The sequence below is a fragment of the Ambystoma mexicanum genome, chromosome 10 (assembly GCF_040938575.1).
Source record: "Ambystoma mexicanum isolate Mex_15411 chromosome 10, UKY_AmexF1_1, whole genome shotgun sequence".
In the NCBI taxonomy this organism is placed as follows: domain Eukaryota; kingdom Metazoa; phylum Chordata; class Amphibia; order Caudata; family Ambystomatidae; genus Ambystoma; species Ambystoma mexicanum.
The window spans coordinates 851,645,428-851,789,606 of NC_090932.1; positions in this window are offsets into that span (position 1 = coordinate 851,645,428).

Sequence of the window (144,179 nt, forward strand, 5' to 3'; positions counted from 1 at the left end):
CTGGTGCCACCACTCAGCCCACTCATACAGTGTTCGTCCATCATTGCTTGGCCACAGCCATCATAAGTGAGATAAGGAAGCTTTGGAGCCATTGCTAATCTCAGCAGATATACCCATCCTCACCTGGAACAAAGAGAGCTCTAGTAGCAATTACTGCAAAGGGAGCACACTTTCCTCGACTCACGCGCTAATGTGGAGACAATGACCGAAGCATCACCAAGAATTCTAACACGTGAAGAAGGAAGAACACCTTGTAGATGTTTGGCGGGACTGATGCTTGAACAGAGAAGATACCTATAATGCTCACATGTTCACAGGTAAAGTGTTCAAATAGATTACTGGTTCTGACAGAGTGCTTCACAAATGAGAAAGAAGATAAGAAAATCAGTAGCATATCCCTATTGCATTATGCCCCATAAAATGAAAATAAGTTTGCTGACGCAAGGTTTCAGATTCCTTAAGTGATGGATGAGTAGCACAATTGTAAAACATCCTTTCTTGCTTAAGTGATACAACATGCTGGTCCTGCATGTGCCTTTGTATGGACCTCTATGTTGTTTACTGCATGGACTGCACAGCCTTCACTGTGCACGCTGCAAGCCCATGGAACAGAGGCAACAAGAGCGGCTCCTGTGTCTGGACCATAAGGGACAAACATGGAGCTTGCTTGCATGAAGTAATCATGTATGAGTCCATTTAGAATGTACAGTGGATTTTCTCTGTAGCGATAGCAGTCAACACACCTTAACATTAAGTGCACTATGAACTGCATGTAAGACAAGACAAAGGAAGAGGTGGAGAATGCTTCCTTGGGAATAGGAGCCAATCTCTGTACAAAGGAATACACACAGATGCCGGGAGGGCACTTACCAGACAATAAGAGCCCAGGAGGGATGCAAGGCGGGCAAAAGAAGAGGGAAGTACAATTAAGTGTCACAGGTTTCCCTTTTTCTCACCTGTTTTCTCTGTTTTGCAGAGTCCTTTGTCGGGGTTTTCTTTCGAGCAGTTTGGGTCTTGTACAAGCCCGCTCGGCCGTCTTCGGATTCCAGGATTCGTTCAGCTTCTTCGTCCGGGATCTAGGAAACTCCAGGAAGCTTGGAATGGAGGCAGCACACAGAGGCAGACTGTGCAGAACGCGGAAGAGACAGGATCAAGGAAGGTAGTAGGAAAGGAGAAGGAGGAAGGTCCGGGAACCAGGAAGCAACATAGTTCAGGAGAAATAACTGCAGAGCACTTCAGGCCACAGCTATCGGTAGCGTTCAGACGTGCGGAACCGCAGGGGAGTGGCTAATTTATAGAACGTGCTGCATAGGACGTAAAGGTCGATAGACCGCGTTCCGTGTATACGGCCATGTTGGGTGTACTACAGCGAGTAACCCCCGACGTGCCAGGGACCAGGAAGACCAGAAGGGGCGTGATCGATGGATCATGACAGCATGCCCCCTTCTAAAACCCGTTCCACCGGGTTTACCTGGATGTATTCGGTGGAACCTTCTGAGAAATCTGGGGGAGTTTAAATTCGAGACTGGTTCCCAGGTACTTTCACTGGGTGGATAGCCCTTCCATTCCACCAGGTATTGAAGTCAGCCTCGTCTATATCGGGAGCCACAAATACGAGAAACTTCATATTCCAGCTGGTCATCGACAATCACAGGACTAGGTCTAAGAGTAGTCCGGGTGGTTTGGATGAATGGCTTCAACAGAGATTTATGAAAAACTGGATGTATCTTCTTCCAGGAGTCCGGAAGTTTGAGTCGAAAGGCCACAGGATTAATGATTTCTTTTATAGAGAAGGGCCCATAATACCGGGGAGCCAACTTATTCGGTCTGAGATGTCGGGGCAGAAGTTTCGAGGATAGCCATACTTTATCCCCAATAGAGTAAGAAGGTCCTGGTCTTCTCTTTGAATCTGCATAGTGCTTGGTTTGGATTTGCGCACTTTCAAGATGTTCCTTGGCGTCTTTCTGTACATTGATGAGTGTTTCGATCCAGGAATCGACAGTTGGAACAGGTGTTGGGTGTGGAAGAACAGAAGGTAAGACCGAAGGGTGGAATCCTTGGCTGCAGAAAAAAGGACTGGTCTTAACAGCCGAATGATCCGAATTATTGTAGGCGAATTCGACCACTGGTATTAAAAGTGACCAATCATCCTGGACTTTGGTAGAGAAGCAACGAAGATATTGTTCAAGGGTTTGATTCACTTGTTTTGTGATACCATTGGTTTGGGGATGATATCCCGAGGAAAGAGCTTGTTGGATCCCTAATATCCTGCAGAGGTGTTTCCAAAACTGAGAGATATACTGTGGTCCTCTGTCCGATATGATCTTGGAAGGAAGTCCATGCAGTCAGAAGATGTGTTCCAGGAAAATACCAGCAGGTTCTGATGAGGATGGTAATTTATACATAGGAGTAAAGTGAGCCCTATGAGTGAATAGGTCAATGGTTACCATGATAGTGGTATAATCTCTGGAAGGCAGCAATTCCACAATGAAGTCTGTAGCTATGATTTCCCAAGGTCTTGTTGGTGGAGTTGGCTGTAATAAGAGACCTGCTGGCTTCTGGTTATCATGTTTGTTCTGATTACAGATGGAACAAGATTAAATGTACAGTTGTACCTCTGTCTTCATCTTGGGCCACCAAAACTGTCTTTGTATTAGACGGAGGCTGTTGGAAATACCACGATGACCGGAGTGAAGAGTATCATGGAAGAGATTTATTATCCTTTGTTGTAGTTTCTGCGTGGGGATGACCAGGTTAGTATCCTTGAACAAGTATCCGTCCTTGATTCTTAAGTCCCATTGATTCTTCTCTGAAAGTCCTTTCCAAAGTTCCGAAGTCTGAGTTTGCACGCAAATCTCTTCCAGGAGGTTGTTTGCTTGAGCTACAAATATGGTATGAGGAAACATCTTGGGATACGTCCGATCCTCCGGAGGTTCATAGTCTGGACGACGAGAAAGTGCATCAGCTATTACATTTTGGGTTCCAGGGACATGGTGAATCTGAAACTGATATTGGGCAAAAAAGAAGGCCCACCGAGCTTGGCGACTATTCCTACATTCCAGGGCTTGCAATACTTGTATGTTTCGATGATCCGTGCGGACCTGGACCGGATATTTGGCTCCTAGAAGTAAATGACGCCACTCTGTGAAGGCTTGGCGGATGGCTAGCAGCTCTTTCTCTAGGACGGATTAATGGGTTTCACTAGGAGTTAATGTCCAAGAAAGGTAGGCGATGGGATGTTCCAAGCTATCCTCGAATTGCTGTTTTAGAACAGCTCCAATGGCGTAATTGGAGGCATCTGTCTCCACTATGAATGGTCGATTAACATCAGGCTGAGCAAGAATGGGAGCTTGTGTAAATTCAGACTTTAACTGTTGGAAGGCTTTCTCTTGGGCGATGGTCCAATGAAAGGGAACATCTTTTTTCAATAAGGCAATTATTGGTTGGACAATCTCGGAAAAGGAAGGTATGAATTTCCTATACAAATTAGCCAAGCCCAGGAAGGATTGTATCTGTTTCACTGAGGCGGGGCTAGGCCAGGATAAAATAGCCTTGACCTTGGATTGATCCATACCGATACCATCGGGAGTAAGGACAAACCCTAGGTAGTGAACATTAGAAGTATGGAAGATGCATTTCTCGGGCTTCGCCAGGAGTTTATTTTAGCGTAAGCGTTGCAAAACTGTTTCACATGTTCTTCGTGCTTGAGAGGGTCCTTCAAAAATATTAGAATATCATCCAGATAGACAATCACAAAAAGGAACAGCATGTCCGAGAACACTCGATCCATGAAGCGTTGGAACACCGCTGGGGCATTAGCAAGTCCAAAGGGCATGACTAAGTATTCAAAATGCCCAAAGGGTGTTCTAAAGGCTGTCTTCCACTCGTCACCTGCCCTGATACGAATCAAATGATAGGCGCCCCTGAGATCCAACTTGGTGAACACAACTGCGCCTCTTACTGCCTCCAGGATGTCTGAGATCAAGGGCAACGGATAGCGGTCCTTGAGAGTACATTGATTTAGACCTCGATAATCCAGACACGGTCTGAGTTCTTTAGTGTCTTTTTTAAGAATGAAGAACAGGGAGGCCCCTGATGGAGATTTAGATGGTCGTATGGTGCCATTTGCGAGATTAGTATTCAGGTATTCACGAAGGGCTTTCTTTTCAGGTTCTGATAGGATGAACATCCTTCCAAATGGAATCACCGCGGAAGGTTCCGTCGCAATAGCACAATCTTCAGGTCTGTAGGGAGGTAAGGCCTGAACAATGGCGGAGGAAAAAAAATCAGAATATTCCTGGTAAGCCTCCAGGACCCGGATAATGTTTGAAACTGAGATTGTGTTCTGATGAGTTGTAGGAAATTCCTTAGATGGTGTAGTATCAAGGTCTGGATGTAAGCAGTGGGACATACAAAGCTCAGAACCCAGGAACAAGGATCCCGCTGCCCAATTGATATAGGGGTTGTGTCTTTGAAGCCAGGGCATTCCCAAAACCATGGGGCAATGGGCGGACTTGATGATGTCAAATCTTATCCTTTCTCGATGTTGATTTATAGCAAGCTCGATCTTCTTGGTCTGCAGGGTTATAGGTCCGGAAGAAAGGAGTCTTCCATCAATAGCTTCCACAGGTTGCACGATAGTCCGGGATTCATAAGGAATATGGTGTTTTAAGACCCATTCATGATCTATGAATACCCCCATAGCTCCACAGTCGACCAGTGCCAGGATGGGGTATATTTCTTTCTTGGATGTTGTCAAGAAGGCCTCTAAGATTACCAAGGAATTTTGTCCAGGAGAGTTCAAGGATGGAATAGAGGTGGAGCAGACATCTCTCTCCCGAACCTGCGCTCCATTTAGGATCGGGAGCTGGCGTTTCCCGAGCGCCGTGGGGGGGGATATCGGACATTCTCTTACTAAATGTTTGGCGGATGCACAATACATACATAATCCAGTATGAATCCTTCGCAACCGCTCTTGTGGTGTAATTGGTCCACGAAAGACCCCTAATTGCATAGGTTTGGGCTCATTGCTTGGAGTAGAAATGCCTTCTGAGCTCGAAGGGGTTCCAATGGGGTTTTTCTGGAGTGGTAACTTGGTTTTCTTCTTTTCTGCCTTTCTCTCCTGAATGCGAAAGTCAATCTGTAGAGCGAGATCCATTAGGGCTTGAAAGGAACCCGTGCGTGCCACTCTGGCTAGTTCGTCCTTGATCTCTTCGTTTAGCCCTCTTCGAAATAAAGTAAAACAAGCTTCACAGGACCAATCCGCTTCCTTAGCCAGCTGTTTGAAGCATGTGACAAACGTGAGCAAGTCCTGGGTACCCTGATGAAAGTCGAGTAGACGTTCCTGGGCACTGTAAACTTGTTCCGGGCATTCGAACATGGTCTTGAGGGCCTCTATAAAGCCGTCGTAGTAATCCAGGAGAGCATCACCAGAGTTAACCAATGGGGTGGCCCAGGTCAAGGCATTCCCGGAAAGATGCGAGATTATAAAGCCCACTTTAGCCCTGGGCGTAGAAAAATAACAAGGCTTAAATGTAAAGTGGACCAAACAAGAATCTAGGAATCCACGAAGGCTCTTTGCTGAACCGTCGTATTTATCAACAACGCCGCCTAGAATTACACTCTCCTTCGTGGCGGAATCACGGCATAACACCAATTGTTTTAATGCAGCGTTTTCCGCCTTTAAGTTTTGCACTTCGGTCGTCAGCTCTTGCATGCCACGCAAAAGATCCTGGATGCCCGCTTCCATGTCTGTATCAAGATCGGTCAGGTGGCCTCTCAATCTGTCACAGGTTTCCCCTTTTCTCACCTGTTTTCTCTGTTTTGCAGAGTCATTTGTCAGGGTTTTCTTTTGAGCAGTTCGGGTCTTGTACAAGCCCGCTCGGCCGTCTTCGGATTCCAGGATTCGTTCAGCTTCTTTGTCTGGGATCTAGGAAACTCCAGGAAGCTTGGAATGGAGGCAGCACACGGAGGCTGTCTGCGCGGAACGCGGAAGAGACAGGATCAAGGAAGGTAGTAGGAAAGGAGAAGGAGGAAGGTCCGGGAACCAGGAAGCAACACAGTTCATGAGAAATAACTACGGAGCACGTCAGGCCACAGCTATCGGTAGCGTTGAGACGCGTGGAACCGCAGGGGAGTGGCTAATTTATAGAACGTGCTGCATACGACGTAAAGGTCGATAGACCGCGTTCCGTGTATACGGCCATGTTGGGTGTACTACAGCGAGTAACCCCCGACGTGCCAGGGACCAGGAAGACCAGAATGGGTGTGATCGATGGATCATGACATTAAGACAACAAGAATTCAGAACAGGCTGGAAGGGGTTGGAACGAGAACAACAGTAGCAAGGGACAAGAACTGGATAACTCTAGCTACAGTCTAGTAACTAGGTTAATGAAGCATGCCTTAGAACGGGACTGACCAAAACGATCATTCTAGAACACATAGAAATCTGGGGCACAGGAATCAGACATAAGGGAACTTAGAGGCAAACTTAGGAAAAGAGAATCAGAGGATCAGGCTTCAGGGCAAACTGTGATAATACAAGACCCTGTCCTAGCCTTGGGGAGAGGAGTTGATCCTGACCAATACCAGGTGTTGAGCGATACAAACGAAGGCATAGTAATTGCCAGGGCTTCAAGAACTCATTTGGTGATTGTACTACTTTAGAAATGTGCTTACTTTTTATATGTAATACTACAGTGGTGAAGTGTTAAAAAAACTTCTCTCCCCTAAATTAACTTATTTTTACCCATATGAAGATCTATTTCAAAGGAGCATACACTACAGCAGCAATAGTCTGTAGGTTGGGACACTACAAGCAACCTATGTATATAACAGTATGAAGAAAAAAAAGGGGGTGCAGACACTGTTGCGCTGTGGATCAAAATGTATGGTAAGTCAGTAATCAATTGAGCAACAATCATTCGAAATGTATGGTATGTCAATAATCAAATACTAAATTGTACAGCAATCAATTGACATAGCTTACTGAACTGAGCAACAGTCAATAACCATGACTAAAAAAACACCATTAGCATAGATGAGAGAATCCCAAAACTGGGAGAATACATTTGCATAACCAAAACGTCAATTGACGTAACTAAAGAAAACCAACAGTAACTCATTGGACAGCACGTGCCCATGTTTCACCCACCTGGGCTTTGTCTAAGTAATTTACAAGAATTATTGATACATATACACATTTAGTAATTACTAATAATGCCACCAAAACAAAGACACATTTGCAATTTGCTTTGTCTCTTTCTATGTCACAAATGTAATTTTAAACAGTCTTGATTATTTCTTCACAGATAAACTTTCTTATTACTGCAAAGGATTCACTACTCATGCGCATTATGGTTTTCCCCTTCCATTCTCCCTCGCCCTATCCATCTCCTACTCTCCTCAACCTCTTCCCTCTCCCCTTTCCACCCCCACACCTAAGTTAATTGCTCTTTACACTGTTTTGTTGAATGATTCATGATGTAGATTTTGCTCTCATTGTTAAATGTTGTTGTTATTTTGTATTTTGTTGTTCCACTGTACAGCGCCTTGGTATAAAGCGCTATATAAATAAATAAATCAATCAATCAATCAATCACATTAAGACAAGTTTGCAATTTTGCTAAATGCCGCTTTCTTGATTAGTAACCAACAATCTTGCTCCTCCATTGTTGCCCTGAGGAGCATTGTATTCAAAGATAATTATCTAGCAACATTCATTTGCAGTCCTCATGTTAGTACTTGCATCTATAGTCTGTTCAGCAGCACTCTGAGCCTGTGGTCACTAGTTGTCCCCCATAGAGTTAGTATTCCTGGTATAGATATTTCATAATTCCTCCTGATAGTGTTTTTTCATTGATATTTCATAAATCCTCCTAATTAGGATTGCTGATTAGCAATGGTATTATGCTGGATCTAGGTCCTTGTTTCAATCGCCTCTCCTGTTTCTGCCGCTCAATTGATTATTGACATGCAATACTTTTTGATCCACAGCGCAACAGTGTCTGGACCTCCTTTTTTCTTCATACTTTTTATATGTATTTTATATTTTATTTCGGAAACCGGATGTCCTTTCAAACAGAAACACAATGCATACTATTGGACATAGAATAATGGAGGCAGTCTCTAAAGAGGGAGTCTATACAAAAAGGTTGGATGAGTTACTGTTGGGGAAATCAAGTGATGTTATCATGGTACAGTGGGACTATGCCAGTGACAAATTATTGTACAGTTTGGGGCGTAGAACCCGGGCATGCAGTTCCTATACGTCTGCGACATGAGGGGTGGTCAGGGATATATATGTTAGTGACCGTAAATGGAAGGTGAGGGGGCACTTCCCCGGCTAACAGATAAAGTGTAAGTCTAATTTTGGATATGTCTACTGTTGGGCTATCTTTTATGTCAGTGGGGAGGGTGTTTCAGTGGAGACGCTCTAGTATTGAGAATGATTGAAAGTGGGAGGACACACAGTGGGCGTAGGACTAAAAGGTTGAGGAGAGAGAAGAATTGTACAATACGAGAAAGAATATAAAGATAGGTGCAGTTTGAGAGTATTGTGGGACAAGACCATGAATTTATGTGACGGTGAGGAGTAGGGATTTGAGGAGTGAATGGTTTTGCATGGATAGCCTCACGGAACATGATTGTGTGGTGAGGTGGATCTGGGTAGGTCATAGACATGGAGGGTGTGAGTGGCAAAGTTGAGAGTAAGAGTGGAGCAGGTTTGAACAATAGTCCAATTTGCTGAGGATGAGGATAGTGTAGAGATGAGGGTTCTGACTGAGTTGCGGATACCTGGCCAAATTTCACTTGTGCTAGTTTGATCTTATCTGCCTTTGAAGTGCCCATAATCAATTGTTTGAATTTTAGATTGTTGTCAAAAAAGAGCCCAAGGATGTGAGTGTTGGGCGTTGAAATCAGGAGGTCAGGATGGGGTTTGAGAGCGAGTTTGCATTGTGTAAAGATGGATGACTACCTTTCATTTTAGGGGAGTTCAGCATTGGAGGAATGCTGTAAGTGACGCAATGGGATTTCTTGCCCCGATTCTTCCAGAAACCTGGGAAGGTGCAAATGGAGGTCACAGAGAGTCACTGCATTAGGTCTTTGGGCTTTCAGGATTTCACACAGGTGCATGATGGGAATGGTAGTCCTTTGATACGTGCTTGGATGCTTCCATTATTCTGGAATCACAGATTATTAGAAGCAGATGTCAAACTGGGATTCTAGGTTGTAGCTGCAGATGATTCCCACGTCCCAGCGGGTCAGCAGATAGTTTCTACTGGAGGCAGAGATGCTGAGTTGAAGCAAAATCTACATACACTACAGAAAATTAATCTAAACATCAACTTCACTTACCACGGTTGTAAGGCTGCATTGCCTCTTGGGATTGAAAGTGTTTGGAGTCGGTGTAGGCACCCAGGAACTACATTAATCAAGACAGTCTCCATCTACTGAAGAATAATATGAAGCTGTCTATCTATCTGCTTAAAAATCTACCCAGTAAATTTGTTGAAATACATATCTATTGTGTTTGCAGTTTTTCAGCAAAATGACATCTTGGATATTTCGTCCATTTGATTACCAATGTCATGGAGATTTGGGTTTTTAATTGTATTGTTTATTTCGAAGAAAGATAGGTTTGAAAGTTCCAATTTGTTAAGATTCATTTTAAATTCGACTACTGGTTTGATCTTGGCACCATACAGTGCTATCATGCCTCAGCACAGTTTAGGAAACTATGGGGGGAGGTGGTCGTATTTTTCAATGTCTAAATTGCATGCAGCGGGTCACCATCATGCACTGCACCCCCCCCCCCGGAATGCAAACTGCAAAATATACATGTAAAAACGGACAGATCGGACTTGTAGTATACGTTTTTGCAATTTGTGGTGCACAGATGTATAAAAGACTCCTGCCATGTGTGCATCATGGGAGTTATTTAAAATAGATCCCATGGGAATCCAGTGTTTTTTTGTCAGTATGAAAATCATATCCTGGTGAAAAAACATTTGTTTTTGGCAGGCCAAGCTGATGGAGAAATAGAAATTGCAATCCAGTTCTGTGACACTCTCTGCTGGCCAAAACCACCAAACCCTGCATACTACACCACCTATGCTTGTGCTTCACAGTATTAGAGGATCAGCGGATTGGAAAATGAGGTTCTATAATGTTCCAAATGTGATGTCTTAACCACTATTATGAATGTACATTTCTGCATAGAAACTATAAATTCTGATTATGGATCGTCTAGTGGTACCACCCGTCGTTGCACGGGTCTGTAGCTGAAATGCACGTGGGGTTCTACCATAGCCTTGCGTATGTTATATTGTGTTCTAACTTCCTATTTTTGCCAATCGCAAAATCGTTAATCTCCTGAAGCCGCATAACACTAATAGCACAGGACCGGACCCCACCCTTTACAAGGAGAATGGGTGGGGTTGGTCAGATTTCACTATCGCCAGTACACCCCATAATGGTATGCCGATCTCGGGCCAAAACTTCAGCCCACCAACTGTTGTGGGGCTGGAGCCAATCCCCTCTACTGATAGCACAGGGCCGGACCCTGCCCTGTGCAAGGTGAATGGGCGGGGTTGATCAGGTTGCACTATCGCCAGGACACCCAACACTGGCATGCCAATCTCAGGCCAAAACCTCAGTCCACCAACTGTTGTGGGGCTGGAGCCAAAGTTCGCAAAATTGTCAATCTCCCGAAATCGCCCATACTGATAGCACTGGGCCGGACCCCGCCCTGTGCAGGGGGAATGGGTGGGGTTTGTGATATTACACTATCGCCAGTACACCCCAGATTGGTATGCCAACCTTGGGCCAACATTTCAGCTCACCAACTATTATGGGGCTGGGGCCAACCCCTAACATACAAACACAATTTCCGAAATATACATATACATGCAGCCAGATAATCATAGCTATCAATTGCCATCTGTCAATTGCCATCAACCACTGTTTGAAGGCAACCTTTATTGTATGAATGGCATATGAATATAGCTGGATTGTATTATGTCTGTGCAGAGTGGGTGATTAGAAGGATTACTTAGACACACCTCTTCAAAGTAGGTTCCTATTTAATGGCCCTTTCAAAGCTCTGAAAATAATCCTGGCTGCTAGATTGATCTAGAGGTAGAAAAACCATAAGCTTGCAGAATGTGAAGTTGATTAACGCTACACGCCACTGTGGATGTTTCCTACATTTACCATGTCTCCGTTCCCTGCTTCTACACCAATAATTACAAAACAACTTTGATGATGATGACAATTTACTAATAGGGTGACCTCTGGTGCCACTACTTCATCTTTTGCTGCTAAAGTGCCAATCGCAAATGACAAAGGAATGCAATGGGCAAGGTGAACGCCGGTGCCACCTTTGCGTTTTCTGATGACTCGTCAAGTTTTCATTCTCCATTTGCAATGCTTGTCACCTTCTGGCACATGTCCCTGCCTTGCTAAGTTTTTTAAAATGTATTTGCTTTTCCACAGTCCAGGCCCAAAGGACATTTCAGAACTTTAGAGAGAATGCTTTTAAAGGCGCGGGAACATCAGTAGCTCCAGACCAGCTTCATACAGTGTAGTTAATATGGCTCTGATTCTTCTAACCCTCCCATATATCCACCTTTGTACTTGCAAGACCAGCGTGCCTAGAGGTCATGCAAATTACAAAAGATGCGCTACAACAAGATCCAGCAACACAAGGTGCTGTTAATAAATGGCACAATACTAGATGGCGTACAGTACATTGGTGTATATCCTTCCCTTTGTTGGTGTTTTGTATATATTCCTCAGTGCTCCAACCACAACGCTGTCAGGAGTATACTGCACTGATGATCACTAATTAAGCAATACAATCCGAGCTGGGAGGGGTAATACCCTGGGACATAAGTTAGCATGTTTGGCATTTCTCAACTTGAAAGAAAACTATAAAACAACATGGCTGCCATAGAAGAGGGAGAAGGGAACTAAACATAGTCCCTTTTCTTTTTCAATGGCAGCTATTTTCGGGAAGGAGATGCACTCGGACCACTGAGTGTTCCCAGCGCCAGTGAGGAATGGTGGAGTGCAAGGTAAGTGTGGAGGTGGTGGGGCAGGTTGGGGGTTGTACATTTTGGATGGAGGTGCGGGGGGCGCACTCACCTGATTCTAGGCGAGGGAAGGTGGCTGCCTCCCACTCCCAGGAGGCTTGGAGAAGTCTCTTTATCATCTGGCAAAGCCCTCGTTCTGAGCTTCCTGATTGGCTGGGAAGCAGCCACACACCCCTCACGAGGTACTAATAAGAAACCAGGTATTTAGCTGTATCAACAGCCTTTCAAAATGTCTGCCTTTGGTTTACCAAGCTATGTATAGAATAGCACTGCCCTCTAAGACAAAGGAAATTTCCTGGTGAAAAGGGCTCATACCTGGGCTAATGTACATATCCAAAATGCCTTGCTGATAAGTCTCGGAACTGGTGGTGAACGTCCAGCAATGGCTACTTTTTGGTGTACTGGAATGTGTGACTTGGCTGAAATGGACTATCCTTCTCTCTATTACATTGCACATGTTTAGAATTTAAAGCAAATACTTTCCTCAATATTATACATGTTTGTGCATGTTTTGAGCAACGTTCTGAAGTTGGGTTTAGAACCCTGGTCTCAGAGTTCCAAGCTCATCAATGAAGCACCTAAACCACAACATATTTGTACGTTTTCCAGCACACAAGGTAGTGATGTGCACACGTTCAAGTGGCATGTTTGCCTACAGATCTTTTGCAAAAATCTGTTTTGCTTTCCCACTTCATAATTTAGCAAACATCTGTTTTGCTTTCACACTTCATAACTTAGCAACATGGTAAAGTAACGCACTGAGACTGTAGTCTGGCGGTTACTGTACCCGATTGTTGTGGTGCAGTCATGACAGCTGCATCGAGCTGTCGTGATGATGTCTGGTGCTGAGCTGGCTTAACACTGTGGTGTTACTGACAGAGTCCCCCTCACAAAAAAAGAGATCACTCCCTATCACAGCCAGGGGTATACGGGGGCTCCGGGACCCGGCCCTCCCACCCCCCACATAATGGCAATTGCTTGAAAGTCCCTATATGTTGAAACGGGACTTTTTGATGTTTTATTTTGCGTCGGCAACCCCCAGTGCCTGCCAGGAAAACCAAAAGTCAATGCCCCGGATCACAGATGCACAGTTTATTTGTCAAGATTTAAGATTTTAATAAAAGGTCTTCTATTCATTTATTATATGCATTCATTTTATCAGCTATTTGTCATCTTTCACAGGAAAATAGCTTTGCAAGTCAGATAGTTCATGAGTTAAACTCTTGCTGCTGATGACTGTGTTGAACCTGCAGGCCACAGGTTATAATCATGCAATTGTCTTCCCAAAATCGGTCCACAAATTGAGCCTCATTCCAGGCATGGTGGTATTGATCAAAAGTGCTCTTTTAAATAGAGTTTGCTTTGAAATAACACCTCATTATGAGTTGGGATTGCATGAGATAATTATCACATTGGTTACATAGAAATTATAAAATGGGTAAATATATGCCATTCGCCTTAAGAGGTGTTTCTATATAACACATGTTGTAAATATCCCAAGCAATCACATCCCATAATTAGGTGGTATTTTATAAATAAGATGTACTTAAAATGTCAAATGTTTTTCCCATTGCCACCATACCCAGTGAGGGCCTAAGTATTATTACATTGGCTAATTGCAAAGCCTATTATCAATAGAAGGAACATAATGGCAATGGCGGTGTTAGCACTGCAGGTGCTATATTAACTTCACACTATTATTATTTCAATTATGTACTGAAATTCTGCTTGCTGCAGCGCAGCATAGGATAGGATGTCTTGTGAGGTCATTGTTCAATGGTCCAGATAATACTGAACAGTGGCTACAGCAAATGTGCTAAAATGACACACTCTGTTCAGCAATTTATTTAATCTTTTAAATACACACACCATGTGGGTTGTGGTACCTTTTATTGGACTAGCAGGAAATATTACGCAGAGATGTATTAGCTTTCAAAGTCTCATGGACGTCTTTATCAAATGGTGCAGAGTGAAAAAAACAGGCATTGCCAGTGTTTTAAATAAACATGACTTCCTCTCCAATCCATAGCAGGAACCTGAAAAACAACAATTAGAGACATCCTCGTGGAGTAACATTCTCAACCTGAAGTGATGTATTTCTTTAAACACAATCTCACATTGTATACACTTAAACCCGCAAACTATCACTGTTTGGTTTAACAGACTCTCTTATGCAGTCAATGAAAAACAAGGCACATTTTCTGTATCCAGATTTATTTTCTTATGCAGTTTCTATCTGTATACAAACTGTGTGCCTTAAAATGTGTTCATGTATAGAAACGATTTTGTGTACTGAAAACATTCAACATGCATATTCATATCTCCACTTAATTAAATACATATGCATTTGTTTTACCCAAGATAGGAGTGAGACACTTAACATAGGGCATTAACAAATTCATGCTTCCATACTCAAAGACAGCAACCTCTGGGTAGAGGTACTGAAAATGTCCTTTAGAAAATAAAGAATGCATAAATAGCATTGTCATAATAATTGTTGGTTTCTGTCCCTTATGAAGTTGTGAATTAAAGAAATAATGCTCACTCAATACTTGTGTTGAGGCCATGGAGCACAGTATCCGGCCTCAGTATCAAGTTGTGTTCTCTTTGTTGGAGATGTTTGTCCTGGTCACCACCTCTTGGATGAGGTTTTACTGTTTGTACGATAAAACACAGTAAAATACACGAAGCAGTTCTACTTTTTGAGTAGCAAAGTTGGTTATGACATAAATCAGGAAGAAGGTGGTTACTTTCCCAGACACCTTTAATTACCAAACAAGGTCAGTGGGGATGTGTCTTAAGGCCAGAGCAATACCAAAATGTATTTAAGGTACACTAAGCCTGAAAACATTGTTTGTTGTGTCTCACCTGTTAGGTGTTTGTGAATTGGTGAGGAGTAGTGAGGGGAGTAAGTCCCCTGGTTAAATGTATCCCACTCTGATGAAGGCCCTGTAAAAATCTCTTTGAGGAACATTATCAGATTGTTGTATCCTCGTAAAGGTCCAAAACACACTGGGCCTCATTATGACCCAGGCACTCCCGTAATGAAGGGTGCCCCTATGAGGGCTCAAATGGGAATGGGGATGGGTTTTTTCAATGAGGAACTACCGGGTCCTCCAAGGTTGGAATGACCCGGTAATTCCTCATTGAAGGAATCCAGTACTGGAACCCGGTATGATATGATATGACATGGCATTCATAACACACCTATACACAAGCCTTATTAAGGGCATGACTATCTCCATACTCGTAATGAGGCCCACTGTGTCGACCTGTAACGACCTGCATTGTCTGGTCTACATCCTTTTCCTACAACTTAAGGATTGTGAGATGAAATAACTTGGCAGCCCACTGCTGTACAAATGTTGTCAATTTGTTGTTATAACAATTGAAAAAATCGTGAAATTCATCTTTCGGTATTTTATACTTGGTTTGAGATGAAATTATGAGATTGCCATATCCCTTCAATTGTAAACTAAGTAATAGATAAATCGGATCTATGTGATCACTGCGACCCTCACAATTGCGATGGCCGAAAATGGTGACTTTTCTTTTTTTTAAACCCCTTTACACCACTGCTCCCCATCATAATATTATATCATATAACCCCTCCCACATATATATGTGGTGTAAGCAGGGTCTAAAAAAAGTCAGCATTTTCAGCCGTCGTAATTGTGAAGGTGACATTTTTGGCCATTACCGTTACATCTATGGAACAGTAGATTTCTGCACGTTATCAACACTTTACACTAACCCCAGTTTACAGGACTTGCACATTTTGCAATTTGTTGCACTTTTGCTATGTTTGCGCATTATTTGGTGTTTTATTGCAGTATGTATTTGTGTTGATTATACTCATTGTTAAAATTGTAATAAAGGTGTTTTTAGATAATCAGGCTTAAGTGTGATGCAGTTTGATTTTGGATGCATCAGTCTAAATGTCGTTAAATATACGGAGTAACAAGGAAGGGCCAGCTTACTCCACATGTATGGTCTCCCCATCTAAGTGCAGCAGGCACCCTGTTTACAAACCATGTGGAGAGTTCCGTGTTGTGAGAATAATTTGTGTACATTCTGCATCATCGCACGGCACCATCTTTGCCTGCATGATCTCACATGCCCACGTTGGCATCCCATCTGTGACATCATAGTGCAGATGTGTTCACACATTTTTACTGTGGCCTTTAGATGCTAGTTGCTACATACAGGCAACAACAAGTTATTTTGAATATACGTCAATAAGGATGCAGCCTCTATGTAGATAAGATGATCGTTACCTGATTTGTTGCTATTTTCTACAATTAGTGTAACTTGTACAACAAAAGGTATACATGCTTTTTACTCATAGGTGATAGAATCTACAATCTGTTTTGAATCAGAAGACTCCTAAAGTGGCTCAGGTAAGTTGCATTTTTCTTTGAGCATTTGACTAATTGAGCACATTCGTTAGAATACACACCTTCAGAGATATGTTTTATATTTGCTTTATATGCAACGAAAACATACTTGAACGCAGGTAATGTTGTTTGCATAAACCTGTAGTAGCGACATAGATTATATCATGACCTGTTCTAATTATTTGTATTCTCTTTTTTTTCCTCTCTGTGTTGTACTTTTTGTGTAATGCTATCGCATTGATGAATGCCCACTTATACATAGTAGTATGTAGTTGTGTTCATGGGACAGTGTATATAGTTAGCCCTGATGATGGACGCATGTCTGAAATGCATTGGTAAACAAAACACACACAGTGGGCCTCATTACACGGTAGGCGATAAGGGAAAAACAATGCCGGTAAAGGATTACCGGCAACGCTAACCGCTCCTGTCTATTACAAACCGTTTGCCCGCTATTAGCGGCACCGCTAAGAATGATGCCTCTGATAACGGCACGGTCGCGGGCTCGCGACCCCTCATGGCCGCAATAGCGGCATGGCGGAAATAGGAGTACATCACAAGTCATGCGGACATGCAAATAGCGGCATGAAGCAGGCCCAATAAGCCCATACCGGCATGGCGGAAATACCTGCATCGCGAACCACCCATAAAGGGCCATGTGCAGTGTTCCCAACTGTCACAGGTGCACACAATCTGCACAGGTGGAGGCAATGCAGACTAGGCCAGCACAAAAGGAGCACACCACACCCCTTCCCACACCCATTCACATACCAAAATGATTCCAATACTAGTAGCATTACAGGGGCTGGAGGACATGATTGCATTGCAACAGCAACAACAACAGGCACCACAGAGGAGGCGCAGGATGAGGAGGAGGGTGAGACAGGCACAGCAAGCCCCACCAGTGCAGCTAGTTGTACCACAGAGGCAGCCACCAATCCCCAGAATCAGAGCCAGTCCATTCAACCTAACCCCTGAGCAGATACACACCCTGTACCATCTGGACCGGGATACCATCAACACCATCGTGGACATGATACACAACGACATCGTCAGCCTCATAGACATCCGCACTGCCATCCCCCCTCTACTGAAGGTGGTCTCTGTGCTCCACTTCCTGGCCACAGGCACCTACCAGCACACGGTCGGGCAGATGCATGGCATATCACAACGAGTATTCTCACGCACCCTGAACCAGGTGCTCGATGTCCTCCTGAAGCACACAAATTAACACATAGCCCTGCCACGGACTGCCCAGGAGATCTCCAACACCAAAGTTGGCTTCCTTTCACTGGCTGGCATCCCAAGTTGCATCGGGGCCCTCGACTGTACCCATGTGGAATTGGTGGTCCCACATGCCATGGAGACAGTGTACCGAAACAGAAAGCAATACCACTCCATCAACGTCCAAATGGTATGTGACTCTAGCAAGATCATCACACATTGTTGTGCCCGATATCCCGGATCAACCCATGATTCAATGGTCCTGCGGAACTCAACGATACCATGCTACATGGAGCGACATGTTGGACAACGTTTGTGGCTACTCGGTGAGTAGCATGGCAAGCACATGGCAGTGTGATGTGTGGAGTAGATTGGGGGAGAGATGCATACTCCAACTGGGTGTGATTGGGGGGGAGAGATGCATACTCCAACTGGGTGTGATTGGGGGGGAGAGATGCATACTCCAACTGGGTGTGATTGGGGGGGGGGAGAGATGCATACTCCAACTGGGTGTGATGGGGGGGGGAGATGCATACTCCAACTGGGTGTGATTGGGGGGGAGAGATGCATACTGCAACTGGTTGAGATCAGTAAACAGAATAAACAATGCCCATACAGAAATACACCACTGTCCCCCAAGGCAGGCCAGACTGAACCTGACACATGAAAACTACATGCAAGACGTAAGCTGCACAACAATGACATTAAGCCATTACCACAACCATGCCATATCTATCCACATGCACACTGCACATCATCAGACCGTACCGTCTACAACACAATGCAGCAACATGCAGCCAATATGGACAATGGAAATGTACGCCGAACAGCATCACAACGGAAATGCGACCTTGAGTGCATACAAAGGGATCACCTGTAGCTATTATACTGAATCTCACCCGTACACCACAACAGAAGTGCTGCATGCCAGCATGGGGACATCAACTTTGGAATGGCAGTTCACTAGGAGTCTGGTTCAAAAGGTGACAGGACCAAAGGATACGAATGACTAAACATCACCTAATACATGGCAACAACTGCCGTAGGCATGCACAGTGCATGAACACTTGCAAGGACTAGATCACCTTCCCACATTGCAGTTACTTTGATTACCTCCATGCATGTAGGGAAATGTGGATGTCATCCACAAATCAAAGTTGACTTGTGTGTGATAGGTACTGGTTCCATTTGATGTAATCACTTACACAAATCCATTGTTTCACCCATGCAGGTGATGCTGGCTATCCCTTGAAGAGGTGGCTCCTTAGACCTGTCTGGAACCCACAGAACAAGCACGAAGAGGACTACAATTGTGTACATACCCGTACCCGTCTGGCAATTGAGCAGACATTTGGCCTTTTGAAGACACGGTTTCGGTGCCTCAGCAGGTCGGGTGGGGCACTCCTGTACGGGCATGAGAAGGTGGCCAAGATCACCATGGCATGTGTCATGCTGCACAATATGTGCATCAGACGGAATGTGCCTCTGCCCCCTGACATTGAAATGCAACCACCTGGTGATGATGATGATGAGGATGAGGAGGGAGAAGATGGGGCTGCACGTCATGCAGGTAGCGATGCACAGGAGTGACGTGCTGTGCGCCAGCATCGGATAGACCAATATTTTTAATACACATGGATGAAGAGGGTGCAATGGTTGTGGGTATCAGGGCGCTGGGTTTTGTGGGGAAATGAACAATGTGCACTGTCCACCAATAAAGCACACATACACGATGAAAAATGTCCACTCATGTGATTCTTCATGACATAAGTGTGTATTAAGTTTAGTAATAATATGAAGTGCATGGACCCTACACCACAAACACCCTTTCCCCCCTCCCCCCACAACTCCCCCAAACACCCTTTCCCCCCTCCCCCCACAACTCCCCCATACACCCTTTCCCCTCTCCCCCCACAATTCCCCCAAACACCCTTTTCCCTTTGCCCCCACAATTCCCCCAAACATGGCTTGCACATCAGTGCACTATTAGAGTACACAAGTCACCAACATCAGGCTGGCCCTACTTCCCACCTCCTCTGCCAGCATTGGGTGGTTGCAAGTTTGTGCGCCGCATAGCCCGCATGGACCTGCGCAGGGGGCTGGTCTTCCTTGAGCTGGCAGAGGAGGAGGTGCTCAGTTGGTCCGGTACCTTGGCGGGGTTCTGCCTATCCATAGCATCTGCAATGCGTGTGCAGACCTGCCTCACAGCTGATAATTATTAGCAAATGCTGTTGGTGCTGGCTTCAATGGCTTGTTTAATGCCCTCGGCAGGTTCCCTGCACTCCTCCCTCGCCAGGGCACCCTTGCGCACATGCTGGCCAACCAGCGCAGTTAGGTCTTCCTGGTGCTTAGGTCAAACCACCATTTTAGGATTTATGTGGAAAAGTCACCCTGTGAGCTAAAATGGTGGACTATGTCATTGCAAAATACAACATGGCCGTCTTGACCTCTGTACATCGCTAATGTGTAATCTGCCTGCAGGCTACTTGTTGAGGTCATGAACTGAGACCTCGTCCTACGTTGACCTATGTGTAAAAGGATTACTCGCGCAAGTAAACCAATCCACGAGTATGTATTATGATAATGTATTTACACATTGGACAAAGAACATCTGTTTTACTATATTGTATTAATGTTTAAGAAGACCTGCAATACGAAACTTAGAATACACAGTTAATGCATACGCTTATTGTTACATATAATAAAGAACAAGCCAGTTAGATGCAGTTATTTGAGACTCGGCAACGAATCCTAGAATTGGTGATGTATAAAGTAGAATGGCCATAGCGCTCACAAAATGTATAAAAAGCGAATGCATTCTAATGTATAGTCTCTCACTGAACACACTGAACCACACTGGAGTTCGTTGTATTGTACTGAGGGCCGATAGCTATCTGACTTTACACTGTTTTGTAATTGTATTCGATAGAGAATAAAGTACTTTGTATGTTCCTTTGAAACCTGTGTTTGGTGTATTTCCTTTTGGGGTACTCAGCCTCGATATTTTGTTTCTGTTTTCACAATGGCCTCTGTTTCTGCGTTTTATGGTACCTGACGCAGCTTGTGGCATGTGTCCACCATCAGGTGATGTCACAGTGGGACTCCAGCTCCCTGCCACAAATTCATCCCCAGACAGCTCATGGCTGCTGGCATGTGATGTGGGATGTGGGCTCTGTTGGGTTGACTGCTGCGGGCTGGGTGTGTGGTGTTCAGTGGGTGAAATACATGTTTCCTCCACATCTGACATGGGTGCCGTGGCAGCTGCCTCGCCAATGGAGCTGTTTGCAGCAGACAGTGATCCTTCCACAAGTGGATCCTGCATGGTGGGAATGGCTGGAGTGGGTGCTGTAACATTGTCTGACGGACTTTCACGCCTTGGTGACGTGGGTGGATGTGTGGCTTTGGCCCTCTGCGGCAGTGTAGATTTCCCAGTGCCCCTCGATGTGCTGGGCCTGGTGCCTACTTCCATGCCCTTGGCCTGTTTCTTTGGAGGTGGGGCCTGCGTCGAAGAGTCCTGCTCCTCACTGGCAGATTATGAGCCTGTGGTGGACAAAGAGAGGGATGGACTTCAAGTTTGGCCATACAGGTTGTTAGCCAGATGGGTGGGTCATACAGGCATGAGTCTGGGTGACACGTGTCTGAGGTGCTGCATGCATGTGGTTGTGTGGGGATGTGCACAGCATATAGGCAGGGTTGTGTACATGTATGTGTGATGGCCCCATCCATGAGCTAATTTCAAGGTCACATTTGGGTGATTACCTCATGCTTTGCATTGCAGTGTTTTGTGTTGACACTTACCTCCATCTGACGATGACGGCATACCGTGCTCCATTTCACCCACTCCCTCAATGGATTCGACGCCAATGGTGCTGGCACATGTCTCTTCCCACTCTTGCAGCTTGATTAGGGATCCTCCTCTGCCTCCTGTACCCATGGCCAGGCTCCTGTTGGCTGCTAGAATACTCCGTACACGGAGGCGCAGATCGCCCACCGCTTGTGCACGTCCTTCACAGTGCGGGGGGTGGAGCCCACCGCACTGACTTTAATGGCCACCTCAGCCCAGATCTCCTTTTTCTTTATCAGTGTGGGACGCTGCATGTCGTTTGCAAAAACAACCTCAGCGTTAACAGCAAGTGTGTCTGCTACCATTGTCAGTTCTTCATTGGGGAAGCGTTCCTTGCGCTGCCGCGCTGCACCTATTTTTACAGCCTTGGGCATTCTCAGGGGTTGTAGGGATAATTTTGGCCAGCTGTGGTGTTGCTGCAGGTCCTGGGGGCAGAGGATGGCAATGGATTGTGTTTTTGAAGATGGCCGCCGTGCTCTTTCCCGTTCCTGTGCGATGACGCTACTTCCGGTTCCACTTATTTACGGTCACCGCTTTTAGCGGTGACCGCTTCTAGCGGTTACCGCTAATGCCGGATTCATGGATGGCGGAAGTGCTATCAGCGCTTTCCTTGGTGCCGCTAAGTGACTTTTTGGGGCCTTTTACAGCATTGTGGTAATGTCCTTACCGGCATGGCGCAAAGCTTGTGTCCGCGTACTCGTAATGCCATGAAATTAGCGGGCTGCTTACTACATGGACACGTTATTAGCACCATGGCGGTAAGGACCGTTACTTACCGTCTACCGTGTAATGAGGCCCAGTGTCTGTTTTCTCTTGATAAAATGTGCACATTAAAAAAATCTGACCAAAGACTTGCCTGACTATATTACTATTCACAAAAGGATGACTTGATATTGTAATTAATTAACTCAAGCTGGTTCAGCATTGAGTGTCACACACAACTCCCTGAAAGACTTTTCAGGGTTTCTTTACATGGTTAGCATTACCCAGGGTGCCTTGGGCTGATCTCCAGTGCTCCTTATAAAGTCCTAATTTGTTTAATATATTTTTACAAATATTACTTAACTAATAAAGGTACACATGTTTCCTTTTTTTATCCACCACTAACTCGTCATCTATCTCCCACCAACTGAAAGAGGTCTGACAAGGCATGCGATGTGTGCCTGCATTCCTCATCACTCTCATTAACATCCTCAATTCTACCACCAACAGCAGACTGTGCAGATAGTGGTGGTGAAGTACCCTTGGTAGTCAATGGTGCCCCTGGGCTCCTTAAACAGATCATTGCTCATTTCCCCAAGGCCCTCATTCTTGCTGTGTTCCAATGAGCTGTCTTTTGATACAGGTTGGATATTAAACTGCCTGCCTCCCCCTGACATTGACGCTCTTTGGTCTCTTGATGTTGTCCCATGCCAATGAACAGATGGGTAGTGATGTCATTGCTGGGGAAGTAGTCTGACTTGACATCGCCCATTTGAGGAAATTCTGAGCATGCCCTACCCCCTCCGCACAGGCAGGCAATTTTGCTCTGGCCCCAGTCTCCACTTCCTGAGCAGTGCGATGGCGGACCATCTTGTGTTCCTTGCCCACCTTATGCAGGTAATCTTCAGAAAACTCAGCCTACTCCAAATTAGTTTCCTCAAACACTGTTTCTTCTTTTCCAACTCTCTTTCCCTCCTCAAACTATGCTACCACCTCCTCACCCATCATCTCCCCCTCTTCTACATCTGTCTCCCATCCACAACCACTTATTTCCCCTACGCAGACACTGTCTTCCACTCCCCAAGCTCCATCACAGCCTCTGTTTGCCCTCCTTTTTCGGACTCCCAATCTACCTCAACCTCTGACACAGAGTTTGAAGAGCTGACCCGAGCTTCATCTTCTCCCACTGCAAGAAACCTGAAGGTGTCTCTCTATCTAGTCCGCAGGGATCTGACATCCAGATGGCCAGGACACTGCCATCGCTCTTGGATCCAGTTCCAGGGGTTGGACCAATGAGGGAGGATCACCTGGATGGGAGGTCATTGGGGAGAGAGAGTGGGACACCGACAGGTGAGACACAGTATCCCCCTTCTTTCAACACCTTTTCCCCATCCTACTGTGTAGGACATTCAAAAACACTGCCCCCCCCTTCCAACAGGAACACGTTCGCACAACACGAAAGAGAACGGACTAACACCCGAGCCGTTTACCTGACATGTCCCAATACAAGGGTCAGGCAAAGTCAGGCAATTGACTAGAACCACACACACCTGGTGGCTCTTTCCCTTCCCCAAAGGGAGGTGGAGCAAGAGAGCACAGGATGAGCAAGGCACACCGCACGATGTGAGAGCTAATTCAGCACAGTAGTTCAATAGGAGAAGAAAGACGACGCATACCGATGGCGTGACAAGGAGAGAAGTGACCTTTCCCTTTCTGACCAATTCCTGTGAACCCTCTGCAGAAGGATCGGAAGAGTGTGTGCTGCAACAGATGTCAATGGCACATGAGACCCTCCTCCGCTGAAAATCAAGCCGGGGAGAGACGCTTGTCTCCGTGGTTCCAACCTTGACTCTGAAGAGAAAGCCAAGTGTTTCATCACAGCGGTGAGTCAAAGGGAGAGTCGATAATCACTGAGCTGTGTTGAATGAAAGTCGCAAAGTGGCATATTGAGAAGAGTTCTAAGAACTGTAAAATTGTTAAGGGAAGACCAGCTGCAGAGGGGGATTGGCACCATGTGGGTGCTATCTCGAAAAACACTGGGTAATCCCATATTGATTGAAACTACTGATACCAGAACGCCATAGGAGAGCCGCCAAGATAGGTCAAAGTGGTCATACAAGAAGTCTAACAAAATCCCCGAACAGTTGAAAGTCTTTGACCGACAAACTGTTAGAAAGCAAGGGAAGTGAATGCTGCATCAAGAGAAAGCAAAGGAAGTGAATCACGCAATCGTTGACAGCAAAAGGAATTGTAAAGAGGCAAGAGTGAACTCGGTTGAAGGATGCCAGTAAAGAGGTGCGAAGTCTAAAGTCCCAAGAAACAGTGTATTGACAAAGGTGAACCCGGCAGAGGGATGTCCTCAGGAACTGTTTAAAAAGACATTAAGTTTTGTGAAGAAGGGCAAAGCCATAGTGAACCCGGCGGAGGGAGGCAGACATTCGAGAGGGGTCTGTGCCCGGAAAAGAGGACCCAGAGGTGAAGAATCAGAGATGAAGAATCATTATCCCAAGTACAAGTTGAAAAGAACTTTCATTTGTTTGTTATTTTACTGACCCTTGAAGGCAAGAGACTTTTGTTGAAAAGAGAAGTAGCCGTTGAGGCTTCTGAGAAGTTGAAACCAGAACTGTTGTCTCGTGCTGGGAAAAGCTCGGGAAGTGTGATGTGCTCAGAAGTCCCACCATATCCCGTGCTAAAACGTGGGGACGGGAGACCCATGGCAACTTGCTTCCTGACTTAACTTAATATTTATGAACATCTCTTTCTTTCTTGAAAACCCTATCCCACTCTTTCTATATTTAGTTTAAAGGATGTGGCAATATTTTTTTTTTTAGTACAGGCAATTTGTTTTGATAAGACGGTGCAAGGACTGCCTTATTATTCATTTGAAGGTCAAAGCTTGCTCCCATCTTAGATTTAGTTTTAGAATAGGTGTTTTTCCATTCTGCATACAATTTAATAAACACCCTTGAACTGTGATCACTTGTGTCTGTCTTTACTGTGGTCACCATGAGTTCCTTACATATGGTGTCAGAGTGGGATATGACTCAATTGTACCCAATTGGGGAACCCTACCTTTTCAAAGACTTAGTCAGAGAGCCTCTAACCATTCCATTGCCACCAATGAATCAATAGGTTTCGATATCTGTAGCAGTAGGAAAGCTATTATCCCGCCGTGGAAAAGAGGAACGATTTCTATGTACTTGGTTTGGATACCCCCTGCGGGATGCTACATGCAATTAGCCCCAGAATCTGGCTTAGCATGGAAATTTGGGATAGATGTCTTGGCATGCATTATTGATCCCGACTTCCGGGGAGATGTTAAGGTTCTTCTGCAGAATCATGGTGAAGTCCCTTTTGAGGTACGTCGGGGAGATGAAATTTCCTGGGGAATGTTGGAAAGAGCTCTATTTCCTTAGTTTAAAGAAAACGAACCAGATAAAACAGTAAGAGGTAACTTAGGTTTTGGGCAAGCTGATAAATCTCTTAACATTGAAGAAAGGAAAGGAGACGAACCCAGCATCTATCCCGACCTAGCCTTTGCCCAGTAAAATGATCCAGCTCTTGGGGAAGCTTTTTCACTAGCAATTTCAGAAAAAGAAGGCATAGAGAAGGGAAGTCCCTTTTTCTTCTTAAAGCAAGGGTTACTTTACAGAAGAGAGACCTCCACAGAAGGTTTGGGAAAAACACAGTTAGTAATAACTAAGAGCCACCGAAAGGTTGTGCTAGAGATTGCACATTTCCACCTTAACGAGGGGTATTTAGGACAAGTTAAAACTCAGGCTCATATTAGTGGGACATTTTACTGGCCAGGTATCGATGCCGATATAAAAAACTTTCATTCAGACGTGCAAAATCTGCCTAAAGACCAGCACCCACATCCCTTTACCTGCCCGTCTGAACCTGTTGCCGATCATAGAAGTCCCGTTTTCAAGAATTGGTATGGACATAATAGGACATCTACTGACATCCAAACGAGGCAATACGTACATCTTGGTGATCGTAGATTATACGACCCAATATCCTGATGCTTTCCCAAAGCGGAAACAATACCACACAACAGATCCTTAAACATCTTCTACCATATTTTTCTAGGGTAGGCTTTCCCAAAGAAATACTCACAGACCAGGGTCCGAATGTTATGAGTAAGCTTATGGCCGGAGTGAAAGAGCTACTCCATATTACCACCTTGTGAACTTCTGTGTACCATCCTCAGACTGATTGCTTGGTAGAAAGATTCAATAGGACCCTGAAACAAATTTTACGCACATTGGTGACAAGGACGGGAAGGACTGGGACCCGAATTATACCATGGACCCTATTTGCAATGAGGAAAACCCCCCAGGCATCAATGCATTTTTCTCCCTTTGAATTACTCTATGGAAGAGAGCCCAGATATGTCCTGGACATGCTCTGGGAAGCCTGTGAAGAACGAGAGGAAGCACCCATTCCAATCTCACAAACCACCACTAGAATGCAAGAACACATGAAGTTGGTTCGTGACTTAGTTTGCATCCATATGGGAAAGGCCCAAAACCAGCAAAAGGCCATTTATGATTTTAAAAGAGTTGAGATCATTCTCTATATGACAGAAAGTACTGGATCTCTTACCCACCTCAGAAAACAAACTTGTCTCCAAGTGGCACGGACCTTATGAGATAATAGAACAGATGGGAACCCGCACATTTAAAATAGCCCAACCAGACAGAAAATAGAAAGTTCGCTTACATCACATAAACCTCCTGAAGGAGTGAAAAGAGAACCTGTAAGTCACATATGCCAAAGTACTAGATTGCCTGGTTCTCAAAGACATAGATAACTTTGACTTAATGCCTTTCTAGTTATCTATCCAACAGAAAGAAGATCTAAAAGATGTAGTAGTCTCATTTACCAATGTATTCTCAGAAAAAACATGAAGAGTGAATGGTAATTACCACTACATTTGAACACCCAAAGGTAAAGTGGGTCACTTAAAACCATATTGTCTACCAGAAACCTGTAAACAGATTGTGATCAAGGAAGTCAACAAAATGTTGAAAGCTAATATTATTTAGCCCTCCTCAATCCATGGTCCTCTCCTATCTTTTTGGTCACTAAACCTGACCATTCCGGGAGATTCTTCATAAACCTCCATCAAGTTAACCCTATATCAGACTTCAATGTCTACCCCATGCCAAGCTTTGATGATCTAATTGATAAACCTGAGACAGCCACCTTTCTAGCTACCCTAGATTTGCCCAAGGGGTACTGGCAATACATGTATATGGGCCAGATAAGGAAAAAACAGCATTCTCCACGACCCTAGGATTATTCCAGTGTAAAGTCCCTCCTTTTGACCTACAGGCTGTGCATGCTATGTTCAAACGCCTTATGGATAACATCCTGAAACCCTATACTGATTTCTGAAGAGTTTATATTGATAATATCGTCATTTATAGTAAGACCTGGGAGGACCATCTTTTCCATCTTTATACCATCATGAAGGTCCTCAGAAACACTGGCCTAACTGCTAATCCAGCTCATTAGATTGGCCCAGTCAGCTGTAAAATATCTTGGCTTCTTCGTAGGGAATGGGAATGTACAGCCCCAACGTGAAAAGGTAAAAGCCGTCTTAGATACACCAACTCTCAAGACCAAAAGGGACCTCAGAACTTTCCTCAGGTTAATAAGATATTACCGTAGGTTTATCCCTAACTTTTTGGACAAAACGGCCCAGCTGACAGATTAATTTAAAAATGCTGAACCCCAGAAACTGACGACGATGAGATATGCTATAACATCCTAAAGCAGACTCTATGCTAGAACCCAATCCTAAAGGTAGTTGACTTTTCAAAAGGAGTTTGTGTTACAGATGGAAGCCTCCCTTACAGGGGTTGGAGCCGTCCTCTCCCAAATATGCGACAGACTAGAACATCCAATACTATACACCAGTCATAAGTTTTTCCCACGTGAAAACAACAACTCTGTGGTAGAACTAGAGACCCTAGCCATCAAATGGGCCATTCCCCATCTTAGGTATTACCTATTGGGATGAAAGTTCACCCTCGTTAAAGACCACTCACCCCTAGTTTGGATTAGCCAAAGCAAAGAGTCCAACTCTCAAGTCATGCAATGGTTTCTAGACCTACAGCCCTATTGTTTCACAGTAGAACACCGGCAAGGAAAAGACCAGGAAAACATTGACTTTCTTTGCAGGTTCCCCTGTGAAACAAATGTGGCTACATTGCATGGAGGAAGGGTTTTTGAGAAACCCAAAGGTGTCTCACTAGCTAGTCCCCAGGGACCTGTCATCCAGCTGGCCAGGATACAGCCATTGCTATTGGATCCAGTTCCTGGAGGTGGACCAGTGAGGAAGGATCACCTGTATGGGGGTGTCCTCAAGGAGTGGAAGTGGGACACTGACGGGTGAGATGCGGTATTCCCATTCTTTCAACACCTTTTCCACATTCTACTATGTATGACGTTCAAAAACACTGCCCTCAGCCTCTTCACTGACACAAACACTTTCACACAACACAAAAGAGAATGGACTAACACCCGAGATGTTTACATCACATGTCCAAATACAAGGGTCAGGCAAAGTCACGCAATTGACCAGAATCAGACACACCTGATGGCACTTTTCCTTCCCCACAGGGATAAAAGGTGGAGCAAGAGAGCAAGGATGAGCAAGACAGACCGCACGACGTGAGAGCTAATTCAGCACAGCAGTTCAAGAGGAGGTTAAAGACGGTGCACACTGGGGGGTGACAAGGGGAGAAGTGACCTTGCCCTTTCTGACCAAGTCCTGTGAACCCTCCTCAGAAGGAATCGTAAGACCGCGAACAATAGCCAGCATGTGTTGCAGCAGATGTCAAAGGTACATCGGACCTTCCTCCACTGATAACCAAGCCGGGGAGAGACGCTTGTCTCTGTGGTACCAACCTTGACTCAGAAGAGAAATCCAAGCGGTTCATCACAGCCGGTCAGTAGAGGGGAGAGTCGATAATCAACTGAGCTGTGTTGAATGAAAATCACAAAGTGGCATATTGAGAAGAGTCCTAAGAACTGTAAACTTGTTAAGGGAAGACCAGCTGCAGAGGGGACCGGCACCACGTGGGTTCTGTTTCGAGAAACTCTGGGTAATCCCACATTGATTGAAACTACAGATTCCAGAAGGCCGTATGAGATCTGCCAAGATAGGTAAAAGTGACCATACAGAAGGTCTAGCAAAATCCCCGAACAGTCAAAAGTCGTTGATCGACAAACTGTTAGAAAGCAATGGAAGTGAATCCTGCGTCAAGAGAAAGCAAGGGAAGTGAATCCTGCAATCACAGACAGCACAAGGAAAAGTGGCAAGAGTGAACCTGGCAGAGGGATGTCGGTAAGAAGGGGCGAAGTCTAAATTTCCAAGAAACAGTGTATTGGCAAAGGTGAACTCGGCAGAGGGATGTCCACGGGAACTGTTTAAAAAGACATTTAGCCTCATTGTAAGTTTGCCGGTCTGTTAGTTATGGCGCTGGTGAGCTACCGACAGCGTTACTACCGGAACGGCTAACTACGAGTTGTGCTCGAGGGTGCCTTTCTGCCCGCCAGGTCTGATATGGCGGGCAGAGTGGCACCGCGAGCACAACACGTTGGATGCACCAGCACCATTCATGAATGGTGCTGGTGCATCTGACCTCTCCATTCCCATTGAGCCCTGTGGGGATCATATGGAAATGGGGAGTAATGAATACCGGCACCTGGCAATGGGGACAGACCCGGTCCACCGGGGTTGGAATTCCCCCGTACAACCCCATTGCCGGGTATCAGCAATTTCCGCCAAACTCATAATGACGCCCACTAAGATTTGTGAAGGAGAAGAAAGACATAATGAACCCAGCGGAGGGAGGGAGAGATTCGAGAGGGGTCAGCACCTGGAAAAGGGGGACCCAAGGGTGAAGAATCATCATCCCAAATACACGCTGAAAAGTACTTTCATTTGTTTTATATTTTACTGACGCTCCAAGGCAAGAGACTTTTGTTGAAAAGTGACTTGGCCATCGAGGCTTCTGAGAAGTTGAAATCGGAACAATAGTCTTGTGCTGGGGAAAGCTCGAGAAGTGTGCTGTGCTCAGAAGTCACACCTTATTCCATGCTAAAAGGTGGGTAAGGGAGACACCATGCAACTTGCATCCTAACTTATTATTTATGAACACTTCTTTCTTGAAAATCCTATCCCACACTCTTTCTATATTTAGTTGTAAGGATTTGGCAATAGGTTGTTTTAGTATATGCCGTTTGTTTTGACAAGACGCTACAAGGACTGCCTTATTTTTCATTTGGTGGTTGAAGCTTGCTCCCATCTTAGATTTAGGTTTAGAATAGGCGTTTTTCCATCCTGCATACAGTTTAATAAACACCCTTGAACTGTGATCACTTGTTTCGGTCTTTGCTGTTGCCACCATGAGTTCCTTACACCACCCCCACTTCTTCTAAATAAAAGTAAATGTTAACTAAGGTATCAGTGCGCAAACCCCGAATATGATGTCAATGTGCAAAACACAAAACAAGTGGCATAGAGAAAAGACAAAGGGATTTTTGCAACTCTCACACCAAGGAAAATGTTTCTTGAAGCAAACAAACAGTAAGGAAAGTGTCTGAGCCAAGCACTGGAAGACTTTTCAGGTGCACAAACAAAGGTTTCTCTACAAAACAGGAAAGGAAATGTGTTTGGACAGGTTTGTTTGTTTTTTTACATTTTGGGATATCATAAAGGGGTCACAGAAAAGTGCAAAAGAAACGTTTTGTTTATTTTTAAAATTGTTTAAATGGGAGTGACAGTAATTTTGGTAGATTGGAAAGAGATCCTAAAGAACACTCACAAACAGGTAAAAGGGGAAGTAACGGGTCAAGAAACACATACACATCAAAACAAACTCCTCTAAAACACTCCTAACCTCACTTAAACTCACCCAAATCACTCTAAAACATCTCTAAAAAACCTCCAGTTTTCGAGTCTATCCTGTCTATCCCTAACTCAACAGCCAAACAAAAGCCCACAAATCTGTTTTATAATGGCTATGGGCTCTAATTGTCTGGTTGAACTAGCCCTCTTGAGTATCAAGCCTTGCAATTGGATGGCAGTCCTGGAACCCCATTGAAAGACCTTCCGTGACCTGTGAACCTTGGGAAATCCTACGGAAATCCTGCGCAGTGGGTCAAGCCCTCCCAGAAAAGTTACAGTTTCCGACAATGTACATTTTACATTTTGGGAAATTCGAGCTTCCCTACCGCAGTAGTTTGTATTTCATGGCAGGTTCACCTGACATGGATATCACACAGGTTCTTTTATCTAGTATGTTAGTGCATAGTATTTGGGGAATATGTGCTTCAAAAACATTTGACTGAGCGTGCTCAGATAGAACAGTCTAAGGTGCTGGGTGTAAGTGCACACTCCAACAATGGTAGGTACAGTTTCTGGACAAACTCCATAGAAAACAGGCTAAATGCTTTACTGCTTTGAATTGGAAGTGGGGGAGATGGGTGATATGCAAAAGAGGCATCCGATTGATATTGGGATTCCTCTCTTAGCAGGCTTTGCTCATGGAATCCAATGGTTTTGTTTTTGGAACTCAGGAACTCTATTTCTTTGCTTTTTATTGCTATAAATAAATTGTTTCTCATCACCAAGTGACTTTTTGCATTTCAACGTATGGTGGTCTTGGCCCTTCTGTTTACAGCCATGCCACCTGGCTGGTTTACGTTACCATTTTAATCTCAAGACTCCAGGTAGAGACCCCACAAACCCTGGACCAATCACTATAATGAATACTCTGGAAAGGGTCACCTTTAAACCTATAGTGAGAAATGTTGTGTGTGTTTACTGTGGTCAATGATTTATTGAGAAAGCTGTCTTTCTATAGTCAATTAAATATTTAATCGGAACAATCGCAGTGTACACATAGACAATTAAGAAAAGGACACATACATACCTACAGTCATGTGCGTGCCACCTACATTTCACAGGAAAAATATCTTCTGTACAAAATGACGCGTAGTTCCAACCCCAGACCTAAATTTAAATTAGGAATTCTATATGGTGAATAAGTACTCAGATTTATAATACTTATGCAACGTCTCACATAAGCTACGGATTCAAAATCACAGTCAAGATTTAAATGTCTAAACAATTCTAAGAGACGATCTGAGTCTCAAGTAATAATTTCCCAAGAAAAAATAGATTCTATACATATGTAGCCTCACATGTATGATATACTACAAACAATGTTTGGCTCTACAATGAATTTGGATATTCCTCTGGGAGATGAGTCTAAATCTCCGGTGTGCAGTCGACAATACTCTTAATGTTGCATTATAAAGTGTCAAAATAAAATCTGTTCATGACACTCAGTACCTGACTCTCGGCGGCTGAGGCTGCATTACGTGTGAACGTGCATGCATCCTACTCGTATTAAATATGCACGGGAGCACTAGAATGCTGTTCAAGCTTGGGGCAGCATGTGGTAGTGTCAAAGACACCCTAATAGGTACGCATGTCTTAATGTTACGTTCCTAGTTTCTTTAATTGGCAAAATAATAAATAGAAATGTAAGAGCTGCAGACAAACTGTGTTAACATAGAGCTGCCAATGAAAAACTAAAGTAGGCTCGTTGATGATGGCAAATCTTGTTCCATAGCTGTACACAAGTCAAACACAGGTGAAATACCTCCATATTCGGGAAGAATTTGTTTGTTTGTTAGGGAATCCTTTTTTTTGTTATTTGGATTTGAACCATGTGTTGGTTAATTTGGGGAAAAATGTATTTCTTACTTTTGAAACCAGTTTACTTGGGAAGCCAATCTGTTTCTTAGTTGCAAAACCTTATTTATTTTTATTTTTTTCACTAACAAATTGTATTTTCATTTCATTTAGGGGAAAACATGGTTTTGTTGGGAAAAATGACAGGGAAAATAATCTGATGTGGTGCTGTTTCTGCTGGATGAGTGCAGTGATCTGGGATGGATAGGTGGTTGTGTACCTCTTTCCCTCCTAGTTGGTATTTGAAAAGGAGGAGGCAGAATTCATAAACATTCTCATACTTAGGCACACAGAAAATCTGCGTCACAAGTTGTTGGTGGGCATGGTGGTGATAGAGGTGTTGGAGGAGCCTGAGCGGGTGGCAAAGTCAGTTCTACAGGGATCACCCAGTGTGGAATCAGAAAAATACAATATTAAGGCTGTTACACCATGCAAAGGAACAGGGGTGTTGCTAGGTCTGGAAAAGACCCAGGGCTACGCTAATGTCAGAACTGTCGGGACTGGGGGCTAGCTAACCTTTTGGCTGTAGCTCCTGATATTCTATCCAGGGCTACAACCAAAAGACCAGGGGCTATAGCCCCCTTAACCCCCCCCAGCAACGCCTCTGCAAAGGAAAATACACTGACGCGGGCTTGTAAAGATTCCCAGAATCCTTATTACAAAACTGAACAGTATCGAACCAAGTACACAAATAGCTATTTGGCTGTCAATACATCACAGAGACCACCAGCAGGGTTCAATGTGAGCAGTGAGCAGAATTTGCGAGCTGGACATCACCGTATTTATACAGTTTGTTATAATGATGTCCAGCCTCTTACAAGTTAATTATACACTAGGCTAGGGTCGCGCCAGGTTCGTTTCCTGATTTACATATCTTGTGCATACGGTTTACTTTTAAATACATTTACTAACAAACATTATTATTCTCTAATTTAACGTTACACTCTTTACATATTGCTTTAATACAGATCAAACAAATGTTTCGCATGTCGTATTTGGATAGCATTATTGTTCTTGTATACTTGTAGGTTAACATTGCTGATTCAAGTAATCCCCTGATCCCGAGGTCAACGAAGGACAAGGTCTACATGGCCCTAACATGTAGCCTTAAGGCAGGTTGGACATTAACCCTCCTACATAGGTTGAAGAGGTTAAGGCAAGAACAAGAGCACATGAGACGGCCATTTTAGACTACAGGGTGACTTTGTACAATTAACTAAAATGGCGGTTCTAACCTAAAATGGAGGCTTGATTCACTTGAGGTCACAACCTTGTAATACGGATTTCCTCGCAAAGCGACTGGGCATAGGCCAACATATACAATGAGGACGAAACAATATTATATCAGTTCTAACAAACCCTCCTTTTGGCCTATGCCAAGCGCTAAACTACCTTCAATCACTTTGCGACTAACTCCACATTTCAACATCTATACATCCCGAATCATTGTCTGACATATCTATTGCCATTAGATCAGACACCAGATTTTCCTTTAACACATACTCTTTGGAAACCTTCTCTGAGGCGTATATTTTATGCCCTAATACACTTGTTGCTTGCAAGCAACATCCCCCTAATACTGAGCATATAGCAGGGAGACACTGTATACAACAGCAAAGAAACAGAAAACATCCCAAGATAATCAGCAGGGCTGAAAACAACTTCCATCCCCATGACCATAGGAAGTCCCAAAACCATGCACTAAGTTCCCAGTTTCCCTCAGGAACATGTACTTCTGAACTAAGAACATGTAGATTTTGGATAGCCCTAAAGATCATCGGAGAAGAGTCTGGTACATAAACGCAGCAAGCGGACCGCACTAATTTACATACTCCTCCACGCTTGGCCAGAATGACATCTAATGCCATCCAGTTCTGAAGAGCCACTAATCTTATCGCTTTCTGTTCTAACGTCATATTATAGAGTATGTCAGTGGTCCGATTGATGGTTCTCTCCAATACTCTCGCTAGTCCCCTGATATCTTCTGAATTCGTAATTTGACCAAAGAATGGCACAAAGGATTTCATATCTCCTAGAGTTTGCGCTGGAGTATCCCCTTTCACACCTCGTTGTGGACGAGTTTTCGAATCATCTGCAGTACTGGCAATAAACACCCCAGGTAGTAGAATCCCTAAATAGCAGGTTCCTTGCCAATACCTGGGCAACCATGGAAATGCCACATCACCGCAAACAAAATAGACAGGTTCGCCTACCTACAGAGGTCTGTTCTCACTAGTCAAATTCGCAACGTTGGCGCACTTTCTAAAATTACCCATTGACCGTGTTGCATTCCTCTGTATGCAGAAGGATACTGAATCGGGGCTATGGTTAACAGAATAAGATGGAGGTGTGGAATCCTTATTGCCTATAGGAGCCATTTTGAAAGAGATTAAAGACTGAAAAGGACGAGACAATCTATCAGAGGGCCTAATAGAAGCAACATTTGGCTTACTTCTATTTGCAAAAAGCAAGCATCCCAGGGGCATCAAAACATCTTTTTCAAAACTATTTAAATTTGTACCATCAAAGTTCCCTGAGATGCTGTCATTCCATCGGCCAAAGAATAGTGCTCTAAGAGAAGCGTGACAGGCAGTTGTCAAAGGTAAAGGATGAATATACCAACCTAGCCCCTTATCCCCATGTTGCGGTAGATGTGAACAGATCCAACAATTACTTCTATTTAAAATTGCATGAGTGGCATTCATAATTAACAAAAGGGTATTATTCTGATAGTTCCGTCTATGCGAAGAATCTCTAGGCGATAAAGTATGCAATTGCACAGAAGGAGTGGGGATAACAGATACATTTTCAATAGGTAAAAAGTCCTCTAGCGGATATGCTTCATCCAGATACCATAACCCAAAACCAACAGTTACTAAAAATCCAGTAATTATCACAAAAAGGCAACAATACACTTTGGGGGTCCCCTTACATGCTTGATCATTGTCTCTGCTAGTCACATATTTATCTAAAAGTTCGGAACGAGCGGTAGCGGGTGCAGGCATTGTAGTCTTCAACCGAAAAACACCAATTGTTCGTTTGCTGGCGACTCCAGTCGCGCGTCTTCTTAATGTCTTTCCCACAACCCTTAGCCAACAAAATCTTCCCGTACAGTCGGGCCAAAAGACAAGCCCTCAAATGATTTTTTTCCAATCACACAATCAGACCATGCTATATGTTTACTTCCTTGGACGCAAATTATATTTCACAGTTTCTGGTGAGAACAAAGTGTTGTCACTTCCTCCTGGAAGTGGCGAATGAACGGAAATGGGATCAGAAAAGGATTGATCCGGAAGTTCCACTGTTGGGGAGTGCGGAGACAAGATGGCCGTTTTGTCTGGCCTTGCGGATTCTGGAGTGGTCTCCGATTCTCCCTTGTTGGTTGTTGCTGTTTCAGGCACGCTAGTTACAGCAGTGGGAAGGGATTCTGTATCTTCTGTATCGTATGGCACGGGCTGTGAGATCCGTTTGGTGTTCGTCGCATGGATCCAGTTCTTACGACCCACTACCCGCACAGCAGTCTGAGTGACTAGCAGGACTTGGTAGGGACCCCTACACCGAGGTGCAAGGCAAGATGACCTCTCGAAAACCTTTGTGAGGATCCAGTCCCCCGGTCGTAGACTCTGACCAGGACCCTCGTACCATACAGGTAATGCCTCTCGCACCTGGTGATAAATTGAAAACAGATTTTTAGTCAACTGGTTACAGTAAACTGAAAGAAGCATATTTTCCATACCCCACAAAGAATTGCTTTTTGGCAAACCCCAAATATTAGCAGGTCTCCCCATTACCACCTCAAAGGGAGAGAGCCCAGTCTTAGTTTGAGGGGTTGTTCTCATCGACAGCAACACGATCGGTAAGGCGTCTGGCCATTTTAACTAGGTGCCAGCACACATCTTAGCGAGCTTGTTCTTTATAATGCCGTTATGTCTTTCCACTAATCCAGCACTTTGGGCATGTCTGGCCGAATGGAACCATTTATCAATCTGTAATCCTTTGCAAATTTGTAGGATTACAGTAGCGATAAAGTGTGGCCCATTATCCGACCAGATGACTCTCGGCAGCCTGAACCTAGGAAAAAACTCTTTCAACAGAGTTTTTGCCGTGGTTATGGCCGTTGCATCTCTAACCGGGAAGGCCTCAACCCACTTACTAAAGGCACAAATGACAACCAACACATATTTAAGATTGTTACAACGTTCCATTTTAATAAAATCAAAGTGAATAACCTCAAACGGGACAGAAGGTGGAGCAAAACTTCCTCTAGGAGTCGAGGTACCTTTTCCTACATTGTGCTGTAAGCAGACCATGCACCCTTGGACAAAACGCTCCGCAGTTTTGAAAATCTTATCATTGGCCCATGCACTGTGTAGCATTTTAGTCAACTTACGCGCACAAACATGTGTCGGACCATGAGCCATAATAACCATCATTGTAATGTAGGCGTCAGGGAGTAACCATTTTCCTTCAATATTGTCCACCCAACACCCATCATCATCCAGTTTCCCTGCACCCTCGATCCATCTCTAAGTTTCCTCTATGGTAGCATCTGCTTGAATGTCTTTTACAGAATCGATACTTTCACCCAAAGTGCAAATATTTACAGTTTCTCTTACAGCATACATTTCTGAACTAAAATCAGTGGCAGTTTGTTTAGCTATCTGATCAGCGAAAGCATTCCCTTTTCCTACATCATCTGTAACCTTTTGATGTGCTGAACATTTTATAATAGCTAACTGAACAGGGAGTGCGAGTGCTGAAAGTAATCGCACTATTAAAGTGCCATGCTGAATTTCTGTTCCGTGCGAGGTCAAGAAACCTCGTTCTTTCCAAAGTCTACCGAAGTTGTGGACCACCCCAAAAGCATACTGACTATCGGTATATATATTTACTGTAAGCCCTTCAGAAGTTCACAAGCTCGAGTTAACGCTATAATTTCTGCGGCCTGCGCGGAATTATACATAATTCTTTTGGTTTCCACAATCGTGTTTAAAATAGTGACGGCATAAGCAGCCGTGGATGTACCGTTAAAACAAGAGCATCACAAAATAGCTCTCCTTGTGGGCTATTCAAAGGCGTGTCTTTCAGATCAATTCTGCCTTTAGTCTCTTGTTCTGTCACATAAAGTCAATCGTGTGACGTTTCGTCACCATCAACAGTGCCTTGCGGGACAGGTAAAAGCTCAGCCGGATTTAATACACAACACCTTTGAATTTGAATGTGGGGGGCAAACAAGATTAGTTCATATCTTATCAATCGTGTGTTTGAGTTCTATTCAATAAAATATCTACAGAGTGAGGTACCATTAGGGTTAACGCATGACCCAGGACCATTCCCTCACTCTGTTTTACAGACGCAGCAGCAGCAGCAATAGCTCTCAAACATCTCGGCAAAGCGCATGCAACAGGATCAAGGGCGGATGAGAAATAGCCACATGGCATATTCTTCCCTCCATGTTCCTGCGTTAACACAGCCAAAGCACATCCATCACGTTCATGCACATACAACACGAAGGCCTTGTCATAATTCGGAGTTCCTAAAACTGGCGCTGAACACAGCGCGGATTTGAGCAAATCAAATGCTGTCTGGTGTTCCAAAGTCCATGGCAATGGCAAATAAATGCCCTTCTTTGTCAAAGCCAGCATTGGTTTAATCGTTAACGAAAAGTTAGGGATCCACAATCTACAATAAGAAGCCATACCTATCAGGGCTCTAACTTCCTTCTGCGTGTTTGGGACAGACATGCCAGAAATAGTCTTTATTCGTTCAGGTGTCAACCGTCTTCCCTCCTTTGACAGGAGGTAGCCTAAATAGGCGACCTCCTGACAACAATATTGGAATTTTTTAAGTGAAGCTTTGTGGCCATGTTTCGCTAGATGACAAAGCAACAACACGGTGCCTTCTTTACAGGCGTTCTTAGAATCAGCAGCTAAGAGGAGATCATCTACATACTGTAGTAATGTGCAAGTAGTAGGCAACTCGAGAGTATCGACCTGCTCTTTCAATGCCCTACTATAAATACTTGGACTTTCAGTGTACCCTTGTGGTGCACGAGTGAATGTAAACAAGCGTCCACCTAGGGTAAAAGCGAACAAATACCTGCTATCCTTGTGTATGGGAATACTGAAAAACGCGTTTTTAAGATCAACAACGCTAAAATGAGTGGCAGAAGCCGGAATCATGGTTAGTATCATTGTAACATCAGGTACAATAGGAAATTGAGGAGCCACAATTTTGTTAATAGCACGTAAATCAATTATAAAACGAAAGGGAATCGCATTATCACCTTTTTTGTATACTGGCAAAATGGGGCTGTTACATAGTCTACCCGTAATTTCCTCAATTACTCCACGATGCAGAAAATCAGAAACTATACATTTCAAAGCCTGCTCGCCTTCAACTGAGATCTTATATTGCGGGATACGAGGCAATTTTATTCCATGTTTCAAAATAATTTTAACAGGTTCAATTTGAAGAATTCCCACATCATTATCATCAATTGCCCATGAGAATTCTGGAACATTACTGAATTCTGGCGGTAAAGGTCGAGTCAAAAACTAAGAGGTGAGTGATTGCTGAGGTGAAATTGTTAACCGAACTCCATCCGGAGAACAATGTGTTACTGCATGCTATGCCTTCAACAAATTTAGCCCCAGCAAGTTCTCTCCACAGTTTGTGGTAAGTAGAAATGGACACTGTTCCGTGAAGGGACCCAGTGTTATCGGTACCGGCAAAGAGACCGGACAAACTACAGGTGTGCCTGAAAACCCTACGGAAACGTTGGACTGCCCTGACAGGGGAATATTTGGAACCTGTGAATGATCAATGGAACATTTCTGTGCTCCTGTATCTACTAAAAATAGATGCTTCCTATTTCCCACCGCCATCTCAACGTAGAGGCCTTTCTGATGAACGGGAATAGGCGTAGGTTCCAAATCCTGCTTCGGGCAATCCTAGCGAAACAGAATATTATCAAAAGGAAGTTCTTCAGAGAGGTACGCAGCAGAAGGGTGATCAAAAATGTTTCTATTATCCACATTCGAAACTTGCTTATCTTGTGAAGGAGGTTGCTGTGATTCTGGTGCAAACTGATCTCTGCCAGGGCCCCTTGCACCTGGGTGACCTCTGGATCGTCTACCCATGTTCCCAAATGACCTTTGCTGCAAGGTCGGACATTGTGCATGCCAGTGGCCTTCCTGACGACAATAGGCACACTGGTTAATGATTACCGGAGCCAAAGGCGCACTTCTCTGTGGAAAGTACTGACCTCTAAATTGATTACCCCCTCTAGGGCTTCTAACAATCTGTTGTAATAAAACTTTTGTTTTCAGGTCACCTTTTTTTTTCTCAAGTTTTTCCTTTTCAGTATTTACACGATTTTCATAATACTGAGCCATATGCAGTACTTCTGATTGAGACTTCGCCTGCCAAGTGCTTTCAGAAGACATAATCTGTATCTGGATGTCAGGCAGCAATCCACGTACAAATTTGTCGACAAACAGCCTTTTCCCTGACTCTGTGCTTAAGTCTTGTCCACTGAAATCTGAAAATACCTGCTCGAACCGATTGAAGAAATCGGTAGCACCCTCAGACTTTCCTTGGACACAAGCCGTAAGCTTGTCCCAAATGATTCTTTTTTCAGGAACTATAGTTTTCAATTTTACAATAATTCTATCAGGCAAGGTTAATATCACTTGAGGCGGTTGTTCGCCAGCTGGTCTTTCTCTATCTAGCCTAACCATATTATCCCATGTATCTCCCAACCCAGGTATGTCATCTATAGCCCTAATATGTTTCCACAAATCGACTGGCAGGAGTACGGGAAATAATAAATCAATATCACTTAAGGTGAATACCGACGACTGTAAGACCGACTCTATTTCTTTATAGAACCCTGTCGGATTCTTTCTTACATCAGGAATAGATTGCTTTATGGTGTTCACTTCCTGTCTTGAAAACGGGATGTGAACAACTGTGATACGTAATGTGCAGGAATTTCTCCCGCAAGTATTCCTCGTCCAGCATCAGCCGCAATCTCAACTTTCGGGACAAATGTCGGAGGGGCCTCTCTCATAGGCAACTGAGAAGTAGGCAGCTCCGAACGCTTGCTAAGCAACAGAGCCAAATCAAGCGCCAGGGCAGTCGAAGAAGTATCAATCGAAAAAGCTCTCTTATGAACACTCAACAATTCTGCGGGACAACAAATCTTTCTTTTTACACACTCATTCTGCAGGTACTCTACCATCACCTGTATCAGCTTCTTTTGCATTTCTAACGTATACTGACTATATGTGTCATATACTTCATCTGGAGTTATCGACATATCCGAAATCCATCTTATCGCATCCTTTATACAAATTCGTGCTTCCTCACCTTTTAATTCACGGCGAGGAGAAAACCGTTTCTGTAAGTACATAATACCTAAACTACCACCATCTGCTTCCTCATTCTGTAACCCTTTCAACCCCTTCCTATACTCACAAATCCTCTCAACATGCTCATATACCTTCTCCGCAGTATCTCTGGACAACGCTAAGGCATTCAAATCCCATAACCCCTGTGGGAAATGTTCATCGTTTAATCTATTCCACATTATGCCCAAATGAGTCCCTAATCCTTCAATAAAAACATTTTTCTCAGGAATACCTTTTAAATTTTCGAGTGTGGAAAAAACATCAGCTTGTTCACCCTTCTCCATACAATGTTTAGCCCAAGCAATCAATTCATTCTTTTTGTCTGGGGACACAGTATTACGAGTCACAACCCTTGGTCTTGCTCCCTGGTCTACTACAAGCGATGCAGAATCACTTGGAAGAAGACGAGTAGGCACATTCTGAATATCAACAGGTGGAGGCAAGGGGGCAGGCAAAGGAGCGACAGCTGGAAGATCAACAGGAACAACAGCAGGGAGGACCGGAGGAACTATAGGAGGGGGAACAACAACGGGAAGGGGCAAAGCGCCAGGAGGAGGGACATATGGAGGTGGCGCGGAGGCATCTGGCATATGTTCATGCAAAAGTTTATTAATCAATTCATCTGACGTATGAAAATCTTTCGACAGGTAGATTTTCTGAATGCCTAATTGAAACGCCCTGTCCGTGTTCCTAACTGACTCCAATTGTTTATTTTGATCATATAACCGTGCCTTTTTGACACTTGTCATATGTCTACGCATATTTTTCTCTCTAGTCTTTTGTTGATGCAAAGCTTCTGTTTTCCAACTGTGCAATGCGTCAAATGCTGCAGGTCTAGCCTTTTTCTTTACTAATAAAGACTCTAGATATTCTATACGAGGGATTTGAAAACTACCATTGGTTGGCCACTGAAGGTTAGAATTATGTCTGATCTGTCTGTGCCAAATGTCATTAAATGCTATCCTACCAAAGCCTTTCTTACAGAAGATAGTACATCCCGGCGACCCCTCCTGTGGTGCGGGACGTCTATCTTCCAAAGATTAATTGTCTGTCGCTGCGGAATAATGCCCTAAAGCAGGCAGACAATTTCCCAGGCATATCAAAGTTCTGGTGTTACCTGGTCAAGTAATTGTGCTTGCGATTACAATGCAGCAAATTCAAATTGTCAGGGTTAAATTAAGAATCGGGACACGATTCACCTGACCAAAGGACTGGGAGGCCCGATCGGGTTACTAAGGACAATGCTAAGGACCCATTGTCTGGTGATTTTCGGCAAATTTACCCACCTCGATATATGGACCCTCGTCAAGACGTCGTCTCGGGCTACAGCTCAACGTTCAGGGATCGGATCGTGCAGTTTTGTCGAGGAATTCGCTTCTCGTCTAGAGTGGCCGTTTCTGTTGGCACTGTCCGATCCCGGTCCGATAGCCGAGCCAACCTTCAACGAGACAAAGTCGATCATGAGGGTCCCTATTCGGGCGCCATCTGTGGAATCAGAAAAATACAATATTAAGGCTGTTACACCATGCAAAGGAAAATACACTGACACAGGCTTGTAAAGATTCCCAGAATCTTTATTACAAAACTGAACAGTATCGAACAAAGTACACAAATAGCTATTTGGCTGTCAATACATCACATAGACCACCATCAGGGTTCAATGTGAGCAGTGAGCAGAATTTTCGAGCTGGACATCAGCGTATTTATACAGTTTGTTATAATGATGTCCAGCCTCTTACAAGTTAATTATACTCTGGGCTAGGGTCGTGCCAGGTTCGTTTCCTAATTTACATATCTCGTGCATGCGGTTTACTTTTAAATACATTCACTAACAAACATTATTATTCTCTAATTTAACGTTACACTCTTTATATATTGCTTTAATACAGATCAAACAAATGTTTCTCATGTCGTATTTGGATAGCATTATTGTTCTTGTATACTTGTAGGTTAACATTGCTGATTCAAGTAATCCCCTGATCCCGAGGTCAACGAAGGACAAGGTCTACATGGCCCTAACATGTAGCCTGAAGGCAGGTTGGACATTAACCCTCCTACAGAGGTTGAAGAGGTTAAGGCAAGAACAAGAGCACACGAGACCGCCATTTTAGACTACAGGGTGACTTTGTACAATAAACTAAAATGGCGGTTCTAACCTAAAATGGAGGCTCGATTCACTTGAGGTCACAACCTTGTAATACGGATTTCCTCGCAAAGCGACTGGGCATAGGCCAACATATACAATGAGGACGAAACAATATTATATCAGTTCTAACACGAGTCCAGCAGAAGTTAGGAGGAGGAATGCCAGTACTCCAGGGTTCAGGAAGAGGCAAGAAGCTAAGTGAAGGATCAAGGAAGGGCCCCGAGTTCCTCCAAAGGTAAGAGGAGGGCAGGAAGATATCTTAGGCCTTTGTCATCTTCTTCTTGGGACTTGGCTTACTTTAGGTATCCTGATGGGGGTTCAGCAGCAGGGTCTGAATCCATTGAGTGCACATTGTGCCTGAGGTTAAAGACCATTAGAATCTCTTCTACCCATTCACTGGGCACTACAGGCCTACTGAATCACCTGTGATGTTGGAGCTGGTATGTGAATGACAAGTTCCACCCACCCCCAACCCCATACCAGTGATGATGATGAGACTGCAGCAAGAATCACACGGGAGGACACCAGGGAATTGCAATATCATTGTAAGTGCAGGCTGATCCATGCAGTGAGCCAGTTAAACTTACACAGAAATGGTATGGCACATACACATAAAAGGCCAGACCATTCCCAAGTGACACTCCAGTCGGTGTGTGAGAGACATGATCAATGTCCAGATGGGTAGGGCCCTGGACGACATTGCCCAGCAGATTGGTTATTGTGTGCAGGCTCTTCTTCAGGGTTGTGAATTAGTGCATGGGGTGGTAATAGCCAGTGCACAGCATCATTTTCATAAGCACCACCCTCAGGCTATTTGGAAATAATGAGAATTTGGATGTGGTAGCATGGCACTGGTGGAAATGTTTTGATTCTGGAGGGATTATTCATGGTGTTTTCATTTTCTACTTCCCTCCCTTCAAAGAAAGCAAAATACATATTACAAAAGATCAACTTTAAAAAGAAAAAAAAAGCAATGTAAACTTTGTTCTTTTTAATTTGCTGTAAGGTTTTGGGTTTTGAAGCATAAACATTGAAATGATGGTAGAAATTTGCAAAATGTGGTGTCCTACCTCAGGAATCAGCATGGGATTCTTTTGGATTGGAAGGCACCTGTATGGCACTCACTAAGACTTTTTATAGTCCCTGCCATCTTTTAGAGGCCTTCAGGTCTGTGGCGCTATATATAAAAAGTAATATAGATAGATAGATAGATAGATAGATAGATAGATAGATAGATAGATAGATAGATAGATAGATAGATAGATAGATAGATAACAGACAGATAGATAGATAGATAGATAGATAGATAGACAGACAGACAGACAGACAGACAGACAGACAGACAGACAGATAGATAGATAGATAGACAGACAGATACATAGATAGATAGATAGATAGATAGATAGATAGATAGATAGATAGACAGACAGACAGACAGACAGACAGACAGACAGATAGATAGATAGATAACAGACAGATAGATAGATAGATAGATAGACAGACAGACAGACAGATACATAGATAGATAGATAGATAGATAGATAGACAGACAGACAGACAGACAGACAGACAGACAGACAGACAGACAGACAGACAGATAGATAGATAGATAGATAGATAGATAGATAGATAGATAGATAGATAGATATGATATTTTGCAATGAGTTGCACCTTCAGAAGGTACTTAGCTCAGCCTCAAAAGTGGTTTGTCGAGCAGCGTCTCTCTATTCAGGCTCTTGACCCTGAGAGAGGCATAGAACATGTGTTTTGGCACCTACCCCTACGAGAAAGAAGAGACCTGCTTGAGAGGAGAGACATAACATTCAGTGTGCGCGCCTTCCTTTGCAAGACAGGGGGGATACACATTCAGCATGTTCCTCGCTCACGTGGAACAGGGAATACATAGAAATGTAGTGTGTGCGTCCACCAATGTGGGAGAGGAGAGGCGTTAAAATGTAGTATGAGCCCCCAGCACTGCAAGAAAAAAGAAACATAAAAACTGCGTGTGCGCATCCACTCTTGCTAGAGAGGTGAGTTGTAAACAATCATTGTTTGTCCCAATCCCTTCAAGACAGGAGAGTTGTACAAATTAAGTGTGCACCCCAACCCTATGCGATAATATAGACATTAGAATTCAGTGTGTGTCCCACCCCTGTGAAACAAGAGAGGTGCCAAAATGTAGTGTGGTCCCACCCCTTTGAGAGAAGAGAGGCATTCAAATTCAATTTGTGTCTCTACTGCAAGAGAGGATAGAGGTACACATTCAGCATTTGCCCCGCCCATGCAAGATAGGAGAGGACTAAAAATAGGGTGTGTGCTCACCCTTGTGAGAGAGAGAGAAGAGTGGTGTAAACCTGCAGGTGTGTGCCCACTCCTGCAAGAGAGCACAAACAAAACAATCAGTGTGTACCCCAGAATAGGAGAGATGTTGCATAGGCATAGTTCCTCTGCCAGTACTTTCTTTTTTGGTGATGCTGATGGCACTGGCAAATGCATTACCCTGCTGCATGACTGGCAAACCTCCCAGTTCTGCGTTCACCATACGGATCAGTACCAGCATAGTGCTGAGTGTTTCCTTCAGGTATTCTGTGTAATGTGTTGGTCTCACTCTTGTGCATGATGTCACGTCATCTTGCCCAGCAATGATGATGTACCCAGTACATTCTTGACTTTCCATAGGACACCATTTGTCTACACATATTGCAGGTGCCAAGATGCTGCTCTTGGCATTGGTCAAAGACATTCCATACCATAGATATGTGCTTTGGACAAGCAGTAGGTGTCCTTGGCTGGTGACCAGAGGCAGAAGACGAGGGGACATGAAGCTCTACAAGACACACTGGCATAATAGGTGGTAATGGCTGCTGTGATGGTCCCGAGGATGCTGTTGTTGACTGAAATGAACCCTGAAATATTGGGATATCTGAGATGTTGCTAAGAGAGCATATACAGAATGAGGGCTTTGTGGTGGTGTTGCTACATGCTAATTCCATGCCAGGGTTCAGGTGGTAGTAACGGCTCTTTCAGGCTGTCCTACCATCTTCAGGGCCACTAATGTGTTTAGTCAGTATTAGTGTTTGTAGTCAAAACATTTCCTGGTGTTCTGTTAAAACAAGAGGGGTGTGGTTGACGTCCTGGTCATCGTAATCAATATCATCCAAATCAGAAGTGAAAGTCCTGTCTTTTCCTGCCATGTTCACGTGTATCTGTGCAACCTGATGCCTGCGGGCTATGGTGCTGTATAAATCAATAAAAACAAAAATGTATATATTAGAACTACAGCAGTGCCTGGCAGATGGCTTTCCCATGCCTACACAAACTTCCAAACTGTTGGCATTGCCAATGCTTGTGTTAGCATGCTACTGATACATGAATGAATGTGTGAAGTTGCACATACTGCGCCAGCTACTCAAAAAAGTGTCTGCACTGTGAATGGTAAGCCGCATCATAATATATACATGATGGGAATAGCAAGCTTCACAAATGCCCATTGGCTTCTAAATGTCAAGCGTCACAAGTATCTGCATGGGCTGTGAATGATGAGCTTCTTGAGAATGTATATGGGCTGTGAAGAGCAAGCATCACAGAATATGTATTGCATGTGAATAGCAAGCTTCACACGAATGTGTATCACCTGCCAATAGGAAGCTTCAAAGGAATATGTAAAAGCTGTGTGTATTTCACAGTATTGTACGAAATTACCGAATACCAAAAGTTTGACCCCAAAAGCCTGACCCCCAATTTTCTGCATATATACATGTGGGGGGGTAAAGTGAATAATAATGTATTGGGGTAAGGTGGGGAGGGCTGCGGGGGTCTCCCACACATATATATTTGCAGAAAAATTGAGAGAAAAAAATCGGACTTTTGTATTCAGTAATTTCACGCATTCCGAATAGGAAGCTTCACACGAATATGTATTGCCTGTGAATAGCAGCTTTCACAATAATGTGTATGGGTTGTGAATAGTGAGCTTCCTAAAATTAGAGTGCAAAGAATGTATATCGGGCATAATTAGCAAGCTTCACAAGAATGAGTATTGCCTGTGAATAGCAAACTTCACAAGAATATGTATTGCCTGTGAATAGCAAGCTTAACAGGAACATTTATAGGTTGTGAATAGCACCTTTCACAATAATCACAATAATGTGTATGGGCTGTGAATAGTATTCATGAGTGCAAAGAATGTATATGGGCTTAATTCTCAAGGTTCACAAGAATTTGTATCACCTGTGAACAGCCAGCTTCACAGAACGTGTATGGGCTGTGAGCAACATTAGTGTCACGGTCCATTGATGAACACTGTGTTTGCTGTCTGCAAAATGGCTGACTTCGTCTATGCTCATCATGACTCCATTTGTAGAAATGAAAGATGAACTAGGGACACGTGTTGGGGAAAAGCAATCTTTAAATGCTATTGACGCTTCCTTCACTGGATAAACTAGAAGAAAGAGAAATAGCTTCTTCTGGAGAACATCTTTTAATCACAGCCGGGCGTGCCACTACATGGATGCAAAGCATATCAATACTGCCTGCTTTTCCTGACCGATCACTTTAGAAGATAATGATGCTTCTTCTGTCAGAGGCCATCACAGGGTTGCCTCCAGTGCTTTTAACCACCAGCATCTCAGCTGCACATAGGCTGCGTGCCTGTGGAAATCCACCATCGGATTGCTCAGTTTAATTATGCCTCCATTTCACAGGGTACTCAATAAGGCCTTTTCCCAAACCGGGAAGGGCACGCCAGGAAAGTCTGGGCAATGTGAACTACCGTAATCCATGAGTCTACTCGTCCATGTAATCTGTCTGGCTACTTTTTTCTTAGTGCTGTCAGGGAAACAAGGCTCACGCATCAATTTTGGAGGATGGCAAAAACACAGGCATCTATTCCTTGGGGTCATCGTGCATCTTATGGGACTCCTCTTATGTGACCTGACCCGCACTCCAGACCCCTTACTTTTTATAGAGCATCATATGTCTGACCTGACAATAATGGAGAAAAACTTCCTTTATTTCCATTTCTGGACTTAAGACACTTTCCGGATAGCCGATCCTGACTGAGGGGCGTTAGACCTCCACTCCATGATGACGTCCGGTCGCTAATTAGTGGCTTTATCGTTCACACCAGTTTGTACTGGATCATTCCCCTGAGCGAAGGCCTTCGGAGTCAGTCCACTTACCTCAGCAATGCAGCAACCATTGTTCTGATCCTTACGACACATGCCTGTAACGTTTGTCCAGAGTTCACGTCCATAGTTAATGATCTGAACTAGCAGTGGCAAGACGGTGCGTGGAAACCTAAATCAAAAGTCTGATAGAAAGAAAATCCAGGGTAAATGACACATGTAGCATCATAGCATCAAGGGCAATATCATGTTGGTTCATGATCCTGAGTCCCTCTGTAAGAGACCATTTCTGAACCCTCTCCCTTTATTAAATACATGTATTGATTTATTACATACGATCCACTCCCACAATGCATGCTGTTTTATGTCATTTAAAAAGGTAAAGGACTGATTAGACCTTTACCGAGATACACCGCAAGCCATTAATATAACCAGCAAAATTTCCTTTTGTGTGAAAAGTCTCTGGAATATTTCCCAAAGCAAATCCTCAAAATCTCTTGTACATGCAGATGTGTGTTGTGTGTGCAGACTGTAGTTACTGCTGCTGTTCTTTATGGTATCAGGGATCCCATTCACAGATTTACGAAACCACATACTGATTCTCCCCTGCCCATTCCTCACCAATTCTGAAAGCACACAAAAAGTTTTTTTGCTGTATTACAGTTTGAAGTCGTTGGAGCCCACATATTTTAAATCTGGTCCAGTTCAGCCTTTACATTACCTAATAGAAAAATAAATATATTAACACTTGTGACGTGAAATAAAATGTTCTAAGTGGGCTATCACAATCCCATGACCACTGCACACACACTGCCCATCCCAAAAGCAACATCTCCAAAAGATGGACATTTCAGGACTTGCTTAAATTGTAGACCTATGAAATTCGGATGCAAGTGAGGAAAAGGAAGGGATATTGCAAAGAAATTAGCCGGGGGAAATGGAGAGCAGTGGCATAAAGCATAAGAATGCACGATCCCCTCTTCAGAGAACAGAACAGCAGAAGAGGGGAGCTGGAACACTCGGCCATGTTTCCCTCTCCTGCCTTGCTCCCCAGTAGCGCCTGCCTTAACATGCTTTACAAGGGCTTTAGTAATGACATCATGCGATGGTTGAAACATAGTCCCAGAAGGCCACCAGGCTTTTCAAAACAACATTGCCTTTAAGAGACATATTCAATCATTGGACTTTTAATTAAGGCAGTTAGAAATCAATTACTGTTTGAGATCAGAGGCTCCTTGCAGAAAAGCCCACCAAGGACCGTTAGAAAACAATGTTTCAATTCTCTGAGAAACAGCCCGTTACCGGTGCGCTGCTTCCCCGAATCCGGGCGCTATTCCTCCACGTGGAGCCCTGTCAGCCCGAGATCCACATCCCACGTGACACTGGCTTCGGGGTGCTCCATTTTATGCTGGAATCCATGTTTTCTGCATGGAAATGTTTACCTTTATAATAAAATCCCCTAGATAGTCATTACCGAGCGCAGACAGATGGAACGCTTTCAATTTAGGACACCACATAAGGGAAAACTAATCATATAACTCGCCTGGCACCGCCTTTTCCATCTGGTTATTACACATTGTCTGCCAAGACATTTTCCTATATAAAAGTGACCATTCCTCTTGAAACTGACGTGAATGTGGAGGGTATTCAGCGCCAGATACAGATCCATTGGAGGCAAGAAAGAAGCACGGTTAAACAGAGGAGGCTAACACCAGGAAATGCGTGGGCCTTCTCTGTCTGCTTCTGGCACGTGGGTATATGCGAGGTCTAATAGTCTCGCGAGGATAGCTCAGGGGCAACGCCCTCGCTTTGGAAGCAAGACAGGAGCAACACAGGAACAAGCTTAGAAACCTCTGGGTATTAAGTGTGTTATAAATAACCAAATACAATAATAAATCGTGTGATCGCATTATTAATGCAGTGCCAGTTTTTTCCTTTTGTTCGGGTGAACAAAACGAGCAAACCCTGAAGGTAAAGTTGTTCGATATTGGCAATCGCCTTTCTTGGGTACCGAGTCAACACAGCAACGTTTAACGTTTCTTGTTGTGGGTGAACAGCTATATTCAACACTGATAGTACACGTCTGTCATTTAGCTCACCATAACAAGTTTATCACATTTCTCTCAATCCCATGCTTAGACAGGTCTCTCTGTGAAAGAGATGGTGACCGTGCATGAGAGTGTAGGCACGAGAGTCTAACAGGCCGATTCATGGAATAATTAGTGCGGCGCAAGTGGGCAAAAACGTGCGAATCGCAGTGGAATAGCGAAAATCGCAGTGCAAGTGCGGAAATCGCACGAAAAGCAGCGCACGTCGATTCATGGAAGTCCGTGCGCGAGAAAACCAGCGGATGTGCGATAAAAAAGTGCGCCGCGCACGTTGGCGCACAGGCCATCTAACAGCGTGCGCCAGGTCACAGCGAAAATCGCACAGGCCACAGCGAAATTCGCACATAGCGCGGCGCACGCAACAAAAGTAGGCAGAACACGGGCGTAACACTCGGAATGGGGAACAACTTGCAAAAACGTGGGCGTTACGGGGGAAGTACAGGGCACAAGTGCGCGGAACGCCCACACGCTCGCCTACAACACGTATTCATGGAATAGAATAGGGCAAAAAAGCGCACGCTCAAACCAGCGCACAGGCACAAACACGACCGCCACAAGAAAGCAGGCGGTAGCGTCTCTGCGGCTGTAAGAAATGTGCGCCAAAAGGTGCACCAACAAATAGCACCTATATACTGCCATGATGAATGTCCTATACTGTGGCCCTCCAGGACAAATGTGTGCGTGTATACCGGGGTGCGCGGGAAGTCTCACACGCAATTTGGCCGGGTACGTGGATTTCAGGGGTGCGCGGGAAGTTCCACACGCGATTCCATCAGGGTAGGTGTATTTCAGGGGTGCGCGGGAAGTTCCACACGCGATTCCATCAGGGTACGTGCATTTCAGGGGTGCGCGGGAAGTCCCACACGCGATTTCAGCAGGGTACGTGTATTTCAGGGGTGCGCGGGAAGTTCCACACGCGAATAGCCTGGGCGCGTGTATTTCAGGGGTGCGCGGGAAGTTCCACACGCGAATAGCCTGGGGGCGTGTATTTCAGGGGTGCACGGGAAGTTCCACACGCGAATAGCCTGGGCGCGTGTATTTCAGGGGTGCGCGGGAAGTTTAACACGCGAATAGCCTGGGCGCGTGTATTTCAGGGGTGCGCGGGAAGTTTTACACGCGATTACAGCAGGGTACGTGTATTTCAGGGGTGCGCGGGAAGTTCCACACACTAATAGCCGTGTATTTCAGGGGTGCGCGGGAAGTTCCACACGCGAATAGCCTGGGCGCGTGTATTTCAGGGGTGCGCGGGAAGTTCCACACGCGAATAGCCTGGGCGCGTGTATTACAGAGGTGCGCGGGAAGTTCCACACACTAATAGCCGTGTATTTCAGGGGTGCGCGGGAAGTTCCACACGCGAATAGCCTGGGCGCGTGTATTTCAGGGGGGCGCGGGAAGTTCCACACGCGAATAGCCTGGGCGCGTGTATTACAGAGGTGCGCGGGAAGTTCCACACGCGAATAGCCTGGGCGCATGTATTTCAGGGGTGCGCGGGAAGTTTAACACGCGAATAGCCTGGCCGCGTGTATTTCAGGGGTGCGCGGGAAGTTTAACACGCGAATAGCCTGGGCGCGTGTATTTCAGGGGTGCGCGGGAAGTTTTACACGCGATTTCAGCAGGGTACGTGTATTTCAGGGGTGCGCGGGAAGTTCCACACACGAATAGCCTGGGCGCGTGTATTTCAGGGGTGCGCGGGAAGTTCCACACGCGAATAGCCTGGGCGCGTGTATTTCAGGGGTGCGCGGGAATTATCACACGCGATTTGGCTTGGTACGTGTATTACAGGGGTGCGTGGGAAGTTACACACGCGATTAGGCTGGGTGGGTCCTCACAGGTGTTCCCTGTACACCCTCGACGGCCCCTGCAGGCAGCCCACAAAACAGGGGACCTGCCTGCACACCTGCTCATGTCTCCCACCACCCCCACCCCCCCAGTCACCAGGGGCACCCTCCACCAGGCCCCCACCCATGTCTCCCACCACCCCCACCCCCCAGCAGTGCAGGGGCAGCCTCCACCAGGCCACCACCCATGTCTCCCACCACCCCCACCCCCCCAGTCACCAGGGGCACCCTCCACCAGGCCCCCACTCATGTCTCCCACCACCCCCACCCCCCAGCAGTGCATGGGCACCCTCCACCAGGCCCCCACCCATGTCTCCCACCACCCCCACCCCCCCAGTCACCAGGGGCAGCCTCCACCAGGCCCCCACTCATGTCTCCCACCACCCCCACCCCCCCAGTCACCAGGGGCAGCCTCCACCAGGCCCCCACTCATGTCTCCCACCACCCCCACCCCCCCAGTCACCAGGGGCACCCTCCACCAGGCCCCCACTCATGTCTCCCACCACCCCCACCCCCCACCATCCAGGGGCACCCTCCACCAGGCCCCCACTCATGTCTCCCACCACCCCCACCCCCCAGCAGTGCAGGGGCAGCCTCCACCAGGCCCCCACTCATGTCTCCCACCACCCCCAGCCCCCCAGTCACCAGGGGCACCCTCCACCAGGCCCCCACCCATGTCTCCCACCACCCCCACCCCCCAGCACTGTGGGGCACCTGCCAGCAGGCCCCCACCCATGTCTCCCACCACCCCCACCCCCCAGCCACCAGGGGCACCCTCCACCAGGCCCCCACCCATGTCACCCACCACCCCCACCCCCCAGCCACCAGGGGCACCCTCCACCAGGCCCCCACCCATGTCTCCCACCACCCCCACCCCCCAGCAGTGCAGGGGCAGCCCCCACCAGGCCCCCACTCATGTCTCCCACCACCCCCACCCCCCAGCCGTGCAGGGGCAGCCTCCACCAGGCCCCCACTCATGTCTCCCACCACCCCCACCCCCCAGCCACCAGGGGCACCCTCCACCAGGCCCCCACCCATGTCACCCACCACCCCCACCCCCCAGCCACCAGGGGCACCCTCCACCAGGCCCCCACCCATGTCTCCCACCACCCCCACCCCCCAGCAGTGCAGGGGCAGCCCCCACCAGGCCCCCACTCATTTCTCCCACCACCCCACCCCCCAGCAGTGCAGGGGCAGCCTCCACCAGGCCCCCACTCATGTCTCCCACCACCCCCACCCCCCTGCCACCATGGGCACCCTCCACCAGGCCCCCACCCATGTCTCCCACCACCCCCACCCCCCCAGTCACAAGGGGCAGCCTCCACCAGGCCCCCACTCATGTCTCCCACCACCCCCAGCCCCCCAGTCACCAGGGGGACCCTCCACCAGGCCCCCACTCATGTCTCCCACCACCCCCACCCCCCACCATCCAGGGGCACCCTCCACCAGGCCCCCACTCATGTCTCCCACCACCCCCACCCCCCAGCAGTGCAGGGGCAGCCTCCACCAGGCCCCCACTCATGTCCCCTATCACCCCCACTCCCCCGCCACCAGGGGCAGCCTCCACCAGGCCCCCACCCATGTCTCCCACCACCCCCACCCCCCAGCAGTGCAGGGGCAGCCTCCACCAGGCCCCACCCATGTCCCCTATCACCCCCACCCCCCGCAGTGCTGGGGCAGCCTCCACCAGGCCCCCACCCATGTCCCCTATCACCCCCACCCCCCAGCAGTGCAGGGGCAGCCTCCACCAGGCCCCCACTCATGTCTCCCACCACCCCCACCCCCCAGCAGTGCAGGGGCAGCCTCCACCAGGCCCCCACTCATGTCCCCTATCACCCCCACTCCCCCGCCACCAGGGGCAGCCTCCACCAGGCCCCCACCCATGTCTCCCACCACCCCCACCCCCCAGCAGTGCAGGGGCAGCCTCCACCAGGCCCCCACCCATGTCCCCTATCACCCCCACCCCCCAGCAGTGCAGGGGCAGCCTCCACCAGGCCCCCACCCATGTCCCCTATCACCCCCACTCCCCCGCCACCAGGGGCAGCCTCCACCAGGCCCCCACCCATGTCTCCCACCACCCCCAACACCCAGCAGTGCAGGGGCAGCCTCCACCAGGCCCCCACTCATGTCCCCTATCACCCCCACTCCCCCGCCACCAGGGGCAGCCTCCACCAGGCCCCCATCCATGTCTCTCACCACCCTCAACACCCAGCAGTGCAGGGGCAGCCTCCACCAGGCCCCCACCCATGTCCCCTATCACCCCCACCCCCCAGCAGTGCAGGGGCAGCCTCCACCAGGCTCCCACTCATGTCTCCCACCACCCCCACCCCCCTGCCACCATGGGCACCCTCCACCAGGCCCCCACTCATGTCTCCCACCACCCCCACCCCCCAGCCACCAGGGGCAGCCTCCACCAGGCCCCCACTCATGTCTCCCACCACCCCCACCCCCCAGCAGTGCAGGGGCAGCCCCCACCAGGCCCCCACTCATGTCTCCCACCAACCCCACCCCCCAGCAGTGCATGGGCACCCTCCACCAGGCCCCCACCCATGTCTCCCACCACCCCCACCCCCCCAGTCACCAGGGGCAGCCTCCACCAGGCCCCCACTCATGTCTCCCACCACCCCCACCTCCCCAGTCACCAGGGGCACCCTCCACCAGGCCCCCACTCATGTCTCCCACCACCCCCACCCCCCACCATCCAGGGGCACCCTCCACCAGGCCCCCACTCATGTCTCCCACCACCCCCACCCCCCAGCAGTGCAGGGGCAGCCTCCACCAGGCCCCCACTCATGTCTCGCACCACCCCCACCCCCCCAGTCACCAGGGGCACCCTCCACCAGGCCCCCACCCATGTCTCCCACCACCCCCACCCCCCAGCACTGTGGGGCACCTGCCAGCAGGCCCCCACCCATGTCTCCCACCACCCCCACCCCCCTGCCACCATGGGCACCCTCCACCAGGCCCCCACTCATGTCTCCCACCGCCCCCACCCCCCAGCACTGTGGGGCACCCTCCACCAGGCCCCCACCCATGTCTCCCACCACCCCCACCCCCCAGCAGTGCAGGGGCAGCCTCCACCAGGCACCCACACATGTCCCCCTGCCCCCAGGTCCTGACGATACTCAATCATGGCAGTAATGGGCAGCATACCCAGCACAAACACCCAGGCAAGGATTGCATCCACCCACATAGTGAATGCAATTACATGATACAACCCCAATGGCAAGTATGTAAATGAACACATGTCCGTCACACACACATACACAATGGGTGCAAGTGAATGTCAAAACCCATATCATGACATGTATGAAACCAATGAGAAAATACCACAAGTGAAAGTTAAAAAAACATGTATTAAAGATGAAAAATAAGTAAACAAATCAAACATACAACAATGGGGATAACAAAATAAATGGTCCATGTCCGAGAACAAATGTTAAAATAAAAAAAACAAAGTAATCCAAAAACAAATGTTGTCCAAAGCAATATCATGTGGAAGGAAAATAATGAAAAACCATTTCCTCATGGTGAACACAACAATTAATAAAAAACATTTTTCTTCAAAAAGCAAACTATATACACGAATATTCCAGGGTCCATGAGCCCAACACCATAAATGAAACCTACTACTACCTAATGAAGAAAATATATACAAAAAAGTGGCCATTGTCCGAGCGGTCCAAAAAAATAAAAATTAATAAAGGAAACCTAACACTAACTAACTAAATAACTATATACAAAGGCAGCGGGCAAGTCCTGCGGCTCACTCGGTGATGTTGCTGGCCAGGGCATCATCGAACTCCATGTCGATGTCCTGGAGGCGGGACTCTGTCCTGGCCCCGAGGTCTCGCAGGGATAACCTCATGTCCAGCTCAAACTCCCTGCGAGCTTCCTCGAGGCACTCAGCCCGCCTCAACGCCCGACGCATGGAGAACTCCGCCCTGACCATGGTGAGCCGCTCCTCTTCCGCCCGCTGCCGCTCCGCACCTATCCGCTGGACCAACTGCTCCCACACGGAAGACACCACCATCCCAGGGTTGCCCTGCCCTCCGGCCGATGCCTGCCCCTCTGATCTTGATGGCCCCGAGCCATGATGCCTCCCACGTCGAGCCCGCTGCTGCCTCCGACGCCACTGCCTCTGCCAGCACGACGGCATCCAGGCTGATGGAAACCACCGACGCTGTCGTGCACGTGCCCTGCCCGATGATGCTGTCACATCTCCCATCTGCTGGGGCCCAGTTGCTGTGTTGTCCACCCCTGCTGGACCTCCGACTCCCAACTGTGGCAGGGATGGGATCCCCACCGAGCTGGCTGCATTGGTCGGGGCAGGTCCACAGGGGGCCCTGGTGGCATCTGGGCCAGAAGACGGCAAGGAGAACGACTGGTGTATAGCCTGCACAGAGGAGGAGAGGGCCGCCAGATTGGCCAACACATGCAGGAAACCCCCGAACATGGCCGATCCCAATTGGGCCACGTCGGCACGGTGCACTTCGTGATGACGTGCGTGCTCCTCCCGGGAAGCATGCACGGCATCACGAATCACAGCCGTGCGCATCGCAACCCCAATCAGGACCTTCTCCACACGGCCAGGGGTTCCCACGTCCGCAGGTGGAGGGGAGTCAGGTGACATGGACATCCCCTCTACCTGCGGACGGGCCTGGGACGGGGCATCCCTGCTGGTGCATGGTGGTGCACTCACAGGGTCAGGGACAGCGACATGCACAGGCCCCTCCACGGTGACCTGTGCTGCCTCCTGCCCCTGGCCCTGGACTGCACCACTTGCACCAGCAGGGATGCCCCCACCAGGCCCCATGTGTGCCCCAGTGGCGGCCTCCTCCTCCTCTGTACAAACCACCAACCTGGATGGCTCCTCACCGTCTCCCACCGTAGCAGGCCCCTGTGGGGGCTCACCCACCCCTTCCGCTGCAGCCGTGGGGGCATCCCCGCCGCCTTGCTCCACAGCGCCGTCTCCGCCCTCTTCTTCACTAGCCGCTGCGTAGAGGGAGACAAAGAACACAAGCATCAGGGCACTGTACAATGGTCCCCTAGACAGGAAGCAATAGCAGATGAGCACCACTGTCAAAGTACACTTCCATCATGTCCCTCCACAACACATGGGTCAGTCCAGGCAAAACACACACAGTAACAGGCATGGTGCATGCCATGGACATTTCCATGCATGTCCAATGGACTCTTGAAACATTCAATGATATGTAACTCACATGCATCATGGCTCTGCCTATCACATGCACACACTTCACCTCAGTCACATCCATCTGGCCCCAAACACACCAAACACAGCGGATACAAGGGTAATTTGGCTGCTTCACTGAATCTGTGCATTGTCACACACATGTGTCATGCATCCATGGCATGCACAAGTCACAGACACGCAGGTCAGGCACACAGACATGGCTACCATATATGTACCTGGCATCAGCACCCATCCCTCACCCCCACCCATGTCCAGGTACAGAGACTGGCATGCTCTCATGTTCAAAATCTGCATAGGGCTCCCCATGCGGCATTTGAACACATGCAACAACCATGTGGGTCACACATCACTGGTCGCACATGCATTACCATGATGTCCCTGCACACATACATGCATACATGGTGGGTGATGTATGTGTGCCATACACCCTTAGCGTGTATGGCACACATACAGGCAAGTATCATAGAACCAGCACACCGCAACATGCCCTGTCTCACACAGTAATGCTTGGACACTTACCGCTCAACTCCAGACGGGCCTCCCTCTCAAGGATCTGGGCGTGGAGCGCTGGGCGTACGCGTTCCAGGACCCTCATCTGGATGTAACTCATGCGGCCCCGGCCCCCCTCCACGAGGCGCCGGGCCTTCACAAGGGTCCTGGACCTCAAGTCCTCCCAGCGCTTCTTGATCTTCTGGATGTTGCGGGTTGCCACCCCCTCCGCGTTGATGGCAACCACACAGTCGGCCCAGATCCTCTCCCGTCCTTCCTTGCTGGCGCGGGACGATCCAAAGAGGGCATCATACTGCCCCAGGACATGCTCCACCAGGACACCAACTTCGGTGGCAGTGAAGCTGGTGCCCCTCTGCCCCTCTGGCCTGGGGTTGCCACTGGTGCCAGATGTGGAAGTGCCCGACATGGCAACCCCAGAGGCAGGTGTGGGTGGGCAACTGGGTCCTGGGGCTGGGCTGTGGAGTGATGTAATCCCAGTCGGGAGTCTTCAGTTCCAGCAGGGGTGGACACAGCAACTGGACCCCTGCAGATGGCTGATGTGCAGGCACCAAATGGCAGGGCACGGTGGCAGCAGGCAGGCAGGCAGGCAGCAGCAGATGGCACGTGGGAGGCTGCTCGGGGCACTGGGGGGCAGTAACTCGGCCTTCTGGGCAGGAGCGTGGTCTTCCTTGTGTTTTCGCGTGGCCAGCTTGATACGGAGTGATTTGGCACGTGAAAATCCGGCACGTCAGCGTGAAATCTGAGGAAAGGCCCTTAGCGTGTAAGCGCGTCAGCACGCATACGCGATTCTATTGGTCCAGAGTCCCTCAGCGCGTAAGCGCGTATGTGATGTGACCCGCATGGGTGTTCCCCACTCAGCACGTGATGACGCAGCACACGTGTAAATACTGCACGTCAGAGTGTCATCACGTGTAATTGGACAAAAGTGCGCGTACACGCGATTGGCCTATGTACGTGTATTTCAGGGGTGCGCGGGCACTTACACACGCAAGTACGTCAGCGCACCTCTATCCCGTGGTGCGTGGGAATTTCACACGCTATTGGACTGGGAACCAGGTGTGCGCGGGTCACACGCTCGCCTAGAACACGCGCAAAACATGAATTTGCGCACTTTAACAATAACAAGCTCAGACGCCAGGATGAACATACCGTTCCTAGCAGCAGTGGCAGTGGGCTACCAAAGGAGGAGGAGGAGGATAGTCAGGGCCAGAATATTCACACCCAGAACCAGCCTTTTCGGGATGCCTGATGACCAGGTGTATGGAAGGTACAGCTTTCCACCACACATAATACTGGACCTGGTGAGTGAGTGGGAGGATGACCTCACATCACCCACCCTGTGCTCCCAAGCACTCATCCCCCTGGAGAAGGTCCTCAATGTACTGCACTTCTTAGCCACTGGATCATTTCAGCGGACAAGTGCCATAGTGGGTGGGGTGTCACAGGCCACCCAGTCACGCTGCCTACACCAGGTCTTGAACATCATCACTGCACGCCCATCAGTCCGCAGGCACATATACCTGCCCAGAACACCTGCAGAAAGGCATGCTGCCGCCCTGGATTTTTACGGTGTGGCACGATTCCCCAAAGTGCTAGGTGCCATCGACTGCACCCATGTGGCTCTACGTCCCCCCAGGGCATCTGAGCACATCTATAGGAACCGCAAGCACTGGCATTCCATCAACGTGCAGGTAGTATGTAATGCCAAGGGAATCATCACCTCAGTATATGCCAACTATCCCGGGTCCACCCACGACAGCTTCATTTACCGAATGTCCACCCTATGCCGGGACCTAGAAGCTGGGCGGCATGGCGATACATGGCTGCTTGGTGAGTATGTATGCCACTGCACATGCATGCATGTTGGATACTGAGCAAGGTCACAACCCCACCAATGATACCAATCACCACCTCCACAGGGGACAGTGCCTACCCTCTCATCCCCCACATGATGACGCCAATTCGGAACCCCACCACGCCACCCGAGGTAAGATATAACACAGCCCACATTACAACCCGGGGCAAAGTGGAGCGCACATTCGGAGTGCTAAAGTCACGCTTTCGCTCCCTTGACCGTTCTGGCGGGCAGCTATTATACGCTCCCCCAGTAGTGTGCAGGATCATAGTGGCAGCATGTGTCCTGCACAACGTTGCAACACGCCGGGGCCTGGCCGTGGACATGGTGGTGGCCCCACATCCCCAACCACATGCACAGCCGCTGCGCATGGGAGGGGAAAGGGCACGGGGAGAGGCAGCCCGTACACAGCTAGTGGCTAATTACTTCACATAGTAATCACACCCCTGTGGACTGCACACTGGCCTGGCACATTCCATCTGACAATCAATGATGACTCAACCTGACACTGATCCTGAATGTCTGGAGATTCAACCGTGAAAAGCATATCAGCCTGAGATTGTTCACCTGGAAGTGTTACAATGTGTGCATCCCTACCCACACACACCACCAATGCAGTTTTGTGAAGAAACACATTCAAGCAGCTAAAATGAATACCCACTTGCTAAATGCAACAAGAGGACAGTGCCATGTCACCCAACCCATCCCCAGCACCGCCACACAACACACCGTGCCATGTCATGCTATGTGCAGGTAAACAAAGTAATCCCCACAACATGACAAGTGTTGCGATGTACAGTGTCCCCAATTGAAACTTGCTACACCTGAAATGCTCACTGTAATGCAGGACCAACAACAAACTTGAGCAGGTACTACCATTGACATGACTTCACTAATGTAATAAATCAGTAGTCTCACCACCTGGAAATGCCTGCACTCCCACCACTTCCAACTGTACAGTGTTGGCGCCATGTAGAGTTGTAGGTGCACTGCTGCCAACAAGGACCCCATCTCCAGACTAGAGGGCCTTGTGTAGACATGAGGAAGGGACCTGCAAATTGGGAGGCAGACACAGATGATGAGTTACACATCAATGCAACATGCAGTGTACAACACAACAGCAATATGCACTAGGAATGTATACACAGTATTGACTAGACTACCCACACATGTAGTGGGAGTCCAATGTCACCATGTACTTCAATGTCACTTGGGCACACCCTTTGCAAGCCCATGGAAACGGGAAGCAGGAGGGGTGTGTGTGACTCAAACCCAGGCATCTGAACCTAATACATGACAAGCCTGCATGTGCCCAGCCACAATGCAGCGTATGCCCACAGGAACCACGTAAGCCAACAAATTGTCCCAAAATAATTGGGAAAAATATAACAATAAAAATAAAAATAAAAATAGAAATAAAAATTTAAAAAAATCAAAAATGGCCATTAATGGGCCCGGGGGTGTTGGGGAGGCCACCCAGGAGGTCCGAGGACAAGGTGCACACCAAAACCCACCTGTGTGGATCCTGGTAAAAAAAAAACACCTCCATGGGCTCATGGCCCACACGGCTACCCTATTGTGGGAGTATCACTGCTGTCGCTATTATCACGCTGTGCAGCTGCATCCGGAGGTGGTTTCACTATGGGAGGCAGCCCACGCAAGGACCTACTCTGTTCCTCTATGGCTGCAAGCATGCGGGTGTGGTAGGTCTCGTTCTGGAGGATGAGGGTGCGGAGGTCCCCATGCAACAACTCACGGGATGCCCGGACCTCCGCCCTCGTTGCTTGCATCTCAGCTGAGAGCGTACGGATGAGACGCTCCAGCTGCTGTTCTGTCCTTTGGTGTGTTGAAGCCTCAAGCTCAACAAGAGTCGTCCTGAGTTGATGTAGCTCCTGCCTCAGGGCTTCCCTGTGGCCCTGGGACTCTATGGAGATGGCCTCCTGCAGAGTCGCCAGTGCCGCCCGCCTGTCCCTGTTGGACGACAACATGTCCTCCCTGTGTGACTGGCAGATGGAGTCGGTTGCCTGCTCTAGTCGCTCCATCAGCCTTTCAGGGAGGACAATGGAAGTGGCCACCCTATCCATGGCCTGAGCCATCATCTCGGATGATGCTGCCTGTTGGGTAGCCATACTGTAAATGGATTGCTCCCATGCGGTATTGCCAGGTGGCGTACGGCCACCACGTCGGCGGGCACCACACCTGTCTGGGGCAAGGCGGACTGCGCCCCCCCTCTGATCTGCTGGCCCAGGAACAGGATCAGATGTCGCGGAGTGTGACCCTGCATCCGTAACCACCAAAGGCCTAGCTGCCAACACTGACATCCCCATTGAGGGTGCTGACCCTGGTGCAGGTGGGTGGGACAGAACAGAATCCCTCCCTGGAACACTCACCTGCGACGGCACGTAGGTCTCATCATCCGAATCAACAGCTGAGTACAGCTCGGGGGAGGCGCAGCCAGAGACACCCCTTGAGAGCACGACCTGCAGCACTTGTGGGTTCTCACCCACCAGCACACCACGTCCCTCACTGGTGGATGGTCGGCCCTCGGACCCCTCCTGGCTCTGCACCATCTCCACAACCCCAGCAGTATCAGGTGCGTCTTCCCCTGCAAAGACATAATAACAAAGAAATGGAAACAGCCATTAGCACCATGGCACACAATGAGGGCTGAGAAGCAAGAGAACCAGTACTTGATTGACACATGTCCCACATGACTAAGACCCTCCCATGCATGCACCCTCACTGCGTATGAAGGGCAGGCAAATGGCACACACTGATGACACAAAGATGGAAGAAGAACACATTTTATGCATGCTGCCTGGCAGTGGCATCACACATTGGCCTGTGATTGCCAGGTGACACACACATGCCATCACACAGATGGCATGTACCATTGCTATTGAGTGAAGATGGAGAGGAGGGCAGCACTTATTCATTCAGTCCAGTTCCCCCAAATGCAATAGCTTTTCTAATTCAAACAGGTCTGATTTTTCACCTGGAGCTGCCAGTCCAATATGGTCCAATTGCACAGGGACATGTGTGAACATATGATATCCAGGTAACAAAGTCACTCCACTTTACCATAGCCATGCCAGACATGTGACTAGAGGACTGAGGAATGCCTAGTATAAGTGGTGGAATGCAAACAATCTGTCTGAATGAACATAGAAAAATAAGCAACAATTTTGTGGCAAGGTGACACTTCAAGGGCAACTGGGGTGCTGTTGGGCTAGATGTCTACTGTTGGCAGAAGGGATACTGCAATGGCCATATGCAGCTGTGCAGGATGTATTGCATGAAGCACATGGCTGACCCATACGACTCAGGCGCACACACTCTCACCTGGCACACAAACAGATGCCCTCACACACACACCATGCACATGGATGACACACACATGTATGTGCACTCACTGGACAATGCCTCGTATTCAGGCAGATCTCCCATGCCTTGGATCTGTTCCTCCGTGACGTAGGTCCCAGCGACTGACTTATGTGGAGTGAGTTCCATGTCTAATACTGGAGACCCACCTCCAGTCACTAGAGTTGCGGCATGACTTGAGGCCAGCTTCTTCTTTGCCCTGCGCTTTAGGTCATTCCAGCGCTTATAGCAATCATTGGCTGTGCGCCTCACGATTCCAAGGGCACTTACGATGTCCGCAACGGTCTGCCAGTGTGCCTGGCGTTGTGCAGGTGTGGTCTTGGATCCTGCAACAATGACCATCTCGTTATCATGTCCGGACACAAACTCGACAAGTGCATTCAGTTCGTCATCCGTGAAGCTGGGCTTCCTCGACGGGCCGGACTGTGTAGCCGTGTCTGGGGCATCAGCCTGTGCCGGACGAGCACTCTTCCTCTTCCGCTTGGAAGGTGGTGGTGATCCTGAGTGTCCTGCGCCGCTCTGGACACTAGGGGCAGGAGCCCTGGTGGGCTCTGTATCAGGTGTGTGGGATTGCACACTCAGCATGGGAGTTGGTGCAGGCATTGGCTCAAGTGTAATGGTGTCAGGGGGAATGTCAGCAGGATGGACTAGGACCGACACTGTCCTGGCTGGGTGTGTGAGAGCTGGGGTGGATGGAGCCGCAGCTGCCCCTGCAGCCTCTCCGCCCTGCCTACTTGGGGCAGCAGATGACCTTGCTGCCCCAGATCCACGTGGCATGATGGCATCAACGTGCACCAGCGCACGTGTCGTAGCCCTGCTGACCTGGAAGTCAGCCATGGAGTCAGCCAGGTCTGGTGCCACAATGGGCTGGTCCAACAAGGGCTGAGCATGGATGGTGTCAGCCACATCAGCCTCAACGGGAGGGGGGGGGGGATTATGGGTGCCCTTGACTGGTCCTCCACACATGGGGGGACAGGCTCACCCTGCAAGTTACGACCACGTCCCCTACCGGATCCACCACGGCCACCACTTGTGGCTCTTCCATCTTTGCCACCCTTACGGAATCCTCGCCTCCCAGCCATGGCACTGATATTAATGTGCGTATGGGAGTGGCTGTAGACTATTGTCCTGGGCAATTGGGGGTCAAAGGGGTTGGGTACCAGATGGTAATTGTACCCTAGTGCTCCAGCAAGGCTGAATGTAACCCCTGGGGAAAGATGACGGGTCACGCAACGCACAGGAGGCCCAAAAAAGGGAGATGACGTGCACGCAACCCCTCCTAGACCACGTGTGCAGAAAGAAAAACCTGCACTACGCTGTGGCACCCAGTAACACAAGAATGAACGTATGCGTGTCACACGCAGCCTGAAGGGGTAGGCTACACACGGGGCAAGCACAGATGTTAGATACGTGCGTGACTCACCGTCTGCCAGGTAAAAGAGCGTGAAAAATGAGCGCGTTTGGTTGGCAACACCCCCGCCAAAAGAAGATATGTACGCTGTCTGAGGAGACAGGACAACAGTAGAAGGGAACACTGTTTCAGGGAACAGGCCCAGGTAAACCAGTACAAGAGAAAAAAGAGAAAAAGCTGTCAGAGGTAACAGGGAGTACGAACTGGAAACGCTGTGAAGTAAATCGCGTGTGAAACGACAAGAAGTACAGAATTCACCCACTCGCTCTCCACGAAAAGCACGTACAAGGAATTGGTGTTCTACACGTACCTTATATGCAGGCCCACACGTACAGCGTCACTTACGCGGCGTGTACGTGCTAGGCCCATTCCCACCAATTACACGCTTTGACACTTCTGCGTGTAGGTCCATTTTCACCAATTACACGCTTTGACACTTCTGCGTGTAGGTCCATTTTCACCAATTACACGCTTTGACACTTCTGCGTGTAGGTCCATTTTCACCAATTACACGCTTTGACACTTCTGCGTGTAGGTCCATTTTCACCAATTACACGCTTTGTAACTTCTGCGTGTAGCGCTATTTCCACCAATAACACGCTTTGAGACTCGGACGTGTCACGCAACTTATTCCTACGCGTGCACGTGACTTCATAGACGCGCATACGCTGGTGACGCGTTTACGCGCTAAGGGCCTTTCATCGATTTACACGCAGACGTGTGGGATTTTCACGTGCAAAATCACTCCGTATCAAGCTCTCCACGCATACACACACGAAAGACCACGCTCCTGCCTAGGAGGCCAAATTACTGCCCCCCAGAGCCCTGAGCACGCTCCCACCTGCCATCTGCTGCTGCCTGACTGCCTGCTGCCCACGTGCCCTGCCATTTGCTGCCTGCACATCAGCCAGGGGTGCTGTTGCTGTGACCACCCCTGCTGGAACCAAAGGCTCCCGACTGCTTTTCCGTCGCCCCACAGCCCAGCCCCAGGACCCAGTTGCCCACCCACTCCTGCCTCTGGGGTTGCCATGTCGGGCACTACAACATCTGGCACCAGTGGCAACCCCCGGCCAAGGAGGCAGAGGGGCACCAGCTTCAGTGCCAGGGAAGTTGGTGTCCTGGTGGAGCATGTCCTGGGGCAGTATGATGCCCTCTTCGGAAGGTTGCGCGCCGACCAGGAAGGACGGACTCGGATCTGGATGGACATCGTGACTGCCATCAACGCGGAGGAGGTGGCAGTCCGCGACTACGAACGTGTCAGGAAGCGCTGGGAGGACTTCAGGTCCGGGACCCTCAACAAGGCCCGGCGCCTCATGATGGCAGCAGATGCTAAGGGGCGGGCGGGGCCACTTGTCGGAAGATCAGATGAGTGTCCTGGAACGCATATCCCCAGCGCTCCACATCCAGGTCCTTGAGAAGCAGACTCGTCTGGAGTCGAGCGGTAAGTGTACATGCATTCTGATTGTAAGCTGTGCGTGTGGTGGTGTGCCAGGAGTGTGCAGGTTGAACATGTATTTTTATGTGGCCAAGTAGGGGGTGTGTACAGGGCAGTGAGGGTGACACATGCGAGGGGTCTCATGTGTGACACATGGATGGTGCTTGTGTGTGTGGCCTTGCATGGCACAGGATGTGGAGGTATGATTGTCAGGTGTGACATGGATGTAATCGAGACACTGCGACAGTTGGCGGAGGTGTACACATGCATGCAGGTTTGGTGTTGTGTGTGCATGTGTAGTGTACTCCCTATGTTGCATGTGATGTGTGGATGACCTTTGGCTGCCCATGCTGTTGTATGTGAATGGATGGTGCTGGCTGTTGCATTATGGCTGTGGTATGGCTCATGTGTGCAAGTTGAAATGACATGTGTGTTGGGGATTGTGATGCCATGTGTGAGGTTTACCAATGCCACTCATGTATAACTGTCATGTGTGTATGAGTCCATTTTACAGTGCCCTGATGCCTGTGTTTTCTTTCTCCCTGTCTGCAGCGTCAACTGATGAAGAGGGCGGAGAAGGTGCTGTGGAGCACAGCGGCAGGGGTCGCACCACCAGCCGGAGACGCAAGGCCCGGATCCCCTCCCAAGTTGTGATCTCGTCGGGGAGTGAGGAGTCTGGTGCCACCTCCCAGGCAGCAGCTGGCGAGGGGAGGTCCAAGAGGCGGAGGTCGGAGTTGGACTCCTCGGCAGCAGAAGGGGCAGCTGGGACCCCACAGGGCCCAACGGGGGAAGATGGCACGGAGTCATCCAGGTTGGTGGGGGCCTGGTGGAGGATGCCCCTGCACTGCTGGGGGGTGGGGGTGGTGGGAGACATGAGTGGGGGCCTGGTGGAGGCTTCCCCTGGTGGCGGGGGGGTGGGGGTGATGGGAGACATGGGTGGGGGCCTGGTGGAGGCTGCCCCTGCACTGCTGGGGGGTGGGGGTGGTGGGAGACATGGGTGGGGGCCTGGTGGAGGCTGCCCCTGGTGGCGGGGGAGTGGGGGTGATAGGGGACATGGGTGGGGGCCTGGTGGAGGCTGCCCCTGCACTGCTGGGGGGTGGGGGTGATAGGGGACATGGGTGGGGGCCTGGTGGAGGCTGCCCCTGGTGGCGGGGGAGTGGGGGTAATAGGGGACATTAGTGGGGGCCTGGTGGAGGCTGCCCCTGGTGGCTGGGGGGTGGGGGTGGTGGGAGACATGAGTGGGGGCCTGGTGGAGGCTGCCCCTGGTGGCTGGGGGGTGGGGGTGGTGGGAGACATGGGTGGGGGCCTGGTGGAGGCTGCCCCTGGTGGCGGGGGAGTGGGGGTGATAGGGGACATGAGTGGGGGCCTGGTGGAGGCTGCCCCTGGTGGCTGGGGGGTGGGGGTGGTGGGAGACATGAGTGGGGGCCTGGTGGAGGCTGCCCCTGCACTGCTGGGGGGTGGGGGTGATAGGGGACATGGGTGGGGGCCTGGTGGAGGCTGCCCCTGCACTGCTGGGGGGTGGGGGTGATAGGGGACATTAGTGGGGGCCTGGTGGAGGCTGCCCCTGCACTGCTGGGGGGTGGGGGTGGTGGGAGACATGGGTGGGGGCCTGGTGGAGGCTGCCCCTGGTGGCGGGGGTGTCGGGGTGATAGGGGACATGAGTGGGGGCCTGGTGGAGGCTGCCCCTGCACTGCTGGGGGGTGGGGGTGGTGGGAGACATGAGTGGGGGCCTGGTGGAGGCTGCCCCTGCACTGCTGGGGGGTGGGGGTGATAGGGGACATGTGTGGGGGCCTGGTGGAGGATGCCCCTGCACTGCTGGAGGGTGGGGGTGATAGGGGACATTAGTGGGGGCCTGGTGGAGGCTGCCCCTGCACTGCTGGGGGGTGGGGGTGGTGGGAGACATGGGTGGGGGCCTGGTGGAGGCTGCCCCTGGTGGCTGGGGGGTGGGGGTGGTGGGAGACATGGGTGGGGGCCTGGTGGAGGCTGCCCCTGGTGGAGGCTGCCCCTGGTGGCGGGGGAGTGGGGGTGATAGGGGACATGAGTGGGGGCCTGGTGGAGGCTGCCCCTGCACTGCTGGGTGTTGGGGGTGGTGGGAGACATGGGTGGGGGCCTGGTGGAGGCTGTCCCTGGTGGCTGGGGGGTGGGGGTGGTGGGAGACATGGGTGGGGGCCTGGTGGAGGCTGCCCCTGGTGGCGGGGGAGTGGGGGTGATAGGGGACATGAGTGGGGGCCTGGTGGAGGCTGCCTCTGCACTGCTGGGTGTTGGGGGTGATGGGAGACATGGGTGGGGGCCTGGTGGAGGCTGCCCCTGCACTGCTGGGGGGTGGGGGTGATAGGGGACATGGGTGGGGGCCTGGTGGAGGCTGCCCCTGCACTGCTGGGGGGTGGGGGTGATAGGGGACATGGGTGGGGGCCTGGTGGAGGCTGCCCCTGCACTGCTGGGGGGTGGGGGTGGTGGGAGACATGAGTGGGGGCCTGGTGGAGGCTGCCCCTGGTGGCGGGGGGGGTGGGGGTGGTGGGAGACATGGGTGGGGGCCTGGTGGAGGCTGCCCCTGGTGGCGGGGGAGTGGGGGTGATAGGGGACATGAGTGGGGGCCTGTTGGAGGCTGCCCCTGCACTGCTGGGTGTTGGGGGTGGTGGGAGACATGGGTGGGGGCCTGGTGGAGGCTGCCCCTGGTGGCTGGGGGGTGGGGGTGGTGGGAGACATGGGTGGGGGTCTGGTGGAGGCTGCCCCTGGTGGCGGGGGAGTGGGGGTGGTGGGAGACATGGGTGGGGGCCTGGTGGAGGCTGCCCCTGGTGGCGGGGGGGGTGGGGGTGGTGGGAGACATGGGTGGGGGCCTGGTGGAGGCTCCCCCTAGTGGCGGGGGAGTGGGGGTGATAGGGGACATGAGTGGGGGCCTGGTGGAGGCTGCCCCTGCACTGCTGGGTGTTGGGGGTGATGGGAGACATGGGTGTGGGCCTGGTGGAGGCTGCCCCTGCACTGCTGGGGGGTGGGGGTGATAGGGGACATGGGTGGGGGCCTGGTGGAGGCTGCCCCTGCACTGCTGGGGGGTTGGGTGGTGGGAGACATGGGTGGGGGCCTGGTGGAGGCTGCCCCTGGTGGCGGGGGAGTGGGGGTGATAGGGGACATGAGTGGGGGCCTGATGGAGGCTGCCCCTGCACTGCTGAGGGGTGGGGGTGGTGGGAGACATGGGTGGGGGCCTGGTGGAGGCTGCCCCTGGTGGCGGGGGGGTGGGGGTGGTGGGAGACATGGGTGGGGGCCTGGTGGAGGCTGCCCCTGGTGGCAGGGGAGTGGGGGTGATAGGGGACATGGGTGGGGGCCTGGTGGAGGCTGCCCCTGCACTGCTGGGGGGTGCGGGTGGTGGGAGACATGGGTGGGGGCCTGGTGGAGGCTGCCCCTGGTGGTGGGGGGGTGGGGGTGGTGGGAGACATGGGTGGGGGCCTGGTGGAGGGTGCCCCTGGTGGCGGGGGGGGGTGGGGGTGGTGGGAGAAATGGGTGGGGGCCTGGTGGAGGCTGCCCCTGCACTGCTGGGGGGTGGGGGTGCAGGGGGACATGTGCAGGTGTGCAGGGTAGTCCCCTGTTTTGTGGGCTGCCTGCAGGGGCCGTGGAGGGTGTACAGGGAACACCTGTGAGGAGCCACCCAGCCTAATCGCGTGTGTGACTTCCCACGCACCCCTGTAATACACGTACCCAGCCAAATCGCGTGTGATAATTCCCGCGCACCCCTGTAATACACGTACCTGGCCAAATCGCATGTGAGAATTCCCGCGCACCCCTGTAATACACGTACCTGGCCAAATCGCATGTGAGAATTCCCGCGCACCCCTGTAATACACGTACCCAGCCGAATCGCGTGTGAAACTTCCTGTGTACCCCTGTAATACACGTACCCAGCCAAATCGCGTGTGATAATTCCCGCGTACCCCTGTGATACACGTGCCCTGCCTAATCGCGTGTAGAACCTCACGCGTACCCCTGTAATACACGTACCCTGGCCAATCGCGTGTTAAACTTCCCGCGTACCCCTGTAATACACGTACCCTGGCTAATCGCGTGTATAACTTCACGCGTACCCCTGATATGCACGTTACCCGCTTTGCGTTCCTTGTTTGCCAGCCCTGTAAACTGGTCCAGGGTTAGCGCAGCCCTTTGCGATGATTTAGCGATTTTGATGGCTTTTCCTTGCGCGAGGGCGTTCTTGGGGGCGTTACTGGCGCTGCTGCAGGGTCGCTGCGATACTCTGCGCCACGGCTGGTTTGGGAGCCTAAAATCCATGAATACGCTGTGCGCGGAAATCGGTTTTAGCGCACGTGCCTGGCGCAGACAATCGCACGCGGACACTCTGCGCCAGCCGCTTGCGACACTTTTCTTCGAAATTCTATGAATTACCCTGTAAGTGTTTGCACGTCTATGAAAGTGTGTGCAGGTGTATGTGTGTGCATGAAAGTGTGTGCAGGTGTGTGAGTTAGGGAGAGTGTGAACGTGTTCGCAGAAGAGAGAGAGAGAGAGTGTGTGTGCTTGTGTGTGTGTGTGTATGTGTGTGTGTGTGTGTGTGTGAAAGTGTGTGCAGGTGTATATGTGTGCATAAAAGTGGGTGGAGGTGTGTGCGTTAAGGAGAGTGTGAACGTGTGTGCAGAAGAGACAGTGTGTGCGTGTGTGCTTGAGTCTGTGTGTGTGAAAGTGTGTGGAGGTGTATGGGTGTGCATGAAAGTGTGTGCAGGTTTGTGCATTAGTGAAAGTGTGAACGTGGGTGCAGAACAGAGAATGCGTGTGCTTGTGTGTGTTTGTGTGTGTGTGTGAATAAGTAGGTGAGTTTACAGACAACGCTATCACGATTCCCTACTACTCATTTGTACGTCAGAATAGTTTTGCCGACTTTGGTAACGTGCTGCCACGTAGGGCAACATTGCTGGACAAAAATTAATTATGATTCAATTGAGATTGGAAAGCGCAGAATGTGTTGAAAGAAGTGTACCAAATATCGAAAGGGGGGCCCCGGGGGGAACGCGAAGCGTTTCCCCCCGGGGAGTTTTTGGCGATGCACATGGCCAGCGAGTGGCCGTGGGGCAGAGCGCCGCATGGGGGGGTATTTAAGGGCTCAGGGAAGGTTCGGGAGGCAGGCGACAGTTAGGACTTGATGATTGTCAGGTCCTGTTGCCCGCTCCCGAGCCTTCCCTGTTGTTCATGGGCCTAGGTGACGAGTGTAGTGCAGGTGAGGTAGGGGAATAGTATAGGAGGAGGGCGGGTAGGTCTTATAAAAAAAAAATATATATATATATAATTACATTTCTTGTGTTTAGCGTGTGTAGGAGGGGTGCCGTACATAAGACACCCCTCGCGTCTTACCGTGTCTTCGGTTTTCCTTTTCACGCCGAGGGTATCCCGTGAGCGGGGGGCGTGGGGGCTCCGCGGTGTTTGGGTGGGAAGTGGTCATCCGTGCTCGGGCCCGCTGTGCGTTTGGGGCCTGGGGGGGGAGCGGAGATCCAGCGGCTTTTCCGCGGCTCCCCGGGGGAACTTTCTTCGCCTTTTGACGAGCGTTGGTGCTGGGTACGGGGCGCGTAGCAGCGCTCGTACAGAAAGGGTTGGCCAGCGCTTTTAAAGGGGCCGTGTCCCTCGCGTGTAGAGGGAGTGCGGTGTTGGTGTGTCACCGCCAGGGGGCAGTTTTCTCTGCCGGTTAGCGAGCACTAAGTAGTGCTTGGCTACAGTGGTTGGGAGGGCTCCCTCGTGGGTTTCGTGACCAGGGTAGAGAGGGGGGGGGGGTTGAAGAGGAAATTTTAGTTGTTTAGGTTTATAAAAAAAAAATAAAAAAAAATATATAGTTAGACTAATTTTATATTTTGCATTTTGGGCAGAAAGGAAGCAGATAGTTTCAAAAAAAAAAAAAAAAAAAGAACAATTTTTCCTTTTAGTATGTGGCAGTATTAGGGAGGTTATTTTACAGGGTATCACACAAGGTGTGTTTTGTGGTTCTGGGGGGCGGTTAATTTAGTGTTAGGGTTGTGAGGTTTCTCAGGGACAAAGGGGGGGCTAGCCCACGGGTAGGTCCTGGCTCGGGGGCATAGTGTGAATTAGTGCAAGTTAGGGGTTATATTTCTGGGCACACGCGGTTTAGTGTGCACAATGGCAGGCCGGAGGGCAAGCAAGAAGGGGCGGGTGGATGCGGGGGCCTTGAAGAAGGCCCTGGGAATAATTAGCAGGGCGACTAAAGCCCAATTGGAAGGGGCGGTGGGGGTAGTTACGGGTGAGGAGGAGTGTGGGGGGGGCGGCCGCAGCGCAGAGCGGCGGCGGACGGGGCCCTGGCGGCGGTGGTGGCCTGCACCCCTACGGCAGGGAGAGGGGAGAGTTGGGAATCCAGGGGTAGGAAGATGAGGAGGGAAATAGACAAGAGGGCGGATGGGGGTTTGAGCAGGTCGGGTGGGCAGCCAGGGAGGGAGGAAGGGTATGATAGCTCTAGGGAAGAGGGGAACGCGCGTGAAGTTAGGGACCAAGGGAACACCAGTGGGGGCAGGGGTGGGGCGCAGGTGGGTGGGTCGGGGCGGAGGGGAAGAGGGGGTAAATACCTGCAGAAGAGCGCAGGTGGGAGAAGGAGGGAGAGGTCCCCATCAAGTGAGGAGGGGAGGGCGGGGCGCGGAACGGCCCCCCCGGGTAGGAGGAGTGGGGGCGGAGGGCGCTGCGCAGCCCCCGCGGTACAGATGGAGGGTGAGGGTTTTGTTACGGCCCCTCCTCGGTCAACGCAAAGAGAGCCTGGAGGGTGCAGCACGGCCCCCAGCAACGAGGATGTCAGGGTGGAGGTCGGAACGCCTCGCCCAAGAGAAGAGGACCAGGCAGAGGTTCCCACAACCCCGCCGAGAAGACTTCGGGGGAGTGGCGGGGCGTACGCCCCGGACTCGCGAGAAGGGCAGCAAAGCATCTCGGGCAGGAGCTTGCATCCTCAATGGTATTTAAGGGGTGATGAAGTTGGTTGGGAGGAATACAGGGGGCAATGGGAATTTGACGATTACAGGGCGGAAAGGGAAAGGGGGAATGAAAGAAGAAGTGCAAGGTGGGATAGGGAAAGGGAAGTACAGGGCGGGCGGGGTGGAAGGAGTCAAGGGAACTATTGGCTGGGTGATTGTGCTGACATGTTTTGTCCCCGCAGCAGGAGCCCTCTAAGAAGGGAGAGGAGTAGCACCGGTGTGGATGCCAGGCCGCAGGTGGCAGGCGTGGAAAGAGGTGAGCGGGAAAGGGAGTGGTCATCTGCATGGCAGAGAGGGGTTACAAATAGGCGGTTGGGGGATGAACGGGGTGGTTTTCAAGGTGTGATGAAGGAGGTGGGGGTGCAGGCCATTGGAGCCGAAGGGGTTGAAAAGAACATTTGCTCAGTGGAGGTCCAAACGGACAAAGAGGTGGAGCCATTGGGGCTCGAAGTACAGGCGGCTAAAGATAAAGAGGTGGAAGTAAAAGAAAAGGGGAAGAAATTGCCATACATGGGGATAACAAAACCATTGGGGGCACACTTGATGGCGGCGACCAGGGAGAAGATCCAGGCAGGGGAATTTGTGGATGTTTTCAAATTGCTACATAGGGAGGTGAGAGCGAAGGAAGGGTCTAAGGAGGAAGAGAGGGAACTGGCTTCTCGCCCGAGGGTCCCGGTGACCATTGAGAATTGGACGTCGGCGTTTATCATTTATGCCAGTGTGTATTCCGAAAAATTCCCGGAGCGTTGCGTGGCCCTGCTTAAATATATGGATGTAATAAGGAAGGCTTTTACGAGTTTTGGGGGCTTTGCCTGGGTAAGGTATGATGAGGAATTTAGAGCGAGAATGGCAGAGGACAATCAGGCGGTCTGGGGGGAGATAGATATGGATCTTTGGCTGCAATGGATGGCCCCAACGAGGCCTGCCCCGACATTGCACACAGCAAGTGGGCTGCCTGTGCCTTACCGGCCCTTTCTTGGTCGCCCCGCCCATGGGGTGGCGGGGGGAGGGGGCGGAGGACAGCCTTCGACAGCATGTTGGGCGTTCAATAAAGAAGGCTGCACGAGGTGGATGTGCAAATTTAAACACGAGTGCAGCAAGTGTGCGGGTCGGCATCCAGTTACAGATTGTTTTCAGGCAGGGGACAGTGGGGCAGGGCGAGGAGCGGGGCAAGGAGGTGGGGGGGAAGGACCGCAGGACAGGTAAATTGTGGCGGGCTGGTAGTTCGGGCTCAGTTAACGTAAAAGGAGGGGGGGGCACAAGGTTTGTTGAAAGGTTTTTGGGGGTGACTTAAAGGGGGTAGGAGAAGGGTGAGGAGGAAGAAGCGTAGGTAGAGGAGGGCCGCAGGGGGGATGTAACTGTGGAAATTGTTAAGGGGCGGTGGCCGTCGTTTAGAGGGCATGGACAACGGTGGCGAAGCTCTCACGCTTGCCGCACGACAAGGTGAGTAAGCTTCAGGCTGCATGGACGGAGGTGCGGGAGCACCTCTGGTGCAGCTAGGGAAAGTGATGAGCTGGGTCTGCATGGACGGGGGTGCATTAGGGCCCCTGGTGCAGCTGGGGGAAAGACGTGGAGCAACGAAGCAAGGTGCTGGAAGAGGAATTTATGTGGAATGGACTGCATGGACGGGGGCACAGGTTTGGCCCCTGGTGCAGCGGTGGAGAGGAGTAAGGAAGAAAAGGGGGCCTGCATGGACGGGGGTGCACTAGGGCCCCAGGTGCAGGGGGAAACAGGTGGTAATGGACGCGAGGATCTTGGAAATGAGTGATAAGGAAGGGACTGCATGGACGGGGGTGCAGGTTTGGCCACTGGTGCAGGGGCGGGAGGAGCAATAAAGCAAAAAGCCTGCATGGACGGGGGTGCACGTGGGCCCCTGGTGCAGGGGGGGGCAACGCAGGGCCAATACTAATAAGGTGATGGAAGGTGGGGGGGGCAAAGGGGGGAGCAAGGGGGTAATAGTTTAGAGGAAAGAAGGGGTCTAAGTGGGTTTAGGTGTATGGTATAAAGGTTAGGGAAAGGGGCGAAATATTGGGGGACGGTAGGAGAAGACCTGAGGTGTGTGCGGGGAAGGTTAAGGAGATGGCCAGAGAGGATAGGGTACTGAGGAGGTGTTACTAGTGGTGTGGGAAAGGTTAGGAGGTTGGAACTCATTCATTCAGGAGGGGTGCAGCATCTGAAAGTAGCAGGCTGGGCTATTAAGAGGAGTAGGTGAAAAGGTTGGGACGCTGGGAGTAAGGGAGATACAAAGGGTATGTCAGGGACCGGGGCAAACGGAATGTCTTTATAGTATTCTTTCAGTAGGTAGCAAGAGTGTTGCATTTATTAGGATGTTGTTGATTTGTAAGTGATTTTGTAATTTCTTTTTCAGATGCTGCTAAGAGGTCCGGTCAGATGTCAAAAATCTGGTTTGGGACATTCTAGGGTTAAGTGGGCGGGGAAAGAAGCTGAGAAAAGGGTTGATGGCGGGCAACCGGGGTGCAACTATAAAGATGTTGTGGTAAGATGTCCGGGTTTGGGAGGCTGGGCTGGGATTAGTTGCTTCCTAGGTTGGCTGGGGTGAGGGAAAGCTATGGGCCTTCAGATGGGGGGGGATTAGTTTTGCTGGGGAAAATGATCTGACGAGGGATACGGGTGGCTCTTCTTAGTTTCTGGGCTGGGAGACTGGGTAAAAAAGTTTGAGGTAGAAAAGTTTGGGGGGGTGGGGCAGAAAGAACTCCTCGGGGGAGGGTTTTTCTGGTGCCGGGGGCATGGCCCCTTTTGATGTGGGGGGAGGGAAGCACAATGGGGGAATGACACGGGAAAGGATGGGGTGGCGCTGTTTGCACAAGCAGGTCACCCCGGGGGAACAGGTATTGAGCCTGGAGGGGCATGGCCCCTGGGAGAAAGCGGGACGCCTGGAAAAGGGGCAAGGAGACGGTAGGATCCAAGGGATCATTAGGGAGGAATTGGGTTATTTAATTATTTAATGGTTGGGGGAAAATGAAAATGTTTAATTTATTTAAGTGGTGGTTAAAATATTCCTTTAGTTTGTTAGGCCATGGAGTCAGTTAAGCGTTTGATTGTAAGCTTTGGCCTGTCACATTAAAGCGACCTTTTCCACTTTTAAACGAGTCTGGGTTTTTTGTGCATTAAGCCAAAAGGGGGGGCCCGGGGGGAACGCGAAGCGTTTACCCCCGGGGAGTTTTTGGCGATGCACATGGCCAGCGAGTGGCCGTGGGGCAGAGCGCCGCATGGGGGGGTATTTAAGGGCTCAGGGAAGGTTCGGGAGACAGGCGACAGTTAGGACTTGATGATTGTCCCGCCCTCCCACCCCTTTCACGTTCGTTAGGATAGTGTCTGGTTATGTAATATGGGGGGGTCCATTGTTCATGGGATTATGCAGGGGGGGTTTTTAGATGACATGGCGGGTTCATGAGTTTTGGGGTCTGTTAGGAAGGTAGGGTTGGTAGTTTTGTGTGACAGGCCAGGGCATTGTGAAAGCGTGTGTAATATATGTTGCTGATGTGGCAGGTCAGGCTGGCTGCAGGTCATAGGAAGGGGGAGTTTGGTGTAGAGGGGAGTTTGAAGGGTGTTGAAGTGGGTCGGGGCGCCGGGGGGGGCATGGCCCCTTTTGATGTGGGGGGAGGGAAGCACAATGGGGGAATGACACGGGAAAGGATGGGGTGGCGCTGTTTGCACAAGCAGGTCACCCCGGGGGAACAGGTATTGAGCCTGGAGGGACATGGCCCCTGGGAGAAAGCGGGACGCCTGGAAAAGGGGCAAGGAGACGGTAGGATCCAAGGGATCATTAGGGAGGAATTGGGTTATTTAATTATTTAATTGTTGGGGGAAAATGAAAATGTTTAATTTATTTAAGTGGTGGTTAAAATATTCCTTTAGTTTGTTAGGCCATGGAGCTAGTTAAGCGTTTGATTGTAAGCTTTGGCCTGTCACATTAAAGCGACCTTTTCCACTTTTAAACGAGTCTGGGTTTTTTGTGCATTAAGCCAAAAGCAGTGGCACCTTGCTGTGACCCGGCGCAGTTCCGTCCAGCAGTTTTGGAGAACAAGGTCGCATCATTTTGAGAGAAGTTTTCACAGTCTAATAGTGGCTCCAGGATCTCGGGCCAGCAGCTGAAAGCAATTTCTCAAACCTAGAATCAGAGTGAGCTAAATTTAAAAAGTGTGATTGATCGTTCTGTTATATGTGCGCTCGTTTCCACTCTCGTGTTATCTGATCCACAATCTTATTTTCAAAAGCAATTCTTATATCTCAAAGAACAAGGGGATGTCAGCGAGCAAACTCCTCCCTCAAACATCCCACAGAGTTTGATATTGAGTAATCGTCAAAATTAGGCTTTGGGAGGGTGTCTCGCACTCAAACCACTAGTAATTAGTACAGTCCACAATAACTCCAATGGTAGGTTAAGAAAAGTCTTGCAGTCTTGTTTAATTCCTTGTATAGCAAACAAGGAATAGGTGTTTGCTATACAAGGAATTAAACAAGGCTTTAAGACTTTACTTAACCTACCATTGGAATTATTGTGGACTGTACTAATTACTGGTGGTCTGAGCGCGAGACACCCTCCCAAACCCTAATTTGGACCAGAATCAGAGTGGTTGATTCTTTTGTAAATTAAGCTATCTTGGGTGTGCAGATCCAAACCCAGAATTGTTTTTAAACATCGCTTCTGTGTTTTATAAGTGGCCAAATGTATACAGGATAATCCAGATCTGCAGAGCTCTAAAGATAATATTCCTAAAGACTATGGGCCTCATTACACGGATGGCGGTGGACCAAGGTGCTATTAGCACCTTGGTCCATGCTGGTAAAATACCGGCACCGCCTTCGTGGAAAGGGGAATTACCGCCCTATTCCAAGGTTGGTGGGTCGGTAATTCCCCCTCCCCCCATTGCCCTTCCCCATTCCCATTTTTGCCCCATAGGGCTCTATGTGAATGGGGAAGGTACTAATTACGGCACTGCAAATTGCGGTACCGTAATTAGCTCCCTGGTCCCTTTGCGGGTTGGTTTTTAACGCCTGCAAAAAGCAGGCGTTAAATTCCCCAACCCGCAAAGGGACCTCGTAGTAAGGCGGTAAGGGTTTACCGGTACCGGTACCGGTACCGGTAAACCCTTACCGCCTACCGTTTAATGAGGCCCTATGTTAGGCACAACATTGGCATATATTTGCATGTTATTTTGACTTTAAGCGTGCTATGATGCAGCCTCATTGCCATGCAATGTGTGAGTTAAGTCGGAGGGCCACAGAGGGTTGCATGGGATTAGCACATTTTGAGGATGATGCGTGCATACCTCCTGTTCATGTATACCTAGACGATTCCGGCATAATATAACAGTGTGGTCCTCAGGAGGAAAATACTGCACACACCAGCACAGAGCATTACATATGCATGCCATGCAATGTCAGTACATATGATATGTGTATTATGCATGGACGACGAATGTGTGGCCGGCTACATGTTTTCCACGTGCATACCCCCTATCCATCCTACAGGTGCCATGTGTTAGGATTGGAATGTCTCCCGATGCTACACACACCTTCAGCTCCGGGATTGGCACCCTAATGCTACCCTCTTCATCAGAACCCAGGGCGCCCAACTTCCTTGGCACCCACATGCCCACTTACTTCTGGTTTGGCCCCTGCCCCACTAACCAGCCTCAATCAACTCGCCCAACTTTAGCATCTCTTGACCCACCTTTAGGCCCCTGGTGTCACACCACCCACATTCATTATGCTGACACCATTAGGTGCTGGAAATATGTGTCTCCCACAGTGGTTCACAAAAGACAGACCACAACCAGCAGCCAATGATGTGATAGGTTATTTAGAACGCCCTTAATACCCAGAGGAGCGGACCCGCGGATCGAACCTGTGTTGCTTCGTGTCGTATTGCTTCTAAGGCGAGCACGTTGCCACTGAGCTAACCTCCTGAGGCTTGTGTTTACCGCACAGGTGCCCTAAGCAGGGGCAGAGTCATAGGGCAGTAGTTCGTGTTGATAGGGGCCTATGGGGATATGCAAACAGACATATCTCTCGCACCATGTGCTGTTCTTTTTAATGTTTTTGATACAGGTTTGTATTTCTTTAAATTACAAAAAAAAAATCTTTCAGCACGTAAAAGCCGGGCAAGTTTCAATGCACTCTGTGTACCTTGGCTTTATTTATCCATTGACTATAATTGAGGAGAACCTTCATCACAACTCTATTTTTTGTGCCCGTGCATTTTTGAAAAATAAATCTTTACGTCCACTCACGCACCCTCACTCGGAGCGAGTCACTGCTTACTCGAGTATAGCACGATGTATTGTTTTCAAATTAAAATCCAATATCTGGTTCAATGTGGGGCTTTTCTCAATACACTGCCAGAAATTCTTAAATTCCAGCCATTCATATTTAAACAGAAACACACTGCTATACTCTATGGATCACGGAAATTAATGACGGTGCCTTTAAGTTGTGAAATTTGACGTAAGAGGACTTTTGAAACAGGTAATGGGGACTATGTCAGGCAAAAGCAGTGAATCTTTATAGGGTATAATATGTCTGAAAGAAAAAAAAATATTAAGATGTTTTTGAAACTTCTGTAAAGGAAAGTGGGAGCCTCTTCTACTCTATGTATTCGAGTACAGCAAAGGACTAACGCCCCTAGCTGATTGGATTCGAAATCTTGGGATGGTAAATAAGAAATGATTTTTAGATCTTAATAAGTTAGCTGGTGTATAATGATTGAGTCTGTCTAGGAGGCAGAGGAGAGTAGTTTTATATAAGCAATTATGAGCGAGAGTCACTACCTTAAAATGTGTTCTGCAGGGGGGTGGCCAAGCCGAGTGCCAGAGCCGTCGCATCTACCGATGGATCTGCAAGCCAAGGGCGATCTGAGGCCTGTCCGGTGTCCGGGCCCTACTGGGTCCTCAAAAAAATGGAACTGGACTGGTGCCCCAGAGAGGTGAGGGAGCTTCTGTGTTTTCATTGGGGGAGGTGATTGGGAGTTGATGGCAGGTGTTGCACTTTGACCTAAGATGTTGCCTGGACTAAGTGGAGACATAGCAAGGCTAGATCGAGCCGGTCCCTGGGTAGCCTTTTATTGCTGAAGGCCTTCACGAAGGAGGTGCGGTTTGCCCCTCCCTTGCTCTCCATCTGCTGTGATGTCCGCCCAGTTCCTGGTGTTTTGCAGAGCGGGAGAGTCATGGTGATCTCCCCCTGAGCCCCGGCGCGAATGAGATCTCAGAGCTGGGCTTCTAGGGCCTTGATGGCAGGGCTTATCTGAGGCCTAGGAGAGTGACAGCGCCCCCTTCAGATTGCAGGCCCCTGCAGAGGCAATAGTGGAATCAAAGTTAGGGGTGTTCTAAGGTATGTGGGAGCCCATCTGAGGTGTTGAAGTCCTGCTCTGCCCAACCGTGCTGTAGGAGGTGAGGGGCCCCGCCATTTAATCCGACCCGTGCCAGGCCCCAGAGACTCCCACAACGCCCTGAAATAAAGCTTTCTGAATGTTGGATGCAGAGCAAGATACAGGGTCCTGAGCCGGAGCAGCCCAACGTGTTTTTTCCAGGGCACTGCCGACAGAGGCGGTCGAGGGTGGGCCTTGTGCATGGAGACCTTGTTCTGCATTCCCCTGGTTGCGGCCCTTTCTGAAACTTGTGTTGGCTGGCTGAGGCTCAGGTACATGTTGATGTGCAGCGGGTTCAGAGGCAGACACGGTAGTCCTGTCCATCTGACCAGATTTGCGCCAAATGCTTATGGATATCAAGAAAGAGATCCAAAGTGCTGTGGGAACTTACCCAAAAGGTGTCCGAGATAGGCAAGTGAGTTGAATCAGCTGAGACCTGCATCAACGAATTAGAGACTGGAGCCTGTGCATATTCTTACGTCCTATCTCATCTGACGGGTAGGGTGGAGGAGCTCTAATACGCTATTGAGTGCTTGCAACTGCGACAGGAGACCCAGGAGAATCGGTCAAGAAGAAATAATATTAGGCTTAGGGGGTTTCCATCGCAGGTCCCAGATGCTGAACTGGTTCTCTATGTAAGTGCAATGCAGTTTATTCTTCTGTCCAAATCCGTAACAACTGGATACCGGAAATTCTGACCAGAGCGCACTTTCACAAGATCAAGGAGGATGTTATGAAAGCTGCCTGTGCTCTTCCGACTTTCGAGTTCAGGGGCTCCAGGTTCTCGTTACTTCAAGATCTAGCTCCATCAACCTTAGCTAAGAGGCACACTCTCTGGGACTTCATGCAAAGGCTACAGAGCAAGAACATAAGAAACCGTAGGAGATTCCAATGCGGTGTGATCTTTAACCTGGAGATGGGAGAGGAGAACAATCTCTTCAATGCAAGATGCTATGCGCATCATGAATCTGCCCTCCTGCGTTTGCTCACCCTCTGAGAAGACTGGAGATGGGGTGTCTACCTTGGATCAGCCGGTACAAGCAGCAGCCTGGGCAAAGGCTATGAGATCATGAATCCATAGAAAGAATGCTGGTTCAGGTCGGGTCCGGGGTCCAAGCGCCCCCTGTTTTCCTGACTGGAAGGGTGAGCAGTGTTAGGAGGAGTTTCACTTATTAAACATTTATTCACTTGGACATGTTGGCTCCATCGCAAGATTCACAATCACCCTGTGCACCTGATGGTTACTCTCATTCATATAAATACTTGGGGTCATCTGGCTCTGAATTTCCAGGGCTTGGCCCATGAGAAACCTGGCCTACACCTCTCTGTAGCCCGCAGGCGATAGAAGGCAATCTTTGTTGAGGGAGGGGCGAGTTTGGGGGGAAAGGTCGGGGTACAGCCTTAGTTTGGGGGTGCTTCTTTTGTCTGTAAACATGTTTTAGTTGTTCAGTGTTTAAGGGTGCTACATGTGGCAAACACAGGAAATGCGGTAGAGAGATAATTACATCATTATCATTTTTATTCCAGGGGTGAGCCACTTAGGATAGCGATTCTCAATGTGCTGGGACTGAACTCCCCAGTAAAGAGGAGGTCGATGCTGAGGAGGCTCCAGGCATCTGAGATAGCTACTGCTATGCTTCCAGAAACCCATTTTCAACCAGCAGGTGAGATTTGGATGAAGTATAAAGCCTTCCCCAGGAAGTACTTCGCATCTGTGGGTGGAAAAAAGAGCGGGGTGGCCCCACTGATCACCAGGGAGGTCCCCTTTCTCCCAAATTAGGTACTTAAAGACCCAGAGGGTAGATACCTCCTGGCGAGGGGAGACTCGAGAGGTCAATCAGTGACTTTAGCTTCACTTTATCTCCCTAATGAAAACCAGCAAGACTATTTAGTATCCCTGCTCCCTGTTTTGGTGGAATTTATTGAAGATGGATTGCTTCTGGGGGGAAGAGGGGGAATTCAGTTTGGTCCCGCGCCCAGCAGTGGACAAGACCGAGCCCTCCTCTCCAGCGGACTATAAACGTTCATTGGCTCTGATGAGGGTTTTACGAGAGTTGGATGTAGTGGACATCTGGAGGCTTCTCCATAAGGGGGAGGTGGAATTCACATTTTACTTGCATGTCCATAAAGGGTTTTCTCGCATCAACCTCCATTTGGTGTCAGCCTCACTGATCCGCTTTACTTCCAATGCTGTTATAGGCCCTAGATTGTTTTCAGACTGCTCTTTGGTATCATTTGAACTAAGGATTCCTAGGCTTCATCCCTGAGCCAGACACGATTGGAGGCTTTACGACCCTCTGCTCTAAGGTCCACTGGTGTGGGGGGAGATGACAGAGGTTATAGATAATTATTTCAGGGGGAATGACAAGGCGTGTTGTTGGATGCTATGAAATTGGTGGTAATGGGAGAATTCCTCAGCCGCTCCGCTGGCCATTTTTCTGCCAGGCCTCTCAACAGGACCTTATTAGAGTCCTGAGTAAGGGACCAGTAGATTGAGCACACCCGCCACAAAACGCAGGAGGTATTGAGAGAGTTGAGGCTAGCCAGATCCAATCTGAATGCCTCGATAGTTTACGAGACGGCCAAATCCCTAATCCGAATTAGATAGTTGTATTATTCCCAGTCAAACAAAGCCAACAGGTTTTTGGCATACAAATTAAAGAAACAGAAAAGCAGAAATAGTGTTCAGACAATCAGAGATGAGAGAGGGGTTCTCAGGCACTCAGACAAAGAGAAACTCCACATATTTGCAGAGTTCTATGAATCATTTCTCAGGTCAGAAGTTCAATATTGGAGATCCAGATCTCCTTTCTAGCTTGGTCCTCCCTTTCTCGGCTCTCTGCGTAATTGCGCTCCTTCTCAGAATGTTCTACAGTGCAGGAGGCGGTGGAGAGGACTATTGGCTGCCTCCATAATCAGAAAGCCGCAGGCCCAGATGGTTTCACACCCGCATTTTACAAGACCATTAAGGGCTAACTACTAGCTGCCCTCCCTTCCCTTGTTAATGGTTACTTGGGTCAAAGGTGATCATGCAATCGATGTGAGAATCATACCTCTGTTTACTGCCCGAGCCCAGTAAGGACGCTGCCCTTTTGAGTTCCTATCATCTGATTTCCCTCCTCAATACGGGTGCAAAAATATACTCAAAGGTTTTAACAACATGATTGATGGGGTGCCTTCCCTCCTCGATTCACTCTATGCAGACGGGGTTCATTGCAGGACAGAGTGCACATGACAATATTAGAAGGGCTATTAATGCTACAGAGCTAGGAAGAATGAGCGAGACCCTTTGATAGGGTGGATTGGTGCTTCATCAGTTTCACTCTACAAGAGTTTGGGTTTTGACCCAAACGTTGTGGATATGGTGATGGCCTGTTGCAGCTCTCTTAGGACCAGAATCACTATCAATGGTAGCTACTCACATTTTGTTCCCATCTCCAGGGGGGACACAACAGTGATGTTCCATGTCTCCCCTTATCTTTGTGCTGGGAATGTAACCTCTGGCCACTCGAATTTGCTCCAACCCACAAATTAGAGGTATCCGCACAGGACTGACGGAACTTAAAGCGACCTTATAGGCGGACGATATCCTGCTATTGAGGTCTCACAAGCGCAAAACCCTTCAGGACGTACTAGGGGAGTTGGATAATTTCAAGACATGCTCAGACTTTACAGTTAATATGGAGAAATCCATGGGTTTGAACGTCTCAGAGGCTTCGGTCAACATGGCCCTCATCGAAGCAGGAATTTCAGTTATGGTGGAGTGACACAGAACTTGAAAACTTGGGGGTAAAGATGACCCCCTCAGTTGTGGACTTATACAGGGCAAACTTTGTTCCCTTGTTCAGAACTTTGGCAGATGACTTGGCCAGATGGGAATCCCAAGAGATATCTTGGCTGGGTCAAAGTACTGCGGTAAAAAAAAAACATAGTCCCCAGACTGCTTTACTATGCTTCAGCCCTACTGGTCCTTATACCTAGAGCACTGCTACAGACGTTGCACTGGAGCATTATGAAATTCAAGTGGTCGGGTCGTAAACTCTGAGTCAGTAGACATGCCCTTCATGTGAAACAATATTGTGGGGGGCTGGGGCTCCCAATCCTCCAGCACTATATAACAGCGGCTAATATTTCCAGGATCTTCACTTGGCATGAGGAGGGGTGGGGGATACCCCTTGGGTGAGCATGGAGCAGTCTGCCACAAGGTTCTCTTTGTGAGATCTCCCACATATGAATTTGATGGATGGGTCACTTGGAGGCCCCCTATTACCAACTACTCAAGCTTCTTTGCCATTTTGGGATAGGCCGATCATGCAGCGGGGAGTTCGGAGTGGGCTTGAGCCCCCATTACTCGTCTTGGGTAATCCTGGCTTTGCCCCAGGGTTGGAGGGGGGCCTGTGTCAACTGCATCAACTATCCTTGGAGGGAGCTCCAATGACTTTCGAGGAGTATAGGGCCTTGTTCTGGATCTCCGAGCAGTGTTTTCGGTATTGCCAGTTCCGACATTGGATCACCAGTCGCGAAACATAGGCAGCAAGTTTGTTAGCTCTCTTGGCGTTGGAACTCTTGCTGCAAAGGGGCAGCCCTCGCAGGAAAATCTCGAGAATGTACAAACTCTTGGACAGAGTCGACCCTTCCTTTGCAAGTATGACTCAATGGGAACAGGACTCAATGTTGGAGAGGTTGCGATTAGAATGGTGATTACCTACATCTATAGTGGTCATGCAGGAAAGCTTGGATCTTGTGGTAGGAGGTTGTGGCCCTTATAGGGGAAATCACTGGGTCCTTATTACCCATGGATCCATCAGTAGTGCACCTCAGTGTCCAACAGTATTCTTTGCACCCTTTGCGTGGCTCAAGAGTGTCCCTTATTACTCAATTGTTGTTAGCAGCTCATATAGCATTGGCCAAGAATTGGAAAAACAAAGAGGGATCACAGGTCGAGCGAGCAAGCCTGAACCAAACCATCGGCTTACTCTCCCGAGAATGTTTTTACTCTCTGTGTTGCCAGGAACCTGTGTGACACATCCCCAGGGTTAGGTTTCCAGTGCTAAGGATATCCCACATACACCCATGACTCATTGATTTCTGAATGCACTTAGCGCTGCAGCAGGAATACCCTCGGCAGTAAAGGGGTTAAAATAATGGGTTAAAATGGTGCATTTTACAGCACTTTCTGTGAAAAACTGGATAAAAAGCCACACAGATTGCAATCAATATTGTATAGTACCACATGAAAAACCCAAAAGATGCAAATTACCAACAGTACCCAGGACCATTTCCCAATGCATTTTCATTGCGCCTTTGCCCACAACATATGCTAGTATATACAATATGTTCATGATGGCTGTGCCCATACATGTCCATGCATGCTGCATGCTGGACCCCCATTAAAGTGAAAAACATCTGCACCAGCACTGGAGCAGGGAGATTTTCACTTAAATAGCGGTCCGCCACCATGCCAGTTCAGGGGAGCCTTTCAAAGGCTGCCCCATGCTTGTGTGGCAACGGGCCCCTATTAAGGTGAAAGGCTTCTGCTCCAGCACTGGAACAGGGAGCTTTTCATTTAAGTAAGGTGCGACCACCAGGCCAGCTCGAGGGAGCCTTTCAAAGGCTGTCCCATGCTGGTGTGGCAGCAGACCCCTATTAAAGTGAAAAGTTCCCAATCCAGCAGTAGAATGGGGAGAAATACACTCAAATAGGGGTCCACCACCATGCCAGATCGGGGGAACCTTTCAAAGGCTGCCCCATGCTTGTGTGGCAACGGGCCCCTATTAAAGTGAAAGGCTTCTGCTCCAGCACTGGAACAGGGAGCTTTTCATTTAAGTAGGGCGCCACCACCAGGCCAGCTCGAGGAGCCTTTCAAAGTCTCTCCTATCAATCAGCATTGTTGTTGTGTAATATGAGCACGCTGACTGACAGGAGAGCTTCTGTCCTGTCAGGCAGCGTTACACGAATTGCATAATAATGACAGACTGCGGCTCCCATTACTAGCCACTACATTTGTTGCTTAGCCCAAAGCCTCAGAAAAATAAGAACACAACAGGGGATGTGCCCCTGTAGCGAGGCAGGCAGCACAGTCCACTGTGAAAATAAAGGACACAGGGGATTGTGCTGCCTGTCACTCAGGTCAGGTGAGGTGGCAGCTCTATCCACCCATAGTGGCTGGATGCCACTGCACATGACTATCCATTGTCCCTCCTTTTGTGTGTGAGTGTACATGGTCATCTTGGGTCACTCTATGCCTGTATCCCATGACTGGGGGCTGTTGCCAACATAAAACCAGTTTGTACTGGCATATGCAGATGTGTGCTACTATTGTGGGATGTATTGACCCACTTTTGCTCTGCTATGCTGCTTCACTTTATTATGATGGGATCAGAAACAGCAAAATGGCAGCAAAACCCTTGTGCGCGCCAAAACCCCTGAAAATTGCACCTTTCAACGCACAAAAAGATGGCTGCTCAATCTGCCACGCATGTTGTCAGTGGTGGAACATAGCTCTCACTCCTGAAATGTGTCACTGGGCTCCACAACAATTGAAAATGGAGTACAGAAGGGAAAAGCAGTTCTCTGCTACATGAAACTCCAAATATGGCTTTAAATCACTTTTTCTGTGCTGCTGAAACTTCAGAATGCTGGTACAGAACACCTTTCAAATATTCAAAATTCTAGCTGGGTGCTACAATTCACTTAGTTTAAGAAATCATTGTGAACCTATAAGGGCCTGAAAAGCTGAGAGCATAAAGAGATGTCCACAGCAAAAGTTGCCTGTCTGTGGATCTGTCAAAATCTCTGTGCAGCAGAGGGCTGCTGTGATGACAGCTGTCAGGGGCCTGCCTGATTAAACTTTAACATGTATAAACTGAAAATCAAATGTTTGCAATCCAAGAGGCCTGTACTGATAGTAACCCGTATTGTAATTGTTTTGATCCCATGATTTAAAATCTTGAATGAGAATCCTAGCTGCTATTTGATCCAACAGGTTTGTTTTGTGCTAAGGAAAAGGCCACAGAATTTAACAATTAATTTAAACCTGGCTGAAGCTGCAGAACTTGAATAACAGTTTTTTTTCACAGAAGGAAGGTGTTTCCCCCCAGCAGGAAACCACAGAGAAGTGTTAATTACAGGGTAGGAAAGAACCTGGTCTACAGAGGCAAAAGGAACAGTGACAAGCTGCAGAGCAGGAAATGCAAAGTGCAAGGACAGTTGTAAATGGCCTCTGCAAGGAACAAACATGGGGATGGCTCTTGGGCTTCCTGGGAGAGACCAAGTGGTGGAGCCAAACAACCATTTGCTGCTTAAGAAGGACAAAGAACATATTTTAAAAAGATTGATAACTTACTGTGTAAAATTGTGAAAAATATAAAAATAACAGAAGTGTTAATGTAAATTCAGGCTGCACGGGTGAAGAGGCACCAGAACTGCGTGACATGTTCTGGACAGAAATGGCAAGAAATGTGATTTTATGCAAAATGTATTTCCGCTATAAGTGTGAAACTTCAGACACTTATTCCCATGTTAAACACGCACACTTGCAGAAATTTGCTTAAAAATTGGACATTGTGTTCCTAAAAGGGCAACATTCTGTGAAAAGCGGAGACGAGATCCCACAGCTACGGGGTTTTGAGGAATAGCTGCTATGTAAAATATGTAATCTGTATATGTGATTCTTATGGAGGTTGCACATGTGGAAATATGTATTTTGCCAAAACTAGATTTTGTGTTCCAGGGGCTAGGGGTGGATTCTCAGCCTCATAAAATCACACCATAAAGATGACACTCTGTTTCTCTCCTGCTATCAAGGCAGAGAGTAGAATCTGACCCAATCACCTTTCAAAGGGGCGAGCTAGGCTAAACCGGCCCACACACCCCCTTTATTATGTCAGTTCATAGCATAAATAGAGACAGCTCACCACACATAAGGACAGACAGATTCACTCACTACCCTGATGCTGGCGGAGCACCCTTCTGCTGAACTCTACATCTTCCTTGCTCCAGACTCCTGAAACTTTGTAAAGCAAAAGGCCTATTGCATAGCTGAACCCTTCTCAGCTAGGCCTCAAATTCCAGAACAGAACCCCACAACCCTAAAGGGGAAGCATCATAATACAGCCAGGCTGTGCTGTTATTGCTTGCCTGCTGAAAATAAATATCCTCAGAACCAAGAAGGGCAGATCCAGTCGAGTCCTGTGCCATGCTGTGACCAGAGTGCATTGTAGATCCAGTCCAGTCCTGTGCCGTGCCGTGACCAGAGCGCCTTGGTGACGCTGCCCAGTCTGATGTGCCCAGCCGTCTTTCTAAACCAGATCCAATACGCTGACCAGAACTGACGGTTCCATTTAAAAACGTATCCAGTGAGTATAAATAGGAAGAATTGTGTCACTAGCATATGTACTTTGCATAGTCTCATCCCTAGAATAGACCCATCCGATCTTGTATTCAGAACCTGTATTGTTAGGAGTATCTTTGCATTGTCCGAACCCTCTTTTCCAACCCATCCTATCTTTCCTCCATAACCAGTATTGTTAAAATTATCTTTGCGCTGATCTTTTCTCATCTGAAGAAGGCGAGTTTCCTTAGCAGGCAGTCACCCTGATCAAGTGACTGTGTTCCTGTGTGGTATTCGTTTTGTTCATAGTCATCCTCTAGTTTAAGAAACCCTTTTGTCATTTTAAAAGCGCATTCCTGTTTTCCCTTCTCAAAAAAACGACCTCTACTAAAGCATCTATAACTCCCTCCGTTTTTGTTATAGAAACAAAATGTCAACTCCTGCTTGTAGCTAACATCCATATCTATCAATCACACCTAGAACCGTATTCCAGATCCATGCGATTCTCCCGTTATCGTGAATATCACACAATGAAAAGTTTGCCACAAATGTTCATTTTTGGAAATTTTTACACGTGTAAAACAGCTTTTAATTGCTTCTGTCTTGACTTTTAAGATCTCAAATGTTTGTTTTTCATTAAATCATTGCTTGTGTGTGTGTGCAACTATCCAAAGCGGCTCCCATAAGAATTTAGAACAATTTCAGCAATTTTGATCATATTTGGTGTTTTTGCCCAGTCCATTCTAAAGATAACTTTAAAAGCCATTCTGACAGCTTGACAGTCAATTCCGTTTTTCTCTTATGTTGAAAGGGGGAAATGGGAATTGATAGTTTGCTTGAATTATGCCATTCCTGAATACCTGCTCTCTCCTCCTATCTCTTTACATTGCCTATTGGGGGCTAGGGGTGTGCGCAGGGGGAACCTCTAACCACAGTGCCATCAGACCTGAACCCACACAAAAGTATTATTTTCTGTGCTAATTTGTTTTGCTCACTACTTACTCCTTGTGTATTAAAGAGATTATTCAGTGTTACATCACCCCATTGGTGAATGTTGTGTACCTATTAAAACAAATTGTGGTACAATTTTAAATACATAAATAAATATTGACCTTTGCAAACCAGCCTGATTCCTGGTTCAGTGTGACCGGGGGGGGGTTCCAGGAGAAGGGTGTGATATGAGTGGTATATCGTTCAGAATAAAGAACTTTCAACAAAAATAAATAAGGATTTCAGTTGTGCACTACATGCTAGGCGTTGACTTGGGTGTGTGCCGGATTGAAATCACCTACAGTATGGATGTATTCCTTTTTGGGAAAGCCCCTTCCCGAATACATGTGTGTTCTTCGAGGAATGATCTGCCACTGGCTGGCAACCCTCTGTTTGAACGATGACTTGGTGTCTGATTGAGTGCTGTGTTCACTCAATGCCTCTCAAAGGGGATAACAGCAGAAACCCTTACTTACTCTATGCTCCGACTGCTGTACCTACATTCTTGGAAGGCCTGTTGCTCAAGTAAGGGTCGAAGACTGCTCCAGCATCCTTTGATGCTCCAAAGAATCAGACGGAAAAGCTCTTTCACTCCAGATGACAAGCAGGAGTCCTTTGCACTGCGTCTTTATCCTTTGAGGACACCTGGTTCACAGCTTCTACTCGAAGGCCTTCCAGAAGCTTCTGACTTGACTGTGCCTTCATTGCTGGACCCAGAAACAGGTGCCAGGAATTAAAAGACTCTCTGTTCCAAACTGACCAGAGAAACTTAATCACAGGACATCATGCAAGTGCCCTGGTTCCATTTCTTAGGTGACCAATCAGAACATCTCAAAGAGTGCAGAAGCTTAATATACTTTGTATACTGTATTCTGACTAGTCCAACAAATCAATGATTGATTGAAAAGAATTAAGTACAAGGTAACTATGCTCAAGAATATCCTCCAACGACTCCGTTTGGAAGCGCCCATGAGTTTGTGTCCTTCTACTGGACACACAGAGGCTCTGACAAGCGGAGGATTGATAGATACAAAGTAGCAACAGTACACCATCATATTATGGTGTATAGAGAAAACACTTCAAAAAAAGGAAAAAAAACTGAGAATGAAACTGCGTCCAGTTTTAAGAAAATAATATTTAATGCGTTGATGTGCCCTTTGTGATGACACGGGTTTAGGTCCCTTAATAGACCTTTCTCACATCAGGGCTGATTATAGTGAATATACAGTAATCAAATGCCAAAAATAACAAAGAAACATCTTAGATCACATATTGTACATTAGCAAAAGAATGAACATAGAACAAAGAAACAAGTTACATATCCAATTCATACAAAAGCAAAACAATAATGCAAAAATAAGATGACAGACAAAAATAGGTGGGGGATTGGGAGGGACAGGAAGGGTCAAGAGAGGGGCATAAAAGGCTCAGTTAGTTAAGGCTTTGTCCATTATCTCATAATACCTTCTTACAGTGTATGATAAGTAATAGTTGTGTTACCTCTTATTTCTTTGAACTGCCCCTATTATTTTAGCTTTTGCAGAGAATATCCGCTTCCATTAACGGGTTAGATAGCATGCTGGCTCAAGTCTGGCGGAATACTCAGATTTAATCTATATAACTGAAAAAATATTGTGATCACACGACTATTAAATAGGGGATTCTTAAAAAGCCACTGGCAGCATCTACTAATCTTTACGGAAACCAATTATGTATACTAACTGGGAACTAGGAAACTGGATTAAGATGCACATTATCTTGGGTGGAACTTTGCCTATTACATTAGACTCACAATGCCGACCGGCATCTGCAGAATGCTTCAGTTAATTGTAATTTATGTAATTTCTTCAAAGGGATCTAACCCGTTAATGGAATCTTGGACAGCAAATATTTGCCTATTTTATATAATTGAAGTGAAACTAAAATGTCGCCATGTTAGACCTGACCGACCTAGCCAAGAATTCTTAAACTTCTTATGGAGAAAACACCTTTTCATTGCCATGTTAGAGTAAGATGTCAATACAGGAATGGAACAGCAGCTAGTCAGTAAGGTGCTAAGTGGCATAGTCCCAGAAGATAACTGGAAGTTCAGACTGGGAACCTATCAGTGCAAAAAAGCAGGACCACAGAAAGTAATCAATAAATCAGTAACAGAACCCAAAGAAGAAATATCATGTTGTGGGGAGCCACAGGATACAGTCCAGCACTGCAGAGCAAATAATGGGGGAGCTGATGGCTCTCATACCAGATGACTGCTCCCTTTTAGAGGTATATCCAGCCATGGACCATCTAGACCCTAGGGCAAAGAGAAGTCCAGGAGAGATAGTTAATTGCATACTCTCTTTCTGCTAGGCATTTTTGGGAATGTGGTATTGAAGTGTGGGTGATATTTTGTCTTGCCACAAATGAGAACACCCGAAAGCCACACCAGGACATAGGAAGAAATTAATGATGTCTGCCGGGTACTGGGAAGACATCATCCATCAAATCACTACTGCTGAAGGCACTTTTCCCACCAATAAGTCCAACACGAAGACTACTGCAGGTTGCTCCCATCTATGGCTGATGACTGTCAAGACCTGATCTGATCCTCTAGAAGGAATTAATTTGAATTACAACTCATATTATAGTATATTAGAGTAAATAAACATCTGAAGTCGGGCGTGATTTAGGTTTCCAAGAGCTTACTTGAGAAGGGGAGTCTCTAGATTGGTCATGGGTACTTTGGTTCAGCTAACAGATTTTTGGGACAATTGTTAGTGTCAGCATATTTCAAAATCTTGATGCTGTTTGGGGGTGGTGATGTACGCACATTCCATTCTATATGCCAAGATATTAACGTCACAATGTCCATGAAACATCCCTTGAAATCCCCAATATTATCTCCCAGTGAAAGCAAGCACCTGCTAGAGAGCTTTCCAGAGATTATTCAGGGTGGTCCCTTTCCTACTGAACAACTGGAAATATATCAGGAACACTAATCCCCTACACCTGGGTCCACAGATTGCAATCATTTTTCACACCTCTTACCTTGTTACACTTTTATTTGGCCAAACGGACAAACAACAGTTGTATGCTTTAAAAAAGGAAAGGTGTGCCTTTCTTTGCTGGACCAAGGAAGAATTGTAGACTTTTTAGGATTTGAGACATTGGGCCTCATTATAAGTGTGCCGGTCTGGGAACTATGGTACCAGTAAGCTTGCTGGTACCGTAGTTCCCGGACCAGCAAACTACGAGTTGTGCTTGCGGGTGCCTTTCTGCCCGCTAGGTTCCTTTGGCAGTAATATTGTTCCTCTGTGGTTCCCGCTATACGCAGCTGTGATTCATAAATTCACACAGCCTATGGCAGAGGGTGCTAGGCCTTCCTTTATGACAAGCCTGTTTATTACCGGGCAGACTGGCGGACCTGACAGGTGAAGCGGCACCTGCAAACACAGCATATGGGATGCACCGGCACCATTTATAACGCTGCCGGTGCATCCGCTTTCCCCATTCCAATTTGGGGAATGGGAAAGAATATGTTTTTGTATTGATCATTTTTAAGGCGCTTAATACGACAGAATTGTGTTTCAAAGTGCCAGAAGGCTGAATGGGAAGGGAACAGGGGAAGTAATAACAATGGCAAAAACAGTAAATATACAGTTGTGGTCCTACTAGGCCTTGTGGCATTCGAACGTGCAAGTGCATTAACGAGAAGTGCAGGGGATGGGGATGGAAGGAGGAGAAGAGGAGTGGACAAGTGCTGGAGGGGGGCCCAGAAGGGAAGTGCTGAGGGAAGCCAAGGAGGAGAACCACAGGCTAAGTGCTAGTACAGACGACTCTCAAGGGTGGGATGTGGAGCCACCAGGCAGGGGCCCGCAGGGTAGTGCAATGGGTGAAGGGGTGCTGGTATTGACTGGGAGGAAGGGCCTTGGATCCTGTGAGATTCATGAGCACCATGCCACCAGTCTTAGTGGCAGTGGTATGAGTTAGCAGGGAAGGGACAGAGGGAAAGAGGAAGAAAAAAAGCTGAGTTTTGAGAAATTTCTGGTACTTAAGGAAGTCCGGCTCAAGTCTGAAAGGAGCTGCGAGGCAGTTTCAAAGAGAGGCACCAGCCGAAGAGAGAGACCTGCCTTCTGCTCTCTTTTTGGAGGGGCATTTGACAAGCAGAGAATTTGAGTTACAGGAGCGGAGGGCTCTAGCAGGGGAGTATTTAGGGAGGGAAGCTGGAGTTAGCACGGTCCCAGGCCCCAAAAAGCCTTGTCAATGATACAGAGGGTCTTCAGTTTCATCCTTGCGGCCACCAGGAGCCAGTCTAGAGATTTTAGGGCTCCAGACATAAGATCTGTGGGCTTGATGCCAAAGATTAAGTCTTTCAGCTCTATTCTGGATTAGCTGAAAGGGGCGTATTAGCTGAAGGGGGCTCTAAGGGGGACAACAAAGGGGGAGGATGAGGAAGAGACTGTTGCAGTAGTCCAAACTAGATAGGACCATGGCTCTACAGGTATTGAGCTTCTGGGGAAAGGTGAGGAAAGGTAGAATGCCTGTAAGGAGGTGAAGCTGAAAGTGGGCCTTCTTGACAAGGTCCAATACGTAAGGAGTGAAGGAGCGAGAGGAGTGATAGATTACCCCAAGGTTTTTGGACTCACAGGATAGTGAGGGTAGAGGCCCCAAGAAGGACGGGCAGAGATTAGGAGGGAAACAGGGTACAGGTGTTCCAGTAAGAAGGATCTCCATCTTATTGGCATTGAGACAGAGATCGTAAAGCTGCTCACAATGCCTGGATGGCGGTCAGACAATCAGGGATGAAAGACGCGGAGCAGAAAGTAGTGCAGGGAAGTTTCAAGGAAAGCTGTGTGTCATTGGCATAACACTGATAAGGTGGAGAGAAGCAGATCAGGTGAGCTAATGGGACAGCATAGATATTGAATAGCCACGGCAATATTGATATTGATCTTGGTATTATATTTCTATCGCGCTCGTACACAAGTGTTTCAGAGCAGGACAAGGCAAGGGAGGGGAACAGGGGAGAACAAAACAGCAATCTTACTAGGCCCAGCAACATTGAGAACTCGCAAGTGCATGGGAGAGGCGGAGGGGAAAAGTACATGGAAGGGGGAAAAGTTGAAAGTGCGAAGCAAAGGAGAAACAGATAAATAATAATAAATAAATACATAATATAGGCAACAAACAGTGGTAACACAGCCAGCAATTTGCAAGTGCTAGGTTTAAGGTAGCAGACAGGGTAGGTCTGATAAGTGCAGGAAGAAAAAGGGGGGCTGTATGGGTACAGATATAGGCCCCAGTGCAAGGGGTGGCCCGGAGGCAGTGTGGGAGGGTGGCAGTGTGAGAAGGTACCTGGGCCCGGAGGACAGAGGGTGGCCAGGTGACGTTGCCAAGAGAGAACAGATCAGCAGGGGAGAAGGGGAGCGAAGGCAGAAGAAAAGAGGATGGTCTTGAGGTGCTTCCGGAACCGCAGATGGTTCTCCTCACGTTTTAGAGAGATCTAACCACACCTCGTTTCGTTGAAAAATGACTGACGCTGAGGGAGTTAGAGGTAGAGGAGCAAAGAGCTTGAGAGGGCAGGTATTTGCGGAGGGATAGTTGAAGGTATTTTGGACCCAAGCCACATAAAGCCTTGTGGACAATGCAGAGGGTTTTGAATGTAATCCTTGCATACACTGGGAGCCAATGGAGAGATTTCAGAGCTGGAGAGATATGATCCCAGGGCTTGAGGCCAAGGACAAGTCTCGCAGTCCTGTTCTGGATTAGTTGCAGAGGGCGGAGAGTAGAGGCATATAGATTTAGAAAGAGGCTGTTACAATAGTCCAATCTAGGGAGAAGCAGAGCTTGGGATACCATGAGCTTCTGGGGGAAGGAGAGGCAAGGCAGAGTACCTCTGAGGAGGTGCCATAGGAAGTTTGACTTTTCAGAGACTTCAGAGATGTGGGTGGAGAAAGAAAGGGTGGAGTCAAAGATGACCCCGAGGTTCTTTGCTTCGCAGGTGGAGGAAGGAGGAGGGCCAAGGGAAGTCGGCCAGAGAGAGAAGGGAAAGGATGGTGAAGGTGTGCTGATGAGGAGGATCTCTGTCTTGCTGGCATTCAGACAAAGATCATTGGTGGCACACCAATCTTGAATGACAGTTAGGAAATCAGAGATGAGAGAGGGAGAGGAGGTGGCCGAGGGCATCCTGAAAATGAGTTGAGTGTCATCAGCATAGCACTGGTAGATTTAGAAAGAGGCTGTTACAGTAGTCCAACATAGAGAGAACCAGAGCTTGGGATACCATGAGCTTCTCGTGGAAGGAGAGGAAAGGCAGAGTACCTCTGAGGAGGTGCAGTAGGAAGTTTGACTTTTTAGAGACCTCAGGGATGTGGGCGGAGAAGGAAAGGGTGGAGTCAAAGATGAGCCCATGGTATAGCTTCGCAGGTGGGGATAGGAGGAGGGCCAAGGGAAGTCGGCCAGAGAGTGAAGGGAAAGGATGGTGAAGGTGTGCCGATGAGGAGCATCTCCATCTTGCTGGCATTCAGACAAAGGTCATTGGCGGCACACCAATCTTGAATGGCAGTTAGGCAATCAGAGATGAGAGAGGGAGAGGAGGTTTCCGATGGCAGCCTGAAAATGAGTTCAGTGTCGTAAGCGTAGAACTGGAAACTTGAGTAGAAAATGGCAATGCAGTGGGCGAGAATAGAATAGAACCCTAGGGGACGCTCCAGGTAGAGAGTGAGATGGTCGAAGATAAATGGTCCTGTTGCAGCTGGGAAGGGCAGTTAGTGATGAAACAGGTCAGCCAGTCCAGTGCTGAGTCCGTGATGCTGAAGGCATCATCTCGCTATTTAATGAGGATAGAATGGTTGACCGCTTCAAAGGCGGAGGAGGGATCGAGGAGCATTATGCTCAATTGTACTATAATCATAAATACCATATACAGTTCAATGATATCATTCCGCCATATTACAAATACAGTATACCCCCTCTATAGTAGCTATACTAGCTATACACATATTACTATAGTGTATGTGGCCAGTGGCCATATTCTTGGGGGCACGGCCTAAATCCAAGCCCCCAGGAATCTGGCCACTGGTCACAACCACCACATAGAATTAAACCACATAACAAGTATTTACAATACACCTCCAAATAACAAGACTCACCAGGAACCACCCTCACACACCGTAATCCCAATAATGTTAACGGACAGAAAAATGTACGGCAGACACGGCAACACCTGCACAGCTTTTTTTCACTTATGAAAATGGCTCTATATCAACTTTTTTCCACTCCCCACCCTTTCCAAGCCCTCGTTCATCCACAAAATAACCCCAAATATATTTCCAGACTTTATTTCCTCACTGCACTGTCCTCCGACAAAGGGCATGATCTGCCCATCCAATATGGCGACCATTTCTAAAATTATGACAGACCTCATGTTTTCAAACATCCCGTCAGCAAGCGCCTCGCTGCAAAGTTTGCTGACCATTCATCGAAGGGCGCCAAAGTTATAAGCTGCCCAAAAAGTACTCTTTCTACAAGTTAAGCAACTTAACCAATGATATTATTACCATTCATTATATAAACATTTTTCATAAGCAAATATTGCCATTTCTTTTTCTGATAGAAATTGCAAACACACTTGAGTGGCTAGAAGAAAACTTTCCCAAAGAAGAAATGAGTCTATTAAGGGACCCGAAACACGTGTCATCACAAAGGGCACCTCAATGCATTAAATATTATTTTCTTAGAACTGGGCGCAGTCTCATTCTCTGTCTTTTTTCCTTTTCTTGAATACTTTTTGAGTGTTTTTTTTCTTGGCTTTACCACTAACCGTCTGAGACGCGACCTTACAGAAATATCTTGGAAAGCAAATATTTGCCTATTTTATATAATTGAAGTGAAACTAAAATGTCGCCATGTTAGACCTGACCGACCTAGCCAAGAATTCTTAAACTTCTTATAGAGGAAACACCTTTTCATTGCCATGTTAGAGTAAGATGTCAATACAGGAATGGAAGAGCAGCTAGTCAGTAAGGTGCTAAGTGGTACAGTCCCAGAAGATAACTGGAAGTTCAGACTGGGAACCTATCAGTGAAAAACAGCAGGACCACAGAAAGTATTCAATAAATCAGTAACAGAACCCAAAGAAGAAATATCATGTTGTGGGGAGCCACAGGATACAGTCCAGCACTGCAGAGCAAATAATGGGGGAGCTGATGGCTCTCATACCAGATGACTGCTCCCTTTTAGAGGTATATCCAGCCATGGACCATCTAGACCCTAGGGCAAAGAGAAGTCCAGGAGAGATAGTTAATTGCATACTCTCTTTCTGCTAGGCATTTTTGGGAATGTGGTATTGAAGTGTGGGTGATATTTTGTCAGCCATTTTGTCTTGCCACAAATGAGAACACCCGAAAGCCACACCAGGACATAGGAAGAAATTAATGATGTCTGCCGGGTACTGGGAAGACATCATCCATCAAATCACTACTGCTGAAGGCACTTTTCCCACCAATAAGTCCAACACGAAGACTACTGCAGGTTGCTCCCATCTATGGCTGATGACTGTCAAGACCTGATCTGATCCTCTAGAAGGAATGAATTTGAATTACAACTCATATTATAGTACATTAGAGTAAATAAACATCTGAAGTCGGGCGTGATTTAGGTTTCCAAGAGCTTACTTCAGAAGGGCAGTCCCTAGATTGGTCAGGGGTAATATGGGTACTTTGGTTCAGCTAACAGATTTTTGGGACAATTGTTATTGTCAGCATATTTCAAAATCTTGATGCTGTTTGGGGGTGGTGATGTACGCACATTCCATTCTATATGCCAAGATATTAAAGTCACAATGTCCATGAAACATCCCTTGAAATCCCCAATATTATCTCCCAGTGAAAGCAAGCACCTGCTAGAGAGCTTTCCAGAGATTATTCAGGGTGGTCCCTTTCCTACTGAACAACTGGAAATATATCAGGAACATTAATCCCCTACACCTGGGTCCACAGATTGCAATCATTTTTCACACCTCTTACCTTGTTACACTTTTATTTGGCCAAACTGACAAACAACAGTTGTATACTTTAAAAAAGGAAAGGTGTGCCTTTCTTTGCTGGACCAAGGAAGAATTGTAGACTTTTTAGGATTTGAGACATTGGGCCTCATTATAAGTGTGCAGGTCCGGGAACTAGGGTACCAGTAAGCTTGCCGGTACCGTAGTTCCCGGACCGGCAAACTACGAGTTGTGCTTGCGGGTGCCTTTCTGCCCGCTAGGTTCCTTTGGCAGTAATATTGTTCCTCTGTGGTTCCCGCTATACGCAGCTGTGATTCATAAATTCACACAGCCTATGGCAGAGGGTGCTAGGCCTTCCTTTATGACAAGCCTGTTTATTACTGGGCAGACTGGCGGACCTGACAGGTGAAGCGGCACCTGCAAACACAGCATATGGGATGCACCGGCACCATTTATAACGGTGCCGGTGCATCCGCTTTCCCCATTCCAATTTGGGGAATGGGGAAGAATATGTTTTTGTATTGATCATTTTTAAGGCGCTTAATACAACAGAATTGTGTTTCAAAGTGCCAGAAGGCTGAATGGGAAGGGAACAGGGGAAGTAATAACAATGGCAAAAAAAGTAAATATACAGTTGTGGTCCTACTAGGCCTTGTGGCATTCGAACGTGCAAGTGCATTAACGAGAAGTGCAGGGGATGGGGATGGAAGGAGGAGAAGAGGAGTGGACAAGTGCTGGAGGGGGGCCCAGAAGGGAAGTGCTGAGGGAAGCCAAGGAGGAGAACCACAGGCTAAGTGCTAGTACAGACGACTCTCAAGGGTGGGATGTGGAGCCACCAGGCAGGGGCCCGCAGGGTAGTGCAGTGGGTGAAGGGGTGCTGGTATTGACTGGGAGGAAGGGCCTTGGATCCTGTGAGATTCATGAGCACCATGCCACCAGTCTTAGTGGCAGTGGTATGAGTTAGCAGGGAAGGGACAGAGGGAAAGAGGATGAAAAAAAGCTGAGTTTTGAGAAATTTCTGGTACTTAAGGAAGTCCGGCTCAAGTCTGAAAGGAGCTGCGAGGCAGTTTCAAAGAGAGGCACCAGCCGAAGAGAGAGACCTGCCTTCTGCTCTCTTTTTGAAGGGGCATTTGACAAGCAGAGAATTTGAGTTACAGGAGCGGAGGGCTCTAGCAGGGGAGTATTTAGGGAGGGAAGCTGGAGTTAGCACGGTCCCAGGCCCCAAAAAGCCTTGTCAATGATACAGAGGGTCTTCAGTTTCATCCTTGCGGCCACCAGGAGCCAGTCTAGAGATTTTAGGGCTCCAGACATAAGATCTGTGGGCTTGATGCCAAAGATTAAGTCTTTCAGCCCTATTCTGGATTAGCTGAAAGGGGCGTATTAGCTGAAGGGGGCTCTAAGGGGGACAACAAAGGGGGAGGATGAGGAAGAGACTGTTGCAGTAGTCCAAACTAGATAGGACCAGGGCTCTACAGGTATTGAGCTTCTGGGGAAAGGTGAGGAAAGGTAGAATGCCTGTAAGGAGGTGAAGCTGAAAGTGGGCCTTCTTGACAAGGTCCAATACGTAAGGAGTGAAGGAGCGAGAGGAGTGATAGATTACCCCAAGGTTTTTGGACTCACAGGATAGTGAGGGTAGAGGCCCCAAGAAGGACGGGCAGAGATTAGGAGGGAAACAGGGTACAGGTGTTCCAGTAAGAAGGATCTCCATCTTATTGGCATTGAGACAGAGATCGTAAAGCTGCTCACAATGCCTGGATGGCGGTCAGACAATCAGGGATGAAAGACGCGGAGCAGAAAGTAGTGCAGGGAAGTTTCAAGGAAAGCTGTGTGTCATTGGCATAACACTGATAAGGTGGAGAGAAGCAGATCAGATGAGCTAATGGGACAGCATAGATATTGAATAGCCACGGCAATATTGATATTGATATTGGTATTATATTTCTATCGCGCTCGTACACAAGTGTTTCAGAGCAGGACAAGGCAAGGGAGGGGAACAGGGGAGAACAAAACAGCAATCTTACTAGGCCCAGCAACATTGAGAACTCGCAAGTGCATGGGAGAGGCGGAGGGGAAAAGTACATGGAAGGGGGAAAAGTTGAAAGTGCGAAGCAAAGGAGAAACAGATAAATAACAATAAATAAATACATAATATAGGCAACAAACAGTGGTAACACAGCCAGCAATTTGCAAGTGCTAGGTTTAAGGTAGCAGACAGGGTAGGTCTGATAAGTGCAGGAAGAAAAAGGGGGGCTGTATGGGTACAGATATAGGCCCCAGTGCAAGGGGTGGCCCGGAGGCAGTGTGGGAGGGTGGCAGGGTGAGAAGGTACCTGGGCCCGGAGGACAGAGGGTGGCCAGGTGACGTTGCCAAGAGAGAACAGATCAGCAGGGGAGAAGGGGAGCGAAGGCAGAAGAAAAGAGGATGGTCTTGAGGTGCTTCCGGAACCGCAGATGGTTCTCCTCACGTTTTAGAGAGATCTAACCACACCTCGTTTCGTTGAAAAATGACTGACGCTGAGGGAGTTAGAGGTAGAGGAGCAAAGAGCTTGAGAGGGCAGGTATTTGCGGAGGGATAGTTGAAGGTATTTTGGACCCAAGCCACATAAAGCCTTGTGGACAATGCAGAGGGTTTTGAATGTAATCCTTGCATACACTGGGAGCCAATGGAGAGATTTCAGAGCTGGAGAGATATGATCCCAGGGCTTGAGGCCAAGGACAAGTCTCGCAGTCCTGTTCTGGATTAGTTGCAGAGGGCGGAGAGTAGAGGCATATAGATTTAGAAAGAGGCTGTTACAATAGTCCAATCTAGGGAGAAGCAGAGCTTGGGATACCATGAGCTTCTGGGGGAAGGAGAGGCAAGGCAGAGTACCTCTGAGGAGGTGCCATAGGAAGTTTGACTTTTCAGAGACTTCAGAGATGTGGGTGGAGAAAGAAAGGGTGGAGTCAAAGATGACCCCGAGGTTCTTTGCTTCGCAGGTGGAGGAAGGAGGAGGGCCAAGGGAAGTCGGCCAGAGAGAGAAGGGAAAGGATGGTGAAGGTGTGCTGATGAGGAGGATCTCTGTCTTGCTGGCATTCAGACAAAGATCATTGGTGGCACACCAATCTTGAATGACAGTTAGGAAATCAGAGATGAGAGAGGGAGAGGAGGTGGCCGAGGGCATCCTGAAAATGAGTTGAGTGTCATCAGCATAGCACTGGTAGATTTAGAAAGAGGCTGTTACAGTAGTCCAACATAGAGAGAACCAGAGCTTGGGATACCATGAGCTTCTCATGGAAGGAGAGGAAAGGCAGAGTACCTCTGAGGAGGTGCAGTAGGAAGTTTGACTTTTTAGAGACCTCAGGGATGTGGGCGGAGAAGGAAAGGGTGGAGTCAAAGATGAGCCCATGGTATAGCTTCACAGGTGGGGATAGGAGGAGGGCCAAGGGAAGTCGGCCAGAGAGTGAAGGGAAAGGATGGTGAAGGTGTGCCGATGAGGAGCATCTCCATCTTGCTGGCATTCAGACAAAGGTCATTGGCGGCACACCAATCTTGAATGGCAGTTAGGCAATCAGAGATGAGAGAGGGAGAGGAGGTTTCCGATGGCAGCCTGAAAATGAGTTCAGTGTCGTCAGCGTAGAACTGGAAACTTGAGTAGAAAATGGCAATGCAGTGGGCGAGAATAGAATAGAACCCTAGGGGACGCTCCAGGTAGAGAGTGAGATGGTCGAAGATAAATGGTCCTGTTGCAGCTGGGAAGGGCAGTTAGTGATGAAACAGGTCAGCCAGTCCAGTGCTGAGTCCGTGATGCTGAAGGCATCATCTCGCTATTTAATGAGGATAGAATGGTTGACCGCTTCAAAGGCGGAGGAGTGATCGAGGAGCATTATGCTCAATTGTACTATAATCATAAATACCATATACAGTTCAATGATATCATTCCGCCATATTACAAATACTGTATACCCCCTCTATAGTAGCTATACTAACTATACACATATTACTATAGTGTATGTGGCCAGTGGCCATATTCTTGGGGGCACGGCCTAAATCCAAGCCCCCAGGAATCTGGCCACTGGTCACAACCACCACATAGAATTAAACCACATAACAAGTATTTACAATACACCTCCAAATAACAAGACTCACCAGGAACCACCCTCACACACCATAATCCCAATAATGTTAACGGACAGAAAAATGTACGGCAGACACGGCAACACCTGCACAGCTTTTTTTCACTTATGAAAATGGCTCTATATCAACTTTTTTCCACTCCCCACCCTTTCCAAGCCCTCGTTCATCCACAAAATAACCCCAAATATATTTCCAGACTTTATTTCCTCACTGCACTGTCCTCCGACAAAGGGCATGATCTGCCCATCCAATATGGCGACCATTTCTAAAATTATGACAGACCTCATGTTTTCAAACATCCCGTCAGCAAGCGCCTCGCTGCAAAGTTTGCTGACCATTCATCGAAGGGCGCCAAAGTTATAAGCTGCCCAAAAAGTACTCTTTCTACAAGTTAAGCAACTTAACCAATGATATTATTACCATTCATTATATAAACATTTTTCATAAGCAAATATTGCCATTTCTTTTTCTGATAGAAATTGCAAACACACTTGAGTGGCTAGAAGAAAACTTTCCCAAAGAAGAAATGAGTGAAGATGAAAACTCTAATGGTAAACAATACATCTTTCGATATAAACAAATAATGTAATTAATGGAGAGCTCATTGATATAATAATGTATTCTTTTCTTGAAGTACATAGTTTTAAAGAAACTACACCACATATTAATTATACACAATCCCAACAATCAGAAATACAATCCCAAACCCCAACTGTACAGAATGAAATAACGATCTTGTTTTCAAAATTGGATGAATTTAGCAACGACTTAACAACTTTTAAATTATGTTGAAAATCATGTTATTGTAAACGTTGATTATCACTGTCCTACTTGTACCTGTCCCCTTGCCCCAGCAATCACCCCAATCAAATTCAAGATGCTTTGATGAAACTTCTCTCCCTTCCTCCCCAGATGATGACTTTATTGAAATTCCAAACTCTCCCATTTATGTTTCCCTTTTTAATACCCCATCCCTTTCATAAATACATTTGTTTTTTCTACTATTAATGTCTTCTATATTACTGTGTAATAAATTCATATTTTTTTTCTTTAAATCCCCAATTAGTAGTCTGCGGACATCATGACTCTTCAGAGGGTCTGTTTACACAAGGGGGCATCCTCAGACATTGTGCCCCGTCAAAGCATGTCCGGTCTCACATGACGCACTTTTAATTACTCCTTGCGTCTCCCGCTCAAAGGGGGGCAAGGACATCTGCCGCCGTCGCAGATGCCCCGGACGTCATCATGTGACCACACCCATGCTGTGTGACAGCGTGTCCACATACATACAGTGTCTGTTACCGCATACAGTTTGAAACTGCATTTTCAGCCAATCTAGGGTGTTTCAAGTTGAAGGTTTACCCTTCCAGAGCTCCTAGACCCATTCTTTGTTGAATTGTCAACTTTTTACAACTTTACAAGGCGTCTTTTTGGCACGGTAGTCCACTGACAGTTGTGCAATCCGCAGATGGTTCCCCTGAAGGGACCCACCCATTACTTTTAATCAATCTCAATGTGGCACACCAGGACAGAGCATCTTTTGACAGCTACTTCCAGGAGATTTCCAGGAATTTAAGAAATGCATCTGTCATGGCCATCCCACCTTCCCAGGGGCCACCACCACCATTACCACATGGAGGGCTTGGACAGGGGAACAGGTGTGATAATGCGGAGGAGGATGAAGAGGAAAAGGAAGATGAGGTTGAGGAAGTTCCTACCTCCAGCACCCAGAGAGAGTCATGGTGTGGCAGTTCTTTAAGACCCTTAAGGATGTACCAAAAGGTTGGGCTGCCAAGGTTGAATGCATTGAGTGTGGGGTCGTACTCAGTCAGAGACAACTTGAGCAGTACTCTTTTGGGATCACCTCCATGTGATGCCACACTCGCTCCAACCACACGGGTGCTCTGAGAAAGACTGTTCCTTTCTCGACATACTGCTCTGCAGGGGGAAGAGGTTTCAGAATGCTTTCAAGGCTGCGGTCAAGGACCATGAGAAACACTGCCACGGACCTTAGATTTAAGGCACACCCAACCTCTTCCCCTGTCCACCTGCCCTTCCATATCTGTGGTGGGTACACCTTCCCTCCCCACCTTACCTCCTCACCTCTCCTACAAAAAAAAATACAAAAAAATATAAAAGCCAGAAAAAAAAGGTTTCACAGTTAAAAAATAGAACTAGAAAAACAAATCACAGGACCTTTTGCAGTTTGTATAGTCCGTGGACAGTAGGAAAGTCTGCAGACACCTGCAAAATTCCTGGCATGGGGTGGGTGGACTTCGAAAATGGCGGCTCTTAAAATTGCTTTTTTTATATACTGAACTAACAAATGTTCTACTAAAATTAATTATTTGTTCTAACTTTCACAAAAACTTCTTATCTTTTTTTCTGGTTTTATTTTTTATTTACTGCAACTACAGAAAAAATACTATCATAATATTTCACCAGTTCACAAAAATTGTTTCAGTGCATTCTGGATATTCAAAAGAAAAATCTGATTTCCGATATCAGTCAAATGCACTCCACGTCCTCGAAAAATATTTACACCATCTAACTTAATATTTTCGTTGTCAAAAGATGCCATTCCGGAAACATATAAAAAAGCACATACATCTTTATTGACATGCTGTCTAGGTTCTTTCATTTAAGGACAAAATAAGTTTGGGCGTCTCCACATGTGTCTTTTATTGATTTCAGAAAAAATTATATTCACAGCTGGAAACAGTTCCATTAGGCTTCTGAACATATCCTTATGGCAAACTGCAAATATCCTGCAGTCACATAGCCCAAACTGTTGCCTCCACAATGCACAATAATAATATCTGGATGTTTAAAGTGAGCCATATACTCACAGAATGGTAATAAAGTTACCCAGTTTAAGCCACAATCTGCATACCACAACACTTCCACTTCACCCAATCCAATATTAACAGAGTTGCCACGAGGTTCAGTATAAACCTTTAATGAATGGATGAAAGAATCTCCCACCATCCACACTCTCTGCTTCTCCATAGTCATAGCCATAGCCATCTTCACTACACACAACAAATTAAACACGTTATACCCTGTAGTCCTGTACACTTCAACTCCTCCAGACAAAAAAACCTTATTGGCTAGTACCCCAATGTCCTCTTTCCATGCCAGACATCCCTAAAAGACCCGGATGACACGTGCGGGACCACGGACTATGGCAGTGTACGCGGACCTGGCGGCACCTACAATGCTTTTATGCACCTATGCAAACAGCTCCCTATCAAACTTTTTTCCACTTCCCCACCCTTTCCAGACCCTCTTTTGGCCGCAAAATAACCCCAAATATGTTTCCCAGACTTTTTACTTTTTGTCACTGTGCTGATCCAACATGGCGACCGTTTTAAACAATGTGACGCAGATCACGTTTTTGAACATCTAATAATCATACAAGCCACCGTCTGATTAGCCCAGAGGTGTCTGCGGATGCCGAATCAGTGAGTGAGTCCGCAGACCAGACCCAGATATAATTTATTTTACCTACTTTTTCGGCATTTTATAAAAAACTACTGGACGGATTTACACCAATATGTTTTTTCCATTATGTCTGTGAGGATTTCAAACATTTTGGGACCCCTTCTATACCTCTATACCTTTGTCCACCCAGATGAAACCACACCAAATTTCACAAAATCATTCTGAGGAAGCCATACACTTTTTTGTAAAGTTTGGTGAGGATTCGTCCGGGAGCCCGGGGGGGCAAATTCTAAGCCACCCGAAAAGTGCTCTTTCCATAAGTTGAGCAAATTAACCATAACTATAGGGCCGCTACGATATGTTTTATGGAAGATGAAATTCTGAATAAACATGACATGATGTTGATGATATTAACAAGCTTAACATTTCTTAACCAACAGTATGGATATACATTCATGATTAACACATTTTTTGTAGCACATATGTAGCACATAATGCTTCCATTTGAACCCATTTTTTATACACCAATTTACATCAACCGCAGCAACACCGGTTTGAATGGAAGTAACGCCCGCTACAAAAATGTTCTCATCATGAATTTATATTTGTATTCACTAGAGAATTAAGTGTACATATATTGATCCATACTGTTTTAGAGCATAGTTGTCCAACTCCAGGCCCTGAGGACCGGAATCCTGACAGGCTTTCAGGATATCCCTAATTAGTATTAATGAGAATAAATGTGCATACATTTAGAATCATTGTATGCAAATGATCTCATAAATATTAACAACGATATCCAGAAAAGGTTTCAAGATTCCGGCCCTCGATGCCTGTGGTATCCAGAAAAGGTTTCAAGATTCCGGCCCTCGATGCCTGTGGTATCCAGAAAAGGTTTCAAGATTCCGGCCCTCGATGCCTGTGGTATCCAGAAAAGGTTTCAAGATTCCGGCCCTCGATGCCTGTAGTTGGACAAACCTGTTTTAGAGCTTTAGAAAATGTGCCCAGGAACATGCAATCTAGAAGGTCATGTATTTTAACCACATTTTAATGGTCCCTAAGGGGTTTGGTCTCTTCCAGCTATAGAGATGAATCAGAGTATGCATGGTGTACTTTGCGATGTTGTGAAATGAACTTTGCTAGATGTTTGAAATAGTCAGATACTGAAGAATTCTGTGGTATCCCCTGAGTAATTTACTTTATTGGTATTATATGGTGTCAATCATGTTCTGTGAGCTACTGTCGGAGGGGAAGGGTAAAATCCACTTCTTGGCCATTTCTGAATGTGTTGGTACATTTCTATAGACATGTTAGGAGGATATTAGGATCATCTCCTGTCTCATAGGCAGTGGATGTGTCAAGTTGGAACATGGATCCTAGCTCGCTTATGCCTTTCTAATGAGGTCATTGATGATGTCATCCAATTCGGCCTCAGAGAATCAGGATGGCCTTTAACATGTTTGTTTGTCGTGGAGGAGGTTGGGCGATTTCACAAAGGTTTTTTGGTCATCTTTAGACCTTGCCTTGCAATATCTTGCTGGGGTATTTGTAGTTGAAAATGGGAAAGTGTCAAACATCTTGGCAACTAACCTAATTTCTCTGCAAATGGTATTATATTGAACATTTAAGAGTGCTTGGTGCTGTACCCTATGGAAGGAAGGCGTTCAGGAGTTTTGTGATATCTAGTTTGAAAGGTGCAAGGAAGTGCTTAAGAAACCCTGCTGGGCGATTAGATTCTGATATTTGCAGAGACCCCAGTGATACTGAAATTCAATAATACTGAAAGCATTTAGAAATTATGAGAAATGGTAGAGCTGGAAACCAAGTAGAGTCTGCAATGTTGCAGCAGGCAGAGAAATTGGAAAGCTTGACTGGCCAAAAGGCATTAATCTCTCGGCAGGTTTGCAGCCAATCTGCTCATCCTGACTGTTTGAAATCTGTGGAAAAAATGCAGGAGTGAATGATCAGAAGGAGAGAAATTACATATGGGTAACAGAAGGGGTGGCCAGGGTGCTTTGCTAATATTATGTTTGCTTATGTATTTGTTTTAATGTTATATAGGGGGCCATTACAAGGTTGGCGGTTAGGGGTTAACAGCGCTGGTAAAGGTGTGAGTGCCGTTAACCCCTTACCGCTGCATTACGAGGTCCTTTAGAGGGTCCCGCTAAGGGCGGCTGGTTTTACCAGGCTCCCTTAGTGGGAGCTGCTAAAGGACCAGCATGCTAACAACGGGCCTATTATTAACGGGCCCGTTGTTAGCATTGTCCCCATTCCCATTGAACCCTATGGGGGCTTGAATGGGAATGGGGATGGGTTCCCTGAATGGGGAAATACTGGGTCCTCCAAGGATGGAATGGCCTGGTAATTCCCCATTCAGGGAGCCCGGACACGGTATACGGTAACGGGGTAGCTATGGCGCTAATAGCGCCATGGCTACCTCCAACCTCATAATGCCCCCATAAGTGTTGAAATGCTGCTGTATGTCTGATTATGAGCACTTTGAGACACTGCTGCATGCTGCAATGCCAGAAAAAAGGCAAGAATCAGAGACCTCCTTACAGAGAGTGGGCTTCAATGCACAACACAATCTGTGCTGGGGCCATGGGTGCTATATCTGTCAAGCAACGATGAGACATACTGTTCTATTACATTAATTATTACCAAAAGGTTTTCAATATCAAAGAGATAGAGCTCTGTCCATCCATAAGTAAAAGGGGCTTTATTTTGGGGGACACATAGAGACTAATGTTATGTTGTTGAGTGAAGCAAAAAAGGGAGACTGAAAACATTGATGTTGTGTCAGAGGACAGAACGAGTGTGTGCTTTAACGTCAGCAAGTACATCATGATCACCAATTGCTTAAAACTGAGGGATGTAACGGAGACCATAATGACACTGGACTACTGAGTAGAGATGTACACCATTCATTTATTTATTTTTAATTTTTGTACAGCACTACACACCCACGGGCCTCAGAGCACACAAATAACAGACAGACATTCAGCAGAGATCCAGCAGAGAAGAGATTTTGATAGTCTTCTTGAAGACTGTCCTGGAAAAGAGGGATCGAAGGGCAGATGGGAGGGCATTTCATTATTGTGGTGCATGAATTTCGAAGCTTATTCCTTCAAAGTTTTCAGATGAAAGTGGGGTTGGTATAATGCATGGTTGTCATTTGAGCGCAAAACCCTTGCAGGCTGTTTGGTAGAGGGCCTTTTTAATCAGATACTGAGGGGCTGCAGAGTTCTGGCATTTGTGAGCAAGGGATAGAATCTTATGCCTGATTCTCTGTTCAATCGGAAGCCAGTGTAGGCTTTTTCTGAAATCTGGTGGAGTAATTTAATTTCATAGCTGCAGGAGTAGCGAACGCAGAGTCTAGGACGACACCTAAGGTTTACATGGATTTACTAACAGAGATCCGACTGCCCATGATGGAAAAGTGAGAGTAGAGAGAGTACATTTTCTTAAAACAAGGGCCAGAAGCAATAACGAGAAGCTCTGTCTTCTCATTTTTTAATGCAAGCAAATTGCAGGTCATCCAGGTTTGAATTTCAGTGAAGACACTTTTCACAATCTTAACATCAGTAGTGTATGCGCCACTCAGCACGAATAGGACCTGTGTTTCATCTGCATAATTATCATTTTGGACACCCAGTCCATCGAGAAGATCGAGTAGTGGTCTCATGTAAATGTTAAATAGAGTAGGGGACAGGCAAGATCCCTGTTGGACTCTGCATGTGGAAGAGAGCGGAGCAGTCTCAGCATTCTTGACAGCCACTCTTGATGTTCTGGGTCCCAAGAAAGATAAAATCCATAGGGCCACTGTCTCTGTGATGTTTCTTAGACTTTCTTGGAGCAGGTTATGATCGATAAGATCAAACAATGCAGAAAGGTACAACAGCATTAATAATGCTGGGTGACCTTTTTCTACAATGCCTGAGATGTTAGATTTAAGGTCTAGGTGTGCTGTCTCAATCTTGTGCCTTGTTCTGAATCCAGATTGGTGGGTGCCCAAGATTTTATTATCCTCTACAAAGATGTTTAGCTGCAAATATGCTACTCTGTCAATGATTTTTTAGGAGATATGGCATGTTAGTTATTGGCTGGTAGTTTCTGGATACAACTGGGTCTAATGTGTCCTTCTTTAGTTTGAGAGTTACCCAGGCATCCTGAAGGAGATGTTGCTCATCCTGGTGATCCAAGCGGTGAGGACATCTAGTTAGTCTTTCATGATGTTAGTTGGGCATGGGTCCGCTGCACATGTGGTGGATCTGAGGTTCAGGATAATATCATAAACATCTGATTCAGTGCAGTATTGAAATTCAAATTTACGAATCGGTGGGATTGGGTTAACTTTTATAGTGGTGTTGGAGCTGGTCTGATTTTTGTTAAGAGCCAGGCGAGTCAGCTGGTTAGCGATATTCAGTTGGTGACCAGTGGTTTTATTCAAGAATTAATTTTGAATCATCTGGCACCAAACTGAATCTTTCATGATAGGAGGAAACGGAGTGGTGTGATTTTCAAATTCTTTAAGAATCTTGAATAATTCATTGGGTGAGGATTTGGCTTTATTAATACGTGAAATATAGTTATTTGCCTTAGCTTCAATAGTGGTGTTTTGTAGGCGTGGACATATTCTCTATATTTTCCTAAGGTGAGGGGCCAGTTTTTTGTCATCGTTTGCGCTTTAGTTCTCAGTCAATTGGTGAGACATTTTTCAAATTTCTGCATTTTATCTCAATCCTTGTGTTGCTATCTAGTCTGAGTGGAGCAGCAGTTAACAGTAACATCATGTTAATTAAAAAGTGCCAATCACGGACATACCTGAGTGTGGATATGGGTATCAGGTAGATTTTGAGTCAAGATCCAATCCAAGGTATGGCCTCCCTGGTGGGTGTGGATTTTCACCATTAGGGAAAAGCCAATGGTTTTGAAGACGGATAAAAAAGAAGATGCCTTAAGGTCATTAGAATCTTCGCCCCATAAGTTGAAATCACCAAGTACAATTATCGGGCAGTTTGTTTTTAAAGTGTTGTTTAGTAATGCAAGGAGTTGTTTCTAAAACAAGAGAAGATTCTGTGGGGGCCTTTACAGAGTGAGTATAGTCAGAGAAACATGGTGGTTGACTTTCATTTTTACGATCAAGTTTCTTCATCCCTCAAAATACGGGGCGTTTATGGGGTGGCAGTCAAGATGAGCGCCACTCCTCCCCCTCTTTTTCCAATTTGGTCTGCTCTGTAAATCTTGCATCTGCAGAGACCTGGGCAGTGTCATGCAATGATTTCTCACTAACTGTGAACATGTCAGGCTTATGTGTGGATACGTAGTGTGCAACTTCAATCCCATGTTGGCAAAATGATCGGGTGTTTAGAAGAGAGAGGGTAAATTAATTATTAGGACACATTTTCTCTGAATTATTTTCAGTGTTTGAACTAGTATCAACAGATTTTACCTGAGTAATGGGTGGGCTGGTTTGAGTATTTAGTTCTGGGTAAGTGGTAGCATGATCAATATGCTGGCTTGGCAGGGGTGGTGACTGCGTCATTTCTTTTTCTTTGGTGTCAGCCGATAATACAGAAGGTTGATCCTTCTGCAGTAGAAGTGGGCCAGCTAGCATTAAAGGTTTTGTAACTGGGGCATCCAGATTATTATTTGTCATGCTGTTTGTATTGCGGAGGGTGCTACTTGACACAATATCACTGTCAGAGAAGGGGTGGAGTGCCATTGTGAGGTATTTTGCTAGAACTGCTCCCCGCTTTGCTTGATAGCGGATTCTTACTGGGACAGACATACTGTACATGCATTTACTTAAGGAGCTTACAACAGAACAATGAGAAAGGGAATTCTTACCTAGCGAGGAGGAAGAGAGATGTGAGTGATTCCTGCAGGACAAGAGGCAACTAGTAGGGCCTTTCTCAAACCTTACACACACAGACACTAACCGGCCTGACAAATGCGCCGGTGCTAGCGCACCACCAATGTCATTTTAAGGCCCGGCTATAGCTGGGAGATGTAGTTTAATGGAACTACAGGGCAGCTAAGGCTGCTCTAATGTCGTAGCACGTCAATTACAAAGTGCACGGCAGACCCAAAGCTCACAGTGCGGCACAAGTTATTAATGAGGCAGAGGTAAGTTGACTAAGTATGCATGTTCAAATCTAGATGGATTTAAATAATGTTTGCCATATCACAGGATCAAAAGAATACTGCAAAATGAGCAGTGAAGTATACACATACTCAAAATTGCTGCTGTACTCTCTTGCATAGAGAGCTGTATTTTGTTGCTTGCCACTGTACTGCTTGTATTTGCATACTATCAGCTATGCTGATCATTCTTGGCTCCCAAGTGGCTCAGATGCCCAATTGAATCACTTGCATCGCCTTACTCGCGCAAACTTACTGAGACGTTTTTGCTACCAATTGTTATGCTACGCTATATTATCATGAGAAGGCCCAGGTGCCTACCTACCTGACCTGTATTACCTATCACCACTGTAGTACTCTAACTTATTATTCTGGTGAACACAATGCCGGGCCCACCTAATTGTTTAACTATCTGATATAGATGTCCTCACTTGTACTACCTTACCCTGTCTACTATATAAGGAAAATGCTAAGCTTAATAACCTTGCTCTACTTGATGGCATACCCATGACTCACAGGTCCTATAAACCAGGCCCATCTCTCTAAGTCCCCACTAGGTCCCATATCCGACGCTAGCTTGTCCAAACAGACTAAGACAAATATGCATAACGCCACCTCTGGCCAACCTATATATCTCAACTCCCAAGAGACACCTACCTTTGCATCTCTACCATGTGCCACACTTGACAGAAACCTTAGACTTCGTGCTAGATTAACTAAACTATATGAACCTCTCCGTGGGTCCCTACCACCCACCAACCTTAAAACTAAGTACCAACAGAATAGGTTACCGAATCACACTAAGTCGCCACTGACACTGTCCACACCCAACTTAGATGCCTCCTTAACACTCACTAATATATCAAAGTCACCTAGTACTTCTACAACTCAACCTCTCCAAGCTGAAGTTGCAATGAAGAAACCATCCATTTAAGGAGCACTCCTTAACGCGAGATCGCTCGTGGCCCATGCCCTCGACATAGCCGACCTAATCATAGAAAGCAACCTTGACTTTCTCGCTATTACTGAGACGTGGCTACACAATGCTGCCAGACCCTCCCTTATGCTAGCCATCCCAGATGGTTACACGATAGTCAGACAAGACAGAGAGGGGGCAAGAGGCGGCGGTATCGCCATTATCTCCATAATAAGCCTCTCCCTCAGACTAGTTCCTTCTCAATCGTTTCAATCATGCGAAACCCTATCTGCCAAATTCCAGATAAATAACTCACAATCACTTACCATTCACTTACTATACAGAACTCCAGGTCCCTTAGGTACCTTCGAGGATGACCTCCACAACCTACTCACCAATAATCTCAAACCATGCTCTCAATTACTCCTACTTGGGGACTTTAATCTAGGTTTAGAGGACCCCACGGATAATAATGCCTCAGTGGTAGCCAACATGATAAACCTGCTAGGCCTGACTCAAAAAGTTGACCATTCTACTCACTCCAAGGGGAGAACGATAGACTGGATAGCAGACTACAATTGCCTAGCCACTATCTCTTCCATAATGCCACTACACTGGACAGACCACTCACTGGTGTCCTTCAACCTAGCCACCTCCAGACCTACTCCTATGGCCCCCGCTCTAGCGCCACCATGTTTAACGAGAAACAAAAAGTGCATTACAGTACAGAAAGTTATCCCATCTATTTTATTGTTATTGTTATTGTTATTTTGCATTTATATAGCGCCTTATATACCATTGGTATGGTCTGAAGGCGCTGGTAGGTTGAACGCCCTTGGGAACCGAAGTTCATGTCAGTATAGAGAGTAGAGGGAGTCCAAAAGTGCGTGTGCGCACTAGGTATGTGTGCAGCTGGTGTGGAAATCGAGTGGTAGCTGCTTTTTAGTTGTACGTGTGGTGATTGAGAGGTCAGGAGTATGTGTTTGCTCTGGTCGGTTTTACCCAGAACGAGTGTGGCTGCATTAGGCCTGAGGAGAACGCCTGGCTGGGGGGTGTGAATCCAGCAATGATTACTTAGAGTGATGTGGAGTAAGAGGGAGATGTGGATATGAGAACAGTTATACCGAATGGTGTCATAGTATCTCTGTGTTCTAGATGAGTGGTGGTGTAAGAGGGAGAGTAAGCGTGGGGTGTGGTATGATGTATGTTTTCAAGTGTTTCCTTCATTCCAAAGCATATTAAGCATCGTCTGTTGTACAAATTCGTCCGTTCCTCATATTCGTCCGCTCCACACATTCGTTCAGTCATTATCATCGTCTAGTTCACACCCTCGTACACTTCTAAACGCTGCTGGGAACAGTTCTGAATTCGACTTTCACAGAGAGGCTATTGGGTGCAACTTTCAAGTGTAACTGGGTACACTTCTAAAATGCTATTGGGTACACTTCTAAATTAAGGTGGGAACCGTTTTACAATCAGCTATCAGATAGGCTATTGGGTGCAGCTTCTAAATGCAATTGGGTATATTTCTAAAATGCTGTTGGATACACTTCAAATTGCAAGAGGGTACAATTCTAATTCAACTTTCTCTGAGGAGGTGCGGGGTACAGTTCTAGTTGCGAGTGGGAACAGTTCTTTATTCAACTTTCACAGAGAGGCTATTGGGTGCAAACTTTCAGGTGCAACTGGGTACACTTCTAAATGCAAGTGGGAACAGTTCTAAATTTCAGCTTTCACAGAGAGGCTATTGGGTGCAGCTTCTGAATGCAATTGGGTACACTTCTAAATGCCGTTGGGTACATTTCTACATGTAAGAGAGAACAGTTCTAAATCAACTTTCTCATAGAGGCTAACCGGCGCAACTTCCAACTCTAATTGGATACACTTCCAGGAGCAGGTGGGAGCAGTTCTAATGCGGGTGGTAACGGATTTAAATTCAACTTTCGCAGAAAGGCTATTGGGCGCAGCTTCTAAATGCAATTGGGTACAATTCTAATGCAGGTGAGGACATTTCTAAATTCGACTTTCTCAGAGAGGCTATTGGGTGCAGCTTCTAAATGCAATTGGGTACACTTCTAAATGCCGTTGGGTACACTTCTACATGCAGGAGGGAACAATTCTAATTCAACTTTCTCAGAGAGGCTATCCGGCGCAACTTCAACTGCAATTGGGTACACTTCTAGATGGAGGTGGGAGCAGTTCTAATGCGGGTGGTGACAGATCTAAATTCAACTTTCACAGAGAGGCTATCGGGCGCAGCCTCTGAATGCAACTGAGTACACTTCTAAATGCAGGTGGGAACAATTTTAAATTCAACTTTCACAGAGAGGCTAATTGGGGACAGCTTCTAAATGCAAATTCTAGTGTATCTATCTCAGAGGGCTATCCGGCGTACTTCTAAATGCTAACATTCACAATTCCATCTAAGAGTGGACATGCTAACATTCACAATTCCATCTAAGAGTGGACATGCTAACATTCACAATTCCATCTAAGAACATGCTAACTTTCACAATTCCATCAAGGAGTGGACATGCTAACATTCACAATTCCATCAAGGAGTGGACATGCTAACATTCACAATTCCATCTAAGAGTGGACATGCTAACATTCACAATTCCATCTAAGAGTGGACATGCTAACATTCACAATTCCATCTAAGAACATGCTAACATTCACAATTCCATCAAGGAGTGGACATGCTAACATTCACAATTCCATCTAAGAGTGGACATGCTAACATTCACAATTCCATCTAAGAGTGGAAATGCTAACATTCACAATTCCATCTAAGAACATGCTAACATTCACAATTCCATCAAGGAGTGGACATGCTAACATTCACAATTCCATCAAGGAGTGGACATGCTAACATTCACAATTCCATCTAAGAGTGGACATGCTAACATTGACAATTCCATCTAAGAGTGGACATGCTAACATTCATAATTCCATCTAAGAGTGGACATGCTAACACTCACAATTCCATCAAGGAGTGGACATGCTAACATTCACAATTCCATCTAAGAGTGGACATGCTAACATTCACAATTCCATCTAAGAGTGGAACATGCTAACATTCACAATTCCATCTAAGAGTGGACATGCTAACACTCACAATTCCATCGAGGAGTGGACATGCTAACATTCACAATTCCATCTAAGAGTGGACATGCTAACACTCACAATTCCATCGAGGAGTGGACATGCTAACATTCACAATTCCATCTAAGAGTGGACATGCTAACATTCATAATTCCATCTAAGAGTGGACATGCTAACATTCACAATTCCATCTAAGAGTGGACATGCTAACATTCATAATTCCATCTAAGAGTGGACATGCTAACACTCACAATTCCATCAAGGAGTGGACATGCTAACATTCACAATTCCATCTAAGAGTGGACATGCTAACATTCACAATTCCATCTAAGAGTGGACATGCTAACACTCACAATTCCATCAAGGAGTGGACATGCTAACATTCATAATTCCATCTAAGAGTGGACATGCTAACACTCACAATTCCATCAAGGAGTGGACATGCTAACATTCACAATTCCATCTAAGAGTGGACATGCTAACACTCACAATTCCATCAAGGAGTGGACATGCTAGTATTATGGCACTCTATGTTATTGGTAGGTAAGATAGAGTGGCGGGGGTTTTCTGGAGTAGAGTGATTGCTCTACTCCCCACCCATGCCACACTCACGGTTTTTGTTGGTGTTTGTTGGCTTCCTTGGCGTCCATCCTCAATGGTCTATCAGAAAACCTAAACCCTAGTACCTTAGTGCATGAATTCAATAACATCATGCTCTCTACACTAGATAAACTGGCACCTCTCAAATTCAGATCGAGCAAACCCAAAGCTCATCTCAACAAATGGTTTACACCACAGCTAAGAGACTTACGCATCCTGAAAAGAAAAAAGCGAAACTGCTTGGAGGCTCTGCCCTTCAAACGATAATAAAGCTAATTTAACCTCTCTCTCTGCGCTTTATAAAAAAGAAATCTGCCAAGCAAAACACATCTCGTATGTTGAGCGTAAAGCCAAATCTAATTCCAGTATGAAAGAGCTCTTCTCCGTACTAAAAGAACTTGAGTCTCCAATAGCCTTACAGGACACCTGTACCAAAGACAAGTCCTGGTGCACAGATATTCAACATGCCCTAGCAAACAAACTTACGACACTCCAAAATAAAATTCAGTTAAAAAAAAGAAACTCTAAATATTCAGGATCCACTCAAATCCCCCCAGACCAATAGTCCTCCTGTGGCGCAGAACAATACCTTTCACTTCACCAAAATGTATACCCTGGAAGTAGAAAAAATTATCCTCTCGCTCAAACCCACTAACTATAATAAGGGTATCTGCCCCGCACAACTAATAAAAGATGCCGCCAGAGAACTATCTCCCTTTATCATTAAACTGATCAACGCCTCCTTTGCCTCAGGCACCATCTCTGCCAACCTCAAACAGTCATGGGTGCTCCCTTTCCTTAAGAAGAAGATTCTAGAGCCTCTCATCCCCACCAACTACTGCCCCATAACCACGGTGCCGTTTCTACTCAAGATTCTGGACAAAGCTGCATACAACCAGATTCAAAAGCATCTAGAATCTCACAAACTTTTAGGAGAGAGACAATCCGGCTTCCGCCCCTTACACGGAACGCAAATGGCCCTAATTGATTTAAAATTCCAAATGGACGAGCTGAGAGATAAAGGGAGAACAGTACTTCTGCTACTCCTGGACCATTCAGCGGCCTTCCATTTAGTTGATCACAAAGTCCTCTTCAGACACTTGGACTCTGCCGCCCATTTCTCCTCTGAGGCTATCAAATGGATTGAGTCATTCCTAATCGAAAGAACTATGAGGGTCTTCTCGCCATCAGCAGCTGCAGGTCCTATCCCCATCTCATGCAGTGTCCCCCTGGGATCCTGTGTCTCCCCAACTCTATATAACATCTTCACTAAGCCCCTGTTCAATGATCTGGACCATCTAGGTATCACCTACACAAACTATGCAGATGATACACAGATATTCCTCCCGCTTTCTGGGGATTATATCAAGAACACGGAATTGGTGAACAAGGTTTATCTTATCATCCAGGCATGGATGGCCACTCATGGCCTCTGCCTTAACGATGATAAGACTGAGTTGATAATCCTGGGTACCCACACTAATATCAAAAAACTAGGCCAGGAATTCTCCTCCTTTAACATAGATGGGAATATCATCCAAGTCTCCAAGGAAGTAAAAACCCTTGGATTCTACCTTGATTCTACCCTATCACTTGATAAACAGGTACAATCCTTAGCCTCTACCACAGCCTAAACCTGTAAGCTGATAAGAGCTGGTAAGCCTTTCCTCTCTAATGACAGTTGCTTAATCCTGGCCAGAGCTCTAATACTCTCCAGAATTGATTACTGAAATGCATTATACTCCAGAGCTAATAAAACAATCATTCAAAGACTACAATCACTACAAAATAATGTCCTGAGAGCAGCACTGGGTATAAATAAAAAAATTCACATCTCCTCCATCAGACGCCAACACAAATGGCTGTCCACTGATAACAAAATACAACTAAAGTTGCTATCTCTAACCCATAAAGCCCTTAATACATCCGCCCCTAGATACCTGACAAACTTCATAGGAAAATCTCTCTTAGACCGACCAGAGCTGCGAGCTCTAATCACCTGACAATTCCTAAGTACAGACTGACTACGATTGGTGGTAATAGTTTCCCTGTAAAGGCTGCCAAAACCTGGAACCAACTGCCACAAACCATGAGAGTAAATCAACCTTACCTCCTCTTTAGAAGAAATGTAATTCAACACCTCACAGCTACCGACCTCTAGTCGACCTGCGTCACCTACTACTGTCTCCTACCATTGGCCGCAACTACCTGCGACAAATCGGGCTTATCTTACCTGCATCTATATATCTATAACATGTTCTCATCAGTGCCCTATCAGGCACACTACATATGTACTATATCTGATAAGCCATACCCTGTACACTGTAGATTCATATGTATATCTTGTAATTATGTGTGCTCATTGTGTCTTGTGTCTCTTGTACATTGCATATTATTCTTTGTAACCATGTAAGCCTTGTATCTTCTTATTATTGCTGCGCCCTGTTACCCACGGGTCCGGTGCGTATAAAAAGTGAATAAAACAAACAAACAAACAAACAAACAAACAAACACAGAAGGCTCAATGTTAGGTAAAGGTTAAACAGGAGCAACTAGTTTCCACTAAAAGTAAAATAATCATCAGCTGTAGGTCAACTAAGAAATGCTCACAATTCAATTTAAGTCAAGTTAGGCACAAGTTGTTTAGAGCGCAAAAGGTCTAATATAAATTGTGATCAATCAGTAAAACAAACAAAGGTTCACACAACACCTCAACATGCAATAGCAAGCACACCATAACCATAAATTTGCAAACTGAATTGTCTCACTGTGTGTCCAAGGTGAACAGGTTGTTCAGGTTTCCTTTAATATAGCTGTTCGCTCTGGGGACGCGCCTGTTTCTAGCAACAGAAATACATGCCAGATTTTATTTTAAAGTCTGGATTCTGGACATAGATTTCCAGGAAACATAGCTACACGTTCAAATAATAGAGTTTCTTGGGCGACTTCCCTTTTTACCAGCATTCTAACACCAGGAAACTCGGTAATCCACACTTTTGAGCTTTGTGATCCAGCATTTTATCACATGGAATTCTACTGTTAATAGTCATGACAGGTGCCGGGTAATGGAGCATTCTGGGTAATAAAGCACCAGATAACAAAACATGCACGGTACTCCGAATTTTTGCAAACAAAGGTACGAACGTTCAGTGAGATAGTGGATTGCACAGGGTCACAAGTGTGAAGCCGAGATTAAAAGCCTGGTGATAACATTTGATGGTCTGCAACTTGGCCACTGGTCTTGCATCTCCTTCCCTTTGAAAAAAGTGTGATTTCCAGTTTTGATATTTGAAATTCATCGAGACATCCATCCAACATTAGAAAATCCCTGTGCGCATGTTACACGAGCTACAGCAATTCATTAAATGGCCCCTAAGAAGGATGTATGTAGCAAGAAAGGAATTCCTGGGCCAGACTGATATACAACGTAGTGGGTAAGGTGGGATTTCACGGTAGTGCTGATTTCTGCACATGTCGAAACCAGAAGTCGTGCCAAGACCATGCTCAAAGCAAACATGGTACTTCCTCCTTGCTTTGCCTCACCAACTCCAGCTTCCTCGTGCAACATGGTTTATGGATCTTCCATCATAGGCTATATCACGCAAACATTGCACTGGAGCAAAAATGTGCAATACTATTTTGCAACATTCCTTCTGCTGCTTTGATAAGGATTGCAACAAGCAGGGTCTTTTCTTGTTTATGGTTGCGCACAAGGACAATAATGGAGCAAACAGATTGTGAAACTATCTCAATAAATATATGAAGTGTGAATACTTGCCAACATGGCCCATTCCAATCTGTAGGTGCTCATCCAGCCCAGGTTTTTTTCTTTGCATTTTGGGATTTGCAGTTCCACTTTTCCTATTATATAACTCGGACTACAAGTCCCAGAATGCAAATAAAAAAACAGGACTTGATAAGCACCTACAGATTGGAACGGGTCATGTTGGCAACTATGAGTGTCTGCTGCTAATAAATAATTGTGCTTACCCACCAATCATAAATAATTGCGTTTATGGGGTAGATATTTTGGAATCCAAATTCAATCTTCCCTTAAAAATGAAGCAAAATGAGTTGGCAAAATGTTGTTGCTTATGTAATAAGTAATGAAACAAACTGATTTTCCTTCAAATAGAAAAACATATTTGTAGAATATTCCTGATTACAAAAACTTGCAAACATTATGCAAACATTCGTCGTATGTTCTGCTGTACCTTTTTTGTTTATTCCAGTTTACACAATCAGCAAACAACTTGCAAACTGTGGTTTCCCATGTATTGCAGAGCTCCAAAACGTTATGTGTCATGGCTGGAGTTCTTCCATTGCCTGGCAATTTGATATCCAAATCCTCTCGGCAGGTAGCCACAGCTTCCAGCCAGCTGCACACGCATTGGCAGTTCAGTCTGTAAGCAGTGATTATTAAAAGCATACAGAGGGCAGCATATTTGTTAGAAAAGTAAAAAATGCAGAATAGTGCATTAAAAACACACTTTGGAACCCTGGTCTTATTCGTATGGGCCCCTGTCATGTTATGTTGTTGTTTCCCAATTTCCCACAAATTTAGTGAGGATTATAGAAAACGGCATGGAAAACCACTGAAAAAAATACCAACAGATATAATTATTTTGGTGCCATCATAAAGGCGTTTAAGCACAACTCTGTAAAGAGTGTACAGTTTCTGTCAGGAATTGCATTTGCGTATCAGCGCTCCAAAAACAGCGGTGCCTGGAAAGGAAATGGCGGCCTGGTTGACCTGAAGCCCAGTCAGCGCCCGCTGAGAGGGGAAACAAGCTACGCAGCAGACAATTTGCAGCTTGAATGGTTCACTTTCTCCACCAGTCTTCGGAAAAACAAACTGACAAAACAAAGGACAAGGAATTAATGACCCGTGCATTCTGCCAATTGACTCGTGGTAGCAGTGGCTAGTTCACCTTAATTCTTTTCACTTTAAGACGATGGCCCCAGGCACTGGTTGAGGTTCACTTAAACAAACCTTCAAAGGCCTCCCTGGGCTTGCATTAATTTGTTAACTGTAATTGCGGAAGCAGAGTTGCATATAATGTGAAAGTCTTGATTCGAATTCCAGTGAACAAACAAAGTAGGCTTTGAATTCCGAGATTTACTGAAAAACCAAATAACACGAGTTTACTTTGCGTATGATAAAAATACGCAAACATCCTAATTTATAATCACCCAAAATCCAACGTTTGAAACATTTTTTTGGATTTACTGAAAATATTAAACTGAGATTGTTAAATCTGGAAGTCCTCCTGCCTATGATCCATTTTAAGGCACTCAAGACAACGGCCTCTTGGATTTGCCGTTCTGGAAACATAATCTACACCAGTCCCCCTTTTTTAGAACGGCCCCTTGCAATTCCACTGTATCAAGATAATTTGCAGCAATCACCCATTCTCGAATCTTGTATAAAAAAACATGTTGTCTTACATGTATTATACATAATTTACGATAACTGTCTTAGTAACATCACAATTCCATAATTAGATAAGCAGTGGCGTGTGTAGTAAAATGTGGAGGCAACTTAACAATACGTAGTGAAAGTTTGTACATTCTTTTAAGTGGAAATAACTTTAAATTGAGTAAAAATGATGTATATATTGTGTTATAAAAATATGTGTTTTTGGGTTGTAAACAGTGCCAATTGCTTCAATGTAGAGTGCAAACAGACCCAATGGAAGTAAGGGGGGGTGCTTGCATTAATGGATAATACACCATGTATTGTTTACCTAATCTTTTCTTTTGGATTCTTCTGTAACATATGTTGCGTTGCTTACACATGCAGCTTCCCCAGGATGAGTTTGTATTATATATGCTCTGTTGTGCAAATGCATCCCCAACTGTGACCAAAAGGCAAACTTTTCCAATTCATCTGCATCTGCTAAAAATGGCAAGTGCTGCGCAGTCAAAAAGGCTAACAAGTTCCATTGGTGTGCTTACTGAAAATAAGTAATACAACGTCACCCTGAAGAAGCTGCTTATTTAAGCAGCGAAACAATCAGCAAGAAAAAATGAGCAAACAATAAATATAATTAGTTATCCATATTCAGGATCCCTTGGTCTTCAGTTGGATTTGTTGCTACTCTAATGGGAGGCAATCAGCGCAATTTACAACCCCAAATAGATGTTTTCTTAACACGTGTGCCTTCAGCCAATGCAGCACGAGCAGGTGCATTATGTGCAGCGGTTGCAAACACTATGGGCCTCATTACACGGTAGGCGGTAAGGGTTTACCGGTACCAGTATTTTACCGGTACCGGTAAACCCTTACCGCCTTACTACGAGGTCCCTTTGCGGGTTGGGGAATTTAACGCCTGCTTTTTGCAGGTGTTAAAAACCAACCCGCAAAGGGACCAGGGAGCTAATTACAGTACCGGAATTTGCGGTACCGTAATTAGCGCCTTCCCCATTCCCATAGAGCCCTATGGGGCGAAAATGGGAATGGGGAAGGGCAATGGGGGAAGGGGCAATTACCGCCCCACCAACCTTGGAATAGGGTGGTAATTCCCCTTTCCACCAAGGCGGTGCCGGTATTTTACCTGCATGGACCAAAGTGCTAATAGCACCTTGGTCCACCGCCATCCGTGTAATGAGGCCCTATATATTGAAAGATAAATGCGGGTGACGCCTGGATTTGTTCGTACACATCATGTTATAACATATGGGTCATGTTCGGTTAAACTCGATGAACAGTCAAACATGTGTTTATTTTGAGGTACGTTTTGAACATATATGGCAAATAATTAATGGTAAGCCTATATAGCGAAAACATTGAGTCAGTTCTGCCCCATCTTTCATATCATAAAATGTGATTGCGATTTAACCCTTGGTGTCATCCATAGTTTCAGCAGATCAGTGTGAGGGTTACTGCTCTTTCACATGTGCCAGTCCAGGGACTATAAACCAATGAGCACTACACAGTGAACCTTGGTCTTCATGAAGCTTAACCTCGTGCTGCAAAACACCCCAAACCCCCCAAATGACTCACTTCAAAATGCAATCATTGGCTTGACTTCTCCGGGCGCTCCCGGGGGGCTTCCTCCACTCCCTCCAGGCTCAAGCAGCGTTCCTTCTGTGAGGCTTTGGCCATGGTCTACTGGTCTGAACAGACCTCGTTCTAACTGCACACATACAAATGTGCGGCCTAGGGGCAGGTTTACTGCTAAACACTGCTGCCGGCTTCAGTGAGCTTGACCCATGAAACACAGGGTATAGGTGAACCTCAGACAGACATCATGATTGAATTGCTTTTTGGAAACTTAACATTTTGAAACGTGCATCTGTCAAATGGAAATGCCCAAATAATGTGTGGCAGTTTTATGTTAACAACAGTTCATTATTATATGTGTGATATAATGCCAGATTATTTATTTCAGTGAACAGTTGAATTTAGGAATTTTCTGAAAAAAAGCAGCCATTAATCGTGGTCTGTTTTTGTTAGGCGGGCTGGAAAATTGGAATTGTGCTTAAATGCGAAAGCTAAGAAAGTCCAATGTGTCCAGAGCACAGATCTTTTCAAGATTGTAGTTCCCTGATCCCATGGCCTGATCGGGAACTACCATATTAGAATTTAAGAGTCATGGAACATTTCTAATTCATTATACAGGTTTTCAAATTGCACAGATTGTTTTCACATTCTTGTATCAATGTGCAGAAGCCATTTGGTCCCAAAGTGCGTGGATTCATGACGGGCAAATCCTGCATGTCCGTGGCACCGCAGAGCAATCATGACCTCCAGCTTAACCTTTGCCTTCTAAATGTTTTTGCTCAGATTGCACACTCCAGGCCTTTTGGAATAATGTGTAATATTTTGTCCACACATATTCTGGAGGATCGCCGAGGAAATCATTGATGTCCCAGGGATTATTTTCTTGGAATTTAGCTTGACCTTCCCTCATTTACATTCTTATATATCAATTTTTATATCTTAACATTTAGGCACCCCTCGTACTGGAAAGAGAAACCTGCGGAATATGTTTTTCCACGCAATTCATGTAAATAACGCCAGCAAATGAGCAAATGCCCTTTCTCCAACCAGTGTGTACATCCTTACATTATCAATGTACTCCTTGTACTCAACGATTCTGTATTTGTGCAGCCATTTCTGGGCTGGGCTTTTGGACATGGACCGACAGAAATTGACATAATACAATAGAGGAGGATTTACCGGTGAAGTGTACCCATGTTTACCTATTGTGAAGGGCTAAGGGAGAGTACAAACGCTTCTTGCCACCTCAAGTAGAAAAAGGGGAGAGGTGTGCGGGAGTGGTTGTGGCATGGCAGAGCTGGTCTTTGAGCATATGAACATGCGTAAACAGATAAGGGCCAAGGAGAGGAGTGGGGGTGAAGAGGGTAGCATGGAGCAGCTATAAACAACATCACTATGTAAACAATTAGCAAAAAGTGCCCATACTCTGTATGGGTTCTGTTAACAGACATGATAACAATCTTGTAAATTGTTGACAATCAGTGATCCTGTAGGTGGCTGCTCTGAGACGCTTATCGCTTGATGTGCTTTGCACTCTGAAGTAAATTTCACTGAGAACAGGCGTGTGTGGCTGGTTGAAATACACCGCAGCAGATCTAGAGTTGGCGTTCTGCAGCATACTTGGACCTTCTGTGCGCTCTGCCCACCTTTTGCCTCACCCTCGCGTGATACAGTGCTTTGCGGTGGAAATATCTCAGAAACGGTGTCTAAGGGCCTTAAAATGTGGTTTACCAGGTCCCATGGGACCTTTGAGTTTTGTTCCTCGTGTCGAGACCTTTAAAATTAGCTTTTTCCGGTCCTTCTACGACCACATTGATGTTTCACTGATTTCATGTGTGAAGGGTCTGAAATCTGGGAAAATGCGTCGGGTGTCCAAATGTCAAGTAGCCAGTATTGTCCGAAAGGGTTAAAACTGGTAACTATGCAAAATGTGGTGCAGATTCGTGGAACAGTGTGGAATTGCATAAGGAATAAGGTAAAAGATTTTCTGATTTCGATAAATGCGCAACATCACATGGCCTTCACCTTACCCAATTTACAGACTTAAAATAAAATAAAGATGTTTATTTATACCCAGGGAACATGGTGTTGCTAATAACAGATGTGTATTGTTACATCATTTAATAATGCCCATATCAACCTGAGTGTACCCTCCGGGATTCTAACCTTCGACCATGACATCAAACAAAGATCCCTGCAGTGGATGCCTTGTTCCACTGAGTTATAGAACCCAATCCATCAATGTGTACATTTGATATGATAACGCCAAGATCTGTCACCTGCTTGGTGAACACCAAAGGGGACCATTTTCGACACATACCGATGGCACCATCACAGTGCAGGCCAATCATAAACACCTTCTGACATCCCCCTTACTCTATTGTGAGTCCACCCAACCCTTGAATCCCACTACCAAGAGCACCCTCAATATCGCATGGACCTTCCTAATGAGACTAGGCCTCCCACCACATGAACAACATCACCTAATTAATTGAAATTAATTAATCTTCTATAATGCACTTAATACCGGAGACCAGTCTCTAAGCGCAGGACAGGGATTCAAACCTATGCTGCTCTGCGTTGTCTTGCTTCAAAGACAAACATGATGCCCCTGAGCTATCCTCCCACCTGTAGACCTGTACGTAGCCTAAAACTTTTACAGCCATATGGCACTTGCTGTGCCTCCCCAGGCGATCTTAATCATATGAAACCCCTTCACTGATATTCTAATTATACACTTGGGCTGACAACCCCTACCTTGCCGAATACACCTCTGCATACTAACATATGCAGGCTAGGCTTTCACAAACATGATCCTCTCATCAGATACAATCTCCAAACCTAAATTATGGTTGAACCCAGTTCCCCTGCAAGCCAAATCAGCCAACAAAATGCCACTAGAATACACAACATGTGGGAAGATCCTAACATAGATATATTATGAATCATGGAAACATGTTTTTCAGACAACTACACCACAACAGTGGACACCCGCTCCCCTCAACAGCAAGATCACTCTAAAAGCAGACATACATTAACAGGAGGTAGGGATGCACTAATTACCCCCACCTATCTGCATGTCACCACTGACACTAATAGCCCACCAGAACCTTTGAACGCTAGGTTGTAAATGCATTATTGACCCAACACATCTATAGCCATTGTAATCTTCTGCAGACTATCAGAATACAAGGCAACATTATCTAAATACTTCATTAACCTCCAATATACACTTATCAAGCTCCACGTTATGGGTCAGTTTATTCACAGTTATCACTGTCCTCCCTCCAAACTAATACACCAAAACAATACACATACCAATTGTCCCTAACCTATTGAGTCACACAACCAAACCATCATGAAATCTTAACTTCAGACATCTTACACAGCAACCCTAAACATAGGCGCATCTCATTGTCAGACTTCCAGTTGACAACATCAATAAAACACACTCTAACACACACCAGAGTAAAACAACTCATTAACGGTCTCCTTTCAGGTCTAATTCAGAGCTAGGTTTGCAGAGGTGTATACCACAGCTGCACTACAAAATGAACCCCTTAATAACCAACTGAATAAGATTCACAAAGAACTCACCGGAACTCTAAACATCCTGCCATCTTTATATGGAAACAAACTAAAACCACTGCTAAGAAAAACAAATGGTACAATGGAAAATGTGCCCTAGGTAAAACACAAGTTAGAAATAACAAAATGTAATGATTAAGATATTTATTTATTTATTTATATTTATATAGCGCGCAAGAAGCCCAGGGGCATTGAGGCGCTGTTACTTGCAATAACTTAGTTAGATGGTACAGGCATGAAAGCGATTGTTAACACATTATGAATACTACAAGATATCGTACTGTTGTTACAGATATTGCATTGGGACGTATATTACAACATATATGATAAGTATTCGTGCTGGTGTGTCGGGTCTTATGTGAAGAGGGTAGTTTTCAGAGTTTTGCGGAAGGTGGTGAGGGAGGCCTCCCCTCGGATAGTGGGAGGTAGGGCATTCCAGTGAGTGGGCGCGAGATAGGGGAAGCTGGATCCGCCCGCTTTTACTCTTTTTACTAGTGGCACCGAGAGCATGTTGGTGTACGGTGATCTGGTTGGCCTGGTAGTGGAGACGGGGTGGATCCTTTGAGAGAGGTATGCTGGAGCAGTGAGGTGAATGCACTTGTGGGTCAGTGTCAGGGCTTTGAATACAATCCTTTCCTTTATTGGGAGCCAGTGGGCTAGTTTTCTGGCTTCAGAGATGTGTTCTCTTTTAGCAATGCCTCGGGCTGCCCGGAGAGCATTGTTCTGTATTACTTGTAGTCTCTCTAAGTTTTTGTTGGAGGTTCCTAGAAAGAGTACGTTGCAGTAGTCTAGCCTAGAGCCGGTGATGGCTCTGGCTATGTTGGTGCAGTTCTCTTTGGAGAGAAAGGGTCTGACTGCATTGATAAGTTTGGCATGATATGCAGCTGCTGAGGCTATTGCGCTGACTTGTCTATCCATGGATAGGCTGGAGTCCAGGTAGACTCCCAGAGTTTTGACAGAGTCGGCGACCGGAATTTTAATGGAGTCAATGGTGAAGTGGCTGAATTGGGCATCTAGATTTTTTAGTGTGTCGGGGGAACCTACCAGGAGGAGTTCCGTCTTGTCAGAGTTGAGGCATAGACTGTTCTCTGCCATCCAGGCTTGGATGGTGTTGTAGAGGTTGTTGAGGGTCAGGGAGTCAGTGTCATAGTTCCCTGTGAGAGTGAGGAGGATCTGCGTGTCGTCGGCGTAGTTGGTGTAGGATATGCCCATAGCGTCGAGGATGAGGAAGAGGGGTCGTGTGAAGATGTTGTATAGGGTGGGGGAGAGACAGGATCCTTGGGGTACACCACAAAGTATAATGGTTGGTGATGCTGTGGCTAGGTCAGAGAATACTTGCATGGTTCTGTCTTGTAAGAAAGAGGTGATCCAGGCTGTGGCCTCTGGGGAGAATTTGGCAGTGGAGGAAAGGTGGTGGCATAAGATACTATGATCCACGAGGTCGAAGGCTGCGGATACGTCAAGGAGTAGGAGAAGTGCTGGTTTACCCAAGTCTCTAGCATCGTCCATCTGGTTTTTCAGGTCAAGTAGGGCGGTTTCGGTCCCGTGTCTGGGGCGGAAGCCAGATTGGCGGAGTCCAAGGAGTTTGTTCTCTTCAATGAAGTGCTGGACCTGCAGGTAGGCTGCTTTGTCCAATATTTTGAGGAGGAATGGGACAGTGGTGATGGGTCTGTAGTTGTTGGGGGAGGTGTGATTGAGAGTTGGCTTTTTCAAAAGAGGGCGTACCCAAGCTTCCTTGAGGGAGGCGGGGACTTTCCCTGTGGTAAAGGAGGCATTCACAAAGGCTGTTAGGAAGGGAGCTAGCGCTTCCGTGCAGTCTTTGATAATGGAGGCTGGGCATGCGTCACCTTTGCAGTTAGAGGGTTTGATGTTCCTCATTATGTTGATGATGTCTTTTTCCTGAATGGGTTTGAAGGAGAAGGGTAGGGGGGGATCCGGGGCAGGTGGTGGGATGGGGATATGCTTATTGGGTAAGGCTTGTTTAGTGGCTAGTATTTTGTTTTTGAGGAGGCTTAATTTGGTTAGCATGGCCGTTTGTATTTCATCACACCAGTCTTTGTCTTTGGTGAAATTCTGGGGGGCGGGAGTGGGTGTCTCGAGATCCCTGAAAATGGCGAAGATTTCTTTTGTGCTAGATTGGGCTTCCGAGATTCTGTATTCAAAGGATTTGGCCTTTGCTTGGGTGATTGCCTTTTTGTATTTGGTGGATGGGGCTTTAAAGATCATCTTGTCTTTTTCAGAGTTGGACGTTTGCCACTGGGTGATTGCGGCTTTTTTCTCATTTCGGAGTGTGAGGAGGTCAGGGGTGAACCAAGAGTTGGAGTGGGTAGTGGGTTTGGATTTGCGAGGTTAGAGAGGGGCAATGGAGTTGATAGCTGCTTTAATGGCAACGTCATAGGTTGTTGCGAGTGTTTCTGGGTCTGATGAAAAAGGTGGTCTGAAGGCTGGGCCTTGGAGGAAGGGCAGTAGCCTTTCCTTCGTGAGCTGGCGGGAGCTTCTGGCGAGGCAGGGTGGGAGCGGTTGAGGTGAGGGGGCAGCAGGGGAGCTGGTGGTGAGGATGCTAAAGGTGATGATGTGGTGGTCAGACCATGGGGTGGGATTGTTTCCTGTGATGATGAGTGGGCAGTTGTGCTGTGCTATACAGTCGAGTGTTCTGCCCTGGGTGTGAGTTGGGCTCAGGATGGTGTTCTTGTAGCCTAGAGCATTGAGGGCAGAGTCAAGGGATTTGGCTGCTACGTCCTTGCTATCCCAGAGCCCTAGGTTGACATCCCCAAGGAGAATGGCTTTAGACTGTTTTTTGAGGTTGTCAGAGAGGAGGTGGATGAGAGAGGCTTGAAAATCTCCTGTTGGGCCTGGAGGGTGGTAGACAGTGTGTACAGTAATGGTGCAGTGGGGAGAGAGGGTTATTGTGACTTGGAGGTAGTCGCTGTTGTTGTTGGTCAGGGATTTCTCTACCTTTCTGATAGAGAGGCAGTCTTTGGCAATAATTGCTACACCTCCACCTTTGGAGAGGCGATCTTGTCTAGTAATGGAATAGCCAGGGGGTAGGGAGAGGGAGAGGGAGAGCGCCGGGCCAGAGGCCTCATGTAGCCATGTTTCTGAGATCATGAGTAGATCTAAGTCCTGGGAGGTTAGGAGGTCGTGGATGTCTAGAGCGTGGGCATTGATGGACCTAGCGTTAATCATGGCGCATTTCAGGTGGGGTTCAGTAGTGGCTGGGGGGGGTTCATGATGAAAGAGGGTGAGGTGGAGGGGGGGTTGCGCTCTGGGTGTTAGGGGAGATACACAACACAGATTTGACACTGGGGGGCTCATTTTCAGAGGCAGTGGACACATGTGGCATAGCATTTGGCACAATAGCATTCAAAATGGTGGTAGAAGAATTGCATACCGCAGATTTTACACTGGAGGGCTCATTTTCAGAGGTAGTGGACACATGTGGCATAGCATTTTACACTGGGGGGCTCATTTCCAGAGGTAGTGGACACATGTGGCATAGCATCTGGCACAATAGCATTCAAAATGGTGGTAGAAGAATAGTGGACACCAAGCTACCATAGGATGCAAAACACACTCATCCATAACATTCTCTAAAATGGCTGCATCAAAACATCAGAAGTGATTCAAATATGCAGAGAAGTCAGAGTGCCTGACTGAATCCTCACTGACCCCATTACCCAAGTTATAATTTGAGTTTGACATCATTTCTTAGGTGAATATCAGGAACGTCCAGCCTACAATCAACACCAAGATCCCTCCCAGGAAACATGACCCTCTCTTAATTGAGGAAAAGTTGCATGTATTTTTTATGACTTCAGACTAGAGGCTCTAGAGGCTGTAATTAAGTCAGATCCCTGCCTTCACCCAGAGAGGTTTTTGAGATGCTGCAAAGTTCACCTAGAGGGTACTCCGTACCCAGGCAGCAGGATTGAGAGGTTGCAGTGACTACAATTTATAACCCAGAGTTGAAACTGTGACAATCCCCATTATATCTGCATCATTGATCACGAGGATGCTTGAGTTACTTGACCACAAGAGATCCCACTCTGGGGTCTGTATAGGGGGAGAAGCTGGTGTTACTGCCGGCAGCGTGTTCTGTGAATAAGTCCACCAGAACCAACACCTCTCATGCAGCTTGGTCTGCACGGGGAGCAGCATCGTGGTCCCGGAGACTGAACTGGCATATTGCACCTCAGTGCTGCATGGGCACCTTAGGTATGCAGGATATTTGCTTAACCGTTTAAAGTCTTGGGCCCTGCGTGAAGTGAGCACCTGCGTGAAGGGAGCACCTGCCAATGATTGAAATGATATGATATGATATGGCATTTATAACGCACCTATGCACAAGTGTTTCAATTATGAGAATAACTGTATATAAGGCTGAGCTGGGAAAACCTAGAGGAGCTGTGATGAGAGAGCCATGACGAAAAAAGAGAGGATGCAGGGACCAGAGCACTGACCAAAGGAGTGGGCAGAGAATGGAGCGAGGGTCTGGAAGCCTAAAAGATATTGAGCGAGACTCAATGAGAACCGCCACTGAAGTTGCACGCTGGATACTGTGTTACTGGAAGCCACTGGAAGCCAAAGTGCTAGAAGCAGAACACGTTGGGGTGCTACATACCTGCAAACCACAGTGCTATGTGGAGAGAGCTTTGGGCATGACATGCCCAAAGGACACAGTAAGAGATGCCTAAAGGGCTGGGTGCTTTATCACTGATGTCACTGTGAGGAACTGTGAGTGTTAGAGTTGCGTAATGATATGGGTACTACATCCCCGGGACTGTGTAATGGGCTGGAGGTCTATATCCCTGGTGACTGTGTAATGGGCTGGAGGTCTATATCCCTGGTGATAGAGTGTGAGGGGCAGAGAAATCTGGGTTGGCACATTCCGGGAGTATGTCACATTCTTGTAGGTAATGTGTGAGAGATGTCTAGTGGGCTTGGTGTGAAATCCCTTAAATACACAGATCAAGCAGTCCTGCAGAAGTATGTCTAAGAGTGAGCTGGCACTAGATCCGTAGATGCTGGACTGACCATATCATGTGATGTCAAATCAAGATAAATGCTGGGCACTTTATCCCACAGATTGACATGCTAAGAAGCATGCCGGCATTATATACACCACACTGAGGAGTAAGAAAGCACGCTGGTTGCTATATTTGTGAGACCGGTTAAGAGGCATCGAGGGTTGCAACCACCCTGATATTGGTGGGGGATTCCTCAAATTCCCACAGCTACTTCATTGAAAGACATCCTGACAATATTCATAAAAAGTGTTAAACTATAACTTTTATGGGCACAAATGTTTTGTTAGTTGTTGAAAGCCCTTAGAAAAATGGTTGCTTATGTTAACTACCCTCATTCCACAACAATTGAAAAGAATAATATAGGCTTAGCACCAGCATCGACTGCTCCTATAAACAACTGCTTTAATTAAGTGGCAGGCTATTATGCAAGTCTATGCAAAAAGAACGAGTATACTCGTCCTTGGCACTTAAGGGGTTAAGCATTGCTCAATCATAGTTTGCTTGAAGAAACCTCATATTCCTCCTTCTAAAAACATAACGAGTATCCTAATATTCTAGTAAATAACCCCAAATTGACAATATGCCGTTCATTAGCAAAACCAGAGGAATAATTGGCCACCACAAAGCTCCAAGAATGTAGAAAAAACCTAGGACCACAAATACAATATCAATCAAGAATCATGCAATCTAGAGGAACGGAAACTCCCCTCCTGTTCATGCAATTGTAACTTCTGGTGGTCGTAGAGACCAACACCCCAGTAGAGCTAATGCTGATGGGCTTGTCTGAACAACTTTACAATTTAATTCATGCCAAGGTGCATTCCAGACACAACAACATCATGGCAATCAATGGGAGGACCTTTACATTTATATCCGCCATCTTGTAGAACAGAAAAAAGTAAGGCATAGGAAAATACCAATCTGCAGATAGGTAATGATTGTGGAGTCCCTCAAGATTCAGCCGTATCCCGAAGCCACTCAAAACATTCATAAAACCAACAGCTGACTTTATCCAGCCACTAAGCCTCTTCATTCCAAATGCTCCCTGACGACAAACACGTTGTGTTTAAATTAGGGATCAGCATTGAAGATTTCCGTGCATTTCATACATGCAAGACTGGTTGATTGACAACAATCTCTGTTCAAAAGACAAAAAAATCCAAAATGGTAATTACGGGCATGGAAAACCTCCTTATCTTGTCTCGGGAGGAAAGCTCAGGGACAACGTGCTCGCCTGACGACGTGGAATAACGCAGGTTTGATCCGCGGGTCCGCGCTTAGAAACCGCTGGGTATTAAGCACGTTATAAATAACCAATTAGAATCTTCGATGTACCGGTCCCTTTGCCATTTCGCTCCCAACTTCCCCACTGAAAGAAGCTAGGGACATGGGAAGTGCACATGACAAGACCTTTTCAGCCCACATACATGATATTACCATGACATCTCACTACCATTTGTAGTTGTTGAAATTACCATTAACTCTCTTAAACATGTCCTAAAAGGCAGATGTAACATGAGCAATGGTAATATCCTGCATAGGCTACTGCATTAGTCTCTGCCTAGGCCTTCCACAGTCTATGAGTCACCAACAATAACTCTCCCAGAGAAAAGCAGCAAGGACAATGCTGGGCCTGAAACCAAGGGAAGATATCTCTTCATCAGTAATGCTATGTTATCTGTGTACTGCACCATCATATCTACTAGGACAAAGCTCCTGTTTGTCATGTCCAAAAACTGAAGGAGTGCATCCAGCCCAGGAACTCGGATCTAAAAGTGCAATGAGACTCTACACCATTCATTGTAAAAATAAACATTGGGAAGGAAGAGCACTGGCGGTCAATGGTCCCATCCTTTGGAAAAATCTCCTTGACCATTTGCAGAAGAATGAACACTACATCAGATTAAAAAAAACACTGAAAGTTGCTTGATGATGCTTGTTAATTGATTCCTAATTTAGCCGACTCTATATTCCCGGACCGGACTCATATTAGCTCTAGCAACAAACCTGGACCATACACCTTTCTAGCACTTATTCCTCCTTTCCCTTTGCACTTACCTGACTTTGAATGCTCCTTAGAGTTTCAATGGTCTCCTCTGTAACATTGATATTCATATCACCTACCCCACTGTATCCCTCCTCCACTCCCTAGGGCGCCACTAAGCAGCTCCTGAATTGTTTCTCAAGACGTGTGTGGACTACTTCTGTGGCTGGGCTGCAATGAACGTAGATGACAATTTACTGGATGTAGATAGTGACAACTGTACAGTGCATTTCTGCCTTTATGCCCCAACAAAGATTTGCACAGCAACTTCAAAATGAACGCCTGGCAACATGTCTATCAATATATAGCTTCTTGGTGGAGCATGATGCATATATTATGCCAGCATTACCCTTCTGTGACTATACACCTCATTTTACTTTATGGTTTTATCCATTCATGAAGTCAACTATATCTGAAAAACTGTTATACAAACAACACCCAAAGTACACAAAATGTGTTTCTGTTCATATCATAAAATGAACAATAAATATTCACTTCAGATTTTTTTGTATTTTTTTATTTGCAGATTTAGTTTAATTAAAACAACATTTAGCAAACACATTGAATATTCCATCAGTCAATTTGACCAAATTGACCAAAAAACACATTTATCCTAGTTTTTAGTTAGCTCGGCAAATCTGTTTACATGCTCGATTCTTTTGAAACAGAAAAATAATTGTGCACTCTTGAGACATTAAACAAATCACATTGTGTCCCATGTACACCTGAATCCAACTTTTGAAACTCAGGTTCTTGAATGATATGATATGATATTTTATTTGTATCATGCTCGTACACAAGTGTTTCAGAGCGCGACAAGGCAAGGGAGGGGAAACAGGGGAGAAACAAAACAACGATCTTACTAGGCCCAGTGACATTGAGAACGTGAAGGTGCATGGGAAATGGAAAGGGGAAAAATGCATGTAAGGGGGAGAGTGGAGAGTGCAGAGCAGAGGAGAACAGATAAATAATAATAAATACAAATAAATAGAAAATAAAGCAATAACAGAGGGAGTGCGGTCAGCAAGTGGCAAGAGCTGTGTTTACGGCAGCAGAACTGGGTCAGTCTGATAAGTGCATAAAATAAGAAAAATGGGGCGTGGGGGACTGTGGGGGTTACAGGTACAGTCCCCATGCGAGGGGTGGCCAGGAGGCAGTGCAGAAGGGTGGCAGGATGAGCCAGTACCTGGGCCCAGGGGACGGATGGTTGCCAGGTGCACAGTGCCAATAGAGCGGATCAGCAGGGCAGAGGGGAAACAAAGGCAGATGCAAAGAGGAAGGTCTTGAGGTGCTTCCGGAACCGGAGATGGTTCTCCTCAGGTTTTAGTGTGGCAGGGAGGCTATTCCAGAGGGAGGCCCCAGCCGAAGACAGAGATCTCCCCCAGCTCGTTTCTTTGAAAAGCGATTGACCCTGAGGGAGTTAGAGGTAGAGGAGGGGAGGTAGTTGCGGAGGGATAGCTGAAGGTATTTTGGGCCCAGGCCCCAGAAAGCCTTGTGGACAATGCAGAGGGTATTAAATGTAATCCTTGCAAGCACTGGGATCCAATGGAGAGATTTCAGAGCTGGAGAGCTACGATCCGAGAGCTTGAGGCCAAGGACAAGTCTCACAGTCCTGTTCTGGATTAGTTGAAGAGGGCGAAGAGTAGAGGCAGGTAACTTTAGAAAAGGATGTTACAGTAGTCCAACCTAGAGAGAACCAGAGCTTGGGAGACAGTGAGCTCCTGGGGGAAGGAGAGGAAAGGAAGAGTACTTCTGAGGAGGTGCAGAAGGAAGTTTGACTTTTTAGAGACAACCGAGATGTGGGAGGAGAAGGAAAGTGTGGAGTCAAAGATGACACCGAGGTTCTTAGCCTCGCAGGTGGGGATGGGTGGAGGGCCAAGCGAGGCCGGCCAGAGAGAGAGGAGAAAGGATGGAGAAGGTGTGCTGATGAGGAGGATCTCAGTCTTTCTGGCATTCAGGCAAAGATCATTGGCAGCACACCAATCTTGAATGGCAGTTAGGCAATCCGAGATAAGTGAAGGAGAGGAGGTGGCCGAGGGCAGCCTGAAAATGAGTTGAGTGTCGTCAGCGTAGCACTGGAAATGTGAGCATAGAGTGGCAATGCAGTGAGCGAGAGTTGCCAGGTATTGGTTGAAAAGCTAGGGCGAGAGGTTAGACCCCTGGGAACACCACGGTAGAGAGGAAGATAGATGATAGGAAGGACCCCAGTTGGACTTGGGAAGGTCAATCAGAAAGGAAAGAGGTCAGCCAGGCCAGAGCCTGATCAGTGATACCCAGGTTCTCCCGGAGATGGTTGAGCAGGATGGTATGGCTGACCGTGTCAAAGGCAGAAGAGAGATTGAGTAGGATGAGGACAGAGGGAATGTTAGAGTCAAGGTTGGAGAGCAGATCTTCACAGATATTCAGGAGAGCTGTTTCCGTACTTCTGCTTCACTTCTGTTCTTCTACTACACTCTGAAGCCAGACAGCCAACAGAATCAGAATGAAGGTTAAGCTGGGAGATGGCCAGCTTTTCCAGGAGTTTGCCCAGAAAGGGAGTAATGGAGATTGGGCGATAGTTAGCAGGACAGGAAGGATCTGCAGAGGGTTTCTTGAGCAGAGGATGCACAAGGGAGTGTTTCAGAGGGGAGGGATCCTGAGGCAAAGGAATGGTTGCAGAAATCACCAAGGTCTGGGGCGAGGGTGTCAATGTGGTCCTTGATGGTTTTAGAGGAACAGCGATGAGCCTGATTTGATGAGGCTTTCAAAGATCGGACTTGTCTAGCGACCTCATCAGGGGAGAAGAGAGGAAAGGAAGAGAAGGAGGGAGGGGGACTAGTTAAAGGGGGTTAGCAAGTGCAGACTGAGGGGGAATAGGAAGGGGAGGGGAGGAGAGGGTGAACAAGATGTGCTGGGTTTTGGAGATAAAGTGAGAGGCAAGGTCATTGCAGAGAGCCTCGGAGGCAATAGGAGGGGTAGAGACTGCAGCAGGGTTGGCAAGCTCCTTGCAGATTTTAAAGAGTTTGGCCGAGTTGTTAGATGCCGCAGAGACACGGGCTTGAATGTGGACTCTCTTTTTGGTGCGAACAGAGTCTGTATTGCCTTTGGAGCTGGCGACAGGCCAGTTTGTCAGAGGATGAACAAGAAGCCCTCCATTTCCTGTAAGCAGCCCTACACTTACGTTTAAGTGTAGCAAGGTCAGAGTCATACCAGGAATTACACTTGGCTTTGTACTTCAAGCGGATCCTCATGACAGGGGCAAGAGCATCAAGAGTAACAGAAATGGAAGAGTAGAGAAGGGAAAGGGTTGCGTCCGGGTGTGAGTCAGCCGGAGGAGGAGAGGGGGGAGAGAAGGTGGCAGCAAAGCCTCAACTGACACACGCTTCATAGGACAGATGTCCGAGAAGGTAGGTGGCAGTGTAGGTGTGAGCTTGGCTTGGGGGAAGAGAGTGAGAGATGCGAGGAGAGAAGGCAGTGGTCACTCCAGGATAGAGGAGTGGTCAGAGGGATCGAAAGGGGGAGGCCTGAGGATATCAGGACATCGAGTGTGTGTCCAGCAGAGTGAGTCGGGCCAGAGGGGAGGATAGAGAGTGAATTGCAAAGGTCGCGAAAGAGCAGAGATGAGGGACAGGCAGAATCTAGGTGGATGTTGAGGTCACCAAGGAGGAGGAGTTGAGTGGTTGAGGTCAGCAGGGATGAGGAGAGGTCAGCCCACTCAGAAAGAAAAGAGGTGATTTGCCCAGGGGGCCAGTAGAGAGTGGCAACAGTAAGAGAGTGGCTAGGAGAGATTTAGAGCCTGCAGACAAGGCATTCAAAGGAAGAGTAAATCTGAGTGGTAATGATATTGGCAGGAATCCATTCTGGAAAGATCAGTGCTACACCCCCTCCGGGCCGGCAAGATACCCGCACTGGCAAGTTTCCTTTTCCATACGTTACCCAATATTCACACGTAGTACATGAAGGCACACTCTTTTGGTCACAGACATTTTTGATGGACATGCATATTTTAGGAGCATTCATTACCAGTTTTGGAAAGGAGCATGTTTGTTTATCTGTGAACATTTAATTCAAATTGAGCAGTTGACGGGAGTGTTACCTCAAATACGCTCGTCCCATAGGACCCACTCTGTTCAAGATAAAGCGACTTGGATGAAGGAACCAAATCACAACCATCTCAATGTTCACTTCCATAGTGCACATGTGTTCCAGACTATTTTGCTGGTAACTCATATGTTCTTTATCAAGTCATTTAAAATAACACAAATGATCACTATTGAGACTTCAAACAAATCCCATTCTTGTGTCTTGTTCAGACAATTAAACAACCTCCTTTTTCCATGTCACACCCCAAAACCACCCGGTTTTCTTTAACCATTTGATTGGCTACAACAGCTAACATTCGTATTTAAGCTGAGTATTAAATCATCATTTAAAACACAGAAACCTCTCGTAAATCACAAAGCCATGTAGTGTACCCATCAGTTCATTGTTTTTCCCCCGAGTGGTTTCAGTAAATTGCAACCTGAGATCATAAACAATTGCTTGGAGTAAGTTTGAATGCAACTGCCATTTAAGGCTGCTGGTGGCATACTTTTTTTAGGGGGCCATGCTTGTACGCCCATTACCCTCTCCATCGCCTACCATCTAAACCCCTGCCTCTTAACCTCCTCATGGGTGAGGTCGAAAAGGAATGGCAAAATCAGTGTTTTTAATGGCGATATTCAGGTACCAGAATTATAGCCCAATAATGTAATAATCCATGGCTACCCCTTGCATAGGCACATAATGGCAATACAAAACAAACACATTTTAAATAAGGTCTCTTCTAATGGGAGACAGGCAAAGGTGGAGATCTGCACAGATCTGTACTGGCACCAGCGCCATTTGTAAAATGTGCTTATGGCACTGCATACTAGAAATATACGAAAGATATACCGTTGCATCAGGAGCAGGTGTTTCCTATTGGCTATTTCACCTAATGTTCCCCCATCACAGGCCCTGAGAATTTTCAATTATTCCAAGGCATTTTTGGTTCTACAAATTAATCTATTTAACTACAATACCCACTTGTTGCCTAGGGGCAAGGGAGTTTACGTGAAAGGTCCAGACTTGAGACTCATTAAATCTACAATGTGCTGTCAGATTTCAAGGTGGGGGTGGAATGTATGCTTGCTGGGAAGCTACAAAGGCACCAGAACCAAATTCAGGTGCTAGGAGAAGCCATTTTACATTCTCCGGGGCTTTCATTATGTCTAACCAGCCTCGTTGACTGGAAGAAACTTTTCCTCCCATGCACCTGGCGGCCCAGGATCCACACCCATAACAAGCATTAGTCCAGGTATACATGACAGACCTTAAGATTGTTTCCCTGAATGCCCAGGGCCTGAATTCCCCTCTGAAAAGGAACGGTGTGCTTACTAAACTGGTGGAATTGGGGGCATATATAGCTCTGCTTTAAGAGAATAATCTCAGATCCGATTGGCCTAGACTTAAATCTTTGTGGTTTCCACATCAGTTTTTTGCTTCATCCCCAGATAAGAAAGCAGGTGTAGTAATCTTAATAAAACAGTTAACTTTAAGAAAATAGCTGACATTCAAGCTACCAAGGGAGATATTTGGGATTCAATATAAGCTGCAGTGGGGTAGATGTATCTATTCTTTCAATGTATGGTCCTAACCAGCAGCAGGAGAGCTTCTACGGCAGACTCTTCCCACGTATTAACCATTTTCAGGTGGGGGATTCAATCAGAGTGATGGACCATAATGTGTGGAATGCTGAATTGGATGAATCCTGTTCCACTAGCCCACAGGAAACATGACTAGACACTCCCTTCAGCAAGCTATTGCAGATTTGCAACTGATGAATGCTTGGAGACACTTTAATCCCCTTTACGAAAGATTATATACATTTTTTACACCTTCGCCACAGTTATTCGAGGCTTAATTACTTTTCTGTTATGTGCCCGCTGTTATCATCAATCTCCAGTCTCTCAATTGAACTTAACACAGTACCAGATCCTTCACCAATTCACCAATATTTCAATAACGATGCAATTGAAGACACATTAACAATTCCCTACTCAGGGATCTGATCTAACAGTCCTCGATTTCAATGAGAATCTCCCAATATTTTCTTAATAATGCTAATGCTAAAACCTCAACAGAAACAATAAGGGAGGCCTTTAAACTGACATTCAGTAGGAAGTCATCATCCTGGCCTCAGCGAGGAAAAAATAGTGACAGCTCAACGAGTGGGGATTGAGAAACAGGTGCGTACTTTAGAAGGCTAATACAAGCTTAGTGTCTTGCGGAAACTATAGAGAGTTGCAAACAACTAGAGTGGAGATGACAGCGTTATAGGCCTTGGACTTCTTTTATAAGTTCTTAACAATCAACCAGTATTATTTTAACACTTCAAATACGGCTTTGGTCAATTAGCCAACAAGCTAAAAGCCCAACGAACAAGAAATACCACAATGAACTTCAGGATAAGGATGCTCAGTTACTCAGCGCAGATCCCACTAAGTTACAGATACTCTTGCAGTATTTTTCTAAACTGTTCCTAGCTGATCAATTGGAGGAGAATATACAAGAATCTTTCATTCAGGCAACACATGTCCCAACGTTATTTGTACACGACAGGGAGGCTCTAGAAACCCCAATTCCTGCAAAAGAAGTTATTCAGGTTATAAAGAACCTACTATTAACAAGGATCCAGGTCTGGATGGGTCTCAGCCTTCTTCTATAAACAATTCTCTTCCACAGTAATTCTGCATCTAGTCACCCCTTTCAATAGCTTTTCAATAATGAACGCAACAACTTCTTCAATGGGAGAATCAACGTATTTGCTGCTTGTAAAACCAGGATGAGACGCAACAAAATGTGAATCGTACATATAAATTGAAGTGCTGAGTTATGATGCCTAGCCATACAGACCTCCAAGCACTCATCCATATAGACCAAACTGGGTTCATTCCAGACAGGCAGGCCCAAGACTGTATATGTAGAATAATTGCTACAAATGGTCGGGTGAAGTAGAAAGGCACTTCCCTGGTGGTATTATCCATTGATACTGAGAAAGCATTTAATCGTATCAATTGGATATGCATCCTGAAAGTACACCATCATTACAGCTTTGATGACAACTTCATAAAATAGGTGTTAGCTAATTATGTAAACCCTTTCAAAAGGATACAATTAAATGTTCCCTTATCAGACCCAATCTCACTGTCATGAGGCACCCAACAGGACTGCACCCTATCCCCATTATATTTCACGCTATCGATGGAGCTATTGGCTCAGAGGACATGCTCCAGTGAAACCATATGGGGAATAGAAGCGGCCCAACCCCAACAAAAAATAGCATTATATGCCGATGATTTCTTTCTTGTATGTATATTTCAATCTCCACCCTGTCCTAATATAGGGCCTCATTCCGATTTTGGAGGCAGCCATGGCGTCTCTTCCCAACAGGTTTCCCCTTGCTACTCCAGAACCATCAATGACAACATTGGCTCTCTTGTCCGTGCATTCACTGATCTCTGCAACCACTCTTTTGCCACTAGAGCTTTCCTCTCCTCCCTCAAGCACTCCCTTGTGCACCCCCTTCTAAAAAAACATTCAGCAGACCCCACCTCTCCAGCCAACTACCGCCCTATTTCTATCAACCCCTTCCTTTTGAACCTGATGGAGAAGCCGGTCTTTCCACAACTTACCTCACACACTGAACTTGTTGGTGGTCTCCACGACCATCAATCTGGATTCTGAGCATCCAGAGGCAAGGAAATTGCTCATCTGACCACACCTGATGAACTGCCCACTTATCTGTACTGTAACTCTCCAGCTGTCCTCATCCTACTCGATCTCTCCTCTGTCTTTGATACAGTTAACCATTCCATCCTCATAAAACAGCTCCATGATACCCTTGGTATCTCGGAGTGGGCACGGGATTGGCTTACCTCCTTCCTAACTGAACATTCATCCCAAGTCATTTTGGGCACTTTCTCCTCACCTACTGCCTTCTCCACCTGTGGTATCCCCCAGGGCTCAAACCTCTACGCCTGGCTCGTCAACACTTACCTTGCTCAGCTAGCACTCCTCATTTTCTCCTTCTCTGCCAACTTCTAGTGGTATGCTGATGACACACAACTCTTTTTCAAACTTCCTGCTGACCCTCATGCATCTACCATCATCCCTGTCTCCCAGTCCTGGTGTACTTCCAACAATCTCTGCCTCAATGCCAGCAAGACTGATATAATTCCCATGGGTACCCCGGCTCCCTCTTTTTCCCCTCACTCTGTCCAACCTTCATGGACTCTCCCCTGCTCCTTCTTCTGAAGCCAGAAACGTTGGAGTCATCTTCGACTCCTCTCTCTCTCCTTTCTCCCTCACACTCAGGACATTGCCAAGAAGTCCCACTTCCAACTCGTCCTTCTCAAAGGAATTCTCCCTTTAATCACTTTTCTGCAGAAGCTCAATCATACCCGAGCCCTGGTTATCTCTGCACTTGTCCACTGCAATAGCCTTTGCCTGAATTGACCTTTTTCCACTTTATGACCCCTCCAGCTAATCCAGAATAGGGACTGCAAGACTTATCCTTAGCCTTAAGCCCAGGGACTGCATCTCCTCTGCCCTAAAAATTCTTCTCTTGCTCCCAGTTGCGGCACAGATTAAATTCAAATCCCTCTGCATCATCCACAAGATTGTCTGGGGCCCGGGACCACACTATCTGCAACTTTCTCTTATTAAATACTCTCCCTCTATACCTCTGCAGTCCTCACACACCAAATCTCTGTGTGTAAAGTATTTAGCTAAAGAGAGGGCCGGAGGCTGATCACTTTCTTCAGCTGGTTCCCTCTTATGGAACAGCATCCCCCTACCTCTTTGTCTTGAGCAGGACTTCCTTAAATTCTGGAAATTCCTCAAGACTTTCCTCTTCCCCACTTCCTTCCCTTCATCCCTCCTCTGCTAATCTCACAGCCACTGTAATTGATCACCAGGGCCCTTATGCATCCCTTTGGGGACTTGGCCTCCCATACCCAATCGCCCCAGCCTCTGCCCACCTCTCAGAAC